The 105,647-nt window shown below is 49.6% G+C and overlaps 2 protein-coding genes and 1 non-coding gene across 3 annotated transcripts; 2 read left to right on the top strand and 1 right to left on the bottom strand.

The window, feature by feature from the left end:
• Positions 1–6,169: 6,169 nt before the first annotated feature.
• Positions 6,170–83,513, top strand: FAM131A (family with sequence similarity 131 member A). Its single transcript, XM_056850137.1, has 6 exons — positions 6,170–6,284; positions 39,068–39,210; positions 62,386–62,479; positions 70,118–70,300; positions 79,554–79,682; positions 82,934–83,513. Exons 1-6 carry the CDS (start codon positions 6,254–6,256, stop codon positions 83,464–83,466), a joined length of 1,113 nt encoding a protein of 370 aa, XP_056706115.1. The 5' UTR covers positions 6,170–6,253; the 3' UTR covers positions 83,467–83,513.
• TRNAT-GGU (transfer RNA threonine (anticodon GGU)) lies at positions 60,594–60,665 on the bottom strand. The gene has a single exon. It is a non-coding gene; the product is annotated as a tRNA-Thr (tRNA).
• Positions 83,514–90,799: 7,286 nt separating the features above from the next.
• LOC130478158 (heat shock protein beta-7-like) lies at positions 90,800–97,197 on the top strand. The gene is made up of 3 exons (XM_056850288.1): positions 90,800–90,961; positions 95,159–95,313; positions 97,024–97,197. Exons 1-3 carry the CDS (start codon positions 90,817–90,819, stop codon positions 97,195–97,197), a joined length of 474 nt encoding a protein of 157 aa, XP_056706266.1. The 5' UTR covers positions 90,800–90,816.
• The last annotated feature ends 8,450 nt before the right edge of the window (positions 97,198–105,647 follow it).

Here is a 105,647-nt window from a genome sequence, read left to right on the forward strand (position 1 = left end):
GTGGAGGAGTGGGGGAAATCAAACCCGTTCTCCACATTAAAGTCTGCTGCTCTTAACTACTACACCACGCTGGCTCTCAAGGGCTCTTTGAAACACACTGATCTTGAGCAAATGGCAATTGACGTGGAAGAGGAAGCTTTTGGCATGGGTGCATGCTCTCGAGCATTTGTGGAACTCGTCAGTAGGATCCAAGCCGGAGGCTCTCGTGGCTCCTTAAAGGCTAATGAAGTTATTGTAGACAAAGCTTTTGTGAGCCAGACAGATCCCACTTCATCAGACGCACAAACAGCTCTGGAAAGAAACCTCTGAGTCTGAATCTCTGTGCCAACTGAATGTGCTAATTTTTGCATTTGATGAAAATCTTGTGTGTGTGTAAAGTGCTGTCAAGCCGCAGCCGACCTTTGGCGACCCTGTAGGGTTTTCAAGGCAAGAGACTAACAGAGGTGGTCTGCCATTGCCTTCCTCTGAATAGCAACCCTGGTATTCCTTGGTGGTCTCCCATTCAATTACTTACTAACCTGGTTGGCCACTGTGTGAACGGACTGCTGGACTTGATGGACCTTGGTCTGATCTAGCAGGGCCTTTCTTATTTTCTTATGAGGCCGACCCTGCTTAGCTTCTGAGGTCCAGCTCACCAAATTAGCATCTGCCGCTCATGTGGAGGAGCGAGGAATCAACCCCTGTTCTCCAGATCAGAGTCCACTGCTTCAAAGCATCACCCTTAACCACTACGCCACGTTGGCTCTCTTAACCTCTTATACTGGTCATAAGAGGTAAACACATCCCACCCCACTCACAGAGATTTTAGCAGAGGTAGCCTACATCTTTTAAAATCAACTCCCTACGACAGTGAATGCAAGAAACTTGTTCTTTAAACAAATACTGAAACCTTTGGATTCGTAAGAGTCCCTTAACTTCATATGTGGATACACGGTGTCCTTATGTATTTATTTACATTCAATAAAGTTTGCCTTTCTCATCAGGACCCAGGGCAGATTACACAATGAAAGTCAGCATAGTCAATAGAACGAGACATCTGATAAGCGATGTAATATTACTAGGATCCCAGAATGCTGAAAACCAAGCATAAGTGTTAAATGTGATATACTAACAATACCAGAAGGTGGAATTACATAGGTAGATAACAATGTAGTGACATCAAGATAATACATATAGCAAACAGACAATATATACTACATACTACAACCATACAAAGTAGCATAACCCACTCTTTATTAAATCACCTTCTTGAACCACTGAATCATAATATAGCCCTACTGTCTTTCTAAAAAATGTCCTCCTGAATAGTTCTGTTTCCCATGGCTGAGATCTTAAGAAGTGAGCTGTGACTCACGAAAGCTCGTACCTTGCCAGAAATTTTGTTAGTCTTTAAGGTGCTACTGGAGCCAGCGTGGTGTAGTGGTTAAAAGCGGTGGTTTGGAGCGGTGGACTCTGATCTGGGGAACCGGGTTTGATTCCCCACTCCACGTGAGCGGCTGAGGCTGCTCTGGTGAACTGGATTTGTTTCCCCACTCCTACACATAAGGCCAGCTGGGTGACCTTGAGCTAGACACACTCTCTCAGCCCCACCTACCTCACAGGATGTCTGTTATGGGGAGGGGAAGGGAAGGCGATTGTAAGCCAGTTTGATTCTCCTTTAAGTGGTAGAGAAAGTCGGCATATAGAAACCAACTCTTCTTCTTCTGCTGCTGCCGCCTCCGCCGCCTCCTCCTCCTCCTGCAGTCTGGATGTTGCTAAAGGGGAAGGCAAGGCAATTGTAAGCCGGTTTGATTCTTCCTTAAGTGGTACAGAAAGTTGGCATATACAAAACAACTCTTTTTCTTCTTGCTCTTTTCTACCGTTTCCATTGTTTGTGGAATGCCAGAAGTGTGGGAGCCTTCCTGACCTCCTCAGGCAGGCCATCCCACACGTTTACGTGTACATGAAGTTGTTGATCTCACCCATTGGTCTGTGCTAGCATCTCTTTTCCTGGTGGTCTTTCTTGTAGTTATGCAACAAAGTAGAAGAAGAGTTGGTTTTTATACCCCACTTTCCACTACCTTTAAGGAGTCTCACAGTGGCTTATAATTGCCTTCCCTTCCCCTCCCCACCACAGAACCCACCAAAGAAAGTTGGTGTGTCAGCAGCCCCTACAAGCGGACTCTCTCACCTCTTTATACGATTGGTTTCTGCATGCTCCTGTGTGCCTCATGGAGCTGGAAAGGAAACAGCAGGTGGAAGGATAGATCTCCATTATATTGTTCAGAAGTATGAATTTCCGTTCTCTCACAGGTACCAGGTGAAAGACAGTTGTTGCACAAACAGTGAACATTTGGTGTGCCATGCCCATGCTACGGTTTGTCATAGAATCATAAAGTTGGAAGGGACCACCAGGGTCATCTAGTCCAACCCCCTGCACAATGCAGGAAATTCACAACTACCTCCCCCCCACACGCACACAGTGACCCCTACTCCATGCCCAGAAGATGGCCAAGATGCCCTCCCGCTCATGAACTGCCTAAGGTCATAGAATCAGCATTGCTGACAGATGGCCATCTAGCCTCTGCTTAAAAACCTCCAGGGAAGGAGAGCTTACCACCTCCCGAGGAAGCCTGTTCCACTGAGGAACCACTCTGTTAGAAATCAAATAGGAAGACACTAAAGTACATTGGCTCTGCCTTGAGTGGCCCAAGATGGAAGCTAAGCAGGGTTGGCCCTGGTTAGAACTTGGATGGGAGACCAATAAGGAAGGCTGGGGTTGATACACAGAGGAAGGCAATGGCAAACCACCTCTGAACCTCTCTTGCCTTGAAAACTGTACAAGGCTGCTGTAAGTCAACTATGACTTGACAACAATTTCCCCTGACCAGGCTAGCCTGATCTTGTCAGATCATGGAAGCCAACAAGGGTCAGCCCTGCTTAGAACTTTGATGGAAAACCACCAGAAGGCCAGGGCTGCTATGCAGAGGCAGGCAATGGCAAACCACCTCTGTTCATCTCTTGTCTTGGAAGCCCCTGGAGGGGCTGCCATAAGTCGGCTGAAGCTGGATAATACTTTACACGTACACACAGTACGCTGGGTCCCGAAGTAGAAATTACTGGCATGTTATGAACCTCAGAATCTGGGAGGTGAGAAAGAGCTGCCAGCACTAATATTATTTTAATATTCCGCCAACAGCGCCTGACGTGCAAAACCTCATCACCACGCAAATGGAAGTTTCCAATAGATCTCGAGATGAAGCTTTTGACAGGCTGCTCTGGGGAGTCAGCTGCTTGGCTTTAGGTGCGAAAGGCGTGATGTGACCGCATCTGCCTGATGACCTTCTGACTGGTGTCATTTTCATTTGGCGAAAACTTGGCCATGGGTAAAGGGAGAGAGCAGAAGGAGGAAAAGGGGATGGCCAGTCTATTGACTAGCTGCTGTGCCAAACTTGAGGGGCAAACAGCCTTTATATAAACATGTGCTTACACCACTCTACACCATTCCTGTCATATTTTCTTGCCCGAAGGGGAACCACATCATATATAACTGGGATTTAAGATTATAGATGAGTCTGCCACTTGAATAAACAAATGATCTCTCCAGGATCAGAGGAGCATGCCTATTATATTAGGTGCTGTGGAACAGGCAGGAGAATGCTGCTGCAGTCGTCTTGCTTGTGGGCTTCCTAGAGGCACCTGGCTGGCCACTGTGTGAACAGACTGCTGGACTTGGTGGACCTTGGTCTGATCCAGCTGGGCCTTTCTTACATTCTTATGTTCTTAAAGGATGCAGGAGTTCCAACAGAAAAGGTGTGAGCCATAAGCTTTGGGGGAAAGGCTGTTTGGGAGTCGGAGAGGATACCATTACTCCTGTTGCATACCCCTAACACCTTCATGTGGGCTAACCTCTCCTCTTCTGGGAGTCTTGGACATGCATTTCCTGCACAGGAGGAGCTTGGGGTGTGGCAAAGCTGAAGGTCTGTCAGGGACAGGTGCCATAAGGAGTTTAAATTTCCCCAGCCCGTGTGGCATTTCTGATTTGCATTTCAGGCTGGCAAACCCGGCCCAGCAGCAGCAGCAGAAGAAGAGTTGATTTTTTATATGCCGACTCCCTCTACCACTTAAGGGAGAATCAAAACAGCTTACAGTCACCTTTCCCTTCCGCTCCCCACAACAGACACCCAGTGAGGTAGGTGGGACTGAAAGAGCTCCAAGAGAGCTGTGACTAGGCCAAGGTCACCCAGCTGGCTTCATGAGTAGGAGCGGGAAGCCGAACCCTGTCCCCCAGATCCAAACTGCCTCTCTTAACCACTACATCACGCAGGGAAACGATCGAGTCGTCCCCATCGACGGAAACCTGTGGCGAAATCCCCTCGGCCCCTCGGCCTCGGGTTCTAGCGCGGCAGCGCTGTCCGCGGTGCTGAAAAGGGGTCCTGAGGCCCGATGGCCAGGCTGACGCTGTCCGTGGTGCTGAAGCCAGGGTGCTGTCCGTGGTACAATCGTAGAGTTAGAAAGGACCACCAGGGTCATCTAGCCCCTACACAATGCAGGACATTCACAACTACCCCCCACACCCCCAGTGACCCCTACTCCATGTCCAGAAGATGCCCAAGATGCCCTCCCTCTCATGAGCTGCCTAAGGGCATAGAATCAGCATTGCTGACAGATGGCCATCTAGCCTCTCCTTCAAGACCTCCAGGGAGGGAGAGCTCCCCACCTCCCAAGGAAGCCTGTTCCACGGAGGAACCGCTCTGGCTACCAGGAAGTTCTTCCTAATGTCTAGGCGGAAACGCTTTTGATTTAATTTCAACCCCTTGGTTCTGGTCCGACCTTCTGGGGCAACAGAAAACAACTCGGCACCATCGTGAAGCCAGAGCGCTGAAGCCAGCTGCCTGTCTCTGTCTCTCTCTTTCTCTCTGCTTGTCTCTCTCTGCCTCTCCATCTCTCTTTCCCTCTCTGCCTCTCTCTTTCTCTCTCCCTCTCTCTTTCTCTCTGCTTGTCTCTCTCTGCCTCTCTCCATCTCTCTTTCCCTCTCTTCCTCTCTCTGCCTCTCTCCCTCTCTCTGCCTCTCTCCATCTCTCTTTCCCTCTCTTCCTCTCTCCCTCTCTCTTCCTCTCTCTTTCTCTCTGCCTCTCTCCTGCTCTCTTTCCTCTCTCTGCCTCTCTCCATCTCTCTTTCCCTCTCTTCCTCTCTCCCTCTCTCTTCCTCTCTCTTTCTCTCTGCCTTTCTCCTGCTCTCTTTCCTCTCTCTGCCTCTCTCCATCTCTCTTTCCCTCTCTTCCTCTCTCCCTCTCTCTTCCTCTCTCTTTCTCTCTGCCTCTCTCCTGCTCTCTTTCCTCTCTCTGCCTCTCTCCATCTCTCTTTCCCTCTCTTCCTCTCTCCCTCTCTCTTCCTCTCTCTTTCTCTCTGCCTTTCTCCTGCTCTCTTTCCTCTCTCTGCCTCTCTCTTTCCCTCTCTTCCTCTCTCCCTCTCTCTTCCTCTCTCTTTCTCTCTGCCTCTCTCCTGCTCTCTTTCCTCTCTCTGCCTCTCTCCATCTCTCTTTCCCTCTCTTCCTCTCTCCCTCTCTCTTCCTCTCTCTTTCTCTCTGCCTCTCTCCTGCTCTCTTTCCTCTCTCTGCCTCTCTCCATCTCTCTTTCCCTCTCTTCCTCTCTCCCTCTCTCTCCCTCTCTCTTCCTCTCTCCCTCTCTCTTCCTCTCTCTTTCTCTCTGCTTCTCTCCCGCTCTCTCTCTTTCTCTCTTTCTCTCTTTCTCTCTCCCGCTCTCTCTCTGCCTCTCTCTCTCTCTCTCTCTCTCTCTCTCTCTCTCTCTCTCTCTCTCTCTCTCTCTCTCTCTCTCTCTCTCTCTCTCTCTCTCTCTCTCTCTCTCTCTCTCTCTCTCTCTCTCTCTCTCTCTCTCTCGGTTCTCCGCCAGCAGCAGTGACGTAGGCGAACGTGCAAGCGGTTCAGCCCCATGTCCCTGAGACACGGGCTTCTCCAGGGGCCAGAAACTGAGCAGGAGGAGAAAGGCAGCTAGAGCGGTTCCTGGAGATCGGCTCGGGGGGGTGTTTCAGATTTTTCTCCCCCCCCCCCCACCCCTTCCAATTTTTTTTTGAAATTTTTTTTTTAATATTTTCCATCTCCCCTCCGCGCGCCGTCAGTTCCGCTCTGGGGCCAAGAGAGAAGAAGGCGTCTCCGCTCGTGCATCGCCCGCCAGCTCGCAGCCCATGAGGTACTGTGGCAATGTGTGCGGTCTGGAGGAACGGTTTGGTGCCATCCTAAATTGCCCCCGTCGATTATGGGCTGTATTGGCTCCAAAACCACCATCGGTAAGATTGCCTTCCTCGGCGGGCGGTGGGGAGAGGCAGGGGATGCTCGAGGATGGGGAGGGGGGGCTGCGCCCTCGAGGTGCTAGGAGCAGCCAGCCTATAGGCAGGTGGAGGCCCTCGGAGGCTCCCTAGAGAACGGGGGTGGTGGTGGTCGAGGTCCCTTTTGAGTTGTTTTTAATATATATATTTGTGCATGGGGGAGGAGATAGGGGCGGGGGAAGGAAGAGGGTGTGTATGTGTGTTTGCGTGGTGGTGGTGGGGAGCCGATGCACTTGGCAAAGCGCTGGGGGGGGGGAATAGCCCCTCGCAGGCTCCTTGCGAGGAGGAAGGGCGAGGCGACCGCGGGGGCTCCGCTGGGCTGGCGGGGGTTCGCCGGCCGCCGCAGCCCCCCGGCAGCCCCCGGGTTGTTTTTCCTCCGGAGCTTGGAAGCATCTCTCCCTCCCCTCCCCTTTCCGCTGGGCTCTCCCGCCCGCACCCCGCCGCCGCCAGCCGCGGCCGGAGCCCGGCTCAATTAGCATGCGAGGGCAGGCTCGCCGTTGCCAAGGAACCGCTCTCCTTAGCAGACCTTCAGCCTCGCCCTCCCCGCCCCACCCCCCGCCCCCCGGGTCCCAATTCCCACCCCAGGAGCAGGACGGCTGGAAAATATCCAGGATCGCCTGGGAAAGGAAGGCGGTCCGTTCTCTCCCGTCTGGATGGGGGTGGGGGGTGGGGACACGCATGAACACATGAAGCTGCCTTATGCTGAACCGGACCCTCGGTCCATCAAAGTCAGTATTGTCCACTCAGACCGGCAGCGGCTCTCCAGGGTCTCGGGCGGGGGTCTTTCGCATCACCTACCTGCCTGGTCCCTTTAACTGGAGATGCCGGGGATTTGAACCTGCATGCCAAGCAGAGGCTCTACCACTGAGCCCCAGCCCCTCCCCATGGCTCTCCAGGCTCTCAGGCAGAGGTCTTTCCCATCGCCTACTTGCCTACTTCCCATCGCCTACTTGAACCTGGGACTTTCTGCATGCCAAGCAGAGGCTGTTCCACTGAGCCATGGTCCCTCTCCATGGCTCTCCAGGGTCTCAGGCAGAGGTCTTTTGCATCACCTCCTTGCCTAGTCCCTTTAACTGGAGATGCCGGGGATTGAACCTGGGACCTTCTGCATGCCAAGCAGAGGCTCTACCACTGAGCCACAGCCCTTCCCTATGGCCCCTGTGCCCGGACTGAGACTGGTCCATGCTCTGGGTTCTGCCCCGCTGGTTTTGCAGAGAGACCTGGGCGAGCTGGGGAGAGGCAGGGCTCAAAGGCCGGTTGACCAAGTCAACAGAGGAACTGAGTTCAGCATAGGGGGCACAGTGTAGGGGGCAGGGGGGGTGCCCCTGGGAGCCCTGTTTGGGGTTCTGGGGAGCAGGGGTGGGGTTACAGAAAGGTCCGGCCTTGGGAATGCATGTCCCAGGATGGAAGGGTTAGGGGTGGTTTCTGCTGAAATGCCCCATTCATTCTCTGGGGTACACTCAACTGCAGGGAGAAGTCAGGCTGCTTGAAATTAACCTCAGGGGCACCCAGTGCTTGTGGGAGACCAGCAAGGGCTTGGCAGAAAGTTTTCAGGATCGCAGCTCAAGAGACTTGTAGAGTGGGTTTGTCTGTGCAATCCTATACAGTGTTACTCCTGTTTAAGCCCATTGAAATAAACGGGCTTGGACTTGTGTAACTTTAGGATTGCACTGTCTGTACGTGAAAGAGAAAGTGCCTGATGCTAACAGCACCAGTGGTGGAAATAAATAAGGGGGTGTTGATATTGGCTCCCTGGACCCCTCTTTTAAGACCTCCCCCCCCATTGTAATTCAGCAGCCTGACCTTAAGATTTGTGCACAAACACACGAAGCTGCCTTATACGAATCAGAGCCTTGGTCCATCAGGGTCAGCATTGTCTGCTCAGACTGGCTGCGGCTCTCCAGGGTCTCGGATGGAGGTCTTTCACATCACCTCCTGCCTGGTCCTTGTAACTGGGGATTGAACCTGGGGCCTTTGCATGTCGAGCAGGTGCTATACCACTGAGCCATTGCCCCGCCCCAAAAAACATACACAGAAAGCTGCCTTAGAGTGAATCAGACCACTGGTCCACCAAGGTCAGTATTGCCTACTCAGGCTGGAAGGGGCTGATCCTTAACTGGAGATCCTGGGGGTTGAACATGGGACCTTCAGCATGCCAAGCAGAGGCTCTTTTGCTGAGCCCCAGCCCCCCCCCCCCAGTTCCCCTTCCGCGGCTCCATTGATCACAGACAGTTCTGCAGAATGTTCTGAGGCATGTTCCAGGTGCACAGAAAGCGGACGTCTGAATCTGAGGCATTGAGCACAAGCGGCAAAGAAGCAGCCTTAAATGTTTTAACTGCTCCTCATAGGGCAATTGCTCTAGTCCTCGGATCATTTCGGTTGCTCTTTTCTGCACCTTCTCAAGCTCTGCAGTATCCTTTTTTTGGTGTGGTGACCAGAACTGTACACAGTATTCCAAGTGTGGTCTCGCCATAGGTTTGTATAAGGGCAGTATGCAATACAAGGGCAGTATGATAGCAACCCCTGCGGGCGAATGTAGTGACCCCTCTTTTTGGTGCTCAAAGCTGGGACCTCCTGCAGGGTCCAGATGGACCATTCTGGGCAGATGGACCATTCTTGCACGCCTGGGGGTGAATGCTACAGAAAGCCTTCCTCTTCCAGCTATATGATCCCAGAGCTGCCGACGTTCGCTTCATTGTGCGCCTGTACCCTCTTGTGTGCCACCTGCTAGATTCAGTTCTGGAAGGGTCAGTCTGTGGCAGCCAAAATAAATAGGAGTCAATAAAAATGAGGTTTTTGTCTCCCCGAGCATCAAATTTTTGTGAACTGCGGCCCACCGTCAGATGTGTGGAGCAGGGCCTCACTAGGCGAAAGCACAGATATGCAGGGTTGTGATGAAAATACTGAGTCCCCCAGATCTGTGGGTTCTCGATGCACACATGCGCCTCCTCGACGGTGGTGGGAAGTGCCATTGAGTCACAGCCGACAAATGGTGACCCCATAGGGTTTTCAAGGCAAGAGACGGACAGAGGTGGTTTGCCATTGCCTGCCTCTGCACAGCATAGGGAATGGGAGTGCTGAGAGGGAAGGGCTGTAGCTCAGTGGTAGAGCCTCTGCTTAGCATGCAGAAGGTCCCAGGTTCAATCCACAACATCTCCAGCTAAAGGGACCAGGCAAGTAGGTGATGTGAAAGACCTCTACCTGAGACCCTGGAGAGCTGCTGCCGGTCTGAGTAGACAGCACTGACTTCGATGGACCAAGGGTCTGATTCAGTATAAGGCAACATCATGTGTTCATGTTTTCAACCCTGGACTTCCTCTCTCTATTTCCCCCCTGTTCTTAGACTGAGGTCTTGAAGAATAGAAAATTCCTAATTTCATCTTTATGCCCTCTGTTACGTCTTGAGATCTTGACACTGGCCAATGTTTAATTTCTGCCAAGAGATGGAGGGGCTTCAGTCTTTGTGGAAGCACCAGTCTTCTAGTATGGAAGTCTTGGCCATCTTCTGGGCATGGAGTAGGGGTCACTGTGTGTGTGTGTGTGTGGGGGAGGTAGTTTGGAATTTCCTGCATTGTGCTGGGAGTTGGACTAGATGATCCTGGTGGTCCCTCCCAACTCATGTGTTCTATGATTCTTTCCACCCCACCCCCAGGTTTCCCCCCTCAATTATATTTGCATCATGTTCTCCTTCCAAGGTGCTCAGGGTAATATTTATTTGATCCTTGCAAGAAGCCTGTAAAGTCGTGTAGGGTGGTAATGAATGACTGGCCCAAAAGCCATTTTCAATGCCTGATTATTGGTCATTATTGGGAGAGAAATGCACTTTGCACCCTCTCAGGGGCACTCTCCTCCATTCTATGTGTTGCACCGAACCAGTTGTTAGGACTGGAGAGTCTTAGAAAGAACCTTAAGCCCCAGAAAAGCAATGAGTCCAGTTCCTTTATGCCTATTGCTGGGTGTGGGGTGGGAAAGGGGTGGCAGGACCCACCCAGGCACTGAGTCAGCCTCCCAGTTCCTGTCCCTATAAGATCCTGACATTTTAGATATGGAAAGGATGCAGCAGAAGCATCTTGTGCAAATTCACCACCCAACGCCTGGAGTATTCTCCAGGGATGCTCATTCCCATTTTTCTTGAAGGCCGAGGTCGTAGCTATACCAGGGGCATACAGTCCCCAAACGTGCTTATTCAGAAATCCTGTTCATTTTGAATGTGTGTTTGATTACAACCATTCACTGGTTCCAGAGGGTAGCCCTGTTGGTCTGCAGGAGAAGAGCTAGCTTCGAGTCCAGTAGCACCTGGGGAGGGGCTGTGGCTCAGTGGCAGAGCATCTGCTTGGCATGCAGAAGGTCTTAGGTTCAATCCCCGGCATCTCCAGTTAAAGGGACTAGGCAGGTAGGTGATGCGAAAGACCCCCGCTTGAGACCCTGGAGAACCACTGCCTGTCTGAATAGACAATACTGACTTTGATGGACCAAGGGTCGGATTCAGTAGAAGGCAGCTTCATGTGTTCATGTGTGTTCACCTTAGAGACCAACAAGATTTGGGGGGGGGGGTCTGAAAAAGGGAACTTTGACTCTCGAAAGCTTATACCCTGAAAATCTTGTTAGTCTCTAAGGTGCTACCAGACTCAAAGCTAGCTCTGTTAATTGGTTTGATAGTCAATCCCTGTCCCCAGGGAATCCTGGGAACTGTGGTGTGTGGGAAACAGGATCTTTAACAAAGAATTCTCAATTACTCCCCACCCCACATGCGTATAAATACAACCTCTAGGATTCTTTGTAGAGAGTGATGGCTGATACAAGTTTACAGAGTAGAGATGTACACTTGAGAATACTTCCTTATATCTAGAGCTGAGTTTGCTTGGGAGGTAAAAATTGTACGTATATGATGACCAGTGGGTTTGAATGGCCTTGTGTTTCTGCAAGAGACACCTGGTCTCTTCTACAGCGTGGTGTAGTGGTTAAGAGCGGTGGTTTGGAGTGTTGGACTCTGATTGGGAGAACCAGGTTTGATTCCCCGCTCCTCCACTTGAGTGGCAGAGGCTAATCTGGTGAACTGGATTTGTTTCCCCACTCCTACACATGAAGCCAGCTGGGTGGCCTTGGGCTAGTCACACTCTCTCAGCCCCACCTACCTCACAGGGTGTCTGTTGTGGGGAGGGGAAGGGAAGGTGATTGTAAGCCGGTTTGATTCTTCCTTAAGTGGTCGAGAAAGTCGGCATATACAAACCAACTCTTCTTCTTTTTCTTCTTCTATCTCTAGTATTAGTTATTATTTTCAGATTTAACTCAACACCCCCCCTGCGTGGTTTACAAAGGAGACCTTGGGATTGTCTCACAACTTCATGTTCATCCTTTTTCCGCCTGTAGCTTCCAGGGGTTGACTTGCATGTGTGAATGAGCAGGCTGATCCCTACAGGCAGAACTTGGATGTCACCTGCCATCAACTCAGAGTAGCATCTGGAGACAGCTAGACAACTCACGACCGAATGTGACAACTATCTTTCTCACTCGCTTTAGTATCACATTTTTCTCCCTCTTTCTCCAAGGAGCTCATAGGCATTCCACAGATTAAATTTTCACAGCCACATTGTGAGGTAGCTGAGGTTAAGAGGTTGGCCCCAGGTCATCCAGTGAATATCCTGGCTGAACAGGGATTGGAACCCAGGTCTTTGCAAGTTCTGGATACTCAAGTGACAGAAAGATCAAGCAAGAGTCATGCAGGTATGACTCTTAGATGCTCTGGAACACAGGCAGGATAATGTTGCTGCAGTGGTCTTGTTTGTGGGCTTCCTAGAGGCACCTGGTTGCCCCCTGTGTGAACAGACTGCTGGACTTGATGGGCCTTGGTGTGACCCAGCAGAGCTTTTCTTATGTTCTTATGATGCATACCTATTCTCTCCAGGATCAAAGGAGCACACCTGTTATATTAGGTGCTGTGGAACAAAGGCTGGAGAATGATGCTGCAGACATCTTGTTTGTGGGCTTCCTAGAGGCACCTGGTTGGTCACTGTGTGAACAGACTGATGGACTTGATGGACCTTGGTCTGATCCAGCTTGTTCTTACGTTCTTATGTTCTTATGTTCTTGAAAGCCCTTGTGGTGGAAGTCTGTTCTTTCATTGACCTGCCAGCCCCCTGCTGAGCCCAAGAGTGACTTTTGCCTGCCAGGTGTAGCTGGCTGTACTCCAGACCGTTCACTTGGGAGTAAGGCCTATTGATCGGAATGGGGCTTACCTTGGAGTGAGTGCACTCAGACATGGATCTGATCCATGCGGCTCAGTCTCTGCAAGCTGAATAACAAAGCTGAGTGTTTTCAAAAGCAGCTCTCCAGACACTTTTCCCAATGTTCGTTCAGTAGGCAGTGAACTTTGCATTCAATCAGAAGCCAGTGTGGTATTGTGGTTAGAGCAGGGGCATCAAACTCAATTATTACAAGGGCCAGATATGACATAAATGTCACTTGGTCGGGCTGGGCCATGTGTACCATAAAATTAAATGCCAGGCACCGGAGATACAAACCCCACCCCGGCTGAAACCAGAGGCCACCCAGCTGTTGTTAATAATAATTGTGTGCGTCAAGTTGAAGTCAATGTATGGCAACACCGTAGGGCAGGGACGTCAAACAAAAGGCCCGAGGACCAGCTCCAGCTCTGTGAGAGCTCTTCTCCAGCCCGCGAGCCAGCCTCCCCGCTCACTCCGGATTTGGGCTGGCAAGCTCGCTGCAGGTTTGCCAGCCAGGCAGCCACCCCCCCAGTCCCAAGGTGTCAATGATTAAAGACTGTTCAATAAAAGAAAATACTGCAAGAGTGTTATGGTCTTAAGCATGTTTGCATTTCCATTGAAAAAATTAAGTAAAAAAATATCATTAATTGGCTTTGCCGGTGTCTTCTACAAAGTTGGTATGTCCCGTACCCAGGGCCGGTGCTACCATTAGGCGAACTAGGCGGTCACCTAGGGTGCAGACCTTAGAGGGGTGCAGAACTGGCCTGAGGGGCACAGTTTTAAACAGATTTATTTCTTCGAAAAAATGCAACTGACAATTTATATTTTTAAATTTTAAGTTAAGTACCACAACAGTGCTGTGGAATATAGTTAATTATAATGTCTTATAAAAAAAGTTTTGTAGGAATGCATCAGGCTTTTATTTTTTCTACAAGAAATCTATTTTTGAACATTGGTTAGCAGTGGGGGGGGGGCACAAGTAGTTAGCCTTGCCTAGGGCACAAAAAAGACTGGCACCAGCCCTGCCCATATATGGCGTTAAATTTTATGGTACACATGGCCTGGCCTGACCAAGTGACATTTATGTCAGATCTGGCCATTGTAACAAATGAGTTTGACACCCCTGCCATAGGGTGTCCAAGGCAAGAGACAAAAAGAAGTGGTTTGCCATCGCCTGCCTCTGTGTAGCAACCTTAGACTTCCTTGGTGGTCTCCCATCCAAATACTAACCAGGGCCAACCCTGCTTAGCTTCTAAGCTTTCAGGAGTTCTGGCTCATCAGGGCTATTCAGGCAGCTAGCAGAGGCTGCTATTTCAACCTTGAAAAACTGAAAGGGGACTGTTTGGGGATCTCTGGGTCCAGCAGGGCCTTGAAATGCCAACTCAGTGAGGAACAAAGTACATCTGTGTGAAAGATTAGGGTTGCCAGGTCCCTCTTTGCCACCGGCGGGAGGTTTTTAGGGCAGAGCCTGAGGAGGGCGATGGATGTCAATGCCATAGAGTCCAATGGCCAAAGCAGCCATTTTCTCCAGGGGAACTGATCTCTATTGGGTGGAGATCAGTTGAAATAGCAGGAGATCTCCAGCTAGTACCTGGAGGTTGGCAACCCTAGTGAAAGATGCATGTTGTGATCTCATCAAGTTTTCTCAAATGTTAAAAAGCAGCTGCCACAAGAGGGGCAGGTCTGGATTGAGGCTTTCCCCATTGGAAATCACCCCCCTCCAGTTGCTGGGGGTGGGGGAAGAATAAATACCCTGTTTGCTTTGAAGTTCTGCCAGATACCCGTTTGTTTTTGCTGCAAGAGAATAACTTCTGGGGCAATCCTAAGAACACCTCCCTGGGAGCAAGGCCCATTGAATAGAAATGAGTAGGATTCTGAGCAGATCCATTTAGGATTGCTGTTTTACAGCGCAATCCAGTACAGAGTTACTCCAGTCTAAATCCATTAAATTGAATGGGCTTAGATTGAAGTAACTCTCTTTAGGATTGCTCTGTTAGCGACCTTCAAGTACTCTGGATGTATAAGACCAAACTGCTTTGAGGCATGTTGAACCCAATTCTATCTTGGCCACAAAAAGAGTTAGACTAGAGAATTCCTGCATTAGACTTGTCAGGAAAGTGGATTCCCATCTCTGCCTTTTTAAATGTTTATTTTTTACTTTCATAATTTAAAGTATACAATAACGGCAAAGCAGGAAAAGCTTTAAACAAATAGATCGAGTTGTAAAGGGAGAGAATTACACACTATATAAACACTCTGTAAAGCCAGAGTAATATTGAGAGCCAGTGTGGTGTAGTGGTTAGAGTGTTGGGCTAGGATCGGGGGATTCTGGGTTCGAATCCCAACTCTGCCATAGTAGCTTGCTGGGTGACCATTGGCCAGTCACACGTTCACAGTCAAGGAGAGGTGAACTCTGTAAGCTAGATATTGTCGAAGGCTTTCACGGTCAGAGTTCATTGGTTCTTGTAGGTTATCCGGGCTGTGTAACCGTGGTCTTGGAATTTTCTTTCCTGACGTTTCGCCAGCAACTGTGGCAGGCATCTTCAGAGTAGTAACACTGAAGGACAGTGTCTCTCAGTGTCAAGGGTGTAGGAAGAGTAATATATAGTCAGAAAGGGGTTGGGTTTGAGCTGAGTATTGTCCTGCAAAAGTATTGTCCTGTAAGTATCAAGATAATGTGCTAATGAGGGTATGGTATGTTAATATGGAACCATTGTATCCTGAAGTGAACTGTTAATGTGTGTAATCCAAAACTAATCTGTATGGCTATTGTTGAATGTTGTCTTTGTCTGGAGGTTTTTCAGGGCAGGAAGCCAAGCCTTATTCATTCTTAAACTTAAAAGTTTAAGAATGAATAAGGCTTGGCTTCCTGCCCTGAAAAACCTCCAGACAAAGACAACATTCAACAATAGCCATACAGATTAGTTTTGGATTACACACATTAACAGTTCACTTCAGGATACAATGGTTCCATATTAACATACCATACCCTCATTAGCACATTATCTTGATACTTACAGGACAATACTTTTGCAGGACAATACTCAGCTCAAACCCAACCCCTTTCTGACTATATATTACTCTTCCTACACCCTTGACACTGAGAGACACTGTCCTTCAGTGTTACTACTCTGAAGATGCCTGCCACAGTTGCTGGCGAAACGTCAGGAAAGAAAATTCCAAGACCACGGTTACACAGCCCGGATAACCTACAAGAACCAATCTGTAAGCTAGCTTGGATTCTCATTGGGGAGAAAGGTGGGCTGTACTTGGTGAAATGAATAAATAAACAGACATGATGCTGGTAAAAATAGCCACCACGTGAAAAACAAGCTCACAGTACACTAACTGTAGTTATACACTTCTAAGTCAATGGGGTTAGAAAGGTGTAACTGCTTGGAAAGAAGGCGGTTAAGGGGAGACATGATAGAGGTCTTTAAAATTATGTGTGGTGTGGAGAGAGTGGACAGGGAGAAGCTTTTCTCCCTCTCTCATAATACTAGAATGTGGGGTCATCTGCTGAAGCTGGAGGGTGAGAGATTCAAAACTGATAAAAGGACGTATTTCTTCATACAATGCATAGTTAAATTGTGGAACCTGCCCCAGGATGTGGTGATGGCTGCCAACTTGGAAGGCTTTAAGAGGGGACTTATTCATGGAGGAGAGGGCTATTCATGGCTGCTAGTAAAAATGGATACTATTCATGATGCATACCTATTATCTCCAGGATCAGAGGAGCAGGCCTATTATATTAGGTGCGGAGGAACACAGGCAGGATGGTGCTGCTGCAGTCATCTTGTTTGTAGGCTTCCCAGAGGCACCTGGTTGGCCACTGTGGGGACAGACTGCTGGACCTGATGGGCCTTGGTCTGACCCAGCATGGCCTTTCTTATGTTCTTATGCTTCGGAGGGAACTCTTAAACTGTTAATGTATGCATTTTTACTATTCTCACTGAAAGGATTTCAGTTTTTTTTTCTAGAAATGAGGATTTGGATATTTTGTCTTTACAAATCAGAAATTTGGGGTGAGTGGTGTCAGAAGGGATTTGTTAGATTTATGCCCACAAGGCATAAATTATTCCTTTAATATAACTTGCCTAAAGGTTAGAAAATAAACCCCCACTAGCACCCTATCTTGCCAAGACTACAGGCTGAGAGAGAGGTGTGATCCTCTGTTGGCCCACCGCTGACTATTTGCCAAGTCTTTTAAAGTCCTGAGAGCCTCTGTTATGTAAAAGAAGAAGAAGAGTTGGTTTTTATATGCTGACTTTATCTACCACTTAAGGGAGACTCAAACCGGCTTACAGACGCCTTCTCTTCCCCTCCCCACAACAGACACCCTGGGAGGTAGGTGGGGCTGAGAGAGCTCTAAGAGAACTGTGACTAGCCCAAGGTCACCCAGCTGGCTTCATGTGTCGGAGAGGAGAAACCAATCCAGTTCACCAGATTAGAGTCCGCTGCTCATGTGGAGGAGGGGGGAATTAAACCCGGTTCTCCTGATCAGAGTCCACTGCTCTTAACCACTACACCACACTGGTTCTGGTAGTTGTTAGTGTCTGAGTAAAGGTAATGGTAGGCCCCTGTGCAAGGATTGGGTCATTACTGACCCATGGGGTGATGTCACATCCCGACGTTTTTTAGACAATGTTTACTGGGTGGTTTTCCCTTGCCTTCCCCAGTTGTCTACACTTTACCCCCAGCAAGCCGTGTACTCATTTTACCGACCTCAGAGGGATGGAAGGCTGAGTTGACCTTGAGCCGGCTACCTGAAACCAACTTCCACTGGGATCGAACTCAGGTCGTGAGCAGAGCTTTTGACTGCAGTACTGCAGCTGACCACTCTGCGCCACGGGGCTCTCAAGTGTCCGAGTAGCATATGAGAATCCCAGGTTGAGAACCCCTCCCCCCCAAAAAAAACCTCTGCATGAAGCTTGATAGGTGAAATTTGAGCCAGTTGCGCTCTCTCTCTCTCTCTCTCTCTCTCTCTCTCTCTCCCCCCCCCCAACCTACCTCACAGTGTCGTTGTGAGGATAAAATCGCAGACGGGAGAATGATGCACGCCGGCCACCCTGAGCTTCTTGGGAGGACGGGTGGGATGGAAATGTACTAAATAAATACACGAAGGCAGATGGATGGGATGCTGGAAGCAGGCTGCGATTACCCGAACGGTGGGTGGGGGGTGAAGGAGAACCGTCTGCACACTTTTCGCAGCACAGAAGCTTCTGGCATGCTGCAGGGAGTCTGAATTATTTGTTTCTCATTCCGATAAATGTAATTCTCCCCCCTCCCATCTTTCTCTTTGAGAGGAAAGAAAATAGAAAACCATTCCCAACGTTTCTGCGATAAAGTCCAGAGTGCCTGACAGTGCAACCTTAAGCAGCTCTACTCGGAAGTAAGCCCTGTTTTATTGAATGGGGCTTGCTCCTAGGGTTGCCAACCTCCAGGTACTAGCTGGAGAGCTCCAGCTATTACAACTGATCTCCAGCCGACAGAGATCAGTTCACCTGGAGAAAATAGCCGCTTTACCTATTGGACTCTATGGCATTGAAGTCCCTCCCCTCCCCATACCCCACATTCCTCAGGCTCTGCCTCAAAAACCTCCCGCCGGTGGCGAAGAGGGACCTGGCAACCCTACTTGCTCCCAGCAACGTATTCTTGGGATCGCTCCTTTGTTCTCCCAGCCGGGTTGGGTTTCTGGTACTCATTGGTTCTATGAAGTGTGTGTCGTTTGCTTCCTGGCGGTAGAGGTAGAGTGCAAATTCTCATGAGCTGATGACTTTGTGAAGACCCCAGTTGATGACTAGTTTTCTGTGGGGTGGCCATTTCGAGCAGTGGATGGGGTAGGTGGGTAGGATACAGTTGCAGAGGAGGGGCCGTGGCTCAGTGGAAGAGAGTCTGCTTGGCTTGTGGAAGGTCCCCGGCTCTGTCCCCAGCAAATCCAGTTACAAGGATCAGGCAGTGGGTGATGTGCCGGTCTGAGTAGACAATGCTGACCTTGATGGACCAAGGATCCGATTCAGCATAAGGCAGCTTCATGCATTCCCTTCGTCTAAGCAAGATGCATCTTGGCTCCACCAGTGTCAAGAGTCGCACGGCAGAAGGCAGAGAGAGGGGTGTGAGAAAAAACAGTGGGAAGCGTGCTTGGAGCATAGAGGAGAAAGGGTGGGGAGGGCCGCTGTACGCAGCAGAGCGTTCCCCTTTCTGCGTCCCCCTTGTCATCTGCGTGGGATTGGGGCCCTGCTGTTCCCGGAGGCCAGCAAAAGCCTCCCTTGGTAGGCGCGGACTGAAAAGCCACTTTGAAAAGGCCTCCCGGGGCAGCCCCGGCCCTCACTTTGTGCACGCAGCTCAAGCCCTTAATTGTGGGGGAGTTGAGAACAGCCCCTTCCTCCCCTCCCCACTTCAAAGCCTGTTCTCTCCTTGGCAGTGCCAGGAGGCATCTCATTCCCCGGCAATCAGCCAGGCCGGCCTTTTGTCCTTCTGCAGAGGCTGCGTGCCGGAACTGTCCCCTCCCCTCCGCTCTTGGCTTCACTTGTTGCACCTGGGGGGAAATCACTGGCTTCTTTCAAGGAGGGAATTTGTGCATGTTTTTTGGGTGTGTGTGTGTTGTGTATTTCCCCCTCTGGCACTAGGAGGGGCCGTGGCTCAGTGGTAGAGCATCTGCTCGGCATGCAGAAGGTCCCAGGTTCAATCCCCGGCATCTCCAGTTAAAGGGGCTGGGCAAGTAGGTGATGTGAAAGACCTCAGCCTGAGACCCTGGAGAGCCCCTGCCGGTCTGAGAAGACAATACTGACTTTGATGGACCAAGTATAAGGCAGCTTCATCTGTTCATGTGATAGGGTTGCCAACCTCCAGGTACTAGCAGGAGATCTCCTGCTATTACAACTGATCTCCAGCTAGGGTTGCCAGGTCCCCCCTCTCCTCTGGCAGGAGGTTTTTGGGGCAGAAGTGAGGGAAAGATTGCACGTGCACACGGCCGTGCCGACGTGATAGCATCACTTCCGGTTTACACCTGGAAGTGCCGCATCGCAAGGGGCCTTTACCACTCAAACTGGGAGTAAACTGGAAGTGAGGTGGCGTGGCGGGCCAGTGCGCGTGAACGCATGGCCCACCGACCCTCAGCTGGTTGGTGGGCAGCCAGGTGGATTGGCAGGGGTTGGCCCGCCACCACCTGGCACTTGGCAACCCTATCTCCAGCTGATAGAGATCAGCTCCCCTGGAGAAAATGGCTGCTTTGGCCATTGGACTCTATGGCATTGAAGTCCCTTCCTTCCCCAAACTTCGCCCTCCTCAGGCTCTGCCCCCCAAACCTCCCGCCGGTTGTGAAGAGGGACCTGGCAACCCTACACTAGGAGTTCTCGGGAGGATGGGGGTGCTAAGAGCTAACTCTCCCTCCAAAATGTCTGCAGTCGTGCAGAAACCTGGCCCCAAGCAGCCTTCCTCTTTGCCGAGAGCTCATTTCCCATCCCTCTGCGTGACCTTCCCTTCCCACAGAGGGCACAGAAAGACACGCATTCCCCGCTTCCCATTGATTTTTAAAAAAATTCCCCTTGGAACCAAGGAGCCGGTTCTGCTGACTTCTTCGACTTTTTGCCAAGCCTTTCAGCTAGGTCTCTGCTTTTTCTCCAGGCTGCCAGAGCATTCGTGTCAGGACATTTGGCTGCTGCTATCCCTCAGCCCCCACCCCACAGCGCATGACTTTTACTCTTGGCTCCGTTAAGCCGATGCCCAGCCTTTCCTCCTGGAGGTGTGCCCGTCCCGCTCCAGCTTGTGTGCTAGGGTTGCCAGCCACCAGGTACTGGAGAAGAAGAAGGCACCTCTATACTAATACTTAATAGGTTAGGAAAACAGTACAGGGGCAACAGTCATGTACAAAAGGTGCAATTTATATAAGCTACTGAAGTGAAAACATGTACAATATTGTACTGAACAAAGTAACCACACAACAAACTAACAATCAATATGTACAATATATACAGAAAGGAGCCGCAATAATTTTCAGGAGTCTCAACAGAGTAACAGTAGCAATCCAGTTTCTGTGTACAAAATTTCATAAGAAGCCACAATCTTCCATAGGAGTTTCTGTGTTATGTGTTATGCATTATGTGATGTACTTTGCTGACATCTTTTTGTAACCTGATTTATGCTTACCCTACGTGGGATGGTATCAAGTTTGTGTATGACAGCACACTTTTTGGAAGCAATATTTGAAGGACTGAAGAAGGTTCCATATTATTGTGAATCTGAAACAGCCATATCCTATGGAAGATTGTAGCTTCTTATGAAATTTTGTACACAGAAACTCCTATGGAAGATTGTGGCTTCTTATGAAATTTTGTACACAGAAACTGGATTGCTACTGTTACTCTGTTGAGACTCCTGAAAATTATTGCGGCTCCTTGCTGTATATATTGTACATATTGATTGTTAGTTTGTTGTGTGGTTACCTTGTTGAGTACAATATTGTACATGTTTTCACTTCAGTAGCTTATATAAATTGCACCTTTTGTACATGACTGTTGCCCCTGTACTGTTTTCCTAGCCACCAGGTACTAGCTGCAGATCTCCTGCTATTACAATGGATCTCCAGCTGATAGAGATCAGTTCACCTGGAGAAAAGGGCCTCTTTGGCCATTGGACTCTATGGCACTGAAGTCCCTCCCCAAACCCCGCCCTCTTCAGGCTCCGCCCCACAATTCTCCTGCCGGTGGCGAACCTGGCAACCCTATTGTGTGCTGGTGGAAAGCTACTGGAGCAACCTGCCTGAGGAGTAGGGTTGCCAGGTCCCTCTTCGCCACTGGTGGGAGGTTTTTGGGGTGGAGCCTAAGGAGGGCGGGGTTTAGGAAGGAAGGGGACTTCAATGCCAAAGAGTCCAATTGCCAAAGCAGCCATTTTCTCCAGAGGAACTTATCTCAATCAGTTGGAGATCAGTTGTAATAGCAGGAGATCTCCAACTAGTTCCTGGGGGTTATCCAGCTGTCCATACATAATATGAAGGTACTCTCCTTGACTTCATGCATGAACCTTTTGGCACATGGAAGGACTAGAAACTTGAAAAAATTCTCCATGAAATGGGATATTTACCGGAAGCCCATTGCGCATAGTGCCTTTTTCCGTTGCTATATTGAATTAATTTCTATGTATGGGCTTTAATGATTCTGAGCGTTTCATGCCAGATTTCACATTTGTATAACGACTTCATTCGTATATCTATGCACTTTACATTTTGTTGTATCAGACCTGTGGTTGACAATTTTTTCCAACTGCAATTGTCCTGGTGAGAAATTTTTCTCCCAATATATTTTTCTAAATAGCATAGCCTGAGTGTTGATATTTATTGCCCTCATTTGGGCTGTTTTTTTCTGTGCTTTTTCTTTTGAATTCTGAGTTCCTGGAGGTTGGCAACCCTACTGAGAAGCCCCTTCTAGGGTTGCTAGCTATGCGTCAGGAAATACCTGAGATTTTGGGAGTGGAGCCTGAGGAGGGTGGGGTTTGGGGAAGTGAGGGACCTCAGCAGGTACAATTCCACAGAGTCCACCTTCCAAAGTAGCCATTTTCTCCTGGGGAGCTGATCTCTGTCCCCTGGAAACCAGTTGTAATAGTGGGAGATCTCCAGTCACCACCAGGTGGTTGGCAACTAGGGTTGCCAAGTCCCTCTGCTCCAGGTATTTCCCAGCCCAGAGCTGGCAACCCTAGCTGGCCTGCGTGACTGTCCTGCGTCCTCCTTATCGGCTCGCAAATCTGCGATGCCCCAGCAGTTGGGTCCTTTGCCTTCTCCCCAAAGGCAGGCCTCAAAGGTCAGTTATGGTTGCCCCCTGACCTCCCCACTTTAATACTGGTTTCTGGACCACCCGTGTAAAACGTTGACATTTTTTTAAATCGAAAAATTAAGGTTGGGAGGGAGAGGGATTGCGATAGCGCTGCAGAAGCCGCAGGGGACGGCAGTCGCGCTCAAGAAAATTAATGGCTCCTCCGTTCGGAACGCCGTGTCCCTTGCCTGGAAAAGGGGGGGCTCGTTCTGCCGGATGCTGTGTCTTCTTGGAAGGAAATCCTAGCGAGATCCACGCTTCCTCCCTCCCTTCTTGTCTCCCCCTCCCTCCATCCCTATCAGCACAGAATCTCTGAAGGGTTTCACAGACTCCTGGGACCAGAAAAAAAAACAAAAAGGAAAGGGAAAAAGAAACCCCCCTCAGTGTTGTGGCTGCACACAGCAAACTCTTGTGTTGGAATGCGGTAACATTTGAAGTAGATCATAGAATAATAGAATCACAGAGTTGGAAGGGACCACCAGGGTCATCTAGACCAACCCCCTGCACAATGCAGGAAATTCACAACTATTTCCCCCCAACACCCTACTCCATGCCCAGAAGATGGCCAATATGCCCTGCCTCTCATGATCTGTCTAAGGTCATAGAATCAGCATTGCTGACAGATGGCCATCTAGCCTCTGCTCAAAAACCTCCAGGGAAGGAGAGTTCACCCCCTCCCAAGGAAGCCTGTTCCACTGAGGAACCGCTCTAACTGTTAGAAAATTCTTCCTAATGTCTAGACGGAAACTCTTTTGATTTAATTTCAACCCGTTGGTTCTGGTCCAAACTCCTGGGGCAACAGAAAACAACTCAGCACCCTCCTCTCTATGACAGCCCTTCAAGTACTTGAAGATGGTTGTCATATCACAATGGGTAGCCATGTTAGTCTGTAGAGAAGAGTGAATTCAAACACCCAATGGCAATAGCAATTAAAGTCAATAGCAGGTAAATGGCAATAGCAGGTGTGATTACATTAGGTGTAATATGCAGAGGGGTAGTAGGCATGGAGAAATTAGCATTCGTAATGAGACAGGAATCCCAGGTCTCTATTCAATCCAGGAGAATACAAAGTCTTGAGCTTCATTATTAGTTGTAATTCACTAGTCTCTCTTTCTAATCTCCCTTTGAAATCCCTTTGCAATAGAACTGCTATAGGTAGGGTATGAGCTTTCATGAGTCACAGCTTGCTTCTTCAGATACAGCTAGAATGCGAGTCCATTTGAGGTAGCTTTCCACAGGTGAATTCCCAAATGTGGAAAGTGGAAGGAGCTAGGGTTGCCAACCTCCAGGTGGGGCCTGGACAGTGCCAGGAATTACAACCGCTCTCCGGAGGACAGAGCTTGGTTCCCCTGGAGAAAAGGCCTGCTTTGGAGGGTGGAGGGTATGGCATTATATACTGTGAAGGTCCCTCCCCACCCCAAACCCTGCCATTCCCAGGATCTGCCTCCAGGAATTTCCAAACCTGGAGTTGTAGGGGAGCTCCAGGTTTAATGAGCTGGATTTTAAGAAAAGGACTCAGAGATACTTTGGAATTATGATATGTAAGTTTAACATCAAACAAGAAGAAGAAGAGTTGGTTTTTATATGCCAACTTTCTCTTCCACTTAAGGGAAACTCCAACCGGCTTACAATCACCTTCCCCTCCCCACAACAGACACCCTGTGAGGTAGGTGGGGCTGAGAGAGCTTTAAGAGAGCAGTGACTAGCCGAAGGTCACCCAGTTGGCTTCTTGTGTAGGAGAGGGTAAACAAATCCAGTTCACCAGATTAGCCTCCGCTGCTCATGTGGAGGAGTGGGGAATCAAACCCGGTTTTCCAGATCAGACTCCACCGTTCCAAACCACTGCTCTTAACCACTACACCACACTGTAGATAGAAGCATGTAGACAGAAGAACAGATAGAAGGAAATACATTTGCAAATGGGAGAGAGTTGGTGACAACCTGGGGGTTGTCACAGGAGTCCCTCTCAACTCACTAGCAGGCAGTTTAGCATTATATAGACATTTGTAAACAACATTCCATGGTTACAAAACCTCAGAGCTAAACCGGAAATATCCATCTTTTCCCCAGTGGCACAATTCTGGTTGACCAAAGGCAGAAATGTCAAGTTGACCTCTGGGCAGTACTATCGCTGTCAAGAGGGAAGGTTAACTGTATCCAGATGTTGCTTTTCATACAAAGACGTTATTATAGAACTAAGATGCGTTATCAGGTTCAAGAGTGTATTGCTGCTTCCAACTACTTTGGTTCATGCATAGCATTCTGGGTGTGGCTCAGCCCTCAATGTCAGAATTCCCCTTCAGAGCTACAACCCTAGGGGGAGTGGGAAAGGGCCGTGGCTCAGGGTTAGAGAGCAAGTCCTGCGTGCCAAAGATCTCCTATCCCAGCAACTTCAGATTTTAACTGATGATCCTTCCTCTTTCTCTGGGAGCCAGTGTGGTGTAGTGGTTAAGAGCGGTGGACTCTGATCTGGAGAACCGGGTTTGATTCCCCACTCCTCCACATGAGCGGCAGAGGCTAATCTGGTGAACTGGATTTGTTTTCTCACTCCTCCACATGAAGAGCTTGGGCTAGTCACAGCTCTCTCAGCCCCACCTTCCTCACAGGGTGTCTGTTGTGGGGAGGGGAAGGGAAGGTGACTGTAAGCCGGTTTGATTCTTCCTTAAGTGGTAGAGGAAGTCAGCATATAAAATCCAACTCTTCTTCTCTGTCTAGAAATGCCGAGCACGTGCTCCTGCAGTCTACAGTGGCCCTGGGGCTGTGTAAAGGAGGGGGGGGGGCTTCAACGCTTTAATCTCCTACTCATTCTGCCAAATGAAAGGAGGGCTCGCTGCATTGTTAGCATTTAAAGGATGGGGACATGTGCATTTTAAAGGGCACATCTCCCCCCCCCTTTAAAACGCTAACAGAAAAGTTCTGTTTAGGATGGCAAAACCAAGAGGAATTGGAAGGGTTAAATGCCTTCTCTCTCTCTCTCTCTCTCTCTCTCCCCCCTGCATGGCCCCAGGACAAACTGAGGCTTTGTGAGAATGCAAATTATACTTTATGGATGGAATGATACGCATAGTCTTCTGCTCGTCTGTCTGACTCCTCACTCAGGTCTTAAGAAACTGCTGGTCCGTGTGCGAGACCCTGGTAGGGTTGCCAGGTCCTTCTTCTCATGGGGCAGAGCATGAGGAGGGTGGGGTTTGGGGAGGGGAGGGACTTCAATTCCATAGAGTCCAATTGCCAAAGTGGCCATTTTCTCCAGGGGAACTGATCTCTATCGGCTGGAGATCAGTTGTAATACCAAGAGATCTCCAGCTATTACCTGGAGACTGGCAACTCTAGACCATGGAGAGCCATGGCCAATCAGAGTAGACCGTACTGAGCTGAACTGGCCAATGGCCTCATTCAGTATGAGACAGTTTCTTGTGTTCATATATTCCATTGTCTGGGTGTGATCTTAATTCGGTGACCTCCATTAATAGATTATTCTGGCCATTCAGATGCTACCCAAACCATGTTGGAATCCTTTCCCCCACCCTTAATGTGCTACTCCTATCATTTAGGCAATTGCCATGTAGGCAATCATTAGCCACTTTGAGACTCCTTAAAGAAAGGTTCAAATGTGAAAGGGTACTTGATACTGAATCTTCCACTTCAGCTTCTAGAAGAGTTTGTACTGGGGGAGCCGAGCTACAAAAGTCTCCTTAAAAAAGTATTTAAAAATGGGAGGGGCTGTGGCTCAGTGGTAGAGCATCTGCTTGGCATGCAGAAGGTCCCAGGTTCAATCCCCAGCATCTCCAGTTAAAGGGACTAGGCAGGTTGGCGATGTGAAAGACCTTTCTCTGCCTGAGACCCTGGAGAGCTGGTCTGAGTAGACAATACTGACTTTGATGGACCGAGGGTCTGATTCAGTATAAGGCAGCTTCATGTGTTCAAAGGTAGAGAAAAAGGGGTATAAAAACCAACTCTTCTTCTTCTCCTAAAGTCTCAAATAGGTGGGTGGGAATTAGGGTTGCCAGGTCCACCCCCAGCAGGAGGTTTTTGGGGCAGAGCCTGAGGAGGGCGGGGTTTGGAGAGGGGAGGGACTTCAATGCCATAGAGTCCAATTGCCAAAGCAGCCATTTTCTCCAGGGGAGCTTATCGCTGCCGCCTGGAGATCAGTTGTAATAGCAGGAGATCTCCAACCACTGCCGGGAGGTTAGCAAAAACAGTAGCACTGTGACTAATTGGAACTCACAACCTCATAACAATAGGAAAATATATATTACAAATTGTATTCAATACAAAAACACTCCTCAAAGTACAATGAAAACACTCTCAAGAGGGTGCAATGACAAAAACCGAGCAAATGACAATTCCTAACGTGCCCAAAAGAAATTTTTTTTGCATGTCAACCTGTACTTTGAGGAGTGTTTTTGTATTGAATACAATTTGTAATGTATATTTTCCTATTGTTATAAGGTTGTGCTGCTGTTTTTGCTACTGTCTTGGTTCAGCATGAGGATTATTTTTATTCACCACCTGGAGGTCGGCAGCCCTATGGGTGGGAATGAATGGAGAAGAGGGAGGCAGGTGGTCCCGGGTCAAAGCGGACACCCTGCCCCGGCCCTGCTTGCAAAACCCGCCAGAACGCTGGGGGAAGAACGGCTGCTCGGAGCCAGGTGTTGCTCTCTGGTTTGCAGCGACAGGTGGATCTAACAGGCATCCAGCGGGAAAGCAGCACGGAGATGATGATTATTTGCTGAACGGGGCACAAGGCAGCAGCTACCGGGACATTTATCTTACAGAACGCTTGGAGTGGCGGCATCGCCAAGGGTGCTGACCCCTGCAGAATTCTGCACAGTCCGGGAGTCAGGAATGCCACCCTGGGCGGGCGAACGCAGGTGCGCCGAGACCCGCGTGATGCAGTGCGCGGTTGCATTTTCATCACCGCAGAATCAGTATAGGTTATCACACCATCAAATTACATCAACTGTATTGTTATACAGTACACTGTAATAATATTCTAGGACCATGCATATAAATCCTACAGCATAAACAACGTGTCACTCAATTGTACACTCTTCTAACACAATGAAAAAAATCATGACGCTTTCATTCGTACTACATAGAAGTACATGTCACAGCCAAAATAGCTTATAGTCTCCAATCCGCTTCAATAATGAAGTTTATACATGATCTATAAGCTTTTTGGCTGTGAAATGTAAATGTAATTTGATGGTGTGATAACTTATACTGATTTTGCTGCTGCATTTTTTGGTATAGAGATGTTTTTTTTTTGGGTTGTTACATTTTTATTGTTCATGCAATCGAGCTCTCCTGTCAGTAGGGTTGCCAAACTCCAGGTGGAGGCTGGAGATCTCCGGCTATTACAGCTGATCTCCAGGCAACAGAGTCCGGTTCCCTTGGCAAAAATGGCCACTATTGAAGGTGGACTTGATGCCTCTCCCCAAACCACGCCCACCCCAGGAGACACCCCCAAAACCTCCAGGTATTTCCCAACCTGGAGCTGGCGATCCTGCCCATCTGCAGGGTCGCCTACCCATGAAAAGTCTGTGCCCCTTCTCCTAGACACCCCCCCTCTGTTCTACACCACCGTGGTGTAGTGGTTAAGAGTGGTGGTTTGGAGCAGTGGACTCTGATCTGGAGAACCAGGTTTGATTCCCCACTCCTCCACATGAGTGGCAGACTCTAATCTGGAGAACCAGGTTGGTTTCCCCACTTCTCCACATGAAGCCAGCTGGGTGACCTTGGGCTAGTCACAGTTCTCTTAGAGCTCTCTCAGCCCCACCTACCTCACAGGGTGTCTGTTGTGGGGAGGAAAAGGGAAGATGATTATAAGCCGGTTTGATTCTCCCTTAAGTGGTAGAGAAAGTCGGCATATAAAAACCAACTCTTCTTCTTCTAACAGTCTGGATGTTGCTAAAGGTTGACTGTGTGATAATTGCCCTAGTGCCACTGGGGTTATTTGAACACACACACACACAAAGCTGCCTTATACTGAATCAGACTTTTGGTCCATCAAAGTCAGTATTGTCTACTCAGACTGGCAGCAGCTCTCCAGGGTCTCAGGCAGAAGTCTTTGACATCACCTACTGCCAGTTTATTTAACTGGAGACGTCAGGGACTGAACCTGGGACCTTCTGCATGCCAAACCGATGCTCTACCCCTGAGCCACAGCCCCTCCCTGTATTTCTCTTGCGCTCCCCTCCATCTCCCTTCCTCCGCCACTTCTTCCCCAGCCCATAAGAACTGCCTTGCTGGATTATACAAAACGTTCACTGAAGTCCCCCATGCCGCCTCCAGGGACGCCGAGGAGCAGAGCAGGAAAATGATACTCATCCTCCCTCGGGTCTCCAGTCGCCACCTGTCAGAAGGGGACTGCCTCCATACATGGAGGCTCCCTTCCCATGATTTCCCTCCAGCGAGGCTGGCTGCTGTTGGCGAGAGATCTCTGGGGCAAAAAGGCATTTTGAGCTGATGCAAACGGGCAGCTTTCGTGTTCTTAAAGAAGAGCCTATGAATCATTCTGCGGGGTCTGATCGATGGTCACTCTTCCTTGCGCTAGTGGCCAGACCGGATGCCTCGGAGACGTTCACAATCAGGGGACGATCACAGCTCGTTCCTCCGGTCAAGAGCCTGTTTTTCTGCAAAGGGAGGAATACGATTTGGGCCGCTGGCGCAGAGTTTCTGGCAACATCCTTTTGTTCCGCTGGGTTTGGCAAACACTTCTTCAAACCCATGTAAGATAGCGGTAAGGTTGCCAACTCCAAGATGGAGCCTGGCGATCTCCCAGAATTAGCACTGGTTTCCACAGAGATGAGTTGCCCTGGAGAAAACAGCTTCAGAGAGTAGTCATGTTGGTCTGGATTCGAGTCCAGTAGCAATTGTCAGGGCCCCCCTGACCATTGGTGGGGATGGGGGGTAGGGTGGCCAGATCCAGGTTGGGAAACTCCTGGAGATTTGGGGACGAAGCCTAGGGAGGACAGGGACCCCAGTGAGATACAATGCCACAGAGTCCACCCTACAAAGCATCGTATTTTCTCCAGGCAAACTGATCTCCATTGTCTGGAGATGAGCTAGTATTCCGGGGGAACCTCAGGTCCCACCTGGAGGCCGGCATCCTGAACCTTAGAGCCCAACACGATTTTGGGGGCATGAACCTTCGAGAGCGATATCTGATGGAGCTTTGGCCCCCTCAAAAGCTCATACTCTGAAAATCCTGTTGGCCTCGAAGGAGCTCCTGGGCTCAGAAAATGGCTGCTTTGAAGGGTGAACTCAGTGACATGAGACCCCTCCCCAAACCCCACCTTCCACAGGCTCCACCACCCAAATCTGTAGGAATTTCCCAACTCAGAGTTGGCAGCCCTAGTCCAGTCTCTCTCAACACCATGTGGCCATGAGTTCTGCAGCTGAGCTGCAATTAGGGTTACCAACCTCCAGGTGGTGGCTGGAGATCTCCCGCTATTACAACTGATCTCCAGGCAATAGAGATCAGTTCCCCTGGAGAAAATGGCTCCTTTGGAGGGTGGGCTCTATGGCATTGTACTGTGCCAAGGTCCCTCTCCTCCCCAAACCCTACGTTTCTCAGGCTCCACCCCCAAAAACTTCAAGTAGAAGAAGAAGAGTTGGTTTGTATATGCTGACTTTCTCTACCACGTAAGAAAGAATCAAACCGGCTTACAATCACCTTCCCTTCTCCTCCCCACAACAGACACCCTGTGAGGTAGTTGGGTCTGAGAGTGTGTGACTAGCCCAAGGTCACCCAGCAGGCTTCGTGTGCAGGAGTGGGGAAACCAACCTGGTTCACCAGATTAGCCTCCAACGCTCATGTGGAGGAGTGAGGAATCAAACCCGGTTCTCCAGATTAGAGTCCACTGCTCCAAACCACTGCTCTTAACCACTACACCTCAGGTATTTCCCAATCTGGAGCTGGCAACCCTAAACACAATCTGTCTGGCAAAGTTCTCTTTGTTTTAAACCTCCAGCCTATGGGATGGGGGGTGGGGAGGGTTGATTCTTTTCTCTAGAGATAAAGCAGATTGGTAATACCAATAAAAAAAATCCCTAACAACTATTTAGTTTGGGAAGAGACGAGGCCTCCGGCTTATAGACTCCTGAGCCTCAGGATTGACAGTAAGTGGGGAGCGATAGACAGAAGGCTGATATGTGTTTGGAGATAAGGAGAAGAGCCATTTGTGCGCCAGAGAAAGTGGGGGGGGGGACATAAGGCCGTGGAGGAGGAATCATAAGCAGAGGAATCTTCAACAATTTGCTCAATCTTAGCATCTGCTGGAAACCAGGTTTTTAGTCTCCCACAAACTGGAGAACAGAAAGGAGTTGGCTTTTATATGCCGCTTTTTCTCTACCTTTAAGGAAAAAGCAGGGTACAATTGCCTCCCCTCCCCTCCCCCAACAGGCACCTTGAGAGGTAGGTAGGGCTGAATGAGAGAACTGTGACTAGCTCAAGGTCACCCAGCAGGCTGCATGTGGCAGAGTGGGGAATCAAACCCGTTCTCCAGATCAGAGTCCATTAGAGATAACCTTGGGGCCAGCCCTTGCAATGTCTGGGTCTTCCCATTCCTCCGTTAACCCGACTCTTCCGTCTTCCCTGAGCTATGTCTGGATGAAATCCCCATGCATGAGGCAAAGTGTGGGACATGCAAGCTTGGTTTCTCTCACGGCCAATTACAAAGCAGTGGGTCCAGAGGTGGGGGCTGAAATCCTGCTTCCTGGGAGCTCTTTCTGAGCAGAAGAAAATTTCTTTAAAACCGAAGCTTGGATTTCTCCCCCTCCCGTTCCTTTCAGATTGCTCCGTAGATCGAGTCCTCCGGGTAAGAAGAAAGACTCCCCAAAAACCAGTCCTAAGAGGAAAGACGGTGCAGACCAGCAAAAGAAGGATGCAGTCATCTAAACTGAGTGAAGAGGCAGCCTACTAAAATTCATTATGGAAAAATTGCAGATAGTTTCCATAAATGTAAATGGACTTAATTCACCCGCTAAAAGAAACAAAGTATTTCATCAATTGAACAAACAAAAAGCGGACATAATTTGTATCCAGGAAACACATATCAAACAAGCTCATGAGCATCTATTAAAGAACAAAAAATTAGGTAACGCAGCTATTGCCTCGGCAAAGGAAAAAAAGAAAGGAGTTCTCATCTATATAAGAAGTCCACATTTTCAAGTAACAGCAGAAATTAAGGATCCAGAGGGAAGATACCTTTTAATTAAGTTAAGATCGATGGAGGGCAAAATTTTGACGTTGATGTGTATTTATGCACCAAGTAATGGAAGACAACAATTTTTTGAAAAAATATTTCAAATTATCTTAGAAGAGCAAGAAAGGGAAATAATCATGGTTGGAGATATGAATGCAGTTATAGATCTGAAGATTGACAGATCCAAGAACCATAAGGGAGGTCACCTCCCAAAATCAGTAAAACAATATATGGACTTACTACAGATTCAAGATGCCTGGAGAACCAAAAACAGTCACAAAAAAGGGTACACATTCTAGTCACAAAGACATGACTCCTATTCAAGAATTGATATGTGTTGGTTTTCAAAGACATTACTAAATAATTTAGAAACAGTAGAAGTTTTACAAAAACTGTTTTCAGATCATAATCCAATTGAACTGACTTGGAAATATGGGAGATTGGGAATTAGGAGATGGAGACTCGACAACAATCTGCTACTGAAAGAAGAGGTTATACTTCAGTGCAAAAAAGAATTAAAAGAATTTTTTTGAGATAAATTGCTCATTGGAAGTTTTGATCAGAATGGTGTGGGATGCTAGCAAAGCTTTTATGCGAGGAAGATTGATTGCTATTAACTCCAAACTTAAAAAACAAAAAAGACAGTGCAGAGAACATTTGATAGAAGAGCTTCAAAAACTAGAAGAACAGCATGTTAAAGTGGGTAAAAGGAGTATCCTGAAAGAAATAAAAAAAGGTAAAAACAGAAATCGACATGATGGACACGGAAGAGATGCAAAAGAAAATCTTATTTGCAAAACAGAAGTTTTTTGAACACACAAATAAACCTGGAAAATACCTAGCTTGTTATCTTAGAAAACAAATAGAAAAAAAGACAATAACAGGTGTCAAGATAATGGACAAAGTCAGTTTTAAAGAAAAAGACATTAAAGAGCAATTTGTAAAATATTTTGAGAATCTATATCAATCTCACTTGAATGGACATAACCAAGATGAAATAGATAGTTATATCAAGGATTCTAAGATAAAAACATTTGAAAAAGATGATTCTTGGTGGAATCAGAATATTACTATGCAAGAGATTATTACAGCTATTGCAAGTCAGAAAATGGATAAAGCACCCGGACCGGATGGTTTGACAGCACGATACTATAGATGCTTTGAAGAAGAATTAGCTTTACATCTTCAAAAGTTGTTGAATGACATTCCACAAACTGGGAAGTGCCCAGAATTGTGGCAAGAAGCTCATATCACACTAATTCACAAAGAAGGTAATGATCCTCAAAGACCAGCTTCTTACAGACCCATATCTTTGTTAAACGTGGATTATAAAATTTTTGCTTCTATTTTGGCCGACAGACTAAAGAAGAAAATAGGACAAGTAATACATCCAGATCAGACCGGTTTCATCCCAAAAAGACTTATGCGCGATAATGTACGTTTTATCATTAATGCTATAGAACATGTAAAACAGAAGAAAAGAAAAGCAGCTTTTGTGTTGAAAAAGCTTTTGATAATATGCTGAAAAATTATTATTATGATAATGCTGAAAAGGCTTTTGATAATATTCAATGGGACTTTTTATTAAAGACTTTTCAAAAATTAAACTGCAGTAACAAATATCTCGAATGGATTCAGAGCATTTATCAGCAAAAATCAGCAAGATTGGTTATCAATGGAAAATGATCAGAAAAATTTGAAATCAAGAAAGGCACTAGACAAGCATGCCACTATCACCGTTGTTATTTAATGTGGCTTTGGATGTGGCAACCAGAATAAGACAAGATGAGAAAATTGGTGGACTGAAAGTTGATGGAGAGGAATATAAACTAAAATGCTATACCAGGGGTCTGCAAACTGTGGCTCCTGAGCCGCATGCGGCTCTTTGGCCCGTAGAGTGTAGCTCTCCGCACTTGGTTTGGAGCCCCTGCTCTCGCGCCCGCAGCTGGGCTGCGGAGCCGGCATGCCTGAGAGAGAGAGAGAGAGAGAGAGAGAGAGAGAGAGAGAGAGAGAGAGAGAGAGAGAGAGAGAGAGAGAGAGAGAGAGAGAGAGAGAGAGAGAGAGAGAGAGAGAGCAGGCGAGCGGGCGTGCTGTCTCTCCCCCCCCCGCCGTGGAGAATGGCCGGGTCCCCCTTTCCCTTGCCCTCAATGGTTGGGAGGCTAAAGCCTCCCCTCCTCTCTAGCCACGCGATTGCTGGGCGGGCAGCTCGGCGGTTCCTGCCCCCCCGCCCACCTATCAGCTGTTGGCCGGGGCGGGCTTCCTTTGGTAGACCTGGCCTCCGGCTGAGTCCCATTGGGAGGCCATGTCTACCCACTGGCTTTCTTGGCGGTAGACCTGGACTCTGAGGAGGGGAAAAAGTCCCCCTTCAGAGGCCAGGTCTACCAATTGGCTTCTATGGGCCTCCGGAGGCTAGATCTACTGCCAAGAAAGAAAATGGGTAGACCTGGCCTCCCAATGGGACTCAGCCGGAGGCCAGGCCTACTAATAGGCTTTTATGGCGGTAGACCAGGCCTCCAGACGAGGACTCCAGACGGGGAGGGGGAAATGGCAGGGACTTACAATTTAATTTTTATCAATAAATAAGATCACTATTAAGTATGATATCAAGTTTTATTCAATGTAATTTAATTAAGTTTAATTAGTTTAATTATAGTTTATAGTTTAATTAAGACTTAAAACATTAATTAAAGTTTATTAAGTTAATAAACAGTGTACCTACCTATATAGTTTAAGTTTAAGAAATTTGGCTTTCAAAAGAAATCTCAATCGTTGTACTGTTGATATTTGGCTCTTTTGACTAATGAGTTTGCCGACCCCTGTGCTATACCGATGACGTGGTCTTAACACTGGAGAACCCTGCAGAGTCAATAGAACATCTTATGGAGGAAATAGAGAAGTGGATAAAGAACCTAGATCAAGCAAACTTGAATACTGAAAAGGGCACATGGAGTAAGGGATTTCACTATTACTTATGGAAAGCAAAGAATTCAGAAATTTTTGGAGAGGAACATGCCATTAAAGATGGATTGATGACGACATGGCTTAGAAACAAAAACAGATTAAGCCCGGTACCTCCATGGATAATGTCCCCTACAGATACATATCTAACCAAGGGAGAGAAGAAAAATGTAGATATGGTAAGATATCAAGATATGTTAAATGAGCAAGAAGAAATAAAATTGTGGAATGAGATTAAGAAGAATAGAAATATTGGCTGGCTGACCTATAATCAAATGATTATGAAAATGCGACAAGATTGTTTCCAACTGGGGAAGATAAGAAAGAACACTGAGTTTGAAGATTTAATTAGTAAAGATATGGATTATATTTTGGGGGAAATTTATAAACTTTTACTTAAATTTGAAACAGAACAAGAACAAGTCAAGACATGTATGATAACATGGATGGAAATTTTTAAAAAGGAGATAACATTGCAGAAATGGGAAAGACTTTGGACCAAGTCAATTACATTCATGGCCAATAATAATCTTTGGGAGAACTGGTACAAACAATTTTTAGATGGTACATTACACCAATGGACATTAAAAAATGAATGAATCACATGACTGCCGGTGCTAGAAATGTAAAAACAAAGATGGAACATATTTTCATTTGTGGTGGACATGCAAGAAAGTTAAGAAATTTTGGATACAAATTCATCAAGAAATGCAGAAAGTTTTAAGAATCAAATTTCCTTTGAACCCAGAAACTATGTTGCTAGGAATTGAGCCAGATAACTTGGACCGAAACCATAGAGAAATATTTGGCTATCTGAAAACGGCGGCTAGACTAATACTGGCAGCATCTTGGAAACAGGAGGATATTCCAGATTTGGAAAAGTGGCAACAAAAGATGGATGAAGTTGTGGTGATGGCCAGACTGACCAGCTTGATGAAAAAGAAGACGACTGAAGAATCCCAAAAGAATTGGGAATGTTTTTTTGATTATGTTAAATGGAAAGGATAGATTGTTAGATATAAGGATCAGCTTATAAAATTGATTATATAGTATAGAATGAATTTATTATCTAAAATATAGAATATAAGATAATGTATAAGATGTTTGAAATGTAAGATGAAATAGACTCCCCGAAGGAGTGCAAACTGTGTAAATGTATGTGTATATAATTTGTTTGTTTTTTCTTGAAAATGTTAATAAAATATCTTAAAAACAACAACAACTGAGGCTTGGATTTCTTCCCCTCCCGTTCCTTTCAGATTGCTCCGTTTTTTTATGTTGTTCTCAAAATGCTTTTTTATTTGGCAATTGGGTTATTGGGGAGAATTGGGGAGAATTTTCTCTCACAGTAAGCACTACAAGTAAGCCAATTACAAAGCAGCATTTAAAGGGGCGGGGACTTGATTTGAGCTGGGGGACTGCTGGTTCATAGATTCCCAGCAGGAAAGTGTGTCCAGCCAGCAACAAACCTCAGGTAAAACGCCCATGCATAAACAACCATGATTGGAAGCCAGTTTGATTCTTCCTTAAGTGGTAGAGAAAGTCAGCATATAAAAACCAACTCTTCTTCTTTTATGCACGGCTGTTTCACTCGCCGCCACCCCTCCACCGACTTCGGGTCTTCGTGTTGATTAGGCATACCGTTTCCGATCGTCAGAAGTCGCCTCGCTCTCCCCCTGCGTTTCCCCTGCACTTTGCCCGGGCTTTCAAATGCGAGATAAAACAGTTCTCTGAAAATGGGGCAAAATGAGGGGAAACGCAGGGGGAGAGCGAGGCTACCTCTGATGGTCGGAAACGGCATGCCTGATCAACACGAAGACCCGAAGTCGGTGGAGGGGTGGCGGTGAGTGAAACAACCGTGCATAAAAGACCAAAGATAACTGGCTTGCCCCGAATTGTCTTCTCCTTGAGGGTCCCCCGATCAGCTTTCAGGAGTTTGAAGAGCGCTGCCGTCAGTAACGCAAGCTTCCCGCCGGAGTTTGGTGTTCATACTAATCGCCGAGAGGGGAAGGAGAAGCAAATGGATCTAAGTGTTGTCTCCTGGGCTTTGCCGCTAGACATTTGTTTTGTCTTTTTGAAAGCTTGGTCTGTATGATGCAGCAAAAAGTCTGCGAGTGATGGATGTGTAATTGGATGGCTGCATGCATATAGGGGCCTTCGTAGCTCAAATCTAGGCGAGGGTTGCCAGAGGCCCCGAATCTCAGATGCTGAAGCTCAGGGGCAGAGCCTAGGAACTTTAGAATTGTGCCAGTTGGAGGAGAAAGGTGGTCTCGCGGCACCTGGTGACAAACATCCCAAGATCTCAAGCTTTTCTTTGAGATTAAAAACATATAAAAGGATTTCTTCACACAACGCAAGGTTAAATTGTGGTACTCCCTGCCCCAGGATGGGGTGATGGCTGCCAACTTGGAAGGCTTGAAGAGGGGAGTGGACATGATCATGGAGGAGAGAGGGATTCATGGTTACTAGTCAAAATGGGTACTAGTCACGATGCAAACCTATTCTCTCCAGGATCAGAGGAGCATGCCTATGATATTAGTTGCTGTGGAACACAGGCAGGATGGTGCTGCTGCAGTCGTCTTGTTTGTGGCTTCCTAGAGGCACCTGGTTGGCCACTGGGTGAACAGACTGCTGGACTTGATGGGTCTTGGTCTCATCCGGCATGGCTTTTCTTATGTTCTTATGTACTCATTGATCCCCAGAGCAGGAATATTGAGCTCTTTCTTCTGGACATTTTCTTCTGGATATATTCATTTCAATCTGTGAAGAACCACAGGGCGGGGGACATTTTGAACCCCCACCCCCAGGATTTCCTCAGGTCACAGGGCTGTGAACAGATTTCTCTTTCTCCTCCCCATTTTTTCTTCCACTGACTTTTAGCTGCTCTCAATATTCTGTCCCTTCTGGAGAATTTTTATGTCCAGGTTTGGGGCTTGTTTTTTTCTTTTAGTTAATTTACATATTTGCATAATTAGAGAGTCCCCTGACTCAATAAAGGCTGCTACATAGCCCCATTGTGTGGTTTTTATCATCCGCACAGAGGCCAGCCAGCTTGCTATTAGAATAATGCCTGCGCTGGTGTCTGCTTCAGTCCAGCTCAAAGAGAGAGTGAATATTAGGGAAATACAAACTTGAATATACATTTCAACTTGAGCCACTTTGGATGAGGAAGCTGAGCTTCTGAGACAGAAGGGGGGGCTTCCAAGGCAGATTTGAACCCCATGACCTCTGCATTTCAGGGACACTGAATACTATTCCCAAGGGTTACTTACAAATGGAGACAATACTGTAGCTGTTCACGTATTTCTCCACACTTACTGAACTGTGTGCCGAAACCCCCTCCTGAATACCCCGAGAGAGCTACTTGCTAGCATGCCATGCGGAATAAGCTAATTATAAGCTCAAGTTAATAGGGTTGCCAGGTCCCTCTTTGCCACTGGTGGGAGATTTTTGGGGGAGAGCCTGAGGAGGGCGGAGTTTGAGGAGGGGAGGGACTTCAATGCCATGGAGTCCAATTGCCAAAGTGGCAGTTTTCGCCAGGGGAACTGATCTCTATCAGCTGGAGATCAGTTGCAATAGCAGATCTCCAGCTAGTACCTGGAGGTTGGCAACCCTACAAGTGAACCCCAAAATACTTGAGGAAAGAGGCGGCGGCTGCTGTTCCTCTGTGTTAAGTTACTGCTCTGGACAGCGCTCTTTGTCTGGGCAGAGATAATTTTGCTGTGTCTTTGCACTGGGAGTTGTCATGAAACTGCCTTATACTGAATTAGACCATTGGTTTACCAAGATCAGAATTGTCGATGCTAGCAGCAGTCACTACATCCTGTGACCATGAGTTCCACAAATTTATTGTGCATTGTACTAAGGTTTTTGTCTGTCCACTGCACTGGCCCCCTGCTCCAAGTCCTTCTGTGGTGGGAGAGGGAGCCAAATTCTTGCTATATTGACCTTTTTCACCTAGGTTTGCTGGGCTGGGCTTCTTGTTTGCATTAGTGGAGACAGAGAGAGACCAGTCTCACAAGCTGGCTTGCATGAATCTTGAGAGGGTGTAAGTAGGCTTGCCAACGTCCAGGTGGGGCCTGGAAATAGGGTTGCCAACCTCCAGGTACTAGCTGGAGATCTCCTGCTATTACAACTGATCACCAGCCGATAAGAGTTAAATTCACCTGGAGAAAATGGCTGCTTCAGCGATTGGACTCTATGGCATTGAAGTCCCTCCCCTCCCAAACCCCGCCCTCCTCAGGCTTTGCCCCCAAAACCTCCCGCCGGTGGCGATGAGGGACCTGGCAACCCTACCTGCAATTCTCCCAGAATTACAGTTCATCTCCAGACAACAGAGATCAGTCCCCCTGTTGCAAGTGGCTGCTTTGGAGGGTGGACTGGGGCACTCTACCCCACCGAGGGGCCTCCCCGATCCAAATCCTGCCTCCCCAGGCTCCACCGCCAAATCCCCAGGATTCCCTCCCCCCCCCCCCCGGGGCAACCCTAGGTGGAAGGGTTCGCTCGCTCCTTTCTTGTTGATCTGGCTGTCTGCTCTCCCCCTGCAGTGGCTGTGGACACCACTACTTTGCACGTGGAGTGGAACGAGGCGAAGCCCCTGCCAGCCCTCTCTCCTCTGGGCCACACCCGGACCTCACTGGTGCGCAGGCCGGTGCGCCAAAGCTCTGTGGACAGCCAGGACTTTCTCGAGGTGCCCGTTTTACTCACTCTGCTTCTGGGTCGGCAGACCCATGCATGGGAGCGATGTAGGGTTGCCAGCTCCGGGTGGGGAAATCCCTGGCGATTTGGGGGTTGTCGCCTGAGGAGGGCGGGGTTTGGGGAGGGGAGGGACTTCAGCAGGGTACGAGGCCATAGAGTCCGCCTTCCAAAGGGACCATTTTCTCCAGGGGGGTTGATTGTTTTTGCCTGGAGATCAGATGGAATCCCAGACGATCGACAGACGTATAGTGTCCAGATCACGCAAAGTGATGGAATCGCTTTACTTTGCTCAAGTTAGACCTCACCTAGAGTACTGTGTTCAGTTTTGGGCACCACAATTTAAGAAGGATGTAGACAAGCTGGAACTTGTCCAGAGAAGGGCAACAAAGATGATGAGGGGGTCTGGAGACCAAGTCCTATGAGGAAAGGTTGAAGGAACTGGGGATGTTTAGCCTGAAGAGGAGAGGACTGAGAGGGGATATGATAACCATCTTCAAGTACTTGAAGGGCTGTCATAGACAGGATGGTGCCAAGTTGTTTTCTGTTGCCCCAGAAGGTCGGACCAGAACCAACAGGTTGAAATTAAATCAAAAGAGTTTCTGTCTAAACATCGGGAAGAATTTTCTAACAGTTAGAGAGGTTCCTCAGTGGAACAGGCTTCCTCGGGAGATGGTAAGCTCTCCTTCCCTGGAGGTTTTTAAGCAGATGCTAGATGGCCATCTGTCAGCAATGCTGCTGATTCTATGACCTTAGGTACATCATGAGAGAGAGGGCATCTTGGCCATCTTCTGGGCATGGAGTAGGGGGTGTGGAGGGGGGAGGTAGTTGTAAAATTCCTGCATTGTGCAGGGGGCTGGACTAGATGTCCTTGGTGGTCCTTTCCAACCGTATGGTTCTATGAGATCGCCAGCCACCACCTGGAGGTTGGCAACCCTAAGCTATGGGCAGGCTGGTGCACGGTGGGATTGGAAACTGTGTGGCACAGGTGGCCGACAATGGTTGCCAACTTCCATGTAGGGGCTGGAGGTCTTTTGGAAGTACAGCTCATCTCCAGGTGACAGAGATCAGTCTCCCTGGAGAAATGGATGCTTTGGAGGGCGGGCTCTATGGCATGGTACCCTAGTGAGGTCCCTCCCATCTCCGAACTCTGCCCTGCCCAGGCTCCACCTTCAAAGCTTCCAGAATTTCCCAGCCCATAGTTGGCAACCCCAGGACTGGGAAGGAAGAGAACTGATGCTCGATTGGATTCCTGCAGTTGGAACCCAAACCTCACGGACAAGAGGGTCCAACTGGCTTTGTGCTCAGGACCGAGCACCTTTAATATGGAGGATTGTGTGTTTGTTCAGGTGGGATTTCTTTTGATGCCAGAGCACACCCCGAGCCATTAATGGTGTGTGTGTGTGGGTGTGTGTGTTCCTTTTGAGGCTGGGGGTTCAGCAAAGTACAGCTACAAAATTCGTTTTGATTACCAACTCTCGGAACATACAAAATAACCAGGGCATGTGGGGCGACTTGTCTCTTTGCGTATGATGTGCCAATGCGTAGCGCAGGTCCAGAAAAATAATCACTCTGGACTGCTGTTATTTAGTGCATTCGGCATGGCGGCACTGTATAGGGCGAGTCTAAGATTGCCAACAGGCCTGGAGAAAGGTCCCCTTCTCCTTTAATAGAGGCTTAAAAGGTAAAGGTCCCCTGTGCAAGCACCGGGTCATTCCTGAACCATGGGGTGACGTCACATCCCAGTGTTTATTAGGCAGACTGTGTTTATGGGGTGGTTTGCCATCACCTTCCCCAGTTGTCTTCCCTTTACCCCCAGCAAGCTGGGTACTCATTTTACTGACCTCGGAAGGATGGAAGGCTGAGTCAACCTTGAGCCGGCTACCTGAAACCGACTTCTGTTGGGATTGAACTCAGGTCGTGAGCAGAGCTTGGACTGCAGGATTGCAGCTTACCACTCTGCGCCATGGGGCTCCTAATACAGGCTTAATGGAATATTATTTACCTCCTTGTAGTGAAAAAGGTCCAAGTGACCATTTCCAGACATTAAGCCTCTATTAAAGGTAGGGTTGCCAGCTCTGGGCTGGAAAATACCTGTAGATTTTTGGGGCGGAGCCTGAGGAGGGCGGGGTTTGGGGATGGACTTCAATGCCATAGAGTCCAATTGCCAAGGTGGCCATTTTCTCCAGGTGAACTGGCCTCAATCAGCTGGAGAACAGTTGAAATAGCAAGAGATCTCCAGCTAGTATATGGTGGCTGGCAACCCTAGGGTGGAGCTTGAGGTGGGTGGGGTTTGGGGGAGGGGAGGGACTTCAGTGCCATAGAGTCCAATTTCCAAAGCAGCCATTTTCTCCAGGTGAGCTGATCTCCATTGCCTGGAGATCAGTTGTGATTCCAGGAGATCTCCAGCCACCACCTGGAGGTTTAGCCCTAATTCGAGAACAATGTTCTCCAATAGGTGTTCTGAAGGTCCGTATAGTAGAACCAATGTACATCAAGCGACAACTGCAAAGAATCGCGTAAATGATGCCCCTAGAGGCACAACTTGAGAATTGCCTCAGTTCACATTTGAACCCAGTGCTTGTTGCACTCAAGTTTTTAATGGGCAAACTTAGGGGACAAAAGGAGCAGGTCCCGCATTTATGATGTCCAAAGGGAAGAGAAGTCATGGAGGGACGTTGGGCAAAATGATCTGAATGGGTTACAATATTTCCAATTGCTCTGGATTCAGCGCCATAAGAGTCCAGTTTCCAAAGAAGCCGTTTTCTCCAGGTGAGCTGATCTCCATTGCCTGGAGATCAGTTGTGATCCCAGGGGAATCTCCAGCCACCACCTGGAGGTTGGAGCAAACCAAAACAGCACAAACTAGCAATAAGCAATAATGCAAAATTTTATAAAAGTTAAATAAGTGCAAGTAAGTGACATATAATATATACAAATATGAAGAACAAGAAGATACAGGTAAATATAACAATAAACACTCCAGAAAAAATTTGTAAAAAGGATCAAAAAAGGATAGTACCGATCCTGATTGATAAGGTAAGTCAAATATATAGTCCATCAAAAACTTTCTTAATATACATATATTAAGAAAGTTTTTGATGGACTATATATTTGACTTACCTTATCAATCAGGATCGGTGCTATCCTTGTAACCACAAGGATCAAAAAAGGATAGCACCGATCCTGATTGATAAGGTAAGTCAAATATATAGTCCATCAAAAACTTTCTTAATGTATGTATATGTATATATTGGACTTACCTTATCAATCAGGATCGGTGCTATCCTTTTTTGATCCTCGTGGTTACAATTTTTTTCTGGAGTGTTTATTGTAACATTTCCCTGTATCTTCTTGTTATTCATATTTGTATATATTATATGCCACTTACTTGCACTTCTTTCACTTTTATAAAATTTTGCATTATTGCTTATTATTATTATTATTATTATTATTATTATTATTATTATTATTATTATTGCTAGTTTGTGCTGTTTTGGTTTGCTCCAAGTCTCCTTGCAGCACTGAGCCTTTGTTTCTCACCGCCTGGAGGCTGGCAACCCTAAGGCATTGGCCAACCCGGAGCGGGCCAGCCTACTCATGGCACACCCAAAGCCTGGCCCGCCCGCCCGCTCGCGCAAGGAAGCCCAGGGCGGCTTTCAGGCGCCCAGCTCAGCAACAGGGCCTCGCGCGCGCGAAGCCGGGGAAGGCAGGAGCACGTCCCCGTTGCCGCGGCAACCGCCCGGGGATGGACGGGCTGACGACGCCGCTGACGTCGGATCTGTGCCCATTCGGCGCGGCGCCACGTTCCCCCTCTCCCGCCGCTCGCGCGCGCGCGGCGTTTGCAAAAGGCAGGCTGCAGCGGCGGGCCGGGTCGCTCCCTGCGCCTTGCGTTTGCCACGCTCCTTCTTCCAAGCGCCGGGAGGGATTCAATTCAATAAAAGACATTGGCCGTTTGTGCATGGAAGGTTTTGCATCGGATGTGCCACGCTTTCGATGCACGTTTCCCCCCATCCGAATTCTTAAAACTCTGCCTGGGGACTTATTGTTGAGTTTTGAGAATATGGATGTGGGGGAAAATGCATCCAAAGAGTGGCAAATCCACGGCCAAGCCTCCCACGCATGAATGGCAATTGATGCATGGGAGGTTTGGCCTTGGATTTGCCGCGTTTGCACGATTTCCCGTCCGAATTCTCAAAACTCTGCCTGGGGATTTATTGTTGAGTTTGGAGAATATGGATGTGGGGAAAGAGTGCATCCAAAGAGTGGCAAATCCACGGCCAAGCCTCCCATGCATGAATGGCAATTGATGCATGGGAGGTTTGGCCTTGGATTTGCCGCGTTTGCACGATTTCCCATCCGAATTCTCAAAACTGCATGGGGACTTATTGTTGAGTTTGGAGAATATGGACGGGGAGGGGGGGAAAGAGTACATCCAAAGAGTGGCAAATCCATGGCCAAACCTCCCATGCATGAATGGCAATTGATGCATGGGAGGTTTGGCCTTGGATTTGCCACGTTTGCACGTTTTCCCATCCGAATTCTCGAAACTCAACAATAAGCCCCCCCATACAGAGTTTTGAGAATTCGGATGGAAGAAATGTGCATCTAGAGAGCAGCAAATCCAAGGTAAAACCTCCCATGCAGATAGGGTTGTGCTAGCTGGAGATCTCCTGCTATTACAACTGATCTCCAGCCGATAGAGATCAGTTCACCTGGAGAAAAGGGCCACTTTGGCCATTGGACTCATGAAGCTGCCTCATACTGAATTACACCCTTGGTCCATCAAAGTCAGTATTGTCTACAGACCAGCAGCGGCTCTCCAGGGTCTCAGGCAGAGGTCTTTCACATCACCAACTTGCTCAGTCCCATAACTGGAGGTGCCGAGGATCCTCCATTTGCACCCCAGCAGTTCATATTCTCAGGTACGCTGTTTCTGAACTTGGAGGCTCCATGTAGCGAATAGTGACCAATAGACTCTGCTTCTGGGAATACACCTAAATTTTTAATAAGCTATCTAAGACGACCGTTGCCATTGCATCTTGTGTCAGTGAGTTCCATAAACCAATCAGGAGGAGGGCAACAAAGATTGTCAGGGATCTGGACAACGTCTCGTCAGGAACGGTTGAGGCAAATGGGTACGGGATGTGGGAGAGTAAATTCTGGTTCTATGCTCCTTCAAAGGCAGGTCTAGCTCAAAGAGGCTTAATTTTTTTAGCCGAATATGGGGAGAAGCTTCCTAAGGGCAGGGCAATTCATCAGTGGTGTATAGACGGCAATTGCGTAAAGACTTATTTTTAGATATTTGGAAACCATTTATAAAAACTTATGTGCAGAGCCATCACCACTGTTGTTATATTTTTTGTCTTTGGGTATATCTTTGTTCTCTTTGTTTCTTTGGGTATATCTTTGTTTTCCTTTTTAAAAAATCTTATTTGGTTGCTGGATTTTAAACCTCCACCTGTTCTTTTTTCTGTTTTTTTTTTTAAGAATTAAGAGTTTTTTTAAAAAGATTTTTTTTTAAATGAAGCCAATTACTGGGGGACGGCGTGGCCGTGAGTTCTCTCACAGCCTTCAAGCATAGGCTGAACACCTGTCAGGAATTCTCGACTCTGAGCTGCGGGCTGGACTAGATGACCTCTAAAGAATGCTCTAAGAGAAGCCCAAGGTTTTTCCTGGCCCGAATCTGCTGCCAAACAAAATTCAATGGATGACATTGAGTTCTCGTCATTAGAGAGATGTTTCCTCTCTCTCGGTTTCCATCGTTAACTCGAGTCGTTTTTGTGAACCTCGATCATGCCTCCCCTTAGTCGTCTTTATTCAAATGAGTATCCTCTGGGGTCAAGTTACTATTTCTGGACCGTGCCAGCGCCTTCGGAGTTGAATAGAAGGCAGAATTTTCCGAGATGCGGCTTTTCCAGGTGTAGCGAGGACAGAAATTGCGGCTGGTTCATTTCTCTTTTTCTCGGTATCTTTTAATGGATCGTGAGTTCTCTCGAGAGTGAGTAATTTTTAGGTAGTTTCCAGAAGGAGAGAATTCCAGACCGGTCAAGCACTGGAGAGGGGCCGTGGCTCAGTGGCAGAGCATCTGCTTGGCATGCAGAAGGTCCCAGGTTCAATCCCTGGCATCTCCAGTTAAAGGGACTAGGCAAGTAGGTGATGGGAAAGACCTCTGCCTGAGACCCTGGAGAGCCTCTGCTGGTCTGAGTAGACAATACTGACTTTGATGGACCGAGGGTTGGATTCAGGATAAGGCAGCTTCATGTGTTCAAGAACTAGAAGCATCCTTTGAGACGTAGTGTAGCTCCTTTGCCACCTGTGTTCTCAACGGCCTGCCTTCCCCACCCTTATTTGGGGAGGGGCTGTGGCTCAGTGGCAGAGCATCTGCTTGGCATGCAGAAGGTCCCAGGTTCAACCCCCTGCAAGTAGGTGATGTCAAAAGCCTCTGCCTGAGACCCTGGAGAGCCGCTTCCAGTCTGAGTAGACAATATTGACATTGATGGACCAAGGGTCGGATTCAGTATAAGGCAGCTTCATGTGATTTTGTTGTGACAGAAACAGGGCCGCATTGCTAAAACCCAGGGTTTAGTTGGTTAAGTATTAGTTTGTGGGCTCCATTCAAAGTATTGCATCTTACCCTTCAAGGCCGCCGCAGTCTGGCAATGCAGAGTTTCTCCACTCTAAACCTATCGGTTTCAGTAGTTTTATGCTATGCTGAAGTTATGGTGTGGGTGTATCTGAAGACTTACCTGCTCCCATATGCCTGTGAAGTAAGACTACTGTCTTGATCCCTGATCTTTGTGCTCATGTCTTTGTAAGTGAGGTGGGTAGGGTAATACCCAAAGGTAGGGCCTTTTCTACCATGGCTCCTTACTGCTGGGAACACCAGCATGGTGTAGAAGAAGAAGAGTTGGTTTTTGTATGCCGACTTTCTCTACCACTTAAGGGAGAATCAAACCGGCTTACAATTACCTTCCCTTCCCCTCCCCACAACAGACACCCTGGGAGGTAGGTGGGGCTGAGAGAGCTCTAAGAGAGCTGTGACTAGCCCAAGGTCACCCAGCTGGCTTCGTGTGTAGGAGTGGGGAAACAAATCCAGTTCTCCAGATCAGAGTCCACCACTCCAAACCATCGCTCTTAACCACTACACCATGCTGGTTAAGAGTGGTAGACTCTAATCTGGAGAACCAGGTTTGATTCCCTGCTCTACATGAACAGCAGACTCTAATCTGGTGAACTGGGTTGGTTTCCCCACTCCACATGCAGCCTGCTGGGTGACCTTGGGCTAGTCTCAGTTCTCTCCGAACTCTCCCAGCCCCACCTACCTCACAAGGTGTCTGTTGTGGGGAGGGGGAAGGTGATGGTAAGCTGCTTTGAGACGCCTTAAAGGTAGAGAAAAGCGGGGTATAAAAACCAACTCTTCTTCCTCTTCTTCTTCATCATCCTGCCTGGCCAAAACTGCCCAGGCATTTGCGGATGAGAAATTTGCGGCATAATTTATTCAGCTATATTTCTGTGCTCTGCTTTATCTTCTTATAAGGATATTTCTTGTGAGGTTTTCTTTCCCTTCCTTTTTTTTTTTTTAAATTGTGGCTACTAATCGTTTGAGAACTATTTTCATGGCTGCTGCTTTTAGATCGATTCCCAGGCTGCCTTTGGCTGGATTGGTCTTTCGCTGCACTCTGATGGTCGAATGTATTTTATCACTTGGAAACCACCTGGAGTACTCTGTCGGGAGTGTGGTGTAGAAATATATTAATCAATGGCTTAATTAACTTCTGCCGGAGCTAGCCAGAGCTTTCGTCTTGGCCGTTCTTTGTGGCGTTAGCCCGTGACCTTGCAAAATACCGATACGAAGCACATGCAAAGTGCTTTTCTCCCCCTGTTGCTGATTTCCGACAGTCTGCCACCATGCAGTTGAGTTTAAAGGGACAATCTGCCAGGGTAAAGGTGTGGCTTCCAGGAACCCCGAGTCCCCTTTATTGTAGGGAACTCAGCTAAACGGGAAGTTAAAAAAATAAAGGGCGACTTGGTCAGATGCGAGGAGTGGTAACCTGCAGTACTGCAGTCCAAGCTCTGCTCACGACCTGAGTTCGATCCCGACGGAAGTCGGTTTCAGGTAGCCGGCTCAAGGTCGACTCAGCCTTCCATCCTTCCGAGGTTGGCAAAATGAGTACCCAGCTTGCTGAGGGGAAAGGGAAGACGACCGGGGAAGGCACTGGCAAACCAGCCCGGAAACAAAGTCGGCCTAGTAAACGTCTGGATGTGACGTCACCCCATGGGTCAGGAATGACCCGGTGCTTGCACAGGGGACCTTTACCTTTACCTTTAGGTCAGATGCATGAAGTGGAACCTCAGTAGGCAGACATCTATAGAAGAGATGGAGAAGAAAAGTTATTATCGACTGCTGTGAACAGCAGGGAAGGCAGGACGAGATGCAATTCTGTAAAATTCAAAGGTGAATTTGAATGTATCTCTCCCCCTTCTCTTCATTCCCCCAATGAAGATACCCTTGACAATCCTTAGCAGCATTAGGTCTAAGGGTTGTTTGGGGTTCAGTTTGGGGGGTTGTTTTTGCAAATGAATTTGCCACCAGCCTGAGCCCCTTACTTTTTTAAAAAAACGATTCCTTTAAAACTGCTTTTGCTAGTTCTTTGGTCTTCTGTTTTCTGGATTCAAGATCAGTGGCTGCTAGCCACGGGGATGAAAGAGAACCTCCATTTCCAGAGGCAGTAAACCTCTGAACACCAGTACCGGCAGGCAACATCAGGGGAAGACCTCATCCTCTGTGCCCTGTTCTTGGCCCGGCCCTCCCGAGGAACTGGCTAGCCACTGTGAAAGACAGGATGCTGGCCTAGATGGACCACTGGTCTGATCCAGCAGGGCTCTGCTTATGAGCTTTTGTATAGTATAGGGCTACTGGGATTTCCCCCCAGGTTTGGGCCAGTCTCCACCTATCTCCCTACTGCCCCCCTCCGGAAACTGAAAAGTTTGCAGCCTCCTGTGCTGCTTGATATTCTATCAAATACCTAGTTGGGAAGAGGTTTGTCTGGAATACCACCGAGTCTTGGCTTTGGGTGCCGAAGGTCCTGGGTTCGATCCCCGGCATCGCCAGTTAAAAGGATCAGGTGGCAGGGGAGAGGAAAGCCCTTCACCTGAGACCCTGGAGAGCTGCTGCCGGTCTGAGTAGACAGTCCAGACCCTGGAGAGCCGCTGCCTGCCAAAGTTCGCAGAGTTCGCTGCCTGACCTTGATAAACCAATGGTCTGACTCAGTAGAAGGCAGCTTCCTAGGTTCACTTTAAATGCGACTGTTTTGTTCCGCCATTTCCAGCGGCTTCTTCAGCCATCCTCTTTACATCCACACCCCCAGCCGCAACAAAGAGCTGGAGACTTCCTAGAGCATTTGCTGGACTGCGGGGACGTCACCTGGCCTACGAGGCACTCATTTGTTCCAAAAATGCAGGCTCTACCTTTTACTGCAAAAAGCAGAGAGTTCAGACAGGAACCCTAGTTTGCCTGCGGGGCTGGGTTGGCCTTCCCGCTTAAGGGGCTGCAGAATCCCCAGGAGAGCCCTTGGTGGCAGGAAACAAGTTCTCCTCCGACAGGTATAGTTGAGGGCCCTTGCCAGCATGGTGTAGTGGTTAAGAGCGGTGGTTTGGAGCGGTGGACTCCATCCTGGAGAACTGGATTTTATTCCCCACTCCTCCACATGAGCGGCGGAGGCTAATCTGATGAACCGGGTTGGATCCCCACTCCTCCACATGCAACCAGCTAGGTGACCTTGGGCTAGTCACAGTTCTCTTAGAGTTCTCTCGGCCCCAGGGTGACTGTTGTGGGGAGGGGAAGGGAAGGTGATTGGAAGCCGGTTTGATTTTTCCTTAAGTGGTAGAGCAAGTCGGCATGTAAAAATCAACTCTTCTGCTTCTTCCGCTTCCACTTCTGCTTCCGCTTCCGCTTCTTCGCCCCCTTCTCCTTCTCCCCCCCCCCATGACTGCTGACTCCAGGCGCCAACAGCCACCAAAGCAAACACCTAGACAGATGCTGCGTGCCTGAAAATGGCAGGTTGAACCAACCTTATGCGCTGTTATCTTTTTTCCTGGCAACGGACACGGCTTTTGCGGGCGGGGGCGGGCGTGATTTCCAGAAGGCACCGGGAGTATAATTCGAGGCTATCGGCCTTATGTACATACACCTAACCAGAGAATATCCCCTCCCCTCCCACATTCAATGGCTTGGTTATAGGGCTTAAATGACTAAAACGGCCCAGCTGTTTGCAAGATAGCAGTTTAGGTGGGTGGTATCCACATTACCGGGCTCCCTGCACCTTCTGCTCCTGCCAGCAAATAACACCTGTTCTACTGAGCGGCTTTCCAGCAAGCGATCCGGCGAGGCGTTATGAAATCAGAGCACTGTGTTCTGTCTGCCCTTGGTTTCCCGTGGCTGCTAACTGTCTGCGGCCAGCCAGAGTTGTGCGAAACAATTTAAATCCTCCCTAAACTCCCTCGAACGGCCAAAGCAAGCGTCGGGTTGGGATTTTGTGCTATCGGCAACGGGCTGTTTTGGTTTAGCCGCGAGCCGCGGGGTAGTAAAGTCAGGCCGATCGATAGAAAGGGACCTCTTTGGGCTTTGGAAGGGTCGGAGTAAACAGCTTCCCGTCCGGGGGATTTTTTTGCACCGATTCAATGCATCCAGCGACGGCACGCCATGTGGAAGTGTTAATCCTGACATAATCCAAGTGGCCGCCGGGCTTTTTCGCCAGCTGTCTCATCCAGGGCACTTTGCTGGGCAGCAAAGAGTTGGGATCTCCGTGCCAGGGAAAAATTCACCTGCGGACTGCTTCCTAGCAAACCTCAATTAATGGCGCAGGAGCAAGCCAGGGTGGTTAATTTTTTTTAGCCAGCTGGCAGCTCAAACAAGCCAGCGTGAAAGGTTGTCCAGGAAAAAAATATCCCAAAGCCCAGACTGTTTCTCCCTTTATTTTTGTGCCAGTAACCAGAACATTTTGTGTAAAGCCGGAGTTTTGTCTTTTAGCGGCAGTCAGCGTCATGATTTTGGCCACTGTGTGAATAGACTGCTGGACTTGATGGGCCCTGGTCTGATCCAGCATGGCCTTTCTTGTGTTCTTATGTTTTTATTTTCACTGAGTGTTCATGATTGAACTGTGTAGGGGCCATGGCTCAGTGGTAGAGCATCTGCTTGGCATGCAGAAGGTTCTAGGTTCAATCCCCGGCACCTCCAGTTAAAAGGCACTAGACAAGCAGGTGATGTGAAAGACCTTTCTCTGCCTGAGACCCTGGAGAGCCGCTGCCGGTCTGAGTAGACAATACTGACTTCGATGGACCGAGGGTCTGATTCAGTATGAGGCAGCTTCATGTGTTGTGTAGCCGACATGGTGTGATGTAGTGGATATAGTGGCGGACCAGGGACCCTAGGCAACCTGAGTTCGAATCCCCACTTCTACCATGGAAACGCGCTGGGAGACCTTGGGCCCATCACAGTCTCTCATCCTGGCCTACCTCACAGGGTGGTTGTTGCGAGAAAACGGAGGAAGGGGAGAATGATGTTCTAAGCCGCTTTGAGTCCCAGCTGGAGAGAAAAGTGGGATCTAAATAAATAAACGTGTGCAGATGCAAATGCAATGTGCTCTTAGGCTGTTGAGCTCCACTCTAGTGCCCCATTTTGCTCAGAAGAGAGCCTGAAGGAGGCCTGTAGCCCACCGCACATTTGTGGGGAACCCGGTGCTAAATTGTTCATATACGATCTGATTGTGGGTCGTGGTTTCGTACATAGCAGAGCAGATCCCTCACTGCGATCTATTGAAAGTCAGCCCTTGACACAAGCTTCTTTGGGGAGGGGCTGTGGCTCAGTGGCAGAGCATCTGCTTGGCATGCAGAAGGTCCCACGTTCAATCCCCAGCATCTCCAGTTAAAGGGACAAGGGCAAGTAGGTGATGTGAAAGACCTCAGCCTGAGACCCTGGAAAGCCGCTGCCGGTCTGAGTGGACAATACTGACTTTGATGGACCGAGGGTCTGATTCAGTAGAAGGCAGCTTCATGAGTTCATGTGTTCCCTTTCACTGCCCAGTTCATCCGTCGCATCTCTTGGTGCCGAGGGTCGTCACAATTTTGGACTGAGCTCTTGGGGTGGGTGGGGGGAGACTCTGCTAGTAGCTGTGGATAGCCCTCTCCTCCATGAGCATGTCCACTCCCCTCTTAAAGCCTTCCAAGTTGGCAGCCATCACCACATCCTGGGGCAGGGAGTTCCACAATTTAACAGTTCTCTTTCCGTAGTGATTGATGCCCATGAAGGTACTACTGCCTTGAGCGGCCCTCCAGAGCTGGAGGAAAGGCATGCCAAAGCCATGCACAGAGTGGCTCTCTTTTCAACCAGCCCCTGTCTCTGTCCCTGTAACAGCTATTGGATCCGCAGCAATGACCAGGAGGGAAAGAAGACCAGGCCAGCCTATGGCTTTAGGGAGGAAGGAATTGGATTTTGAAGACGCGAAGCTGGTTTCTTCCTGCTCCGCCTCTGCCAAAACTGTGGCTGCCAGCTGGCCTGTTTTTCTACCCTGGACAAGCGTTAGCCCCCTCCCCAGTGGAAAGACAGATTAGACTGGAAGGGTGTGGGGACAGGGTTGCCAACTGGCCTGGAGAAAAATGTCCCATTTAGTAGAAGTTTCTTGGGATGTTATTGACTGGGTGACGCTATTTACCTCCATGCCTTGAAAAATTTCAGCTGTCGGTTTTCACACATTCAAGTCTCTCTTAAAGGGACGGGATGCTTTCCTCCAGGCCAGTTGGCAACCCTAAGCAGGGAATCGAAGTATCTATGATGCTTATTTTTAGCCGCTTAGCCCTCTCTGTGGCAGGGACCGTGGCTCAGCGGTAGAGCATCTGCTTGGCATGCAGAAAGTCCCAGGTTCAATCCCCAACCTTTCCAGTTAAAAAAAGGATCTAGGTACTGGGTGATGTGAAAGACCTTTACCCAGCATTTTAGAGAGCAGCTGCCAGTCTGAGTAGACAATACTGACCTTGATAGACCAGTGGTCTGATTCAGTATTAGGCAGCTTCCTGTGTTCATATGTCATGTGCCTCTTGCTGGCAACACCAATCCCTGAACTACAGTTAAGCTTGGTTCTTACTAAAATGGGAAACTCGCAACCTGAAGGGTGGGTCTTGGAATGACAACATGCTCCACCGTGCACCCCCAAACCCCTACACGTAGAAAAGCAGCATGTAAGGGGTCTAGCCTACCCTTCTCCCTGAGAAGCTAGATTTCTCCACATAGAAAAGTATTATGTTAGGGGCCTGACCTACCCTTGTCCCTGACAAGTTAGATTTCTGCACATAGAAAAGTAGCACGCCAGGGATCTTGCCTACCTTTGTCCCTGAGAAGCTAGATTTCGGCACATAAAAAGCACCATGTCAGAGGTCTAGCCTAACCTTGTCCCTGAGAAGCTAGATTTCTGCACATAGAAAAGTAGCACGCCAGGGATCTTGCCTACCTTTGTCCCTGAGAAGCTAGATTTCGGCACATAAAAAGCACCATGTCAGAGGTCTAGCCTAACCTTGTCCCTGAGAAGCTAGATTTCTGCACATAGAAAAGTAGCATGTTAGGGGCCTTACCTACCCTGGTCCCTGAAAAGCTAGATTTCTGCACACAGAAAAGTAGCATGTCAGAAGTCTTGCCTACCCGTGCCCCTGAGAAGCAAGATTTCTGCATCCGGGGACACGCTTGTAATTGTTTCGTGAGCCCCTGCTGGCTGTCTGAAATGGTAGGGCCTAGATGCAAGCCGAACCCACCTGACCGAGACCTGGGCCTCTCCTGGGGCCCCTAGCTGTTGCCTGCCCCCTCCCCGCTTCTCCCACGGCCTCCCCGATCCCCTCGCCAGAGCGCCTCCTGCGTTGCTCTGACGTCAGCAGCAAGCCAGGCCTGTATCCCGGGAGAAATCAGTCCATGGTGACTGGTTGCCATGGCGATACACCTTGTTGCAAGCGACAAGTCCAGAACCGCTTCCCCGAAGAAGTCCCCGGCTGCCAGCCGCTGCTGGGGCCGCCGTGCCGTGCCGGGCAGGGAGAGGCAAGCCAGCCGGCCAGGTAGGAAGAGGGCGGGGGTCGCTGCGACCTTTGCCGCTTGCCGGGGCCCGACTCAGAAGGCCGACTGCTGCGCAGCCATTGGGAGGGGTGCGGAGATCTGCCCCACAACCAAACCCGCACGCAGCGTGTGCAGCCCTGGGAGAGGCCCCGAAATTCAGCTGCTTCCAGCCCCACCCCGACCCTTTCCCTTCCTCTTACTGCCTCCAGTAGAAAAGGGCAAGAGTCCAGCAGCACCTTCAAGACGAACAAAAATATTTTAATAGAAAAGGGCAAGAGTCCGGTAGCACCTTCAAGACTTAACAAAAATATTTTAATAGAAAAGGGCAAGAGTCCGGTAGCACCTTACCTTCAAGACGAACAAAAATATTTTAATAGAAAAGGGCAAGAGTCCGGTAGCACCTTCAAGACTTAACAAAAATATTTTAATAGAAAAGGGCAAGAGTCCTGTAGCACCTTCAAGACGAACAAAAATATTTTAATAGAAAAGGGCAAGAGTCCGGTAGCACCTTCAAGACTAACAAGAATATTTTCTGGCAGGGGATGAGCTTTCGTGAGCCACAGCTCACTTCTTCAGATACAGCTAGAATGTGAATCCATCTGTCTTTTAAGTAGAGGAGAGTGAATTCAGACAAGCATTAGTATGTAAATGTGAACAGTATGTCAATGTGAATAGCAGGCGTGATGGGATGAGGTGTGGTATGCAGAAGAGTCTGTGACGTCCAGGGGAGAGATGGCTGTGGAGAAATCAGCCTTGGCAATGAGCCATGAATGCAAGGTCTTTATTCAGCCCAGGTAAATCCACTGTGAATTATCTTACTGCCTCCGTTGCTGCTGGTGGCGGTGGAGAATGAAGAAGAAGAAAAGGAGTTGGTTTTTATATGCCGACGTTCTCTACCACTTAAGGGAGAATCAAACCGGTTTACAATCCCCTTCCCTCCCCCTCCCCACAACAGACACCCTGGGAGGTAGGTGGGGCCGAGAGAGCTCTAAGAGAACTGTAACTAGCCCAAGGTCACCCAGCTGGCTTCATGTGCAGGAGTGGGGAAACCAACCCGGTTCGCCGGATTAGCCTCCGCCGCTCATGTGGAGGAGTGGGGAATCGATCCCGGTTCTCCAGATCAGAGTCCCCTGCGCCAAACCGCCGCTCTTAACCGCTACACCACACTGGCTCTCCCGCGTCACTGCCTTCACGGCCTGCGATTCCCGTGCGCAAAATTGGCTGCCGGCGCCTCTATGGACGCTTCAAAGTTCTGCTGTGTCAGAAAACGGCTTTGTTCTGGGCGCAAATGCTAGTCTTTGTCCTGTGACACCGAAGTGTCGGTGTGTGTGGAAAGCCTGGGTTCGAGTCCCCGGCATCTCCTCACCCAGGGTGAAGTTTGCCAGGGAAGGTGCTGGTTCTGCGCTTTGACGTCACAGTGCCTGAACGTTAATATATGGGACGAGAGTTGTAAAGCACTTGGAAACACTATGCCAAACACATTGGGAGGTGATGCACGAAAGGGCAGGCGGTGTGGGAAGGGGCGGAGGGCGCGTCCATGTGCAGCAGGGAACTTGGACGTCAGGGCCCAGCGTGGGGTCCGATCCATCTCCCCCCTGTCAACCCTGTCTCACAATTTCGCCTGTTTACATTCTTTCATAGAGCTGTTCCCTGTCTTGATAGACTTGTCCAGGGTACCGTCTGTCGGATACACCAGAGTGTGACAAAGAGAACGAACTCGGGGCTGGGTTTCTGGATAACGACACCCTTGCATTTTGTCCTTCTGCGATCCCCACCCCCCAACAACCACTGCGACATCGAGGGGCTGTGGCTTAGTGGTAGATCATCTGCTTGGCATGCAGAAGCTCCCAGGTTCAATCCCTGGCATCTCCAGTTAAAGGGACTAGGCAAGTAGGTGATGGGAAAGACCCCTGTCTGAGACCCTGGAGAGCCGCTGCTGGTCTGAGTAGACAATACTGACTTGATGGACCAAGGGTCTGGTTCAGTGTAAGGCAGCTTTGTGTGTTTTAAGGGGATGGGCTGTGGCTCAGTGGTAGAGCATCTGCTTGGCATGCAGAAGCTCCCAGGTTCAATCCCTGGCATTTCCATTTAAAGGGACTAGGCAAGTAGGTGATGTGAAAGACCTCCGCCTGAGATCCTGGAGAGCCACTGCCGGTCTGAGTAGACAGTACTGACTTGATAGACCAAGGGTCTGGTTCAGTGTAAGGCAGTTCTGTGTGTTTTAAGGGGAGGGGCTGTGGCTCAGTGGTAGAGCATCTGCTTGGCATGCAGAAGCTCCCAGGTTCAATCCCTGGCATTTCCATTTAAAGGGACTAGGCAAGTAGGTGATGTGAAAGACCTCCGCCTGAGATCCTGGAAAGCCGCGGCCGGTCTGAGTAGACAATACTGACTTGATGGACCAAGGGTCTGATTCAGTATCAGGCAGCTTCATGTGTACATTTGCATGTCATTCTGCAGAATCTCCAGAGAGATTCTGTCTAGCTCCTCCGCAAGCTCCAGGCGTAGAAGGGCTCGTTGCAGCAGGGGCTGGCTATGTCACGCCTCCCGCCCCCCCCCCCCGAGCCATTTGCCTTCGCTTCCCCCCCTCCGTCGCCCTTGCGGGAGGCACTTTCTGTAAACCGAACGGAGCCGGATGCCGCGCTGCGCGAGAAATTGCTGGGGTTGGCGGTTGCTGCGTGTTATGATCCTTTAATGACTAAAGCATTTCTCCATTATCACTCTTTCTCTTTTCCCCTCCTGCTGCCTCCCCCCCCCCCGCATCGTTCTGCCACACACAGCAGAACGGATTTACTGGTTTTGTTGGCGGGCCCTGGTGAAATGATAACATGACATCTTGTGCGTGCTCCTAGCAGCCTTCACCACCCTGGGGACCAACAGCGCCACTGGTACAACACCTGACTTCGATCCCGGCTGGCTACCTGCATGCCAGCTGGAAGGAGCCTCCTCTCCTCTCCTTCCTGGACTGGCTGCCTGTTCGTTTGACTGAGAGCCAGCGTGGGGTAGTGGTTAAGAGTGGTGGTTAGGAGCGGTGGACTCTAATCTGGAGAACCAGGTTTGATTTCCCAGTCCTCTCCATGAGCGGCGGAGGCTAATTTGGGGAACTGGATTTGTTTCCCCACTCCTACACACAAAACCAGCTGGGTGACCTTGGGCTAGTCACAGTTCTCTTAGAGCTCTCTCAGCCTCACCTATCTCATAAGAACATAAGAAAGGCCCTGCTGGATCAGACCAAGGCCCATCAAGTCCAGCAGTCTGTTCACACAGTGGCCAACCAGGTGCCTCCAGGAAGCCCACAAACAAGACGGCTGCAGCAGCATTGTCCTGCCTGTGTTCCATAGCACCTAATATAATAGGCATGCTCCTCTGATACTAGAGATAATAGGTATGCAGCATGACTAGTATCCATTTTAACTAATAGCCATGAATACCCCTTTCCTCCATGAGCATGTCCACTCCCCTCTTAAAACCTTCCAAGTTGGCCGCCATCACCACATCCTGGGGCAGGGAGTTCCACAATTTAACTATGTGTTGTGTGAAAAAAATACTTCCTTTTATCTGTTTTGAATCTGTCACCCTCCAGCTTCAACAGATGACCTCGTGTTCTAGTATTATGGGAGAGGGAGACACCTCACAGGGTGTCTGTTGTGGGGAGGGGAAAGGAAAGGTGATTGTAAGCTGTTTTGATTCTTCCCTAAGTGGTAGAGAAAGTTGGCATATAAAAACCAACTCTTCTTCTTCTTGGGCACAGGAATCCATTTCCAGTCCCCACTGTGCAGATTGTGTTCAATTGCATCCTTTCCCAATTCTCCCGGCTATCCGCTTCCTCTCTCTGTCTGCATCACTGTTGAAATTTAGCTTTCCATCTTTATGGGGAGGAGGAACCGTTTGCTTTTGCTTCTGATTCTCTTGCAAGGACACTGATATTGTAAAGTTATCATCGTCTTGAAAGTGCAAGGTCAGTCCTCCGGCCAAACCACGCAGGGTTCGAGTCAGCATAAAGAAAAGGGTTCCAATGATCTAGAGAGATTCCAGTCGCTAGTATCATGGGAGGTGACTAACATCCCTTCCCAGGTCCAAGTGCCCAGGTCCAAGCAAGAAGAAGAAGAAGAAGCGGAGGAGGAAGAGGAGGAGGAGGGTTTGGAGCGGGGGACTCTGATATGGAGAACCGGGTTTGATTCCCCCACTCCTCCACATGAGCGGCAGACGCTAATCTGGCGAACTGGATTTGTTTCCTCACTCCTACACATGAAGCCAGCTGGGTGACCTTGGGCTAGTCACAGCTCTCTCAGCCCTGCCTACTTCACAGGGGTCTGTTGTGGGGAGGGGAAGGTGATTGTAAGCCGGTTTGATTCTTCCTTAAGTGGTAGAGAAAGTCGACGTATAAAAACCAACTCTTTCAAATGTCTGGCTGGTGGCAGCGAAGCCTGGGACAGGATGAACATACCTTGCTTGGGGTGACAGAATACCTTGAACCAGCCCTGTATATGTGTGTGCGTGTGCACACATGAGATGCTCTAGTGACTTGAACTCGCTTAATTCTCAAGGGGTGCATTTGCATGCACCTGCGCTCCCTCGCACTGTTTTTGTTGCTGCGGAAAAAACGTGAATCGGCATGCACACAGAGTTTAACCGAGCAAAGCCAGTTGGTCCTGTATCCTCGTGCTTGCCATTTTATTCCGGCGCGTGCCTTGTCGTGGGTTGTCATCCCGTTTTGACATGAGATCATGTATTTCCCCAGCAGCCTGACTGTGAGAAGGGAAGAGCTGTCCTGCCTGCTGGGCAAAACCTTTCCAACCCATGGCAGGCCTGGAGAAGAAAAAAAAACTCGTTGTCTTTGAGGCACATAAGAAAAGAGACAAAATAAAATAGAGAGAAGGGATGGGAGAAAAAGGCAATGCGCTGGAAGGTAGTTGCTCAGGCATAGAAAGACAGAAAGGAGTTACGGACTCAAACTGTGCTATCTGAGTTTGGGTGGACCGATAGGCATGTGTCTCGTAGGCCTGATGTGGACCAGGGTGAAAAAATGGGTCTTAAAATCCTTGTTGTATTATTTCATCTGATTAAAATAGTGTTAAACATTGTTACGATGTTCATTCCTGCTCTAAATAATAAGATTTCCACCTCCCCAGGTGGTAGGTAAAACCCAGCTGTCAGCTGTCGAGGAGGCTTAGTGTGGGAAGCAGGTGAGGCGCGATACTATCCCTGCACTCACCAATGCTGAACCTAACGTAGCTACTGAATACCTGGCAGGGGAGGAGGGACGGGTCGAGCTGGATGCCGTGCGTGCAGGATGGCCCGTGTCAGTCTGTGGCTTCTCCAGTTACAACCTCAGCAGGGTCGAGGCAGGCCCCCTGCCCGAGAAGCTTTCCAGGAGAGCCAGCGTGGTGTAGTGGTTAAGAGTGGTGGTTTGGAGTGGTTGACACTGACCTGGAGAACCGGGTTGGTTTCCCTACTCCTCCACACGAACGGCGGAGGCTAATCTAGTGAACTGGATTTGTTTCCCCACTCCTTCACATGAAGCCAGCTGGGTGACCTTGGGCTAGTCACAGCTCTTAGAGCTCCCTCAGCCCCACCTACCTCACAGGGTGTCCGTTGTGGGGAGGGGAAGAGAAGGTGATTGTAAGCCAGTTTGAGTCTCCCTTAAGTGGTAGAGAAAGTCGGCATATAAAAACCAACTCCTCCTCCTCCTCCTCCTCCTCCTCCTCTTCCTCTTCTTCTCCTTCTTTTCGTCCAAGGGAACAGATCTTTGTACTCTGGAGATCAGTTGTAATATTGGGAGATCTCCAGGCCCCAACCCATAAATCCAGCCAAAGGTGATGGCATAATTAACTTCTGGAATTTGCTGCCGCATTTGTGTTATTATGCATTTGACCGTTTTAAACAGCAATTGATTGGTTGTTGGAGGATGAGTCCATGAAAGGCTTGCCTATAAGTAGACTCTCCATGTGCAGGCAGGGACAGTGTACCTTTGAACATGAGCTGCCAGGGCAAACAACAGAAGCAGTTGCAAACTGAATGCATGGTACAGGAATACATACGAAAATACCTATCTGGATCGGACTGTTTTTAATAACAGGTGTTTTACCGGGCTGGTGCTTAGGAAGCGGTTTGTGTTGTTATTTCCGATGCTGTCTGGCCAGCCTTTGTGAAGGTAATCATTTGCTAATGGGCTGCCCTGATCGGCTGGTAATTTCTCAGCGGTAGTCCAGGATTGAACAAAAGAACCCCGGGAGCCCTTAATCAGCAGGGAGTGCTTCTGCCTGCAACATCACCCCAAAGGAGGAAGGAGGAGGCCGAGCAATGGAGGCAGAGAGAGGGAGCTAGGGTTGCCAACCTCCAGGTGGGGTCTGGAGAGTGCCGAGTGTTACAACAGGTCTCCAGACAACAGAGGTCAGGTCCCCCGGAGAAAACGGCTACTTTGGGAGGTGGAATCTAGGGCATTGTACCATGCTGGCCCTGACCTGGATAGCCCCAGGCAAACTATGTACAGTAGTACAGACATAAGAACATAAGAAAAGCCAAGCTGGATCAAGACCAAGGCCCATCAGGTCCAGCAGTCTGCTCACACCGTGGCCAGCCGGGTGCCTCTAGGAAGCCCACAAGCAAGACGACTGCAGCAGCACCATCCTGCCTGTGTTCCACAGCACCTAACGTAATAGGCATGCTCCTCTGATCCTGGAGAGAATAGGCATGCATCATGACTAATATATCCATTTTGACTAGTAGCCACAAATAGCCCTCTCCTCTGTGAACATGTCCGCTCCCCTCTTAAAGCCTTCCATGTTGGCAGCCATCACCACATCCTGGGGCAGGGAGTTCCACAATTTAACTATTCCACAGTCCCCAAGAATTTATCCAAGTAACTTTGTGACACCTTTTGTACAGGGCTACCCTCTTGCCTATTTTTAAATGGGATTTTAAAATGGGATTGCAGACTTCAAGTTGGTTTAATTGGTATGTTAATCAACATCAACCGTAGCTTCAACGGAGGTAGCGCTGGGATCCAATTCTTCATGGGGAAGGCAGATTTTAATCCGGGGGCTGCCGGCACGTGGTATGCTCATTTCATGGATGAGGGTGTGTGATCCTGATTTGCTGCTGCCCTAGGGAATGAAAGAGAAATTATTCAAACTATTTGAACACATGTGAACACATGAAGCTGCCTTATACTGAATCAGACCCTTAGTCCATTAAAGTCAATATTGCCTACTCAGACCAGCAGAGGCTCTCCAGGGTCTCAGGCAGGGGTCTTTCACATCACCTACTTGCCTAGTCCCTTTAACTGGAGATGCCAGGGATTGAACCTGGGACCTTCTGCATACCAAGCAGATGCTCTGCCACTGAGCCACAGCCCCTCCCCCATAATGAGCAGTCATCTTCATTGTGGTGACTTCGGAGGTGACCGCCCTTTCCTTCCCTGTGTCCAGTGGGCACCTGTGCTAATGGGACAGTCGTAGGCAGGTGGATATACATCAAATAGCTAAAAGGCAGGCATGTTTGTTGAATTGGATGATGGAGCTAATCCTGAACCTTTTCAGGGAGCCAGCATGGTGTAGTGGTTAAGAGTGGTGGTTTGGAGCGGTGGACTCTGATCTGGAGAACCGGGTTGGATTCACTGCTCCTCCACATGAGCGGCGGAGGCTAATCAGGTGAACTGGATTTGTTTCCCCCACTCCTCCACTTGAAGCCAGCTGGGTGACCTTGGGCTAGTCACAGCTCTCTCAGCCCCACCTACCTGACTAAGCCGGTTTGATTCTTCCTTAAGTGGTAGAGAAAGTCGGCATATAAAAACCAATTCTTCTTTTTCTTTCCCCCCAGTATGGTTGCTAACTGCCTGTCTTGACTGAAGGGTCCCCACCCCCAATTTAGAGCTGTTGCTGGAAAAGCCAGGGGGCTGGAGTATTTCGTTTGCCAGATAAAGCTGTACCCCTTAGGGAGACAGCGCTCCGAAATCGATCCCCAGATACATCCGATCCCACTGAACACACCCTTGTATGCTGTACAGATGCTAGAAGGTTTATGTTTAGGTGGGTCATCTTGGGGCCAGGCTTTGGGTTCTTCCCTGTCAGTCTATTCTACCTCCCTCTTCCTCTAGGGAGCTTATAGCGATGTATCTCGTTCTCCCCTCTTCACAACAACCCTGCGAGGTAGAGCAGACCGAGAGAGAGAGAGCGATGGGCCCAGTGTTGCCAAGCGAGCTTCATGGCTGAGTGGGGGATTTGAACCCTGGTCTCCTGCGTCATCACCACACTCTAACGACTACACCACATTAGCTCAGTTCTGTGTGTTTTGGGCACCACAATTTAAGAAAGATGTAGATAAGCTGGAACGTGTCCAGAGGAGGACAACAAAGATGGTGAGGGGCCTATCTGGAGACCAAGTCCTATGAGGAAAGGTTGAAGGAGCTGGGGATGTTAAGCCTGAAGAGAAGACTGAGAGGTGACATGATAGCCATCTCCAAGTACTTGAAGGGCTGTCATAGAGAGGAGGGTGCCGAGTTGTTTTCTGTTGCCCCAGAAGGTCGGACCAGAACCAATGGGTTGAAATTAAATCAAAAGAGTTTCCATCTAAACATTAGGAAGAACTTTCTAACAGAGTGGTTTCTCTGTGGAACAGGCTTCCTCGGGAGGTGCTGAGGAAGTTTTAAAGCAGAAGTTAGATGGCCATCTGTCAGCAGTGCTGATTCTATGACCATAGGCCGATCATGAGAGGGAGGGCATCTTGGCCATCTTCTGGGCGTGGATTAGGGGTCACTGGGGGAGGTAGTTGTGAATTTCCTGCATTGTGCAAGGGGTTGGACTAGATGACCCTGGGATCCCTTCCAACTCTGTGATTCTATGTTTGGCTTTGTCTGCTAAGCTGGGAAGGTGGGCTGCGAAGGAGCACCAGCTGTTATTTTGGGAAACCGTAGAAATAAATATTTGTTATGCATCCTAATTATTTATTTTGTGACCAGATTTCTCACCATTCTTCTTTAATCCTTCCTCTATTTTTCTCTAGGCCAAGATGAAGCTTCTGCTTCAGTGCTCTTGCGGCAATTTCTGACCCTACCTTCCCCCCCCCTCTCTCTTGCAGGTAAATGTTGAGGATACTGTCGAAATGTTACCCAAGTCCCGGCGAGCGCTCACCATCCAAGAAATCGCGGCCCTCGCGCGGTCCTCTTTGCACGGTAAGTGACGGGCAAACTGGCGGCCGCATCTCTGTTGACAGAAACTGTGCATTGGCCAAGTGTTTTGAAAAAGAGCCATGGAACCCCTTTTTTTGGGATATCCTAACAGGTGCTGCAATTTTAGGGCACCACAGGAATGCCAGGTGAGATCCCTGTTGCTCCTAAGTTCCCAGATGTAGTACCCCATCTGACCACCTGCAGTGATGGTGCTGTAGAGCCAGAGAGATTGATTTCTCTGCTCGCAAAGGCCATTTATGCAGGGTCAATTTTGATGCTCTCTCAAAGCTCTTTTTAAAAATGTGACTTTAAAAATGCCTATTCACAGTCCCGACGCAAAAGGAGAAATTCCACACACACCCCACTCGCCTGCTCCTTTGTTCCTGTTTGCATAGCCATTAGCATGTGCATAGCTAACCCACCGCATTTATTTTGCGCGGTTCCTTTAGGGGGATTCTTTGCGGCAAACACCAAAGGTTGCGTTAAAAGGGCTCTTTCGTAATGCGAAGCAGGTATGCGCCGGCTTCGCAGTCACTTCTGAAATGACGGTTCAGCATGAAATTTTCGGGGGGAAAATATGCGGGGCAGTTCATCCTGGAACGCGCTGCTAATTACCACGCAAAATGTGTGAAAGTGTTTGCTGTGGTGCAGGGAAGCATCTGTATGGGCTTTCGGGGTGTGTGTCTCCCGTCGATTTACCGAGGCTCACGTGGGAGAATTTTATAGCAGATTGTGCCCCTAAGTCACTGAACCACAAAACTGAGCAAAGGACAGATTTCAGAAGAGTAGGGAGCTGTGGAAATCCTTTCAAAAGATGCAGCATGAGGGGGGGGAAGCAATTGACGGGCAGGTGTTTAAGCACAGTGGCTCCTAAGTGACTGGAGCAGAAAAATATAGAGTAAATGTAAGCAATCGATACAATCGATCCCTTGCTGGGTGTACATATCTGACTGCGTGCACAGCTCCGCGTGCATGATAAGATTCCCGTAGGCCTTCCTCAGTGGCTGATGCTCAGCGGGTGTTCAGATGCTGTCAGGTGATGCAATGTATCGCATTGCTCCCAGTAGGGTTGCCAACTCTGGACTGGGAAATTCCTGGAGATTTTTAGGTAGTGCCTGGGGAGGGTGGAGTTTGAGGAGGGGGCTCAGCAGGGACGTGATGCTGTAGGGTCTGCCCTCTGCAGCTACCGTTGCCTCCAGGTAAACTGATCCCTGTAATCTGGAGACCAGTGGTAATTTTGGGAGATCTCCAGGCCCCACCTGGAGGCTGGCAACCCTAGCTCTCAGCCGTGGTAGATAAGGACCATGACTTGCAGAACGGACTCAGGTTAAGGGTATTTCTTCACACGACGCATAGTTAAATTGTGGAACTCCCTGCCCCAGGATGTGGTGATGGATGCCAACTTGGAAGGCTTGAAGAGGGGAGCGGACATGTTCATGGAGGAGAGGGCTATTCATGGCCACTAGTCAAAATGGATACTGGTCATGATGCATACCTATTCTCTCCAGGATCAGAGGAGCTTGCCTATTATACTAGGTGCTGTGGAACACAGGCAGGACAATGCTGCTGCAGTGGTCTTGTTTGTGGGCTTCCTGGAGGCACCTGGTTGGCAGCTATGTGAACAGACTGCTGGACTTGATGGGCCTTGGTCTGATCCAGCAGGGCTTTTCTTATGTTTTTATGCTCTTAAGAGACCCTCGTGCTGTGGGGTCTGGAATGGAGAAGGGTGTTGCAACTTCACGCAAAGCACAAAAGGGCTCCTTGCTATTGGCTGTGGTTGGTGGTTCTGCTGAGTTCCAAGTAGTCTGTAAGCAGCATAGGCTGAAGATCCGGGCCGGGCTGATCAGTCATAGAAGCCCAGACAGGATCCTATTGGCTCCTGATCCCCGCTAAGTGGGGGGAAGAAGAAGAAGACGAAGACAAAGAAGAAGAAGAAGAAGAAGAGTTGGTTTTTATATGCCGACTTTCTCTACCCTGCCCCTCCTCACAACAGACACCCTGTGAGGTAGGTGAGGCTGAGAGAGCTCTAACAGAGCTGTAACTTGCCCAAGGTCACCCAGCTGGTTTTATGTGTAGGCATGGGGAAACCAATCCAGTTCACCAGATTAGCCTCCGCCGCTCATGTGAAGGAGTGGGGAATCAAACCCAGTTCTCCAGATCGGACTCCACCGCTCCAAGCCACCGCTCTTAACCACTACACTACACTGGCTCTCTGGAAGCTGCAGTACTGACCATCTTTAGTAGTGGCACTGCAGAGCTAGGGGGGGTTGCGTTCCACTCCATCAGTCACACTAGCCAAGATAGCCCTTGGCCCATGACACAAGAAAGTGCCTTCCCCAACCTGGCTTCCTTTTTCTCAGCAGCTCCAGTCTGAGACAAGACTTTCATGAGTTAAGGGGTGGGCATCCTGGCTAGACTCCATTGCTCCTCTGAGGCTATTTCAGTAATAAACGTGGGTAGAAATCTTCTGTGAAAAGATGAGCAGCTTCGTTCCCTAAAAATAGGAAGAAGTCAACGAGATACAAAATTAAATCTGAACCCGAAGAAATGCATGCCCGCGTGGCTGGCAACATCTGCTGGGGGGAAATGCAAATTGGAACGGGCACGCGAGGGGGAGAGGTGGCGTCCTGCTCCGTTTCCCTCCCCACTTGCACTTGCAAAAAAAGGGGGAGGGTCTCTGCCTCCCTTGTCAATGACAAATTGACGCAGTGACAAGAAAAGCTGATGCAATCTTGGGGGTGTGTCAACAGAGGCATAGCATCCAAATCGCAGGATGTCATAGTCCCGCTGTACACTGCATTGGTCAGGCCGCACCTGGGGTACTGTGTGCAGTTCTGGAGGCCTCACTTCAAAAAGGATGTGGACAGAATGGAGTGGGTGCAGAGGAGAGCGACGAGGATGATCAGGAGCCTGGAGACCAAGCCCTACAAGGGAAAGCTAAGGGACTTGGGACTGTTTAGTCTGGAGAAGAGGAGGTTGAGGGGCGACAGGATTGCTCTCTTGAAGTATTTGAAGGGCTGTCACTTAGAGAGGGAGCCGTTCTTGTTGGCAGCAGAGGCCTCGCAATAATGGGTTTACATTGTGTGTGGAGAGGTACAGGCTGGATATTAGGAAAGTGTTTTTTACAGCAGGAGTTGTTCGACAGTCGAATATGCTGCCTAGGGAGGTGGTGAGCTCCCCGTCACTGGCAGTCTTTAAGAAGAGGCTGGAAAAACACTCGTCAGGGATGCTCTAGGCTGATCCTGCATTAAGCAGGGGGTTGGACTAGATGGCCTGGATGGACCCTACCAACTCTGTGATTCTATGATTCTAAATGTCAGTCAATCACGCATTTGACAAAGAGGGTTCTAGCTGATAAGGGCTGATAGCTCAGCATGTCGGTTTTTAAGGAGCCAGGGGGATTTTTTGTTGTTTGGGGCAGCAATTTGGCGGACGAGCAGCTGCCGTTCTGAAACTCATCAACTGCAATTCAGCTGATGGCCCTCGGCTGCCTGATTTCCCTGGCCTGCCAACTGATTTCTTTGGCTTTTTAACAGCACGGTGGGTCCTTGGCAATTTGAGAACAAATTGGTGGGCCGTTGGCATGGCGGTTCACATTTTATTAAAATGCTCTTTTAGTAAGATCATTTCATCCGTCTTCAAACCTTCCAGGAACCCCTTCTTTTTTGGGACTGATTCATCTGCCAAAAAGACCTGCAGGTTGGCCGTGAAATTGCAGCGCACTGCAGAGCATTTGGGGGCTTTTTCTCAAACCTTTTCTTCCTCTCCTAAAATACTAGAACTTGAGGGCATCCAATGAAGCTGATGGGCAGTAGATTCAGGACGGATAAAATGAAATGCTTTTTTTACATGAGGGATTAAAATGTGGCATTTGCTGTCCGAGGATGTTGTGAGGGCCACAGGTACAGACGGCTTTAAAAGGGGATTTGACAGATTCATGGAGGACAGGTCTACCAGTGGCTACTAGACATGGTGTCCTCAACCAGGTGACCTCAACCAGGCCCAGGGCGGTTACTAGCCATGGTGTCCTCAAACAGGTGTCCTCAGCCAGGCCCAGGGTGGTTACTAGCCATGGTATCCTCAAACAGGTGTCCTCAGCTAGGGCCAGGGTGGTTACTAGTGGTGTCCTCAAACAGGTGTCCTCAACCAGGGCCAGGGCAGTTACTAGTGGTGTCCTCAACCAGGTGTCCTCAACCAGGGCCAGGGTGGTTACTAGCCATGGTGTCTTCAACCAGGTGAACTCACAACCAGGGCCGGGGCAGTTACTAGCCATGGTGTCCTCAACCAGGTGTCCTCAACCAGGGCCTGGGCGGTTACTAGCCCTGGTCTTCAACCAGGTGTCCTCAACCAGGGCCAGGATGGTTACTAGCCATGGTGTCCTCAACCAGGTGTCCTCAACCAGGACCAGTGCTTTTTTAATGAGACTAGGGCCCTGTGGGTCTGTAAGACCAAAATGTTCCGCCAGGCCTATGGTCGAGGGCAGCTCCGGTGTCCATCATGGCTGGCTTCCCTCCCCCTTCTCCTTTTTTTACCATCTGATTTTATAGGGGACCCCGATTACTCCCTTAGGCTGGTTTTCGGTCCTGTATGTAGATAGTTTTGAGCGCCATTGTTCTCAGTTGTTTTAAACTGTTTTAAACTCTGAAATTAATTTTAATGAGGATTGAGTTTTCCTGTGTATTTGTTATGTATTGTTTTTTTTGTGTGTGTGTGTGTGTTAAGTGCTGTCAAGTCGCTTCCGACTCATGGAGACCCTATGAATGAAAGTCCTCCAAAATGTCCTATCTTTGACAGCCTTGCTCAGATCTTGCAAACTGAAGGCTGTGGCTTCCTTTATTGAGTCAGTCCATCTCTTGTTGGGTCTTCCTCTTTTCCTGCTGTCCTCAACTTTTCTTAGCATGACTGTCTTTTTTTTTTTTTACCTGATGTGAACCGCTCTGAGCCCGGCCTTGGCCGGAGATTAAGGGCGGTCTCTAAGCGTGAAGAACAGACTGCTGGACTTGATGGATCTTGGTGAGATCCAACCTTTCTTATGTTCTTAAGATGCTTAACAAATCCGTCGAATGCTTGTCAATAGGCAAGTTCTCACATTAATGATTTCCAGCGATAGTTCAGATTCTGGCTCGGAAACCTCAACGTGGGAAAGCTGCTATAATTGGTTATCGTAGATCACTGCCTCTCCGTGCTCTTGATAATTACCCAACAACGGGAGACATGCCAGGGAGGTGACAGGCCCACCATGACTCGTCTGTCACCTATTACATGATAGCCTGTCACTTGAACCGACTATGCGACGTCCCCAGGGGCAAATGCTTCCTGGGGATGCAAAGTCTGAAGAGTTGTGCGAAGTCAGATTTTCATGTTTGGGGATTTGTTCAATTAGTGTCAGGCAGAACGCTTTCAAGCGCTGGGCTCGGTTTTGCAATTTCAATGTTTTAAAAGAAATTCTGAAGTCTTAATTGGGACCCCCTGGGCAGAGCCCGAGAATCGCTTCTTTGGGTCCAGGGCAAACTTGCACCAAGTAGCCCACCCCAAACAAACGCAGGAGTCATGAAAGGAAAAAAAAATTATTTTATTTCAGAAATGGGGTAAAAGGGCTATGGCGGAATAAGTGTGCAGATTTCCACCCAGTCCTTAACACTGGTATCAATCAATCAATCAATCAATCAATCAGTTTAATACAGCCCAAGACAAGCAAATAACACTGGTATCAGGTAGGGTTGCCAACTCTGGGTTAGGAAAATCCTGCAGATTTGGGAATGGGACCTGGGGAGGGCAGAGTTTGGGGAGGGAAAAGTGCGGATATAATGTGGTGTGGATATAATGCCATAAAGTCCACTCTCCGCCAAAGCAGCCATTTTCTCCAGGGGAACTGAACATAAGAACATAGGAAAAGCCATGCTAGGTGCCTCAAGGAAGCCCACAAACAAGACGACTGCGGCAGCATCCTGCCTGTGTTCCAAAACACCTAATATAATAGGCATGCTCCTCTGATCCTGGAGATAATAGGCATGCATAATAGAATAATTGAATCATAGAGTTGGAAGGGACCACCAGGGCCATCAAATCCAACCCCCTGCACAATGTAGGAAATTCACAACTACCTCCCCCCTCCACACCCCCAGTGATCAGAAGATGGCCAAGATGCCCTCCCTCTCATCATCTGCCTAAGGTCACAGAATCAGCATTGCTGACAGATGGCCATCTAACCTCTTCTTAAAAACCTCCAGGGAAGGAGAGCTTACCACCTCCTGAGGAAGCCTGTTCCACTGAGGAACCGCTCTAACTGTTAGAAAATTCTTCCTAATGTCTAGACGGAAACTCTTTTGATTCTTGAGCAACAGAAAACAACTCGGCACCCTCCTCTATATGACAGCCCTTCGAGTACTTGAACATGGTTATCATATCCCCTCTCAGTCTTCTCCTCTTCAGGCTAAACATACCAGCTCCTTCAACCTTTCCTCATAGGACTTGGTCTCCAGACCCCTCACCATCTTTGTTGCCCTTCTTTGGACACGTTCCAGCTTGTCTACATCTTTCTTAAATTGTGGTTCCCAAAACTGACCAGTATCATGACCAGTATCCATTTTGACTAGTAGCCATGGTTGGCCCTCTCCACCATGAACATGTCCCCTCCTCTGTTAAAGCCTTCCAAGTTGGCAGCCATCACCACAACCTGGGGCAGGGAGTGCCACAATTTAACTATGCATTGTGTGAAGATCTATAGTTTCGAGATGGCAACCCTAAGATCCACTCCTCCACATGAAGTCAGCTGGGTGACCTTGGGCTAGTCACAGCTCTCTCAGAGCTCTCTCAGCCCCACCTACCTCACAGGGTGTCTGTTGTGGGAAGGGAAGGCGATTGTAAGCTGGTTTGATTCTTCCTTAAGTGGTAGAGAAAGTTGGAATATAAAAACCAACTCTTCTTCCCACTACAGACCCCCTAACTCTCCCCTGGTGCTATTCCTGGAGGGTCCTCTGACCCTGAGGAAGAGCATTTCAGAGGGCATTTGGGGCTGGGAACTGGGAGGCCTTGAAATCCGATTCTGCTGAGGGAAACGCCTCCCATCAGCAGAGATTCTCTGCGGCATCCAAGCCATGGTATGGAAGTGATTCTTGGTGGGAAACTAGAGACTGGCCCAGAATTGACCCGCCATGTGTAGCTGCCAGTTTAGGTCCACTTCATTCTTCTTCCCTGACCCAAAGAAAGTATCTCAGCCTGCCTAAGGCGCTTCAGCTCCCTGCTTCAGGTGTTCATTTGTGGAGATGGGAGTGGAGGTGATCTTCACCAGTGGCAGGTTGGGGGTGTCTCATTGATGGGGAATGCCTCGTCGTCAGTGCCCTAACTCTGCCCTGTCCAGTCAACACTCTAGCTGAAGCGTTCTGTACCAGCTGCAGTTTCCAGACAGTCTTCAGGGGCAGCCCCACGTAGAGCACATTGCAGTAATCTAATCTCGATGTTACCAGGGCATGCACCACAGTACTGGCTCTGATGGACCAAGGAACTGATTCAGTATAAGGTAGCTTCAGGTGATCATTTGTGGAGATGAAGTGGAGGTGATCCTCACCAGTGGCAGGTTGGGGGCATCTCATCGATGGGAAATGTCTCGTCAGTGGCCTAACTCTGCCCTGTTCTCTTCAGGTATTTCGCAGGTGGTGAAAGACCACGTTACCAAACCCACGGCGATGGCGCAGGGCAGGGTGGCGCACCTCATCGAGTGGAAGGGGTGGTGCAAGCCGATGGATTCGCCCGTGGCCCTGGAAAGCACGTTCAATTCCTATTCGGACCTCAGCGAAGGAGAGCAGGAGGCCAGGTTTGCTGCAGGTGAGAACCTGTGTGGGCGGGGAAGGCGGGCGGGGGTGGGAGGGGTGTCCTTTGGGAATATTCGGCGCGCTGCATTGGGGGGGAGGCTTGTGGGTTGGGAAACTCCTAGAGATTTGGAGGTGGGGTTTGGGGAGGGGAGGCGCTTCAGCTGGGTATAATGCCATTGAGCACACCCTCCAAAGGCAGCCATTTTCGCCAGGGGGACTGATCCCTGCAACCTGGAGCTCAGTTGTAAGGAGAACTACAGGCCCCACCTGGAGGTTGGCAACCCCACCCTGAATTTTTGACAGAGAGTTGTGTCTCTGATCTGGTGAACCGGGCTGGTTTCCCTACTCCTCCACATGAAGCCGTGTGACCTTGGGGCAGTCCCAGTTCTCTCCGAACTGTCTCAGCCCCACCTACCTCACAAGGTGTTTGTTGTGGGGAGAGGAAGGGAAGGTGATTGTAAGCCGGTTTGATTCTCCTTAAAAGGTAGAGAACAATGGGCATGTAAAAACCAACTCTTCTTCTTCTTCTGCCCACAGTCATACCTTGCCAACCTGTAGGTGGGACCTGGAGATCTCGGTGCATGGATTGGATTTTGTGGTTCCTTCACTACACATTGTAAATGGGAATGTTTACATTGCGACCTGTCCCTGTTACTGCATCTCCCTTTGGCCAACCTCCAGCCACGCCCAGATTTGCTTCCCGCGGGAAGATGGCAGGAGAGGGAGCTGCTGCCAGGGTACCTAGGGTTGCCAACTCTGGGTTGGGAAATTCCTGGAGATTTGGGGGTGCAGCTAAGGGAGGGCAGGGTTTGGGGAGGAGAGGGTTTGGGGAGGGACACTGCCGGGGAATTCCGACCCAGTGGGTGACAGGGCTCACCGGCGAGGAATGGACCAAACAGACACAGGGATTGTCTTTGAACTTATTGTGTACCGATACACAAGGATAGAGTCTATCCCAATGGAAGGTCAGACTAGAGTCTCATACAAAATAAACAAGAATGACTAGGTTTTTTAGTCAGATACAAACAGGTATGCAATTAACCAAAATTAACCAAAATATGCTGCTGATGATAGTTAGCAGCTGTTATTCCCTTTATCAGTGTCAACTTTGGGACTTTTTGGTATATTTACTCATGAACTTGGAAATCAGTGGTCTTTTATGTACGGCTGTTTCACTCTCTGTCACCCCTCTGACGACTTCAGGTCCTTGTGTTGATTATGCATACTGTTTCCGACCGTCAGAGGTCACCTCGCCAGTGTGGTGTAGTGGTTAACAGCGGTGGTTTGGAGCGGTGGAGTCCGATCTGGAGAACCGGGTTAGATTCCCCGCTCCCCCACATGAGTGGCGGATGCTAATCTGGTGAACCGGGTTGGTTTCCCCACTCCTACACATGAAGCCAGCTGGGTGACCTTGGGCAAGTCACATTCTCTCAGCCCCACCTACCTCACAGGGTGTCTGTTGTGGGGAGGGGAAGGCGATTGTAAGCCGGTTTGAGTCTGCCTTAAGTGGCAGAGAAAGTCGGCGTATAAAAACCAACTCTTCTTCTTCTTCCCCCTGCCTTTCCCCGCATTTTGCCCGCCTTTTCAAATTCGATATAAAAGAGGTCCCTCAAAAGTTCACGATAGTCGGAGACAATTTAATGGCTATAGTTTGGTTCACTCAGGCCTGCTTCTCAGGCCCCCTTTCTTATTCTCCCCCACAACGCCATGGAGTCCACCTTCCAAAGAAGCCATTTTCTCCAGGGGACTGAGTTCCCTTGTCTGCAGATCAGTTGTAAATCTGGGAGATCTCCAGGCACCACCTGGAGGTTGGCAAACCTAGGGCAAAAGGGCTGTTTGCTGCATCCGCTTTTAGGAGAATTTGATTCACCCCAAAGCTTTGGCCTTTCTCGGTTCACCTAGGAAGGTTTTGCTCGTCTCCTGTATAGCCAACTGGCTTTTTAAAGAAAGAGGCTGCTGGCCCACCAGGGTGGAACGTCTCGGGCTTCCGACCAGCCCCTTTTGCCGCTGCTGGCAGCCTCTAATAGAGGGAGCGGCTGGCTCTGTCCCCGTAGGAGCTCAGCTACCACAAAGCCAGCAGCTGAGTCACCAAATGACCCGGGAACCAGGGAAACGGAGCCCAGCCCGAGAGGGAATTGTCAACGTCCGCCTTTCTCCACCCCTTTCTGCCTATGATAGGAGACGTTGCCTCACTACCCAGCCTGAGTTTGCAGTGTGGCCACGACTGAGCGTAGGGTTGCCAACTCTGTGCTGGGAAATTACTGGGCATTAGGGGGTATGGAGCCTGGGGAGGATGGGGTTTTGGGGAGGGGAGAGACTTCATCAGGGCACAATGCCATCGAATCCACCCTCCAAAGTAGCCCTTTTTTTCTGAGGGAACTGATTTCTGTCGTCCGGAGATGAGTTGTAATTCCGGGAGATCTCCAGACCCCAGCTGGAGGTTGGCAACCCTAAGCAAGGCTGGCATGTGGGCTGTCTCCTGCCATGGCTATCACCCAAGCATAGGGTTGCCAACCTCCCGGTGGTAGCTGAAGATCTCCTGCTCTTACAACTGATCTCCTGCCGATAGAGATCAGTTCCCCTGGAGAAAATGGCCACTTTGGCCATTGGATTCTATGGCATTGAAGACCCTCCCCTCCCCAAACCTCACCCTCCTCAGGCTCCACCCCAAAACCTCCCGCTGATGGCGAAGAGGGGCCTGGCAACCCTACCTAAGCTCCAGCCCAGCCTTTGGGAGCTTGCTGTATACTGCCTGATAACCAGGAAGGACGGGTATGGGGTAGGCTGGGCAAACAGAGCCCTTCTGCTCAATGCTCCTGTCTTTAAGAGAGTTGATGGGTTGAGAGAAGGGAGTGAGCCAAATTAACTGCAGAGTATCCCTTAGAGTTCCCAGCCTCCAGGTGGTGGCTGGAGATCTCCCACTGTTACAACTTATCTCCAGGCGACAGAGATCAGTTCACCTGGAGAAAATGGCTGCTTTGGAAGGTGAACTCTACTGCATTTCCCCTACCCAGACCTCGCCCTCATCAGGCCCCACCCCCCAAATCTCCAGATTATTTCCCTACCTGGCACTGGCAACCCTAGGATCCCTCGAGATCAGGACCAGGCTAGCTTTTTTACTTTCTGAGGAAGTTCCAAGTATGAAGGGCCGGCTCAACCCCTTGGCAAGCCTAGGGCGCCAGATTTGGAGGGGCACAAAAAAGGTGAAAGAAGAAAAGGAGACGAGGAGGAGTTGGTTTTTATATGCCAACTTCCTCTACCATTTAAGGAAGAATCTGACCGGCTTACAATCACCTTCCCTTTCCCTCCCCACAAGAGACACCCTGTGAGGTAGGTGGGGCTGAGAGAGCTCGAAGAGAGCTGTGACTAGCCCAGGGGTCGGCAAACTCATTAGTCAAAAGAGCCAAATATCAACAGTACAACGATTGAGATTTCTTTTGAGAGCCAAATTTCTTAAACTTAAACTATATAGGTAGGTACACTGTTTATTAACTTAATAAACTTTAATTAAAGTTTTAAGTCTTAATTAAACTATAGGTACACTGAATAAAACTTGATATCATACTTAATAGTGATCTTATTTATTGATAAAAATTAAATTGTAAGTCCCTGCCATTTCCCCCTCCCCGTCCGGAGTCCTTGTCTGGAGGCCTGGTGTACCGCCATAAAAGCCTATTGGTAGACCTGGCCTCCGGCTGAGTCCCATTGGGAGGCCAGGTCTACCCATTGGCTTTCTTGGCAGTAGACCTAGCCTCCGGAGGCCCATAGAAGCCAATGGGTAGACCTGGCCTCTGAAGGGGGACTTTTTCCCCTCCTCAAAGTCCAGGTCTACCGCCAAGAAAGCCAGTGGGTAGACATGGCCTCCCAATGGGACTCAGCCGGAGGCAAGGTCTACCAAAGGAAGCCTGCCCCGCCCAACAGCTGATAGGCAGGCGGGGGGGGGGGAGGAACTGCCGAGCTGCCCGCCCAGCAATCGCGCGGCTAGAGGGGAGGGCAGGCTTTAGCCTCCCAACCATTGAGGGAAAGGGAAAGGGGGACCGGCCATTCTCCATGGCGGTGGGGGGGAGAGACAGCGCGCCCGCTCTCTCTCTCAGGCGCGCCGGCTCCGCAGCCCGGCTGCAGGCGCGAGCAGGCGCAAGAGCAGGGGCTCTGAACCAAGTTCGGAGAGCCGCACTCAACGGGCCAAAGAGCCGCATGCGGCTCTGGAGCCGCAGTTTTGAGACCCCTGGACTAGCCCAAGGTCACCCAGCTGGCTTCGTGTGGAGGAGTGGGGAAACCAACCTGGTTCACCAGATTACCATCTGCCACTCATGTGTAGGAGTGGGGAATCAACCCTGGTTCTCCAGATCAGAGTCCACCACTCCAAACCACCACTCTTAACCACTATACCACGCTGGCTCTCTACTGGCTTGAAGGGCAACTTGGCATGAACGGGCTTCTGCAGTCTCCATCTCTGTTGACACTGGTCTTTTGTAGATGCCACAATAAAGAAGAGAGGGTTTTTGAAGAGCTTATCTATTTTTAATTTTTACATTGTTCATTTGGAATGCCCGGGAAGCAAAAAAAATCCCCACAGATTCTTTCTACTTCAGCGATGCTGAAGTCATTGTTGGCTTCGGGTGCCGGAAAGCCCTGGGCCAGCCCTGCTGGTGGGCATTCAGGAAGAAGATAAGCCCAGGGGCGCTCAGCTCCAACGGCCAACAGTGCCACGGAGCCATTGGCAGAGTCAGAGCAGAGTGGGCCCAGCCAGGTTGGCAGCTACATGGCTCTGCTTGTCCCTGGCCCATGTCAAAATCCCACCCTTGTTAGAAATCTAACCCCCCACCCTGTGCTGTTTCTTGCCATTTTGGAGATTCCTCAGCCAGGTCACCCTCCCCTTAAATGATTGTAGTGAGTAAGAGCAGCAGACTCTAATCTGGAGAACCGGGTTGGATTCCCCCTGCTCCTCCACATGAAGCCTGCTGAATAACCTTGGGCTAGTCACAGTTCTCTCCAAGCTCTCTCAGCCTCACATACCACACTGGGTGTCTGTTGTGGGGAGGGGAAGGGAAGGCAATTGTAAGCTGGTTTGAGACTCCTTAAGGTAGAGAAAATCGGGGTATAAAAACCACCACTTCTTCATCTAAATGAAGTAAGTAAAAATGAAGGCTTTAAGAGGGGAGTGGACATGTTCATGGAGGAGAGGGCTATCCATGGCTACTAGTCAAAATGGATACTAGTCATGATGCATACCTATTCTCTCCAGGATCAGAGGAGCAGGCCTATTCTATTAGGTGGTGTGGAAGACAGGCAGGATAGATGCTGCTGCAGTCATCTTGCTTGTGGGGCTTCCTGGAGGCACCTGGCCGGCCACTGTGTGAACAGACTGCTGGACCTGATGGGCCTTGGTCTGACCCAGCATGGCCTTTCTTATGTTCTTAACACATAGCTACCTTCTACTGCAGGGGTGTCGAACTCATTTGTTAGGAGGGCCGGGTATGACATAAATGTCACTTGGTCGGGCCGGGCCGGGCCATGTGTATATGAATAAATAAATAAATAAAGAGAGGGAAGGAGGGAGGGAAGGAAGGAAAGAAGGAAAGAGAGGGAGGGAAAGAAGGGAGGGAGGGAGGGAGGGAAAGAAGGAAGAAAAAAAGAAGGAAAGAAAGAAGGAAGGAAAGAAAGAAGGAAAGAAAGAAAGAAGGGAGGGAGTGAGGGAAAGAAAGGAGGGAGTGAGGGAAAGAAGGAAGGAAAGAAAAAAGAAGGAAGGAAGGAAGGAAAGAAGGAAGGGAGGGAGGGAGAGAAGGAAGGAAGGAAAGAAGGGAGGAAGGAAAGAAGGAAGAAAAGAAGAGGGAGGGAGAGAAGGAAGGAAGGAAAGAAAGAAGGGATGGAAAGAAGGAAGAAAAGAAGAGGGAGGGAGAGAAGAAAGGAAGGAAAGAAGGGAGGGAGGGAAAGAAGGAAGGAAAGAAGGAAGGAAAGAAGGAAGGAAAGAAAGAAAGAAAGAAAGAAAGAAAGAAAGAAAGAAAGAAAGAAAGAAAGAAAGAAAGAATAGGAGATAGAGGGACAGGGGGGAAAGGGAGAAAAGAGAGAAAGAGTGATAGAGAGAAAGAAAGAGGGAGAGAAAGTGAGAAGAGAGAAAGAAAAAGAGAATGAAATAGAGGAAGAGAAAGACAAAAAGGGAGGGGGGGGGGAAGGATCTTGGCTGGGCTTGGGAAGCCCAGAAAGGGAAGGGGAAAGCTTCCCGGCTGGCGCACGGGGCTGCAGCGGGCGGCCAGCACAACCCGGGGAGGTACAGGGAGAGCTTCCGGCTGACGTGCGGGGCTGCAACGGCTCTGGGAAGCTCAGAAAAGGTCAGGGGAGGAAGAAAGGGGGACTAGCTGCCTCGGCTCCTCAGGCCAGACAAAAGCCCTCCGGGGGCCGGATCCTGCCCGCGGGCCACATATTTGACACCCCTGTTCTACTGAATCAGACCATTGGTCCATCAAAGTCAGTCATGTCTACTCCAGGATCTCAGGCAAAAGTCTTCCACATCACCTATTGCCTGGTCCTTTCAACTGGAGATGCCGGGGATTGAACCTGGGACCTTCAGCATGCCAAGCAGATGTTCTACCCTGGAGCCACAGCCCCTCAATGGCTGCTTTAAGACCCTATGAAACATTTCCAGTAGTTAAGTCCTGTCAAGCCAAGGTCATTCGTGCTGGGCCCAGGTCACCGTGGCCTGTGGCAAATGACAACCACTCAGATTGACGCCGTGACGTCAAGTTGTTACGAGTTTGCTGCCGGAGACACAGCAAAAGCCACCTGGTGTGTTCAAGGCGTGTGGGACTCCGGGGCCTGCTGTGATTCATTCTTTGAAGCGAGCCCTCCCTGGGCTTCCACACTGCCTTTGCCGTTCCTTCGCCGCCTTTTAGCTTGCAAATGAAGAGCATGGCATTGGGGCTGATTCATAGATTCCCCTCTTTAGCATGGAAAACAAGAATGTGAAGTTTCTCTCTCTCTCTCTCTCTCTCTCTCTCTCTCTCTCTCTCTCTCTCTCTCGCAGCTGGACACGTGGGGGAGGCAGAAGGAGAGAATGTTGTAAGCCACTTTGGGGAGAAAAGTGGGATATAAATGAAGGGATACCGACATATATAGCGAATACAGGCAGAGAGGACTGGAGAGGTTCACACGAGAAGTCTAAAAAGAGCCAGCGTGGTGTAGTGGTTAAGAGCGGTGGTTTGGAGCGGTGGACTCTGATCTGGAGAACTGGGTTTTGTTCCCCACCCCTCCACATGAGCGGTGGACCCTAATCTGGTGAACTGGATTTCTTTCCCTGTCCCCCCCCCCGCCCACCACTTCTTCTTCTCCATGCAGCTCTTCAAATGACAGGAGACTCCTTGTCATCTGTTGGTCACACCTCTGCCTTGAGTAGGGAATTGCTGGCTCGGCCGCTAGATTCTTTTCTCTCATTTGGCTCGGCTTCGAGGGGCAGGCAACTGTGGGCTAATTGCAGTGGTTGGGAGCGGGGAGTGACCGCCTCCCTCCGCAAACCCCCCCTGCCCGGGGGGGGGTGACGCACACAGGCAGCTGCAGCCCCAAATTAGCCACCACACAGCCTCTGGTTTAACCCAAGGCGCGGCTGCTTGCTGACAAGCCAAATGAAGAAAGACGGGGCTGGGTCCCGCCATGCGCTCCAGACATGACAGGGGTTTCAGTGGAGAAGCGCCAGGGCACTCTGGGTACGCTCAGAGGCATTCCGCTTTCTGGCAGCCAAGTGGCAGAACCCAGTGTGAAATGGGCACGCTGGGTTCTGAGGATCTGAAAGCGGCTCTCCAGTCCGAAGTAAGGTTGCAGCTTTTCGTTTCTGGCCCTGCTCCTGAACCTTCCAACAGCACATGAACACATGAAGCTGCTTTTTACTGAATCAGACCCTTGGTCCATCAGAGTCAGTATTGTCTACTCAGACTGGAAGCAGCTCTCCAGGGTCTCAGGCAGAGGTCTTTCACATCCCGTACTTGCCTAGTCCCTTTAACTGGAGATCCCGGGGATTGAACCTGGGACCTTCTGCATGCCAAGCAGATGCCCTACCACTGAGCCACAGCCCCTCCCCTTAAAACAAAAGAAACTGCCTTACACTGAACCAGACCCTTGGTCCATCAAGTCAGTATACTCAGACCCGCAGTGGCTCTTCAGGGTTTCTGCTGTGGGGAGGGGAAGGGATGGTGCTTGTAAGCCGGTTTGATTCTCCCTTAAGTGGTAGAGAAAGTCAGCATATAAAAACCATCTCGTCGTCTTCTTCTTCAATCTTCAAATGAATGAGGTGCTATTCTGGGAGACTTGGGGGATTTCCCTTCCCCCTTAATACTCAAATTTGTGGGGTGGTCTTGCAGTATACCTGACTAGCAGTAGGTTCAGGACACTCGGTTAGCCAAGAGACGGTGCGCTTGAAGTCATGTGCCGCCCCCATCTAAAGTCTGACAAACGGTGTGTGTGCCCTATCTAGGGTTGCCAGCTCAGGGTTGGGAAATACCTGGAGATTTGGGGGGTTGGGCCTGAGGAGGGCGGGTTTTGGAGAGGGGAGGGGCTTCAACGCCATAGAACCCAGTTGCCAAAGCGGCCATTTTACCCAGGGGAACTGATCTTGGTCGCCTGGAGATCAGTTGCAATAGCGGGAGATCTCCAGCCGCCACCTGAAGGTTGGCAGCCCTATCCCTCTCTCTGATTCCCTGTCTCCGCATCTACACTTTCTCTCTTCCTAGGAGGCAAAGAAACGTCTTCCTTTCCCCAAGCCTGTGATGCTATCCGGGGGGGTGGGGGGAACACACCCTTGTTTTCCAATAATATATGCAAATGAGGTAGCATCATGCTAATGTTCTTAATTTGCACATTTTCATCTTGCTAGTAGAATTTGGGCCGTGGAACTTTTTTTTTTTAGTTTCCTAGCTGTTGTTATATTTCAACTTGGCAGGAGACGGAGCAATTTTAAATTTGCATATATTTTGAACCAAGGAGTATGTGTAGTGGAACAGTGAATTGTGTGTGTTGGGGGGGGGGGGAGATTCTTGGTTGGAATCTGCAACCCGGCTCAATGAATAATAAACCAGCTTAACAATTTGTTTTCTTGGGGGTAGGACCGCCAGACTGCAACCTGGAAGTCCTCCTGGTCTCTTTAAATGCCACGCCATTGGTGTGTGTGGCTACAAATGAACGAATCAACAAACTCTTGTTTGGGATGCGATCCTGTGGCCCGTTCTTTTCCTTTGGTCCCGCCTCTCCGCCTATGACTGACAGCTGCCCTTCCTCCTTAGGGGTCGCCGAACAGTTTGCCATCGCCGAAGCCAAGCTGCGGGCCTGGTCTTCCGTGGACGGGGACGATTCGAACGACGAATCCTACGACGAGGACTTCGCCACCCCTACCGAGACCACCCAAACTCCTGGTAAGCAAGCGGACGTTGTGTGTCTTGTGGCGTCCAGCAGGGGGAGCCCCAGGAAGATCTTCCCCTTCCTCCACCGCAGGGTTCCATATTGCATATTCAACAGATGACCCAAGAATCTCCTTACATCTAGGGAAGGGAAGGAGCTTCCCCACCAAAGAAGCTGCCCCTCAAGTGCGTAGCCGCATGTTCCAAGACCCTCACAGGCAGAGTGATCTAAAAGACTGAGAGGTGATATGATAACCATCTTCAAGAACTTGAAAAGCTGAGAAAAACTGAGATATCTATTACCTAACATTTAAAGCCAGTGGCATGCTGACCGCTGACCTTTTCATTCAGGATCAAATCCTGGATATAAGCTAATATTCCCAGGACCAACCTAGCATTCAATATGGAGCAGGACTTCTTACGAACCTTGAAGGGCTGTCATAGAGAGGAGGGTGCTTAGTTGTTTTCTGTTGCCCCAGAAGGTCGAACCACAAACAACAGGTTGAAATTAAATCAAAAGAGATTCCGTCTAGACATTAGGAAGAATTTTCTAACAGTCAGAGCGGTTCCTCAGTGGAACAGGCTTCCTCAGGAGTGGGTGAGCTCTCCTTCCTTGGAGGTTTTTAAGCAGAGGCTAGATGGCCATCGATCAGCAATGCTGATTCTATTACCTTAGGCAGATGATGAGAGGGAGGGCATCTTGGCCATCTTCTGGGCATGGAGTAGGGGTCACTGGGTGTGTGTGGAGGAGGTAGTTGTGAATTTCCTGCATAGTGCAGGGGATTGGACTAGATGACCCTGGTGGTCCCTTCCAACTCTGTGATTTTATGATTATGGCGACCACAGCCCGGGCTTTCTAGGCAAGTGTGAAGCAGAGGTGGTGGGCCACTGCCTTCCTCTGCAGAGTCTTCCTTGGTAGTCTCCCATCCAAGTAACGACCCTGCTTAGTTTCCAAGATCTGATGGGATCGGGCTATATTGTGCTGACTTCCCTCCCCCTAAAAGATTAGCAAGTGCTTATTCTAACATTTGCGGACTAGAGCCCACTTTATCAGAAGTTCTTCTGTGCATGTACAGAGGGTTTCCCCTACTTACCGCCTACACACACAGGCACTTTAGTGGAATTCTGAGCCTAGAGTTTGAAACTAGTTTGAAACCTCTCTGGCATGTAGATTAGCACGATCCTGTTCCACCTTATGCCAGACCTTAGTCTGTACCAGATCTTGCGCGCTTGCTTTCATCCTTGGACCTGCCCTCCCGTTCGGGTTGCCAACCTTCAGGTGGGGGCTGAAGTTCTCAGTGCCCCTGTGGGAAAATGGCGGCTTTGGAGGGTGGACTCAGTGGGATCATGTCGCTGCTGAGCTCCCTCCGCTCCCCAAATTCCACCTTCCCCAGGCTCTGCCCGAACCTCCAGGAATGTTCCAATTGGAAGTTGGCAACCCTACCCTCTGTCAATCTGTATAAGTGGCAGCAACAAGAAGTAGATGCCAAGTTCTAAAAGTATGTGTGTTCTGGGGACGGTGCCTGCGAATACCGGTCTGAGACTTGGCTTTTGCAGGCAGCACATTCCAAGGGAGTAAGAACCTCTGAAGAGCCCCGTGGCACAGAGTGGTAAGCTGCACTCATGACCTGAGTTCGATCCCGACGGAAGTCGGTTTCAGGGAGCCGGCTCAAGGTTGACTCAGTCTTCCATCATTCTGAGGTCGGTAAAATGAGCATCCAGCTTGCTGAGGATAAAGTGTAGACAACTGGGGAAGGCAATGGCAAACCACCCCATAAACAGAGGCTGCCTAGAAAACATCAGGATGTGACGTCACCTCATGGGTCAGGAATGACCCGGCGCTTGCACAGGGGACTACCTTCGCCCTTGGTTTGCCATGGGTCATGCTGGTCCATCAGAGCGAGCCGAACAGCTGGCGAAGGGAGTAATCTTCCTCTGTCCATGCAAACTACAGCTCCTTTTTCTCTCCCCCCCCTACAATTAACCGCCGATGAATCTGGGCCCATTTGCATTTCAAAGGAAGTCAGTGGTAATCTTCTGGTGCAGCGTGGAAGGAAAGTTCTAATTATTCTTCTGTATAATTAGAATGAGTGGGCAATGGAGAGGAGGAAGAGGTACAGATGGGAACGCTGCCTCTCTCTGGTCGGCGGGGAGCCTACGCCAGAAGGCCCATGGCTGTGGCAGAAAGCCACGTACCCTCCACTGGGAAGATTACAGGAAGCTGTGCTGACTTTCAAAATTAATAATTATTATTATTATTACCACCACTAATTATTATTATTAATGATTCATTCTTCTTCTTCTTGTGGTTAATAATAATAATAATAATAGACATGATGGGTAGAAACACAGAACCCAAATTCGCTATACTGGCTTCAGTACGAAATTTAAACGAACATTTGGTATACACAACAGATAAGGGTTAGAACTGCAGGTGGTTGAGCAAGTCAGATACGCATGGTTCTGTTGCTAACCGTAAAGTGTATCCAAACCATGGTTTGTGTTCTAGATGTTCCAGACAAACCAGGGTTTGTGCTAACCATAGTTTGTCTTCCAAAGCATGGCTTGTGTCCTAGATGTTCCAGACAAACCACGATTTGTGTTAACTGTAATCTGTCTTCCAAACCATGGCCTGCATCCTAGATGTTCCATCCAGACCATGGTTTGTGCTAACTGTAATCTGTCTTCCAAACCCATGATGTTGTAGACATTCCAGACAAACCATGGTTTGTGCAGAAAAGATACAGGTTATGCTCATTGCTTGCCAGAAATCTCAGATGCAATTCCCAGAAAGGCAGAGGATAGTCTCAAACCACAGCTTGATGATCTGGATGGGATGACTAACCGCAGCTTGGCTGAACTGTGGTTTATGCAAACCATTGTCATTACATCTGAGCCATGGCGTAGTGGTTAGCATGTCAGCCTAGAATCTGGGAGACCCAGGTTCAAATCCCCACTCTGCCATGGAAGCTCACTGGGTGAGCTTGAGCCAGTCACATGCTCTCAGCCTAACCTACCACACAGGGTTGTTGTGAGGATAAAAACTGAAGCCAGCTAGGTGACCTTGGGCTAGTCACAGCTCTCTTGGAGCTCTCTCAGCCCACCTACCTCACAGAGTGTCTGTTGTGGGGAGGGGAAGGGAAGGTGGTTGTAAGCCGGTTTGATTCTTCCTTAAGTGGTAGAGAAAGTCGGCATATAAAAACCAACTCTTCTTCTTCTCCTTCTTCTTCTTCTCTGCTAACACCCACTCCTTTGTCTTGTTGCAGATGTCGCAAACCAGCTCCCGCCCAGCACTCTGCTGAGGGATTTCCTGCACAGCCGCCTCTGCCAGCTGAATGCCCGGCAAGCCTCCTGCGACCCGGAGAGCGACTCCTCCCAGACCACCATCTCCCCGGAGACTTTGTGCTCCAGCCTCTGCAGCCTGGAGGACAGCCTCTTCCTCAAGGAGTTGGGCTCGCCTTCCGAACTGGCCGCCAAGCTGCTGGGCTCCGTGTCCGGCGGCGAGGAGACGCTCCTCTCCAAGTTGCCCACACACACAGCCGGAGAATGTGCCTTCCGGAGCCTGGCGCAGCTCGAGTGCCAGGACTCTATGTACTCCATGTCCTTCACCGAATCCTGCCTCTCGCCGACGGAGGACGAGGGGATCCCGTGCAAGGACTGCCCGGGGGGCTGCAGAATCCACGGGGACAGCTGCCAAGTCCGGAGGAAAGTGTCCGACGTGGCCTCTTCCGGTGTAGTCTCGCTCGACGACAATGAGGAGGACGAGGACGAGCGAGAGGAGGACGCCGGGGAACAGTGAACTGCCTGCTCCGTCCGTGGCATGCTGCACCTGCCATCTCGTCTCACTCCGTGGCACCCTTCCTCGACCCCGCTCTGTGGCCCATCAGTTCTCGTGACAGGGAGGTTCCCTCCCGACCTCCCCAGGAGGTGTCATGGACCTGCGTCGGGCCAGGGAAGGCCGGCTCGAAGCGAGCCAGTAACCCACTCGCCCGACCCGGTCCCGCGCCCTCTTTGCCTCCACTGTGCCATCTGATTCCAACCATTTAATCCGGAGGGGCCTTTCACGTGGCTTCGTGGATTTTGCCTGCTGCATTTTCTCTCTCTCTCGTGGCCTGTTTTGTTTTCTTGCATGAGAATGTCTTGGGGGGCGGAACGAAAAGCCCCGAGTGAAATACCGAACCCCGGGGCAGCGCAGACTGGACTCACCGTTGCCCAGGCTGGTTCAGAGCATGCCACGCACCCCGTGTCCCAGGGTGGACAGGCGCCTCGAGGCTGTCCAGGAAGGCATGGCTAAACGCTTGTGAAGCAGAACTGTGACGTTTCCGAAGACAATTTTAAAAGTATATCTCGCCCTGTACCGCCCCCTTTCCCCCTTCCAAACTCCTCCGGCTCACGGCCAAGGGCTGAAGCGGAATGTGGAATGCAATGGATGCTTAACATGTTTATGCCTTTTTTTAAAAAAAAAAAACCACACAAAGCAAAACAAACATACAAACTGTAGTCTGGGCCCACGCCGCCCCCTTCTTGGCTTTTACTGTGTCGAATTTTATACTGTGGCTTCACTGGAAGAAATGGGCGAGGGAGGAGTTAGGGGAAGCGTTTGTGTGCTTTGACTCGAAGCACGGATCACGGCGGGGGTCTCCTCAACCCCAACTCTCTCCCTTGGGAGAAGGCCCAGGAGTATGGTGGGGGGCGGGGGGTGGCCTGTCCTTGGGCCCCAGATCTTTTCTATATTTTTGTATGTGCGTCTCCGTGTTGCTGTCGTTAGGGGCGTTGGAGCCCGCGCTGGGGATGGGTTTTCTAAGGGGCTCATCCCTTTCTTCCCGCCCTGGACAATCAGGGTGGGTGATACTGTGATCCTCATCCCGGCCCGATCCCAATTAACAGGACCCACGAGACCCTTGGCTAGAAAAGGGCTCCCAGTTTTCCTCCTCTGAAGCAGCTCCGAGAGAGGGGGAGACACATGCGCCGGGCTGGGCCCAGAACGCGACGGGCCGGCAGTTGGGGGAACGGTGCACGGACTAGGCATATGCGCAACGCATGTGTCTCCTTTTGCCAGTCTGATTGGCAAGACGGCTGCCAAAGAATCCTGGGAATTTTAGAGCATTCTGGGTCAGAGGTCCTTAGCCTTCACTTCCCCATGCCACTAGGAACAGTGAAGTTTCCTGGAGAGAGGGGAACGCCTCCGAAACCAGCTGAAGTCTGCACTGTTGATACGGCCTGAGAAAGGGACACACAGACACATGCCTGCATCCCCCATTGGCTCACATTCCCTTCACAGGCACACATTTACATGAATGTGTGCATTAGGGTTGCCAACCTCGAGGTATTAGCTGGAGAACTCCTGCTATTATAACTGATCTCCAGCCGATAGAGATCAGTTCACCTGGAGACAATGGCTGCCTTGGCAATTGGACTCTATGGCATTGAAGTCCCTCCCCAAACCCCACCCTCCTCAGGCTCCGTCCCAAAAACCTCTTGCCGGTGATGAAGAGGGACCTGGAACCCCTAGTGTCCGTGTGCATGCACGCACACGCATTAGGGTTACCAACCTCCAGGTTGGGCCTGGAGTTCTACAATAACGACTGATCTCCCTGTGACAGAGATCTGTTTCCCTGGAGAAAATGGCAGCTTCAGAGGGTGGACTCTATGGCATGCCGTAGAGTCTCGAAAACTGACGTCCATCTCCAAACATCATCTCCAAATCTCCAGGAATCCCCCAACACTGATTTTCCCACCCTGCACCTCCATGATGTGACATTGTTTTCTTTCTTTTTTTTGGCACAACTGTTCAAGGCACAAAGCCCGCCCCCAGGCCCTTTGTCAGATAAATGAGGCTGCAAAGAGACATCCCTGAAAACACAGTCAGCAAAACACACCCTGTGCCAAAGAAGAGCACTGCAGCCTTCAACCCCAGACACATGTGCGCCGCATGTTTGCACAGAAAGCTATGGACATGTAACCGATGCATGCTAGGGTTGCCCACCTCCAGGTGGTGGCTGGAGATCTCCTGCTATTACAACTGATCTCTGGGCGGCAGAGATAAGTTCCCTGGAGAAAATGGCCACTTTGGCAATTGGACTGTGTGGCATTCAAGTCTCTCTCCAAACCCTGGCCTCCTCAGGCTCCACCCCCAAAATCTCCAGAGCTGGCAACCCGAATGCATGCGCACTGAAGCAGGATCCTGCGCATGAACACAGGCCTACACTCCAATCAAGTACATTCCTTTGAGATTTGCTGTCCATTCTCCTTTTAAGCAGGCACTCCAGGGCAGGGGTGGGGAATGTCAGGCCTGGGGGCCGTTTAAGGCCCGCGAAATCATTTGTTCTGGCCCTTTGTGGGTCCTGGCAGATCTCTAGCTCAGAAGTATCTGAGAATGGTGATCCGCCCCCTCCCGCAGACAGGAATAGCCTCTGTTCAAGGCGGTCATGAGTTTGTTTTGCTGAGAAAAGGAACCCTTTCCCCCCTTTGCAGAAGAGTCGTTAGCTATGGAGCTGCTAGTACCTCCCAATAAACTGTATTAACCCTTTCCCACTCGGGCCCGCACCAAGGGGGGGGGTGTCATCAGGGGCAGCTGCCTGCTTGGGGCTTGATGTTATAAATATCCAAATGGCCCTTGGCGGAAAAAAGGTTCCCCACCCCTGCTCTAGGGTGTGCAGGATATGGCCGGGAATGTGGAATTGGGCAGCTGCCGCAGCATCCTAAAATTCTTAACCTGCTTTGCTGGGTGTCTGTGTTGGGGAGGGGGAGAATAAAGGTCAAGCTGGATAAGGACAAATCCTCTTTGAACGGCAGAGGTACAGCTGCTTAATGACCCAACTCGGATCGGGGCCCTACAGGGACAAGGGAGTTTTCATCCTTCTACCCGGCCCGGTTTGTTTCACTAGTCAAGAACCACCACCCTCTTCGCCAGCGCTGTTCTCAGCTCTTTAAAAGAAAAAAAAGAGTGGTGTCTTCAAAGTCCAAGTTTCTAGCTCTCATGGGGGTCAGGAAAAACCAATGTCATGGCTAAGTCTGAGGAAACACAGGGGCTTCCAGTAGCCGGGGATGGAATGTGGTCACTCAGTACTTGTTTCTGTTCCCCCCCCCCCGTGTATCCCAGGCCTAGGGTTGCCAGCTCCAGGTTGGGAAATACCTGGAGATTTGGGTGGTGGAGCATAGGGAGGGCGGGGACTTCAATATGGTGTGATGCCATAGAGTCCACCTTCCACAGGGGCCATTTTCTCCTGGCAAACTGTTCGCTTCCACCTGGAGATCAGTTGTAATAGCAGGAGATCTCCTGCCACCACCTGGAGGTTGGCAACCCTACCCAGGCCTCTCTTTCGGTCTGATGGGTGCCCCCTCTATCAAAAGGACAGTGCAAAGAGTCTTGTGGGGGGGGTATTTAATCAAGGAGGGGGTGGACTTGGAAAGAGTGCAGAGGAATAAAAAAATTGGTAATTGAAACCTGGGGAAGGGGGGTGGGGTATACATGCCTGGCTCGGGTTGCCAACCTCCAGGTGGTGACTGGAGATCTCCTGCTATTACAACCAATCTCCAGGTGATAGAGATCAGTTCCCCTGGAACAAATGGCCGCTTCGGCCATTGGACTCTATGGCATTGAAATCCCTCCCCTCTCCAAACCGCACCCTCCTCAGGCTCCACCCCCCAAAATCTCCAGGTGTTTCCCAACCTGGAGCTGGCAACCCTATGCCTGGCCTTGGAAAAGATAGGGTGCATTTTTCTAACATACTCCTTGGGAGACCAGGTTTGCTCAAGGGGGCGGTCTGATTCTTTCATTTTTACCCAGCTGGCCAGAGACCTTTGTGGGCAGCGTAAAAGAATTAAGTACCCTAAGGTCAAAAACAAACAAACATAAGGGCCAAAATTAATTCTAAGTGCAAGTGATCTTCTGCAGTTGTATATAATGAATTTATTACAGACAAAAATCAACAACTTGTATTCAGCCCTGCTGTAGCCTCTATATTTCTATCATGAATATGGGAATAAAACACAAATAGACACAAAATTACAGCCAAACAATTAGCAGGGCTTTATACAAGTTGTTGATTTTTGTCTGCAACAAATTCATTACATTAAATTGCAGAAGATCATTTGCACTTAGTACTAATTTTGACCCTTATGTTTGTTTGTTCTTGACCTTAGGGTAATTAATTCTGGAGGTTTTAGGGTTAAGATCCCCCCCTTTTGTTGTTGGCACAGCCTAAAAGAATGCTGAAAAAGGCTGCAGCTAGTGAGATTGGTATGGGCCAGAGGGGTAGGAGAACAAGGTAGGAAAACCACCCTGAGGCTCGGACCCAGGCTGTCCTTCCCTATCAGGAGCACGCGAGAGGCTTAATCGCTCTCTCTGGGATGGCCAACCTCCAGGTGGGGCCTGGAGATCTCCCCTAATCACAACTGCAGATGAGAGAGATCAGCTCCCCTGGAGAAAACGGCTGCTTGGGAGGGTGGACGCGATGCCGTTATACCCCACCCTCCCCAGCCTCTGCCCCCAAATCGCCAGGAAGTTTCCTGTCCTGGAGTTGGCAACCCTGCCCTCTCCCCTGTCCTGCCTTGCAGTTTTGGGCCCAATCCTGTGACCCCCTCCCCCCCACTATTCTCGGGGTAGCCCCCTCCTCGCCAATTGCCCTCGATGCCTGTGCAGAGCTGTGTTCCAAAGCCTATGCATTCTCCCCCCTCCCCGCCCCCATGCTCTCTAGCCCTTGCACTCCCCACTCCCCCAATGCACAATAGTGTACCTGTCTGTCCCTCTTTCTGCCCCCTCCCGGTGTACGCCCCTGGCTGGTATGAGTGTCTATTTTGTTCCGTTTGTATCTGTAATTCATTAAAAGGGTGGTTTTGCCCAACTGGTCTCTCTGTGTGTCTGTGTCTGTGGAATGCCCCCCTCCCTTGCTTTGCTCACACCGCCCATCTTTCCTCCAGTAACCATAGGGTTGCCAACCTCCAGGTACTATCTAAGGAACAAAAACTTACGCTGAATAAACACTAGCTTAGGATAACAACCGCACACGGCTCAATTTCTACCATTCGTTTACTCATAAACAGAATTAACATGCATAAGTCCTAAACTTAAGGAACTTGTATAACAGTACAAAAGTACAAACAAGAACAGCTAAATCACAGTCTTCCCTATTCAGACCACCAAGGTAAGTAAAAAGTAGAAATGATTCTGCAAATGAAAGTCTCTCTATTCTTCTTTTACAGATGCCAGATGCCAGGTTACTTCACCAAAAAAGGCATAGTTCCCCTTCCAAATAATACAACGGTCCAAAGTATCAACAAAAACAAAACGACACCTCCAGATCAGTGCACGTTTCGCAATAAACTTGCTTCATCAGTTGTTCTTCTTTGTATTCTTTCATGCGTATTGCCAAGATTTCTTCTGTAGAAGAACCTAGAGGGTCTGCTGGTCATTAGAAGGGTAAGCGCTGATATTTTCCTTTTAACACAATCATGTATATTACTTTTGAATTATGGGACTGTTAGCATGTTCCATATTTCTTACAGAGGTCTTTGTACCCATAATATAAATCTAGGCAATACGCATGAAAGAATACATAGAAGAACAACTGATGAAGCAAGTTTATTGGGAAACGTGCACTGATCTGGAAGTGTTTTGTTTTTGTTGATACTTTGGGCCGTTGTATTATTTGGAAGCTTTGTGGAACTATGCCTTTTTTGGTGAAGTAACCTGGCATCTAGCATCTGTAAAAGAAGAATAGAGAGACTTTCATTTACAGCATCATTTCTACTTTTTACTTACCTTGGTGGTCTGAATAGTGAAGACTGTGATTTATCTGTTATTGTTTGTACTTTTGTACTGTTATACAAGTTCCTTAAGTTTAGGACTTATACATGTTAATTCTGTTGATGAGTAAATGAATGATAGAAATTGAGCCATGTGCTGTTGTTATCCTAACCTCCAGGTACCAGCTGGGGATCTCCCACTATTACAACTGATCTCCAGCCGATAGAGAGCAGTTCACGTGGAGAAAATGGCTGCTTTGGCAATTGGATTCTATGGCATTGAAGTCCCTCCCCTCCCCAAACCCCGCCTCCTCAGTCTCCGCCCCAGAAACCTCCCACTGTTGGCGAAGAGGGACCTGGCAACCCTAAGTAACCATGATTCATCCCCTGTATCAGGGGTCCCCAACGTGGTGCTTGCCAACAACATTTCTTGTGCCCGCCAGGTAGGGTTGCCAACCTCCAGGTACTAGCTGGAGATCTCCTGCTATTACAACTGATCTCCAGCCGATAGAGATCAGTCCCCCTGGAGAAAATAGCTGCTGTGGCAATTGGACTCTATGGCATTGAAGTCCTGTCCCTCCCCTCCCCAAACCCCACCCTCCTCCGGCTCTGCCCCCAAAACCTCCTGCTGATGGTGAAGAGAGACCTGGCAACCATACCGCCAGGTGTTTTTAGGAAGTGGGTGGGGCCAGGTGGAGCTTTTGCCCAGAATGTGTTCTGATTGACTATTGGAGATTTGATTCGCTGAGCAGATTTTTTAAAATGTTGCTTTGGCAGCTGCTGCGACCACAACCCAAGGATCCACACTGTGTAGTGCAGTTAAACTGTGGCAATTATTTGGTGGCTGGCCCCTCCTCCTGAGGCAGGGTTGCCAACTTCGAGATACTAGCTGGAGTTCTCCTGCTATTACAACTGATCTCCAGTCGATAGAGATCAGTTCCCTTGGAGAAAACCGCTGCTGTGGCAATGGGACTCAGGAGATCTCCAGGTAGTACCTGGATGTTGGCAACCCTAGCTCTACCTCTGAAATCTCCAGGAATTTCAAAACCCGGAGTCTCAAAACTTGGAGCAGCCAAGCCTTGGTAGTGGTGGGATTTCATGGGCAAAGGGCGCAGGGCAGCTTCCAGGTGACCAGGGAGCAGAGAGAGTGACTTGGGGGAGGACGTTGAGGCCTGCCCCTTCTCCTCCTCCCTCTCCCTCCCAGCCACCGCTATCAGAGAATGGGGCCCCTTATCTGGCATTCCAGAGCCTGGGATGCAGAGGGCACAGCGGCCTGGCTAATTATGGGCATCTCTCAACTCCTTCCCTGGCCCTGCCCCCTCGTCCCGTCACCCAGGCACCCGTCCGCACACACTCTCCCGGCGACCCGTCCCAGTCTGGAGCTGCCACCTTAGCCGGGGCCATGTCTTCCGTCAGCTCCTCGTCCACCTTTCGCTCCGAGCGCGTCAGCACCTACAGCCCGGCGGAGACCCGGTTCGAACCCCTGCTGGACCCTCCACATGGGATCTTCGGCCCAGGGCGGGCACGGGAGTCTTATGGATACTCAGGTGAGCGTTTGGTGAGGCGGGCCCCGAATCTCCTTTCCAGAAGAAGAAGAGAAAGGGTTGGTTTTTATATGCCAACTTTCTCTACCACTTAAGGAGGAATCAAACTGGCCTACAATTAGGGTTGCCAACCTCCAGGCAGTAGCTGGAGATTTTCTGCTATTACAACTGATCTCCAGCCAGTAGAGATCAGTTCCCCTGGAGAAAATGGACGCTTTGGCAATTGGACTCTGTGGCATTGAAATCCCTCCCTTCCCCAAACCCCACCCTCCTCACACTCTGCCCCAAAAACCTCCCACTGGTGGTGAAGAGGGATCTGGCAACCCTACTTACAATCACCTTCCCTTCTCCTCCCCACAACAGGTGGGGCTGAGAGAGTTCGAAGAGAGCTATGACTGGCCCCAGGTCGCCCAGCTGGCTTCATGTGGAGGAGCGGGGAAACCAACCGGGTTCACCAGATTACCATCTGCAGCTCATGTGGAGGAGTGGGGAATCGAACTCGGTTCTCCAGATTAGATGGAATGGAAATCGGGGAGGGTTGCCAACCCCCAGGTGAGGCCTGGAGATCTCCCGAAATTACAACTAATTTCCAGGCAATTAAGATGAGTTCCCCTGGCCAAAATGGATGCTTTGGAGGATAGACTCCATGGCATTATACCCAGCGGAGGTTCCTCCCCAAATCCCACCCTCCCCAGGTCCCACCCCCCAAATCTCCAAGTTTTCCCAACCCTCAGTTGGCAACCCTAAGGTCGGGCCTGACCTGATCTGGTGCAGTCCAGGCAAAAGTTTGCTTCTCCTCTTGTGCCTCCTCGTAGGGTGGGGGGCATCCCCAAAGTAGAAGAAGAAGAGTTGGTTTTTATATGCTGACTTTCTCTACCACTTAAGGAAGAATCAAACCAGCTTACAATCACCTTCCCTTCCCCTCCCCACAACAGGCACCCTGTGAGGTAGGTGGGGCTGAGAGAACATAAGAACATAAGAAAGGCCCTGCAGGATCAGACCAAGGCCCATCAAGTCCAGCAGTCTGTTCACACAGTGGCCAACTAGGTGCCTCCAGGAAGCCACAAACAAGACGAGTACAGCAGCACCATCCTGCCTGTGTTCCACCGCACCCAAAATAATAGGCATGCTCCTCTGATACTAGAGAGAATAGGTATGCAGCATGACTAGTATCCATTCTAACTAATAGCCATGAATACCCCTTTCCTCCATGAATCTGTCCACTCCCCTCTTAAAGCCCTCCAAGCTGGCAGCCATCACCACATCCTGGGGCAGGGAGTTCCACAATTTAACTATGCGTTGTGTGAAAAAATACTTCCTTTTATCTGTTTTGAATCTCTCACCCTCCAGCTTTAGCAGATGATCTCGTGTTCTAGTATTATGGGAGAGGGAGAAAAACCTCTTTCTGTCCACTCTCTCCAAACCATGCATAATTATATAGACCTCTATCATGTCTCCCCTCAGCCACCTTCTTTCCAAGCTAAACAGCCCTAAGCGTCTTAACTGCTCCCCATAGGACAGTTGCTCTAGTCCCCTAATCATTTTGGTTGCTCTTTTCTGCTCCTTCTGAAGCTTTGTAATATCCTTTTTAAGGTGTGGTGACCAGAACTGTACACAGTATTCCAAGTGTGGTCTCATCATAGATTTGTACAAGGGCAGTATGATGTCAGCAGTTTTATTCTCTAGTCCTCGTCTAATTATGGCCAGCATGGAATTTGCCTTTTTTACAGCAGCCGCACACTGGGTTGACATCTTCATTGAGCCACCCCAAGATCCCCTTCACTACCACCCCAAGATCCCTTTCTTGGTCTGTCGCTGCCAGCACAGATCCCATCAGTGTATATGTGAAGTTGGGATTTTTTGCCCCAATATGCATCACTTATACTTACTCACATTGAATCTCATTTTCCATTTTAATGCCCATTCTTCCAGAGATCCTTCTGGAGCTTTTCACAGTCCGATTTTGTTTTAACCACCCTAAATAATTTGGTGTCATCTGCAAACTTGGCTACTTCACTGTTTAACCCCAACTCCAGGTCATTGATGAACAGGTTGAAAAGCACCGGTCCCAACACAGATCCCTGAGGCACCCCACTGCTCACATCCCGCCATTGGGAGAACTGACCATTGATTCCTACTCTCTGCTTCCTATTTTTCAGCCAGCTCTCAATCCATAAGAGGACTTGTCCTCTTATCCCTTGACTATGAAGTTTGCTTAGCAGTCTTTGGAGGGGGACTTTGTCAAAGGTTTTTGGAAATCCAAATACACAATATCCACAGGCTCATTCCTGTCCATACGTTTATTGACGCTTTCAAAAAACTCTAATAGGTTAGTGAGACAGGATCTACCCTTACAGAAGCCATGTTGGGTTTTGCCCAGCAGAGAGAACTCTAGGAGAGCTGTGACTAGCCCAAGGTCACCCAGCAGGCTTTGTATGTAGGTGTGGGGAAACCAACCCGGTTCACCAGATCACCGCCCATGTGGAGGAGTGGGGAATCAAACCCGGTTCTCCAGATCAGAGTCCTCCGCTCCAAACCACCACTCTTAACCACTACACCACGCTGGCTCTCATGAAATGATCAGCAGTCGGAAATAGGATTGCCAATTTTCAAGTGGGGCCGGAGTCCCCCTGGAATTACAACTGATCTCCAGACAACAGAGTTCAGTTTCCCTGGAGGAAAAGGCAGCTTTGGAGAGCAGACACCGTAGTATCACATCTTTGCTGAGCTCCTTCTGCTCCCCAAACTCTGCCCCCAAATCTCCAGGAATTTCCTGGAGTTGGCAACCCTTGGGTGGGGTTTTTTTTGAGAGGGGAGGGACTGCAGCATGGTATAATTCCATGGAGTCCCCCCTCCAAAGCAGCCATTTTCTCCAGGGGAAATGATCTCTGTAGTCTGTAGCTGCAAATTTCGGGAGTTCTCCAGGCCCCATCTGGAGGTTGGCAACCCTGCTTCACCACCCACACCGCTCGCCCCACTTCCTCCCTCCATCTACACGATCAAAGGTGGATTATGAGTTCCATGCTGGGAACAGAGGTTAGACATGTGCGGCCCCAATTCAGATTGGGCTCCTGGTGTGCGAGGGTGTTTAAAGCCTCCCACATGCACTGTTTTCTCAACCTGAAATGCCCCCCCCAATGGGGGAGAGCTTTATATGCCCCACTGGGAGCTTAATACCTATTGATGGGGTTAGGGTTGCCAGGTCCCTCTTCGCCACCAGCAGGAGGTTTTTGGGGCAGAGCCTGAGGAGGGCGGGGTTTGGGGAGGGGAGGGACTTCAATGCCAGAGAGTCCAATGGCCAAGCGACCAATTTCTCCTGGTGAACTGATCTCTATCGGCTGGAGATCAGCTGTAATAGCAGGAGATCTCCAGCTAGAGGTTAGTAGTCAAAATTCGGCTGCAAGTGCTACTCGGGAGTTTAGAATTCAAGGTGCAAGCACCAGCAAAAGTAAACCTAAAATAAGGTAACTACAATACAAAATTGCTCTTAAAATGTATATTAAAGGTAATTACTAACAGGCACAACCTTGGTTGAGCAAACAGGAAATTTACAAAAGGTTCAAAGTGAATTCAATATAACAGCATACAAGCTTTACACAAAGATAAATATAGGCAAAAGTGCTCAATGCATATCATAATTTCAAGTCCATGCATGTAGATTGCAAAATTCAAGCAACGGAGACAAGACGTGGTGCAATGGAAATCCGGTATAATTCCATTTCATATGAAACTTTTTCAAGCTCTTAGTCCTTCCGTGCTAAGTTCATTCAATATATGAAGGAGTGTGCCTTCCTTGTATACATGGACGGCAAAGTGCTGTCCATGTATACAAGGAAGGCACACTCCTTCATATATTGAATGAACTTAGCACGGAAGGACTAAGAGCTTGAAAAAGTACCTGGAGGTTGGCAACCCTGGATGGGGTACATCTGGGTGTAACCAATGGGGCACGTCGCGTTTTCTGGGGCTGTTTCAAGCCAGGCAGACGGTGCGGGCGGGGAGGCTTAAATTTAATCTCCTTGTGTGTCATGGTCCTGATCTAAACTGAACGTAAGAGGAGCCCAGCTGGATCAACCCAAAGGCCCCCCAAGTCCAGCAATCGGCTCACGCAGTGGCTGACCAGTTGCTTCTAGGAAGCCCATGAGCAGGATGACCGCAACAGCATCCTTCCCCACCCCCTTGCTCCTCTCTCCCTCGCAGGCTCACCTTCAACTGGCCATCCCTCCACTCTGGGGAGCAGCAACGTGGTGGCCAGCGGGGACAAATACCAGGTCCTGGCCGACGTCAGCCAGTTTGAGCCCCACGACATCATGGTGACCACCTACAACTACTGCATCGTCATCCAGGCGGAGAAGGTGAGCGGGCCCAGGCAGAGTGGGGCGGGTTTTTTTATTTGGAGAAATCTGACTCTTTCCCCCTCCAAATCAAACCATCTGGCGGTCGGGCTGTCACTTGAACATAGGGTTTCCAGCTCCGGGTTGGATAATAGCAGGAGATTTTGGAGGTGGAGCCTGAGGAGGGCGGGGTTTGGGGAGGGGCTAGAATGGGTTATAATGCCATGGCTGCGACAAACTGCTAGAAAGTGGCTGCCGCAGGAGGCGGAGCCAGCCACAACACTGCTGCCACAGTTTCACTTCAGTAACACAGTGCAGAAAAATCTGCATAGCCGATCAAATTTCCAATAGTTGATCGGAAGCCTGACGTGGAAGCAGGCGGATTAGCAGTTATCCAGGACGCACCACCAGAACTCCTTGCTTTATAGAAAACAGTGTTGTTTAATTTACAGTGCACAGATAAAAGACAAACCGTCACGTACACTTCTCTCCACCAAACTTCCCAACACAGAGTTACAGTTACATAGGCTTATATACAGAACTCCACCTGAAACCAATAAGGCCACCTGCAGACCTGGCCACAGTATTACATCACCCTTACTGCTTCAAACCGGTTAGTTGCAGTTCACCCTAGAACCTGCAAGGCTATTGCTGCCTCTTGCATCATCCTAGATGCCTCTGATCTGACAGCTACCTGTCAGCGGTCTCTGTCAGATTATTATGGGCAACTTGTTACCCTGACAAAGCCTTGCTGGGCAAAAGCCCTTCCTGGCCCCACTAGGGTTGCCAGGTCCAGTTTGAGAAATATGGAGATTTGGGAAGGCGAAGCCTGAGGAGGGCAGATTTTGAAGAGGGGAGGGACTCCAATGCCATAGAGTCCAATTGCCAATGTGGCCATTTTCTCCAGGTGAACTGATTTCTATCAGCTGGAGATCAGTTGTAATAGTGGGAGATCTCCAGCCACCACCTGGAGGTGGTGCAAATCCCTAAGGAAAAAAATCTCAGTACACAGCCACTGTACCCTTAAATGTATTCAATAATATCAAACTCTAAGGCATCAACATCAATGTATACAAGTCTTTTCAACTGTTACCAATTATAAAGGACAATTCTTTACACTTTCTTATTAAGTATAAATGATACAAGGTGGCCCTGTTATACAGAAAAACACCTTTGGTAACAAATAAAAACCCCAGGGAAAAATGTTTAAACATCCGGCAGCAAAATCCTGCGTGCTGTGCTAAAGGATGCGCTCGATGTTATGGTCAGATGACCAGTGCTGGCCAATCACGCCTCTTGAATCCCGCGGCTGCTGGGCAGGCTAACGGCTGCTGGATAAGCTAGCGTTGTTTGTACTAGCAATTAGTATGATGTTATGCACAAAAATTACAAGATCCCGGTTGTTTTCTTGTTTCGCGTTGAAGTTAAACTGAAGTTCAACTTGCTTCCTCCGACTGCAATTTATTCTGACTGCAGATTTGCAGTTCATAAGAATGAACTGGGCCCCACCCGCTTCCTAAAATCACTTGGCAAGCACTAGAAAAGGTGTCAGCAGGTGCCGTGGCACCCATATGCACCCTGTTGGGGACCCCTTCTTTCAAGCTTAACAAATGGGCAAGAACTTTGCATTATAATTTTAAGTCAGGTTGATATATGCATGGTGAATAATGCAAAAAACAAAAAAAGATTTGCAAAAAAATAAACATAGACCTATGTCTGCTTGCCCTGCAGGTGGCAGAAGATGGCACCGTCTCCAACACCTTCACCCATAAGTGCCAACTCCCCCCGGATATGGACCCCCTCTCTATAAGCTGTGCCTTGAATGAATCGGGCATGTTGGTCATCACCGCCAAACGGCGAGCCCTGACTCCGCCCCCTGTCTACCGCAGCGAAGTCAAGCTCTAAGCCTTCTCACACGCCCCAAACACTTTTCCCTAACACCCCCTTGCTTGGAGCGGAGTGGGGGAACTAGTGGCTGTTTCCCGTGGTGGTAGGGGGGGCACATGGGAACTTCTGGGTGCAGTGCATGCTGGGAGTGGCCCCCTCGGCAGCTTTTTTAAACTACTTTTGGCAACGGGCCTACCTCTGGTCCAGGTAGAAATGAACAGCCTGGAGCCTGCCCTTGCCAGGGACTTGCCAAAAAATTCCCTCTCAATTCCTGCTCTAGGCTTGGAAGCCCTAACAAGGACTGGCGGGGTCCTTGGCTTTGCACACGTATTTCCTATTTGCAATAAAGCTTCTACCCCCCACCAAGATTTCTGTCCCTGAAGAAACTTGCCCGTGTCCCTTTATTTCTACTTGCTTTCCTCAGCTATTTCTCTGTCTTGCAACTGGTAAGGACAGCAAGGCATGTCTTTTATAGAATAGGCTTTCTGGAAATTTGGGGAGTCAATGTGGTGTAATGGCTACTATTATTTTTGCCCTGATCTGCCCAGGCTAGCCTGCTCTCTTTAAATCCCAGAAGCTAAGCAAGGTTGACCATAGCACGTATTTGGATTGGAGACTTCCAAGAAATACCAGGGTCAGGAAATGTAGACAGTCAATGGCAAACCACTTGTGAGTGTCTCTTGCACTGAAAACCCCACAAGGGGTCGCCATAAATCAAATGAGACTTGATGGCAAAAAATCCTATTCTTATTCTGTTTACTTTATTTGTATCCCACCTTTCTCTTCTCCTCTGTTTCATCCTCACAACAACCCTGGCCCATCTGGCCTGGAGGAAAACCTTTTCCCGACCCCAAAGTGGTGTTTGGCCTTACCGTGGGCATGTAAGAAAGGGGCCCAAGAACCAAACATTGACTCATCCCTTCCTGCCCTCCCTCTTATGATCTGCCTAAGCGCCCACAATCACCCTTGCTGTCAGATGGGCATCTAGCCTCTGCTTCAGAACTTCCAAAGAAGCCCACCGCCTCCCGAGGATGTTTAGCCAGAAACTCTTTTGATTTCATTTCAACCCCGTTGGTTCTGCTCCAACCTTCTGGGGTCGTGCTGCTGAGACGGAGGCGGTGGCATTAAAGGGACTTGGGGCTGGTTCAAGGCAGATTGTGACCCCAAATGAGATACATCTATCACTTGCTGGGCCCGTACGTAACCTGCCTGGAAATGTTGGGCTGAGCTGGTGCCTCTGGCCACTGCCCGTGCCGTGCCGTTGGCGGCTGTGAGTGATCTGAGCCCCAAGGATAATTGGCACCATCCTCCTCCCACTGTCCCAAGCACCTACTTTGGTGGCCTACTGATTTATCTAAATAATCCCCCGCCCCGCTTTTCTCTTCAATGGGATCTCTTAAGTGGTTTATGTCGTTCTTGCCTCCTCCTCAGAAGTCCCTCCCCCCAATCAGATCTTTAAGAAGAGCTTTTCCCGGAGCCTGACATACTTACAAGAATGGCATGCATACAGACAAGCAGTGAGGTATGGTTGTAATGGTTAGTGTCAGACCCAGGTTCAAATCCCTACGCTGCTGTGCTGTTTGTTGGGGAAGAAGAAGAAGAGTTGGTTTTTATATGCCGACTTTCTGTACTACTCAAGGAAGAATTAAACTGGCTTACAATCACCTTCCCTTCCCCTCCCCACGACAGACACCCTGTCAGGTAGGTGGGGCTGAGAGAGCCGTGACTAGCCCAAGGTCACCCAGCTAGCTTCAGGTGGAGGAGTGGGGAAACAAATCCAGTTCACCAGATTAGCCTCCGCGGCTCACGTGGAGGAGTGGGGAATCCAACCCGGTTCTCCAGATTAAAGTCCACCGCTCCAAACCACTGCTTTTCACCACTACACCATGCCGGCTCTCTTGGACGGGCCCAAGGTTATCCAAAAAGCACCAAAGCTTGTTATCCAACAAGCAACAAAGCACCAAAGGGGTTCAAACTTGAGTCGTAGTCCGACACTCTAACCCAGGGGTCCCCAAACATTTCCAGCCCATGAGCATCTTTGGAATTCCAATACAGGGTGGTGGGAAACACTAAATTGCTTCCGCGGGAGGCAGAGACACAGGAAGCCCAAGTGCAGGGAATAAGTGTAGTAACTGAAATATATATATACTGGAAAAGAGAAGTATGAGAAGGAATAAAAATCTTGGGTTGGCAGCTGCCCCCAAGACAATGTGATTTTAATCTGCACAGCCAATCAGATCTCCAGTAACAGTCACCAATCGGAAGGCCCTGCTGGGCAAAAGCCCCACTTGGCTCCCCCATTGGCTAAAAATGCTTGGTGGGCACCATTTTGGGGGAACACCCCCCCTCCGCTCCAACTACTACACTATACCCCACTGAGTGTCTATATGCATGCCATTCTTGAAAGCGTAGCAGGCCCCGGGAAAAGCTTTTCTTAAAGCTCTTGTTAACTTTGGCAGCCAAGGAGGTGGGCCTTGGCTAAGCGCCTCGTCACATCCCGCCCGCGGAGACACCAGCTGCTCCTTCTGTCCCTGGCCCACTCTAGCCTAAGTCGTCGCGGACTCCCACTTTCTTTCCCCTTCCTGTCCACAGGATCCCAGCAGTTGACTCAGCAAAGAGGACGCCGAAAAAGAAAACAAGAGCCCCAAAACCGGAGAGAAGAGAACAAGGCGTAAAATCGACGCTCAGGGATGCAATCCTTGGCTTCTGGCAATCCTGTTAAAAAAACTAGGCCTGTTCCACATACCACAATACTCTCCACGCAGCATAGGGTTGCCAACCTCTAGGTACCAGCTGGAGATCCCCTGCTATTACAACTGATCTCCGGCCGATAGAGATCAGTTTACCTGGAGAAAATGGCTGCTTTGGCAATTGGACTCTATGGCATCGAAGTCCCTCCCCTCCCCAAACCCTGTCCTCCTCAGGCTCTGCCCCCCAAATCTCCCGCTGGTGGCGAAGAGGGACCTGGCAACCCTAATGCAGCATGGCACTAGCATGGCTTCGGGGGGGTGGGTCTGGTTTTTACTATGGGGGGCGAACATGCCTCCAGAGTGGAAGAGAAAAGGTTTTACAATAGCATGGCTGGCTTTGGAAACAGCAGAGATTCAATCTGGGTCCTCCTGGATACAAAGCATATGCTTTAGCTGTGCCCCCCTCCCATTCCAGGGACAGAAGTAGAAGAAGAGTTCATTTTTATACCCCTCTTTTCTCTACCTTTTAAGGAGACTCAAACTGGCTTACAATTGCCATTCCCTTCCGCTCCCAACAGACACCTTGTGAGAGTTCGGAGAGAACTGTGATTGGCCCAAGGTCGCCCAGCAGGCTTCATGTGGAGGAGTGGGGGATTAAACCCGGTTCTCCAGATTAGAGTCCACCACTCTTAACCACTACACCACGCTGGCTCTATCAGACTGTGGGGCAGACCAGCTGACCCTATGATCTGCTGTTTCAGGGAATGTCCTGCCATGGATTCGTGCTGTTCCTGGGAGCCACCAACACCCCACTTTTCCACTCAGTGCCTCCCCACCCATAATGTGCACAGGGGCAAAGACCAGGTTTCTCCCTGCAATCTTGCATAGCTTGATTATTCTTCAAAAGGATAGAATCATAGAGTTGGAAGGGACCACCAGGGCCATCAAGTCCAACCCCCTGCACAATGCAGGAAATTCACAACTACCTCCCCCCTCCACACCCCTAGTGACCAGAGTATGGCCAAGATGCCCTCCCTCTCATCATCTGCCTAAGGTCACAGAATCAGCATTGCTGACAGATGGCCATCTAACCTCTTCTTCAAAACCTCCAGGGAAGGAGAGCTTACCACCTCCCGAGGAAGCCTGTTCCACTGAGGAACCGCTCTAACTGTTAGAAAATTCTTCCTAATGTCTAGACAGAAATTCTTTTGATTTAATTTCAACCCGTTGGTTCTGGTCTGACCTTCTTGAGCAACAGAAAACAACTCGGCACCCTCCTCTATATGACAGCCCTTCAAGTACTTGAACATGGTTATCATATCCCCTCTCAGTCTTCTCCTCTTCAGGCTAAACATACCCAGCTCCTTCAACCTTTCCTCATAGGACTTGGTCTCCAGAACCCTCACCATCTTTGTTGCCCTTCTCTGGACACGTTTCAGCTTGTCTACATCTTTCTTAAATTGTGGCGCACAAAACGGAACACAGTACTCTAGTTGAGGTCTAACCAGAGCAAAGCGATACCATCACTTCGCGTGATCTGGACACTATACTTCTGTTGATGTTGTAATAGCGGGCTTCCTGGTGCCTCTAGGAAGCCCACAAACAAAACCACTGCAGCAGCATTCTCCTACCTGTGTTCCAAAGCACCTAATATAATAGGCATGCTCCTCTGATCCTGGAGAGAATAGGTATGCATCATAGAATCATTGAATCATAGAGTTGGAAGGGACCACCAGGGCCATCAAATCCAACCCCCTGCACAATGTAGGAAATTCACAACTACCTCCCCCCTCCACACCCCTAGTGACCAGAAGATGGCCAAGATGCCCTCCCTCTCATCATCTGCCTAAGGTCACAGAATCAGCATTGCTGACAGATGGCCATCTAACCTCTTCTTAAAAACCTCCAGGGAAGGAGAGCTTACCACCTCCTGAGGAAGCCTGTTCCACTGAGGAACCACTCTAACTGTTAGAAAATTCTTCCTAATGTCTAGACGGAAACTCTTTTGACTTAATTTCAACCTGTTGGTTCTGGTCCGACCTTCTTGAGCAACAGAAAACAACCTGGCACCCTCTTCTATATGACAGCCCTTCAAGTACTTGAACATGGTTATAATACCCCCTCTCAGTCTTCTCCTCTTCAGGCTAAACATACTCAGCTCCTTCAACCTTTCCTCATAGGACTTGGTCTCCAGACCCCTCACCATCTTTGTTGCCCTACTCTGGACATGTTCCAGCTTGTCTACATCTTTCTTAAAATGTGGTGCCCAAAACTGAACACAGTACTCTAGTTGAGGTCTAACCAGAGCAGGGTAAAGTGATACCATCAGTTCGCGTGATTTGGACACTATTCTTCTGTTGATGCAGCCCAAGACTGCATTTGCCTTTTTAGTTACAGCATCACACTGCTGACTCATGTTCAGTGTTTGGTCTACTAAGACCCCAAGATCCTTTTCACACACACTACTGCTCAAACAAGTCTCCCCCATCCTATAATTATGCATTTGATTTTTCCTACCTAAATGCAGAACTTTACATTTGTCTTTGTTGAAGTGCATTTTATTAGTTCTAGCCCATTTCTCCAGCCTGGCAAGAGCATCCTGCATCTTGGCTCTGTCTTCTACCATATTTGCTACCCCTCCCAATTTAGTATCATCTGCAAATTTAATAAGCATCCCCTCTATTCCTTCATCCAAATCATTTCTAAAGATGTTGAACAACACAGGGCCCAGCACAGATCCCTGAGGAACTCCACTAGTCACGTCTCTCCAAGTGGACGAGGAACCATTAACTAGCAAATTCACTAGCGGAGTCAACAGATTCACGATGGGATAGCCCACAGTAGCTGGACCAGTGAAAAAGAACATTGTGCTGAAAAAGGGCACCAAACATCCCAAAATCTCCACTTTAAAGAGACTTGTCTTGGGTGGCTATTCTAAGACATGTGGCTCACCGTTCCAGGTTAGGGTTGCCAGCTCTGGGTTGGGAAACTCCTGAAGATTTGGGCACAGAGCCTAACCTGAGTTTGGGGAGGGGACCGACCTCAGAGGGCATAACGCCATAGACTCCACTCTCCAAAGTAGCCATTTTCTCCAGGGGAACTGATCTTGATCGGCTGGAGATCAGTTGTACTAGCGGGAGATCTCCAGCTACTACCTGGAGGCTGGCGACCCTACTAGTCCCCCTTTCTCTTCTTCTAGAAAGCCAGCGTGGCGTAGTGGTTAAGAGCGGAGGTTTGGAGCTGTGGAGTCTGATCTGGAGAACCGGGTTTGATTCCCCACTCCTCCACATGAGCGGCAGAGGCTAATCTGGTGAATTGGAATTGTTTCCCCACTCCTACACACGAAGCCAGCTGGATGACTTTGGGCTAGTCACAGCTCTCTTAGATCCCTCTCAGCCCCACCTACCTCACAGGGTGTCTGTTGTGGGGAGGGGAAGGTGATTGTAAGCCGGTTTGATTTTCCCTTAAGTGGCAGAGGAAGTTGGCATATAAAAACAAACTATTTTTCTTCTTCTTCTAGAGCATGCACGGCAGCAGCTGGCATACATGGAATGCGGCGTGCATGCTCACCCGTTAACCTTCAGGAGCCTCCGTCCATTGGCCTCTCTCTCTCTCTCTCTCCTGCCACTCACTGCTCATTAAGTGGCAAAGTCACCGCAAAGTCCTTCTCAGGGGTTGAGCCCAGCTCGGCACAGTAGGTATGGGGTGGGGGGAGGGGAAGGAGCCAGCTGCTGCAAATCAGGACGGCGCACCCCAAAGGCAAGTGGGGTCAGAGCTGCCAGCCGGCTGGCAAACTGCGGCTCCGGGTGGGTTAATGACGAGGACGTGCCAGCCTGACCCAGTGTCCCACATGCAGCTTCAGCCCGAGGGAGAGATTCACCTTCCGCGTCGGCCGAAAGAACTGAGACGGCCTGGGGAAGGAGAGGGAGAGAGAATCGGCATCTGGATAGGCCCCACAAAGATCCGTTGCTGGAGGAGGCTGCTGCCACCAACAAATGGGCCGCAGAGGAGGGAGGAGCCATCTGCCACAGGAGAGATTCTGCCAGAGCAAAATGCCAGAGACAGACAGATGCCTTTCCTGCACACGCCCATGCCTCCTCCCTCGCTAGGTTCTTCACGTGCAGGTTTTCCCCATCGCACACTTCGCACAGCCTGACAGATGACTGCTATTAGAGTTCCATGTAGCAGCGACCACCTGGCCAAGCCAGAAGTCAGGAGAGGGATTCACTCACGGCAGATCGAGAGCATCTTGCCATGAGAAGCCGGCATCCAAGATCTCACAACTTGGGCCGCTAGATTTTTTGGATAAAAATACCCGATCTTTTGAACACATACACAGATGCTCCCGTGAATATTTCTTGAGCGCTGGGGGGACAGTGCCGAACAATGATTATTAAAGCATCCGCCGCTAGACACCCGCTGGGCTAAAGAGAGCCAGTCTAGAACCGGAAAGTGAGATTTCGTGAGAGCCAGTGTGGTGTAGCGGTTAAGAACGGTGGCCTCTTATCTGGAGAACTGGGTTTGATTCTCCACTCCTCCACATGAGCGGTAGACTCTAATCTGGTGAACCAGGTTGGTTTCCCCACTCCTACACATGAAGCCATCTGGGTGACCTTGGGTTAGTCACAGTTCTCTCCAAACTCTCTCAGCCCTGCCTACCTCACAAGGAGTCTGTTGTGGGGAGAGGAAGGGAAGGTGATTGTAAGGCAGTTTGATTCTCTTTCAAAAGTAGAGAAAGTTGGCATATATAAACCAACTTCTTCTTCTGGCAACCAACCCCAACTGTGCTCCTAGCTCAGGTTGCCAGACTTCAGGTCCGGCCTGGAGTTCTCCCAGAGTTACAACTTATCTCCAGATGACAGAGATCAGTTCCCTTGGATAAAATGACTGCTTTGAAGGGTGGACACTATGGCTTGATACCTCACTGAGGGCATAATGCTTCCCCTCCCCAAAGCCTGCTTTCCCCAGGCTCCACCCCCAAAATTTCCAGAAATTTCCCAACCCAGAGTTGGCAGCCCTACTTGTTATGCCCAATTTTGTCCAGTTGGGTGAAATGGACTATGTAGACACCTGGCTTGAGCGACTCAAGAGCCTGCTTGTTTTAGAGCTCTATTTTATTAAATTAATATAAAAAACACAATCTCTTTTATTTACATCTCAGGGCCCAGCCTCCTCCTCCCCTGCCCCCTCCCTGGATTCAGGAGAGGCTCTGGGGAGAGGGGGTGGTATGGGGGAAGGCAGCAGCGAAAAGTCCTTGTGTGGGGAGGGGCTGGTTGGGGAAGGAAAGTTTTCCCAGGGCTCAGTAGTTCAGAGATCCAGTGTCCTCTTGCTTCTGCCTCTGTGCAGAAGACCGGAAAATAGTCAATCCTTCAAAAACAGGTCCCCTTAAACCAGAGGGCTGTGACCCCGCTGACCCCCCACCTGTTCCAGGCCATTTGCACTCGACTGATGGTCTCCTTTTACAAGACAGAGGGAGGTTATTGGAAAGGTAAGTCGAGAGATGCATGGTGGCAGCGGTGGGACTGAATGCCTCTTCTCCAAGGGTAGGCGAAGGGGAGGTGTCAACATAATCTGATGTGAGGCATCTGCCCGGGCCCAGGGTTTCTGGCAGGACCCGCTGCCACAGAGTTCCCCAGCCAGGGAAGGCCATTCATGGTGCCAGGGAAGGCCATGCATGGGATGGGCAATGGGGGCACTCCTGCTGGGCACAATGGTGGCGTTCCTATCTGTGTACGCCCCCCAGCACTGTCAGGGAAAGGGTGTACAGCCAGTAGGAAG

This window comes from Euleptes europaea, chromosome 5 (genome assembly GCF_029931775.1).
Source record: "Euleptes europaea isolate rEulEur1 chromosome 5, rEulEur1.hap1, whole genome shotgun sequence".
NCBI classification, from domain to species: domain Eukaryota; kingdom Metazoa; phylum Chordata; class Lepidosauria; order Squamata; family Sphaerodactylidae; genus Euleptes; species Euleptes europaea.

Coding starts and splice junctions, on each gene's coding strand:
- FAM131A (XM_056850137.1), top strand. CDS start 6,254: ATGGGCTGTATTGGCTCCAAAACCACCATCG. Junction 6,285..39,067: donor TGGCTCCAAAACCACCATCG/GTAAGATTGCCT, acceptor CTCCCCCTGCAG/TGGCTGTGGACACCACTACT. Junction 79,683..82,933: donor CGAGACCACCCAAACTCCTG/GTAAGCAAGCGG, acceptor GTCTTGTTGCAG/ATGTCGCAAACCAGCTCCCG.
- LOC130478158 (XM_056850288.1), top strand. CDS start 90,817: ATGTCTTCCGTCAGCTCCTCGTCCACCTTTCGCTCCGAGCGCGTCAGC. Junction 90,962..95,158: donor GGAGTCTTATGGATACTCAG/GTGAGCGTTTGG, acceptor TCTCCCTCGCAG/GCTCACCTTCAACTGGCCAT. Junction 95,314..97,023: donor TCGTCATCCAGGCGGAGAAG/GTGAGCGGGCCC, acceptor CTTGCCCTGCAG/GTGGCAGAAGATGGCACCGT.